Raw genomic sequence first — 121,896 nt, forward strand, 5'->3', positions numbered from 1 at the left:
GGCCAGGTTTAAGGTTTTAGTACTAGAGTACAAAGTCCTAGACAACTTGGGACCAGGATACCTGGGAAAGCACCTTCTCCCTTACCAACCTGCCCAGTCACTGGGGACATCAGAGGGCATGCTCCTGTAAGTTCCACATGGACCTACGGCCTGACTGGAGTCTACCTGGAGAAGGGCCTTCAGTGTGGTGGCCCCCGACCTTTGGAACTCCCTGCCTCTGGAGGTCAGGCAGGCACCAACACTGGGTTGCTTTCGGCACCTCCTGAAAACAGCTCTTTTCCAGGAAGCCTTCCTCAGTTAACCAGCCTTGGTTTTATTGGCACTCTGTTCTTTTTAAAGAATAATCTTAATATCATGTTTCTTCCTTTGATCTTTTGTTCATTTTATCTCTTGTCATTTGCTGCTCCGGAATCTGTTGAGATGTGGAGCGGTATACAAATGTTGTAAATAAATAAAATAAAAATAAATAAATAAGCCATGATCCCTCCCTGAGGGGAAATGTAGAGTTACAGTAGTCGGGCAAGCATGGGGAACAAAATAATGTCTGTTTTGGACTTGGTTTTTAAATTTCTTTTTATGCCCCAGGACAGCTTTTCTTTCTTTCTTGGAACACACATGGGCAACTCTAAAGCAGGGGTGCTGTCGTGTTTCAGGCCCCCGCTGAGCAGCAAAACCGTCAAGAGACTCGACTTGCAATCCACACTCTTTATCCTGCATTGAGCAGGGGGCTGGACTAGATGGCCTTGTAGGCCCCTTCCAACCCTACTATTCTGTGATTCTATGACCGAGCTAACAGTGGCTCTTAAAACCGTTAGAGTCGATACAAGCTAGAGGCTGGCCTCAGGGTCTAATTGGCTCGGTTGAGTCCTCTGACTGAGAAACTTCAGTAGGGAAGCTTATAGCTCAACTAACTATAAGCTACTACACAATACCTGAATGGCTCTCTGAACCCCTCCTTCAGAGTGGGCCCTCCCACCCTTGCCTCCCATGGGTGGCTAGCCTGCTAGAGCACCTCCCTCCTCTCATAAGTTCCGCCCTCTTGGATTGATGGCAGATTCTTGCATCTGCCGATTTGTGCCCTGCTGTCAGGCAACCTTCTGCAACCTGGTGCCCTCCAGATGTGTTGGACTACAACTCCCAGCATTCACCAATTTATTTATTGTATTTATTTATTGCATTTATATCCCGCTTCCCCCCCTTGCAAGGAACACAAGGCAGCTTACACGATCCTCCTCCTCTCCCTTTTATCCTCACAACAACAACCCTGCGAGGTGGGTTGGGCTGAGAGTCTGTGGCTGGCCCAAAGTCAGCCAGTGAGCTTCCATGGCTGAGTGGAGACTAGAACCCGGATCTCCCGGCTCCCAGTCCAACACTCTCGCCACTACTCCACACTGGCTGTCATGCTGGCTGGGGATGCTGGGAGCTGTAGCCCAACACATATTGAAGGCAAGCTGGGTAAAGCTGATATAGGGTATGTGAGGAGGGGTGTGTGTGTGTGTGTGAGAGAGAGGCAGAATTTAGAATTTATGACTCCATAAATAGTGGAGTCAGGAATAATATTGGTCTAACAGAGCCAGTGTGGTGTAGTGGCTAGAGTGTTGGACTGGGAGTTGGCAGATCCGGGTTCTAGTCTCCACTCAGCCATGGAAGCTCACTGGGTGACTTTGGGCCAGTCACAGACTGAGCCCAACTTACCTGCTCTCACGTCTACCACAGAGAAGTGAAAGCAATTTGCACAGTTAATAAGAATATGAAGAGTTTTGGATCAGAAGCACTACGAAGGTGCATCGGGCAGGGGAATTTCCTTTCTTCTTACTAAGTTTCTAATCAAAAACCTGTTTAATTTACAATGTCCAAAATCACCACTTTCTTTGAAAGCTTTCCGTTTCTCTCTCTTGCAATTACGATGTAACCACTTGGCCAGATGAAATGATGGTACACGCACACACACACACACACACGGCAAGACAGAAGAGCATTATGGCTTTCCTCAGCATTTGGGAACACAGATGCCATGTCCCAAGGTCACGTATGATTAATCTCAGCCCATGAACCTCAAAAGCATCACGGCTTCCTAATCGGCACATCACACGTCCCTTCAAAAGCGGAACATGCTACGTACCCATGGAAAATAATGAACTGCGCCTTTTCGACCTAATTCTCCCAGTGGCAATTAAAACCCTCGGCATATGAGCTCTTTTAACCTCTTCAGTGCCCTGTGGATTTATGGCTTGCACAATGATACAGGCACCATTTCCTGTCCTTCGATGGAGCATAGACTGTATATATTTGTGCACAGCTTTTATGCCTGTCAATTTCCCTTGTTCGGGAAAGGCCATGCGCTGGCATGTTGAGCCCCAAGGGAGCTGTTGCTTCAGCAACGATTCAACTCAGACGAAGAGCTTATATATGAGCCAGAGGCGTCATCCTTGCTGTGTCTCAGTCAGGTCTCTCACTCAAGAGCGTCCCCTCCTCCTAAATAGACCCACATGTAGCCCTGAAGCTCCCGTCTGGCTTGCCATCTCCTCTACTCCTGTAGCTGGGGGGCGGGGGGAGGCAAGAGCCAGCAAGTAACTCAGGCAACTGGTGTGAAGGCCTCTCGTCCTGTGGTTGGAATGTCTGGGGGCATTGCCGGCAGGGGCTCCTGTTCTGAGGAGAACCCAGGTTCCAGGTATGGGCAGGGTTGCTGCTGAACCCTGGCATCACTGCTTTCAGGTCCTGGGACAGATTAGCACTGCTAAGAGTTTGGCCCAATGATTGTAGTACGGGTGAACACACACCAGAATCAGGCCTGATTTGACAAGTGCATGTGATTGCATACACTCACACCCTCTCTCATAAAAACAACAATAAATACCCATGTTGGCAGCTTGGGTAGCTCCGTTAGAGTGCTGACTGAGTCTGATTGAAACCTGGAGTGGATTTACTGCCCCACTGGCTTCGGAGTCACCAGCCTCCACTGGCTGCAGCGTGTGCAGGTGGCTGTTTTGAATATTCAAGCCACAACTGCAGCTTGTCGTGTTGTCCAAGTCCAGCAAGGGTGGGCTGTTGGTGCAGGTAACAAACCACCCACAACCTTAAAACAGCCCATGTTTTAACGTGCCACAACCCACCATGGTTTCAATAAGCCACAGTGGGCTGCACTGATCATGCAAACCCGGTCTATGACTAGGTGTCCTCTATGCCTGCTCAGTCTGCTATCTGGGTGCTTACTCTGGATGGGCAACTTCAAAGCCCCTGCCTTCTCTCTCGTCTTGGACTGAGGAACCTTTCAAATAAAGCAGGGGTAGGCAACTTGTGGTCCTCCAGATGTTTTGGCCTACAACTCCCATCAGCCGTGGGCAGCATAGCCAATGGTATGGGATTATGGAAGGCCACAAGTTGCCCACCCCTGAAATGAGACAACAATGCGATGTGGCTGCAAAAAAGGCAAATGCTATTTCGGGCTGCATGAATAGAAGTATAGCTTCCAAATCATGTGAAGTACTAGTTCCCCTCTACTCAGCACTGGCTAGGCCTCATCTGGAGTACTGTGCCCAGTTCTGGGCACCACACTTTAAGAAGGATGCAGATAAACTGGAGAGGGTTCAGAGGAGGGTGACGAAGATGATCCGGGGACTGGAAACAAAGCCCTATGAGAGACTGAAAGAACTGGGCATGTTTAGCCTGGAGAAGAGAAGACTGAGAGGAGATAGGATAGTGCTCTTCAAGGACTTGAAAGGTTGTCCCAGAGAGGAAGGCCAGGATCTCTTCTCCATCATTCCACAGTGCAGGACATGGAAGAATGGGCTCAAGTGACAGGAAGCCAGATTCTGGCTGAACATCAGGAAAAATGTTGTGACTGCTAGAGCAATACGACATTGGAACCAATGTCCTAGGGAGCTGGTGGGCTGTCCCACACTGGAGACATTCAAGGTGAATCTGGACAGCCACCTCTCAGAGATGCTCTCAGGACTTGGACTCCTGCATTGAGCAGGGGGTTGGACTCAATGGACATATAGGCCCCTTCCAACCCTACTAGATGATACCACTTTGACGGCTGAAAGTGAGAAGGAGCTGAAGAACCTTATGACGAAGGTGAAAGAAGAAAGTGCAAAAGCTGGGTTGCAGTTCAACCTCAAAAAAACCAAGATTATGGCAACCAGCTTGATTGATAACTGGCAAATAGAGGGAGAAAATGTGGAGGCAGTGACAGACTTTGTATTTCTAGGCGCAAAGATTACTGCAGCCAGGAAATCAGAAGACGTTTACTTCTTGGGAGGACAGCAATGACAAATCTTGATAAAATAGTGAAGAGCAGAGGCATCACACTGACAACAAAGGTCCACATAGTTAAAGCAATGGTATTCCCCGTAGTAACCTATGGCTGCGAGAGCTGGACCATAAGGAAGTCTGAGCGAAGGAAGATAGATGCTTTTGAACTGTGGTGTTGGAGGAAAATTCTGAGAGTGCCTTGGATTGCAAGAAGATCAAACCAGTCCATACTCCAGGAAATCAAGCCAGACTGCTCACTTGAGGGAATGATATTAAAGGCAAAACTGAAGTACTTTGGCCACATCATGAGAAGACAGGATACCCTAGAGAGATGCTGATGCCAGGGAAAGTGGAGGCAAAAGGAAGAGGGGCCGACCAAGGGCAAGATGGATGGATGATATTCTGGAAGTGACGGACTCGACCTTGGGGGAGCTGGGGGTGGCGACGGCCGACAGGAAGCTCTGGCATGGGCTGGTCCATGAAGTCACGAAGAGTCGGAAGCGACTGACTGAATAAACAACAACAACAAACCCTAATATGCTATGATTCTATGAAGCTGGACAGCCGTCTGTCAGGGATGATTTGACTTGGACTCCTGCATTGAGCCGGGGGTTGGACTCGATGGACATATAGGCCCCTTCCAACCCTACTATTCTATGATTCTGTGAAAGGATGCCTTCTAAGGCAGGCCTGCCTGTCCTCAGTGAAGCACGGCACACAGCCATCCTAAGCAGCTGTCTTTATCTTGGGCGGAGCAACTTCTTCCCCATCACCTTGCTTACCTGATCTTTTAAACTGGGACCTGGCCGAAGGCCTTTCATTAAAGTTCAAGGTGGTTTACAAATTGAAGCTATGCTGTCAGTCGCAAGCAGCAGCAAGCGCAATGGCGGCTACGTAGTGGCAAGAGTGTTGGACTGGGAGCCGGGAGATCCGGGTTCTAGTCCCCACTCAGCCATGGAAGCTCACTGGGTGACTTTGGGCCAGTCACAGACTCTCAGCCCAACCTACCTCACAGGGTTGTTGTTGTGAGGATAAAATGGAGAGGAGGAGGATTATGTACGCCACCTTGGGTTCCTCAAAGAGGAAAAAAGGTGGGATAGAAATGTAATAAATAAATAAATAAATAAGGTGACTGTGCATAGGAATGCAGTTGTACTGATCCAACAAATTGGCTGTTAGGCTATGTGCGGCTGCACTTTGGCTTCTGTTCTGTGTGCATGCGGTGTCGTGAGCGACTGCTTGCACTTCAGAACGAACCACCACACTGCTAAGCAACAAGGACACTGCCGAGAAGAAGAGAAGCAACCTGTGCTACAGACACCACCGCCGAATCCACTCCTTCTAACTTCCCTGCAGCAGCAAGGTCACCTTTGAGTCCTCATTTCGATGATCTATTGTGTGTCTGAGTCGCCCCATGACGGGCGGCTCACTGTCACTTCAATTTGCTCCATGGTGGATGGCTGCCAATTACAATTCAGTCGTCTTGTTCTCCGAGCGAGAGTGCGTGTCCTACAGTTCTTCCGTAGCTGCGAAGCAGGGATTCATCACTTCACGGAAGGGCTCAGAACACCCATGGTACCAACACAGGGCTGCAGCTTCCAGCTGGAAGAACACCCTCAAGACATCCAAAGAGGGAGCCAAGGCTGCGAGGACTTCTGGATTATCATGGACTTAGGGCTCCTTCACGCAGAGCTTTTATCCTGCGATTGAGATTGTTCCTTCATGGAAGTTTGCGGGCTCTTTACATGATGCCGTGATCATTCAAGGCGTCCCCTGCACTAAATGCCTTTTGTTCCGTTTTTAAATAGATCGCAGATAGTGAGCTATCAAATTACCCTGCGGTGTTCCGCTTCAGTTTCCTCTGTGAAAAGGGGAAAAGTGGCAAGACGAGGAGCGATATCAATGAAAGAGAATGGAAGACTCAGATGCAGGGAGAAGGAGGGGGAAAGGGGAGAGGGAAAAGGAAGCACATGAGAAAGGGAGTCGTTGTGATCCTGCATTTAAAACAGAAGCAGAAAGCCCGGTTTTAAACGCAGGATTTTAGGCTAGGAGAAGACTCTTACGAGTCCCCTGGACTGCAAGGAGGTCAAATCAGTCCATCCTAAAGGAAATCAACCCTGACTGCTCATTGGAAGGACAGATAATGAAGCTGAAGCTCCAATATTTTGGCCACCTAATGCGAAGAGAAAACTCCCTGGAAAAGACCCTGATGCTGGGAAAGACTGAAGGCAAAAGGAGAAGGGGACGGCAGAGGATGAGATGGCTAGATAGCATCACGGATGCAATGAATATGAACTTGAGCACGCTCCGGGAGAGAGCGCAGGACAGGAAGGCCTGGCGTGCTATGGTCCATGGGGTCACGAAGAGTCGGACACGACTGAACGACTGAACAACAACAAAGAGATGCCCTCACTGTCCATCACCTTAGGTGAGACAGGACTCTTCCATGCAGATGTTCAATGGCTCAAAATTATCCAGTGAGCTCCATGGCTGGCCACGGAATCTAATCCAGGTCTCCATGGTGTAAGGCCAATACTCTATCCACTACAGCGCACTTGGTCTTAAACACAGTCAAACAACTGAAACAGATTAACAATCGAAAACAGCAAGGAACTCAACGCAACAGCAATAGAACAAGCAATAAAAAAAAACCTAAGCTGGCCTAAAAGCTAGATTTAACTGAAATCAGTCAGTAATGAAAGAGTGGCAAGAAGAGGAGCGAGAACAACGAAAGAGAATGGAAGACTCAGATACGGGGAGAAGGAGGGGGGAAAGGGAGAGGGGAAAGGAAGCATGTGAAAAAGGGAATCGTTGTGATCCTGCATTTAAAACGGAAGCAGAAAGCCTGGTTTTGAATGCAGGATTTTAGGCTGGTGTAGAGATGCCCTCACTGACTGATTAAATTTTGTGTGGATTTTGGCTGACTAAACCTCCAAAGAGCTTGGGCCCAACACACCTTACAACAGGGATGGGCAGGGCCACCATCAAGGGTAGGCATGGTTGGGCACTTGCGAGGGCCCACACTCCAGCAGGGGCCCACTGACAAGAGCCCCCTGGACTTGCTCCTCTTCAGCATTGCAACCTCACTGTTCCTCTGCCTCTTGCGCTGGCCCAGCAAATTGTGGTGGTGAGGAGGAGCAGAAGATGCCACGGCCTGTTTGCTTACTGGAACTCTGCCTGTCAAGCCCGCAAGTGGTACCAATGATGAGAGAGAGGAGGAAGAGGAGGTGGGGCAAGAGCAACTGCTGATAATGGCGGTGAGAAGGTAGACTTACTGAGGGAGGGGGCCCATTGTGGGTGTCTTGGCCAAGGGCCCTCAAAAACCTGCGGCTGGCATTGGGGCTGGGGAATGTTTTTTTCTGGTGAGGGCTGTATTCTCCCCCGGGCAGGGGCAGCGACGGCGGGTGGGGGGAGTCAGCAGTTGGCACGGCCAGAGCCAAGAGTGGATGGGGCCACTGCTTCTCTCTCTCCCTCTCTCTGCCACCCACTTCTCTCTCTCTCTCTCTCTCTCTCTCTCTTTGTCTCCCTCCCCACCCAGTGAGCTTTCTGGGAAGAGACAGATTGCTCTTGCCAGAGGACTGAATAGTTCACTTTCAGACAGCTTCTGAATTGAGGTAGAGGGCTGAGGCTTGCCCACACCTGGAACATACTAATACTGAATTAATTCTCCAACTGCCAGTCCTTATGGAGCCAAAACAATATCAGCAGACTTGGCAGAATCGTAGGGCTTGCAGAACTCCAAAAAACAAAAATCTTTAGGGGAAAAAATCTGGGGTGCGGGGAGGAGAGGGGAAAACAGCCCAGTGAAAACTGAGCATGCAGAGTGGCCATAGAATTCTGACTGACTGTTTTGGGATGGGGGAACCAGAACAGCTCAATGGGGGCTGAGCATGCTGAGTAAAACATGGAAATAGGGGTGAGGGTGAACGGAGTATTCTGGGAGAGGGCATGGCTGGCTGGAAGCTTAAACAGATACACTGCAACATTTTCCTGCAGATTCCACTTGTTTTTATTTAAGTGTAGGATAAATCCATCCTTGATGTGATTGAAATGAGCTATAGGGAATAGATTAGAGGGCACCCCACTCCAGCAAAGGCAAATATTTTCTGTCTGGTTGGCTCTGGTTTCCTTATGCGGGATTGTGAATGTAATTTTGAGAGCTCCCAACAGTCGTCCATCTTTTCCAGCAAGGCCGTTTGTGTGTGTGTGTGTGTGTGTGTGTGAGTGAGAGAGAGAGAGAGAGAGAGATTTACATTGTTGGTGTGGTTACTGGTTGTTAATAATTAATACTAGTAACAACAACAACAACAACAACAACAACAATTGTCCCTGTCATCCACTAATGTGTTTTAAATTTTCATAGCAGGCATCCATCATTCTTAGATCTCTTAATTATTAAGGCATAACTAGGCCTGCAACCTGATTAAAGACGTTGTGACTCGATTTATCATATGAGTTTGAGTCGATTAATTGATTCATCTATCATTGAAATGTTCATAGGCTAAAAATGGCTTGGATTGAGACTGAGAGTTTCCAGTAGCTACTTTGCTTTTTTGTTTTTTGCTGGAACCCGAGATCCCTAAACTGGTCAGGTACAAAGCACGTGGCTGTCATATGGGTGAAACCAGATGCGAAATGGAGGCTCAAGGAGTGGGACTGGTTACGCACTGCATCCCATAACCCGTCCCCGTAGAAATACAACTCCGCATTTGTTACTACAGCTAGGAGATTCTAGCAGCTCATTTAGAAGGGAGTCAAGTCAGAAACCTTTGCTGATCATCCAATTTAATGATAAAGAAAAGACGGGAGACCAGGCAAGGGGGTGGGTTGGGGGCTTGAAGTTGCCCATCAACGTTTAGCACCTGGACGGCGCAGGCACCCTGTTCACCTGCTGTTGGTCCTCCCCACAATTATGAGATGTGTTGTGTTTCTATGTAAAGTACATTCATTATTTCTAAATGTGCACCTATACATTTGTTAGCATATGCATATTTGATGCAAAACTGGGTCCTCTTTTATACTCTCTTTTGGTGATGCATTTCCTCCTTTTGGGCAATGTGTAAGTGCCCAGTACCAGATCTGGATTCACAGTTGCTAATGCGGATCAGAACCCCACTTTTTTCTGTAAACATGGGTGAAAAGGGTAAGAAGAAAATCCCCCTTGTTACTACCTTATGGGAAGTCTAAAAGGTCTTCTCTAAGACATTACAATATTGGCCATTCATTTTTTATTCTGTTCCTAACCTGGAATTCACAATTCTCACAGCTGCTGCCACCCACACTGGGTCGACATTTTTGTCAAACGATCCACACTGGGACCCCAACTTCTATTTCCAGGCCAATCACCATCAGCGCAGACCACATCAACATATATTTGCCCCAATGTGCATCACTTTACACTTGATACATAAAACCACATTTGCCATTTTAATGCCCAGTGTGGAGAGATCCTTTTGGAGCTTTTTGCAACTCCCTTTTTATTTTTACCACCCTGAATAATCAGTGCTATCAGCCAACTTGCTCACCCCACTGCTCACCCCTAACTCCAGATTATTTATTAACACATTAAAGAGCACTTGTTCCAACCAACTGTAGATGCTCACTGGACCAATTCAGTATTGACTAGGGATGTCATAAAGTGTCTGAAACAGGGAATGTCCCATAGTATTGACCAGTATACAAGACAGTTTTGTAGGGCATTCCATGATTATCTTATATTCCATTTAAAAGTACTCTCTCTCTTTTAAATAAACAATTATATTTCGTTAAATTAACAATACACAGACTGAGAGGCAACATACAACAGCCCGGGATTCAAGAACAGTGATAAAGGGCATCTCTACACCAGCCTAAAATCCTGCATTTGAAATGGGGCTTTCTGCTTCCAGTTTAAATGCAGGATTACAACGGCTCCCTTTTTCACGTGCCTCCTTTTCCCCCACCCCTTTCCCCTCCTTCTCCCTGTATCTGCGTCTTCTGTTCTCTTTCATTGATCTCGCTCCTCTTCGTGCTGCTTTTCCCCTTTTCACGGAGGAAACTGAAGTAGAACACAACGGGGTAATTTGGTAGCGCATGATCTGCGATCTATTTAAAAATGGAACAATGGGCATATAGCGCAGAAGATGCCTTGAATGATCACAATGTCATGTAAAGAGCCCGCAAACTTCCGTGAAGGAGCAGTCTCAATCACAGGATAAAAGCTCAGTGTGAAGGAGCCCATAGGCCCACCATTTAGTTGTACTACTATTTTCTGACATTATGTAGATTGACAATGCTGCCTACGATAGATGTGTGCATTCCAAACCTGTGCAGATTTACTCAGAAGTAAGTCCCATTGAATTAAATGCAGCTTACTCCCAGGTAGGAATGTAAATGATTGCATCCTTGCGGAGCATTGCTCTGTATATTTTCTCAGAATTGTCTCCCAGTATTCAGTGGGGTTTAGTCTTGGCTCAGTGCATATATATGACTGCAGAATAACCTAACAGTCTATGGGTTATCAGGGGGTTGTTTAACCCTCCAACAAGCCATGCTGTCCAGTTCAGATGACACGGCAAGCTGCACCCGGCAGGCAGTGATTATTCACATTGTGTCCAGCATGTAGTGCGGTTTAAACAAGGCACCGTGACTTCCTGTTTAAGCTGCAGTGCTCCTATGAAACAAGTCTGCTACAACAGCTGTGTGTGACAACTAAAAGCAAGGAAAAACAAGGACAACTTAAAAAAAGGAAGCATACTGTTTGCTACAGAACTGTTGTTTCTGTTTTTACTCATATGCTTATTTATACAAATTTGATCAGTGGATCAATCTATTTCATGGTGGTTTTAAAAGTTGCTTTGTTCTTGTTTGTGTTATTTTAATCTGTTTTTATTGTTACTTGATTTTAATCTTTTAAAAAAAGGCATGCTGGATGCAAAAAACTTGAATGAATGAATGCATACATTATACATACATAAGCAAGCTAAACAAGAAATTGTCTGTCTCCGTGGTTTTTTACCCTGAGATGTGACTCCTTCTCCTGGAGACCAGGAGGAGAAGGCTAAGTCCTGATGGTTCCAGTGAAATTCTCAGACCTGGCAACCTCAGTATTCAGCCAACAATAACATAAGGCCTCTAAGGCAGCAATCCTATGGCTGCTAGTCAGGGGTCATAGGATACATGGGTTTCCAGGAACCGACCTTCCCCCCCTCCCGTGCTGCCTTGTAAGCAGCTCGGAATGGCCCCATGCTCAGAAGAGGAACACAGAGCGGCGAAAATTGGACGTTTCTGGGGGCGTTCTGGGGCGGGGAAGGTGGAAATGCCAGTACAACACATCCTATGTGTCGTTTGGCAGCTGCTTCCCCCGTTCCGCCTTCCTGCAGCTAGACAGCCAAAATCGGCTGTCTAGCCACAAATGCAGGGTGGCTGAAGCACGGAAATACACAGAAATTCCCCCTCTGTTCTTCTCCTGCCCTGCATTGGATAGGCGGTCACCTCCAAGTTCGGAAGCGGCCACCTATCCCAGTAGAACTGCTCCCTCCATGTTAAAAGATAAGTAACTAGAAAAAGTACAAAGAAACAGACCAGAGGAAAAGGTGGAAACCACAACCAAATGGGGACGTTGTTGGCACAGAATGGCCAGTGAATGGGTCTTAAAATGATTGGATAGCAAAGGATAGACTGCCTTATTAGTAAGTAGTAGAAATAGCCCATTGTAGGGGAAGAAAAATAAGCTCCAGTATTTAATATATTAGATTAAGCAATTAATAGTGCAATTCTATACATACTCAGAAGTAAGTTCCATTGAGTACAATGGAGCTTACTCCCAGGAAAGTGGGTATAGGATTGTAGCCTACAATATGTTTTGATCGACTGAAAGGTAGTGCCAATTGATTGGGCAGCAGATGTAAACATTCTAAAAATTATTTTTAATGCATGTACTTATGAAAAACTGCAGATGGCATGCACTTCATTTGAAGAAGCAATTTCCTCCTGTGTGAGATTAATTGTGTAGCTCTGTCTCTAGCTTTAGATATATTATCCTTGCATTGGTGGAGAGTTTTCCAGGAGCATATGACTGGCCTAAACCATGGCTGCTGTTTTGCTTTGCGGGGAAATTTGGGGATGCATTTTTTTTAATTGTTTGTGTGCATCTCTTCCATTCATGCAAGTCTGTTAAACTCACTCTGAAGGGGAGGCAGGGGCACCTTGGCAATGCACGACTCCACATGCGCCCCACATACCGAGTGGTGCATTTGGTAATTTTAGACCTGGGTGTTAATGGTCTTATTGGGGGAAGATGTGGCTGTAGACAGCCAAAAACAGTTTGGCAACTGACATAAAAGAGAGTTTCTGAGCATGTGCAGAATGCCATGTCTTAAACACGCCGAGGACGCAATCCTATGCAGATTTAGACAGGAAAAAATCCTACAACTCCCAGAATGCTGGGAGTTGTAGACCTTTTTTTCTGTCTAAGCTTGCATAGGATTGTGCCTTTAACTCATCATTGCATCATCCCAACTACAGGAACATAATTGTGTTCATTTCTGTCATCTTGATGCCAAAATTATTCACTTGACAGTAAGCACCACTTTGCTGTAGAAAGTGATGACAGATTTCTAAAGTAAAAATACTGAAATGAACATCTATAACCATGCATGTGGCCAACTGCCCCCTAACGATAACATTTTTTATATACTGTATATACTTGAAATTTTGTTTTATTTTGAAACAAAATGTTTTATGAAACAAGAAAGTAGGGGTGCTGTGACCCTGCGGGATGCTGGCATGCCCTTGCTGTCCCAGGTGCTGAAACCTGGCTTCCTTTACCCTCATCATCTGCTGCTATCCGGGTGATCATTTGTGTGTGGTGGGAGGATGCCCCGATGTCCAGCCTTATCTGCACCACTGATCTAGAGAGTTGAAGCCCTTTGGCTGTTTTATAGGGAATATTGCACTAGCTGGTTCCCTCCCCTGTATGTTGTTTCCTAAAAGATGTTTTTCATCCCCCACCAGTGATTTTGCAGCTGCTTCATGTAATAACTCCCAGGACACTCTCTGTCAGTGACCCGAAGAGGTGGCCATTCTTGAAGAAAGGAACTTCAGAGACAGATATCAACTTGAAATTGCTGAACTACAGTTCATCAAGAGATTCAGCTCTTATTTCCTATATGTGTTTTATCATGCTACAAATGTTAATCTGCTCACTGATGCAATGTGATGTTTGTGTTATCCTCCAACAAGATTTTATAAGTAACAATTGTTAAGGTAATTATCACTGTACTTTTTGCATTTCAGTTCCCTCTGACTTCACTATTCATGCACATACACACGCATTATATAAATCAGGTTAATACTTCGTGCATCTGATGCAGTGGACTGTGTCCATGAAACAGATGCCTGAATAAATCTCTTCATCTTTAAGGTTGCATAAGACCCTTTGTTGTTTCTTGCTGCAACAGAGTAACATGGCTACCCTCTGGAAATCGTTACTGTAGCCATTGTAACTGCCTCAAGATTGTGAAAAAGACTCCCAGCCTAAGCATGTTTGAAATAAGCATATTTCGTCCCAAAAGTAGCATGCAAGATCAGCAATGGGAATAAATAAACTGCTTAAGGAACTAATGAAATCTCCAGCTTTGTATTGAAATAATGACACAAATATAGAGGGTTGGATCCAGACTTAATTGTGTTTAGAGTAGATCCATTAAAATCAATGGAAGAGGTCATGACTAACTTCTCAGTTATTTCAGTGGGTTTGCTGTAAGCAACTGTTTAGCTTGGAAACGAGGTGAGTAAGGGGAGACATGATAGGGAAAAAAAAGGAAAGGTTCCTCCTGTGCAAGCACCGGGTCATTACTGACCGCTAGAGGGACGCTGCTTTCGCTGGCATTTTCATGGCAGACTATAGCAGGGTGGTTTGCCATCGCCTTCCCCAGTCGTGACTACTTTTCCCCCAGCAAGCTGGGTACTCATTTTACCGACCTCGGAAGGATGGAGGGCTGAGTTGACCTGAGCCGGCTACCTGAAAACCAGCTTCCGCTGGGATTGAACTCAGGTCGTGCGGAGAGTTTCAGCTGCAATACTGCCGCCTACCACCCTGTGCCACATGATAGAGGTGTACACAATTATGCAGTTCGGAAACTAGGGCAGTTTGGAAACTTCACCTGGCTCTGGAACTTTTATTGTGTACGTGTGTGTTACTGCTGGTCGAATTACGCATGTGTTACTGCTGGTCTTCTCCTGATGGACTCCAATTGGGCCATAGGTCCTGGTGGTTCCACATGGACCTATGGCCCAATTCGAGTCCACCCGGAGAAGAGCCTTCAGTGTGGTGGCCCCCTTTCTTTGGAACTCCCTGCCCCTGGAGGTCAGGCAGGCACCAACACTGTGCTGTTTCCGGCGCCTCCTGAAAACAGCTCTTCTCCGGGAAGCATTCCTTAACTGACTAGCCACGGCTTTTATTGGTATTCTGTTTTCAAAAGTACAATTTTAATATGGTGTTTTAATTATTTTAGGGTGCAATCCTATGCATGTTTAGTCAGAGAAAAGGCCTACAACTCCCAGCATGAGTTGTAGGCCTTTTCTCTGTCTAAACATGCATAGAATTGCACCCTTATTCTTTTTATTTTATTTTACCTTTTATGTTCACCGCTCCAGAGTCTGTTTTAGATGTGGAGCAGTATACAAATGCTGTAAATAAAATAAATGAATATTTTAATGTAATGCTTGTTTGTTTTTGTTTCTTGAATTTTAAGTTTGATGATATCCTTCTGTTTTTATACCTGCATTTTGCCCACCACCTTGGATGGATGTGGTCCAGAAAGGCGGCTTGTAAATAATCACATGAATAGATAAAACACCTGTCCTGGGGAGCAGAGATGTCTGTGGGATCAAAGGACGCAGCAGGTAAGAAGGCTTTGAAGTCACCCCAGTGGTAAGCCGCCAGACTTCCTCTCCGTCTGTGGAATCCTGGGCACTGTAGTTTTTTCTGAAAGGACTTACAAATCTCCGACTCTCGGCACCATTGCAGAACTACACTTCCCAGCATTCCTTTGGAGGAATGCACAGTCACGCAGGTTGAACTCGACTGTTACAAGCATGATGCAATCCAGGCGGAGAGGAAAAAACCTACAGAGAGATGCCCTCACACACAACTCTTTCTGCCCAACTAACTTCATTGCGACTGCAATGCACTGACCTTGCACGAAGCACAATCCTAAATACATTTACTAGTGAGTAAGCCCCATTGGACTTTGTGAGATTAACCTCAGAGTAAACGTGCACAGGATTGCTTTGTAAGTAACCCAGAAACACTTTCATCACTGTGTACCGGGCAAATCTACCCTATTTGACTCCTTTTAAAAATTAAAAACTGGCACACCTCCTGAAATCCAGCCCAGTTCGGTTTCCATCTGATTTGTTTCGTTGTTACATTGCATTTTGTTTTTAATGTGTACACCGCCCAGAGGACTTTGGTTATTGGGCGGTTTCATTTTATGTATTTATTACGTTTTAAATCTCCAGCTTTGTTAATATAAAAACTGTCGGTCTAGTTTCTCTCTATTTCTGTTTGCCACCAACCAAGGAACCTGCATGTTTTGCCTAAGGGTGGTTCTGAGGAACAGCTGGATTTTATATTTCTTCATCCCAGCAAACTGAAACCATCATAGCACCTAGTAGAACCTAATGTAATTATTTGCTTCCTCCTCCCACATTCCACTGTAAGACTGTGACTAAATACAGACTCCACCACTTCAACACCAGCCAGCTCCCCCCACCCCCAGCCCGTTGTTTACCATCTAGCCCAGGGGTGGGCAAGTTGTGGCAATGCTGGCTAGGGATGATGGGTGCTGTAAGCCCAAACAGCTAGAGGGCCACAAGTTGTCTTGTCTGAGAAGAGTTCTGTAGAACTTGAAAGCTTGCACACACTATTTTGTGACCTTAGCTATTGCCCTATTATGGATTTTGGAATAATTTCAGAATATCTCTCTGCGTATCATCTATATATCTATCCATTTATCCATCTATCTTTCTCACTATCTCTGTGTGTGTGTGTATAACATCTTTCAAATCTATGTATCTATCTTGCCTAGGGAGGTGGTGGGCTCTCCCACACTGGAGGCATTCAAGATGAAGCTGGACAGCCATCTGTCAGGGATGCTTTGACTTGGATTCTGCATTGGGCAGGGGGTTGGACTCTACGGTCTTATGGGCCCCTTCCAACCCTACTATTCTATGATTCTATAACAATCTGTATAATTATCTTTGTATTTATTTCTGAATCTCTCTCTCTCTCTCTCTCTCTCATTATTTGTTTTGTAAGTCTTTCTATGTCACCAATCCATCTATTTATCGGTCTATCCATCCGTTTCCTTATCTAACTCTCTCTGTCTCCACTTGCTATCCTTACCAATCTTTCTCCGATCCAAATCAACATTTGGGAATTTCCTAGTGAATCAAACCAGTTGGAGAAATTATATTTGTTCTTGGGTTGGTCTTGCCGCAGAGCAGCTCTGGGGCCTCCGGGGAATCGTATAACACACACCACCCCGAGTTGTCACCAACCAGATGCTTGGCTATATACATGGATCGGCTTGGGGATGCTGTCACTGGGGGAAGAAGAGCGGGGATAGAATAACTGCTAAGGAGAGAAGTCATCAGTCAGCAGGCTGATCATTGAAAACATCACCAAGTCAGCGAAAGAGGAAGCAAGCCACGCCTTGGTGGGAGCATTTGAAAGGGAGCAAGTGAGCTGTGATGCCTGGAGCAAATCAGCTCCTCCACTCCCTGCTTGACTGCTACTGTGCTAAGGCGGGGAGGGAGGGAGAGAGGGAGGGATGGGGAAGGAGGATGACGCAAGCATCTTGGCATCAGCTCTGGCCATTGCTGGTCTGTGCCCATTTGGAAGGCACAGGCCAGGCATGTGTTATCTAAGACAGACAACAAGAGCAGACAGATGCATTTGTGCCAGAGAACAGAGAGAGAGAGAGAGAGAGAGAGAGAGAGAGAGAGAGATGAATGATGTGCAGCCTTTCCCTGTCAACTGTCTCTAAGCAAGGATGTTTCCTTTCTTCCCCTTATTTTTTTATGTTAAAAGATATCCACATACTGCAGTAGTTCAATAATCCAGAATGATCCAAAAGCACACAAGGAATGCACAATGCTCCAAATCTAAATGGTACTGAACATAATCCCAAGAAAGAAGGAAAAACAGATTTAAAGCAACCAGCACCACTAAAAATGCAGAGTGAAGCAGAATAAAGAGTGAGGTTTCTTTTCAGATCCATGTTCCTCTCTGATTCTGTCCAGGGCTTGATTCAGAAGCACTGGAGAGTGCTTCTGGATCACTGCTTCCTTAGCCATTATTTTTAGAAGGCTACAGGAAGACCATGATTTGGCTAAAATTTGAGGGTGCTCAGGCAATAGGGTGCTCAGTGGGGTTTTATCTCCATAATTCAAGCACTGCCCAATAAATAAGCCTGTCTGCACATTTTGCAGTTATTTAGATGTGTCAATCTGGTGCACTCTGTCCCTTTGACTCATATCTACTACCCTCCAGATGTTTTCAACTACAACTTCCATAATCCTTGACCATTAGCCATGCTGGCTGAGGTGTGTATTGCATACAGCCTGAGGATCCACAAGGCAAACTCAGGGAATCATCTAAGATGCACAGCATGCTCTTTTAATATACACATATTTATTAGTCATCCATTTCTCTGGGTGATGTACACATTAAATTAAAATCGCAATTCCAATAAAACAGTCAATAAAACAGCAGAAAATCTCTATAAAACAAGCAGCCATATCAAAACAGAGAGTTAACACTACTGCTATCACCACCATCACATAATATGGAGAGCCACAAAATAATCTTCACAGAGCTAAACCACACACACAACCATGCTTAAAGAGATGAAGAGATTAAAACAAATTTTAAAAGGCCTGAGATAATCAAACAAGGTCCTTTGCCTGCTACCAAAATGACATTAAGGAAGGCACCAAGCGAACCTCTCTGGATAAGGCATTACACAACTGGGGAGCCAACACAGAAAAGGCCCTCTCTGCATTTCCAGTTTGGTGCTGGATTTGACAACAGCCGCAGCTTTGTTTTCACACCTCAGCAACATTTCAGAATGAGAAAGAGGAAAGAAAATAACTCCTCCCACCCCAAGCCCCATCCAAAAAGGAAACCAATTTATACAGGAAGTCTGAGCTATTTACACTGGCAGACACGAATGATTAAACTTGTCTCCCATTCTACAGAGATAATAGTCACAGTCAATTTTATTTTAAATTTTTTTGGCTACCTTGATTGTTAAACAGAATTACAGCAGACAGAATTGACTGCTTAATTTTAATCAAAATTTTAAAATCTACAGTAGTTGCTAGAGGACTTAACATTGCTTCTGCTCCACATCTTTACGACTGGCTAGCATCTTTAAGATTGAGGGCTTGTCCATACTAGGGATGGGGGAGAATTTCTCCCCGAAACTTCGGGGGGCCGAGTGCCAACGCATTCGGCCCCCTGAAATCAGCGGTGAAATTCTCCACCCCCCGCCCCCCCTGGGATGGGACTTACCTTTGATGAATGTCCCTCTTGGCAGCAGGTCCCGGCGGTGGTTCGGCGGGTTTTCGTCAGGGGCGGGGGCGGGGGCGGCAGCCGGTCTTTCAACCGGCTGCCGCCACCGCCATTACAAGTGAAGTAAAAACAAAACAAAACCCCATGATAGGCTACGTAACGATTAACGTAGCCTATCATGGCTAGATCTCCAAAGTCAGCTGTGATAGGCTACGTTAATTGTTACGTAGCCTATCACGGGTGACTTTGAAAAAAAAAAAGCACGTACGCAAATGGCGGCCCCCATAGGGCGCCGCCATTTGCACTCCTTATTTGGTCCCTGTAGTCTACGTGACGATTTACGTAGCCTATCACGGCTGACTTTGGAAATCTAGCCGTGATAGGCTACGTAAATCGTTACATAGCCTATCACGGGGGCGTTTTTTTTTTTTTACTTTTTTTTTTGCGGCCGGGTAGACGGGGCGCTTCTACCCGGCCTGAATTTCGCCGGCAAGGGATGGGGCGCCTCCCCCCCGGCCTGAATTTTGGCCGGGCGAGGCGGGGCACCTCCCCCCCCTCGCATGAACTTCGGGGGGAGAAGCGAAGCGCCTCCCCCCCACCGCGAAGCAAGCTTCGAGGACAGGTAAGGGACTTTCGCCCATCCCTAGTCCATACAGAGCTTTTATCCTGCGATTGAGATTGGTTACTCACAGAAGTTTGTGGGCCCTTTACATGATGTGGTCACCCTCCAGGGCCTCTCCTGTGCTTTGTGACCATTTCTGTGGCTTTATTTGCAATGGGGATAAGGAGCTATCAAGAAAATGGTGGTTTGAACTGATTTGAATCTAAGCATGTAACGACGGAGTTGTGCTATAGCATAGCGCCACCTAGTGGTTGTATAATGAAACGTATAGAACTTGCAGATAAAGGGTTCATGTGAAAGAGCTGAGCTTAATCCCACAAAGAATCCAGAAGCAGAAGCCCTGGTAAAGTTGTGGGATAAAAAGCCTGGTGTGGAGAAGCCCTGAATCTGAACTGACACTTTTATTGCTTCATTTCACTTTCTGGCCCCTCGTTGCCCTCAGGAATCATGGCATGCTTATTTGCTTAACTAGCAAAATGCCCCATCATGAAGTTACTCTCCCTTTGGAACGGGTATCATGTCAAGTGTGACAAAAAGTCACATGCTGATGCCAATGCCAAGTTGCTTGCACTGCATTCAGCGCAGGTCAGACAAGTGATGCCTGTGCACCAAATGAATGGGGTAACAAAGAGAAACCCCCCTGAAGATGCTGGCTCTATTTTGAGGGATTTCCATTGACAATTCTTTCTGTGCAGCAATATCAAAGGGAAGGGGTGTGTGTGTGTGTGTGTGTGTGTGTCCCGCTTTGAAACTGGGACTATGTTCAGTGTGATAATGCCACAATTGACACCAGTTCCTAGATGTTGAATGCAGGTCAGATGGATGTTGCCCAGGTACCAAATCAACATTGGCATGGGGTAACAATGAACAGAAGAGGGCTGCTTGCTCTGGGGATTTGTGTGTGTGTGTGTGTGTGGGGGGGGGGTCAATTTGGCTTTGGACCAGCCTGATTGTTAATTGGAGCCTAAGTGATGGCTCTAGCCACCTGGCACTCTGTCTGGCTCCTAGTGGATGGATCAGCTCACTTGGCAAGCTAAGGGGTGAACAGGCCACCTGGCTAATAAAAGGGCTATGGAACATTTCACTAGCTTGACTGTCAGCCTGATGAGGCATTTCTTTATAGTTGACATTGACAGCAGCCTCTCTCTTTTTGCTCTCACTCAGCTGGCTCGCCTGAGTGTGCATGTTCCCGGTGCTACGAAAGAACAGTCCTCATGCCTTGTCTGCCACCAAAAGCAAAGGGAGGCCCTTTCATAATTGCTAAATGAGAATCTGATTAGCTCTCCCTTCCCTTCCAATTTCCCTAGCGTCTGATGGGCACAGTTCGTTATCTCATCACCTGCCTTCAGTCCTTGTCTCTTAAACCAGTGCTGATTGGTACCACATATTTCTGTTTGCATCACTTGAACTGTGTGTGTATGTGTGTGTGAGTTTATTGGGTGGGAGTCAGGGACCCAGATTCTTTTCTTCCTTAAAGTCAGGGCTAGGGATGCTGGAGAAATTCGAGATGGACTAAACTGAGCTCAGATGTCTAAGAATCCAACCTGCAGCATCCTCTGTGGACGGACCTCCACAGGCCGCATGGAATCCGTGGACTTCTGGATTTATTTTTTTTACTTTCCCGAAAGTTACGCATATTTATTCAAAAGAAAATATGCAAGTTTCTGCTCATACTTGTAAAATATACGTGGGGAAAAGTGGAATGGAATGGGGGACGATACGCTAAATGTTACATACTAAGGTATATTATGTCAATTGTTTTTGAACCCTCTTACGGAATTATTTGCGAATTTTTCTGCATAACAAAATAAAAAAATGGGGAATCCGTCTGTGAACGGATGACAGAACAAAAGGTGCCTGACCATCTGTGAAATTAGAGCAGATTTTATACAATCCATACATCCCTAGCCAGGATGCTAAGAAACCATATGACTGCAATTATGCCATGCAGTATGGAATATAATGGGTTGTAATGGAAAATTCAGTACCCAGTTTTACAGATGGAATACACGGATTAAATTTAATTTTCTAAAGATTTCTATTTTATGCTAACCTAGCACTAGCAAAAAGTGAAACTCTGAGACCCTAAGTTAATAATAACTTTCACCTCTGATGGGTTTCCTATCAAATTTCGGTGAATAGAGCTATCAGAGTGCATTGTTCCACTCTGCCTAGGTTCTTAAGATGTAAAGAAAAAAAAGACTGTAGACAGACCTGATTTTCCTGCGAAGGCTAGGTGATGGTTGGAGGACATGACTCATCTGGCATAGGAGTGGGGAAGGTATTGGTGCAGGAAAAGAATAATAGCAGGATGAGTCAGACAGGGGCAAACTGAACAGAGAGAACCCAGTTAAGGGTGTTTACCTAGGGTTCTGATGTGGGAGAAGTGGGCTTTCACTATCCATTGAAGTGTTTAAGCTGAGGACCTCCACCTATGCTCAACCTCTACCTTTGTACATAAACACATTACAAGACACTAATAAGCCTCCTGTGACCTCCTTCCAAAGAAAACCAAACCTGGGTAAGTACTGCTCTCTGGAACTTCTCACTGCTGCTTGGAGAAGTAGTGCGTATGTGTCTCTTTGTTTCCCATTCTGTGGTTCCTTGATGCTCACAGGAGAAGCTGGTAGCAAGATCAAGGCAGGAAGAACGTAGAACCTTGGATAGCTCCAAGTGGGTCCTGCTAGCTGGCTGCAACGCTCTCCTACTAGGACAATAGGAGGATGTTGTCTCAGCAGGGAGCTAAAGCCAACTGAAGACATATGTAGGCTGACAAGGCCTGTAGTGTGCTCAGCTCTGCCCCTCTTGGAGGAACTGACTGGACTGTTAAAGGGCCTTTACCTGGCTTTGTAGCATGAGACTTCTGTGAAGCTGGGGAGGTGGAGGTTCTAATGGGGATTCACCCTCTGAATCAGAAGAACTGACCTATCCTATGGCCATCTAGCTGCTGACTAGCAGCCATATGATTGCGCCCTTAGTGTAGCAAAGGGCTGGAGGAAGATGGAAGATCAGTTAAGTGTAGATATGGAAGTACCTGAGCTGACTAATGAGAACAATATTCAGTTTAGTCCAGTGGTCCTGAGTTCAGATCCCAAGATCTGCTATTAAACATGATTACCCTTTTCCTGTTTATTGTGCACCATTATCCACATTCCTGCCCTGTTCTGTGGACTGTTTGCCTGAGTGCTGGCTTAGTTTCCAGACCAAGCTCATTGCTTGCATCTTCAACAAAGAATCTGTGAGTGGCCAGGACTTACTTAAATTCAAGCATCGAACATGCACCTTTCTTTACTCGCACCTATTTGCCCTCTGAGAAAGCTATGAACCAATAATAATTTTAAAATACTTTTTGCAGTTCATTTTTATTAATGGGATGGATTAACCATTAGGCTAAGGACTCTTCAGACTAGGTCTTGTTGCAAATTATCATCTTATCTGTGGCTGATTTGGGGGGAATTTTTCAAGTTTTGGGGGAAAAAACATCTTGATCCCTGAACTGTCCCCTCTGCCTCCAGTTTTCTATAGGTCAGAACACAGTGTCTTTTTCTTCATCATAAAACCGAGAAAGCAGCAACCATGTTCCCAGCTTGAAGATAATTTAGACTAAACAGAGGTTTTCCAGGATGCAGAAAATATTCCCTACCATGTAGAGCCTGTCATCTGTTCTGATCCCCCCCATTCAAATCTCTAACCCCCACGAAGTAATAACACCTGTTATTGTAGAATGGCTAGGTAGAGACCTTGTTTCTTTGTTTTGATCTTGCATTCCTTCTTCCATTGGCTCTGCATTGTTGGTTGAACCTGACTTGACTTCATTCGCTCCTCAGAGCGCATTTGCATTTCAGGTGTGTATGTGTGCGGGAAGGATAAAGCTGTTATTTTGCTTTTTCTTCTCCTTTTCAGGTGCCAAACCATCACACATAAAAGTTGCCTGTGGTTCCCCTGTCAGCTTGCGGCCTGCTCTCTGTCTCCCAGAGATTTAAGCAGCCAAGTTATTCGATAACACAACTCATTGGCACTGAGATCCATTTTGCTGGCTCAGCTCTTTTGCACCCAGGAGAGTGCTTTCCATTTTCCCTGGCTGATGATGCATTCATTTGGCAAAGGCCTATACATACATACACACACACACACACACACACACACACACAGAGAGAGAGAGAGAGAGAGAGAGAGAGAGGTTGGTGTAAAGCAGCACAACAGCAAAGCAGCAAGGAGGCTCTGGATTCACTGTGGATGCTGTCAGTTTTAAGGTGAAATGTATAAGAAAGATAGAAAGACTAACAACAGAGTATTCAAAAACTATATTTAAGCTAAATGTTTTGGCTTCTGCCCTCATCAGTAGTTGTGCTGTTAAATGGGTGTCAGAAGTGGCAGTTTGGAATGCCTGGAGAGGAAAGTTCCTTAGGGGAAAAAACCAGAGGTATGATTAGTATAATGCCTATGAATTGTCCTCCAGATTAAGGCCATTGGGACTAAGAGTTCTCAGTCTAGAGATCCAGAAATTTCCCCTTTTTCCCCAAACTGCCACTCCTGATATCCATTTAACAGCACAGCTACTGGTGAGGGTGGAACCTGAAATGTTTCATTTAAATATATTTTTGAATACTCTATTGTTAGTCTTTCTAGCTTTCTTATATATTTTACATTAAGACTGACTGCATGCACAGTTGATCCAGAACCTCCTTGTCGCTTTGCTGTTGTGCCGCTTTACACCAACCTCTCTCTCTCTCTCTCTCTCTCATTCTATGAGAGAGAGAGAGAGAGAGAGAGAAAGAGAATATTTTCCATCTTGAGCTGGAAAAGGGCTGCTGAACAAGGAAGGGCAAGTCAAGCGGTCTTTGCAAACATGACATGTAACATCAGTATGTGCAGTGGAAGACTTTGGGGCAGAAGTCCAGGGCCCACTCGGCAAAAATTAGCAGCAGGGCTTCCATATGCAGCGGGGATGGCTTACCACATTTTGAAGTAAGTAAAGTAATACACATCACTACCTAAAGAGCCTCCTCGCTGCCTTGCCAGCCACAAGACGATTAATTCCAGTCTAAAATTACCTAACTACCCTACTGACTGTGTGTTTAGGGCCACCACTAATGATCTTGGTGCGATTCTGGGTTTCTTTTCAGCTGGCCACATTGCTGTCTCTGGTGGTTCACACCGTTCATTGAGAGAAGCATAAGCCCAAGATAACCGCTTCTAAGGATCTAACTAGGTATGATCTATGTGTTAGAAGTAGGGTGGTCTTGTGCCCTAATTTACAGAGGACGGTCCTCTATGTGGACTGTCTTTGGAGGCATCCTCAGTTAGAAGGGCTGTCCGGTCCAGGTGCTGTTTAAAGATAAAGAACCTCAAAAGGGGGCACAGGGGAGCTTTAATGTTGCCCATTAGTACTTGGACCAGACCACAGACTGAGCAGACACACACAGCACCTGAGCACAATTTCCCCCACTATGGTGCAATGTATAGGGTTTGTATTTGAATTATAGTAATTATTTCCCAATTTGCATCTACGCATACAAATTAGCATATGCAAGGTGCATACAAATCTATGTCTTGTTTTGTCTTTTTTTTTTTGGGCTGGTGCATTTCTTCTTTTTTAGCAATGCATAAATGGGCCACCCACGTTGTGTCAAGCTGCTATAAAGTGGGGGGTCAGCAGACCCTTTGCTCTGCTCCCCGCGCCCAATCACCTCTCCAACTGCATAATGGGCCACCAATCACCTCTCCAAATCACCTCTCCAAATCACCAAATCACCTCTCCAAATCACCAAATCACCTCTCCAAATCACCTCTCCAAATCACCAAATCACCTCTCCAAATCACCTCTCCAAATCACCAAATTTGAATCTCCAAATCACCTCTCCAATCACCTCTCCAAATCACCAAACTGCATAATGGGCCACCAATCACCTCTCCAAATCACCTCTCCAAATCACCAAATCACCTCTCCAAATCACCTCTCCAAATCACCAAATCACCTCTTCAAATCACCTCTCCAAATCACCAAATTTGAATCTCCAAATCACCTCTCCAATCACCTCTCCAAATCACCAAACTGCATAATGGGCCACCAATCACCTCTCCAAATCACCTCTCCAAATCACCAAATCACCTCTCCAAATCACCAAATTTGAATCTCCAAATCACCTCTCCAATCACCTCTCCAAATCACCAAACTGCATAATGGGCCACCAATCACCTCTCCAAATCACCTCTCCAAATCACCAAATCACCTCTCCAAATCACCTCTCCAAATCACCAAATCACCTCTCCAAATCACCTCTCCAAATCACCAAATTTGAATCTCCAAATCACCTCTCCAATCACCTCTCCAAATCACCAAACTGCATAATGGGCCACCAATCACCTCTCCAAATCACCTCTCCAAATCACCAAATCACCTCTCCAAATCACCAAATCACCTCTCCAAATCACCTCTCCAAATCACCAAATCACCTCTCCAAATCACCTCTCCAAATCACCAAATTTGAATCTCCAAATCACCTCTCCAATCACCTCTCCAAATCACCAAACTGCATAATGGGCCACCAATCACCTCTCCAAATCACCTCTCCAAATCACCAAATCACCTCTCCAAATCACCTCTCCAAATCACCAAATCACCTCTCCAAATCACCAAATTTGAATCTCCAAATCACCTCTCCAATCACCTCTCCAAATCACCAAACTGCATAATGGGCCACCAATCACCTCTCCAAATCACCTCTCCAAATCACCAAATCACCTCTCCAAATCACCTCTCCAAATCACCAAATCACCTCTCCAAATCACCTCTCCAAATCACCAAATTTGAATCTCCAAATCACCTCTCCAATCACCTCTCCAAATCACCAAACTGCATAATGGGCCACCAATCACCTCTCCAAATCACCTCTCCAAATCACCAAATCACCTCTCCAAATCACCTCTCCAAATCACCAAATCACCTCTCCAAATCACCTCTCCAAATCACCAAATTTGAATCTCCAAATCACCTCTCCAATCACCTCTCCAAATCACCAAACTGCATAATGGGCCACCAATCACCTCTCCAAATCACCTCTCCAAATCACCAAATCACCTCTCCAAATCACCAAATCACCTCTCCAAATCACCTCTCCAAATCACCAAATCACCTCTCCAAATCACCTCTCCAAATCACCAAATTTGAATCTCCAAATCACCTCTCCAATCACCTCTCCAAATCACCAAACTGCATAATGGGCCACCAATCACCTCTCCAAATCACCTCTCCAAATCACCAAATCACCTCTCCAAATCACCAAATTTGAATCTCCAAATCACCTCTCCAATCACCTCTCCAAATCACCAAACTGCATAATGGGCCACCAATCACCTCTCCAAATCACCTCTCCAAATCACCAAATCACCTCTCCAAATCACCTCTCCAAATCACCAAATCACCTCTCCAAATCACCTCTCCAAATCACCAAATTTGAATCTCCAAATCACCTCTCCAAATCACCTCTCCAAATCACCAAATCACCTCTCCAAATCACCTCTCCAAATCACCAAATTTGAATCTCCAAATCACCTCTCCAATCACCTCTCCAAATCACCAAACTGCATAATGGGCCACCAATCACCTCTCCAAATCACCTCTCCAAATCACCTCTCCAAATCACCTCTCCAAATCACCAAATCACCTCTCCGAATCACCTCTCCAAATCACCAAATTTGAATCTCCAAATCACCTCTCCAATCACCTCTCCAAATCACCAAACTGCATAATGGGCCACCAATCACCTCTCCAAATCACCTCTCCAAATCACCAAATCACCTCTCCAAATCACCAAATCACCTCTCCAAATCACCTCTCCAAATCACCAAATCACCTCTCCAAATCACCTCTCCAAATCACCAAATTTGAATCTCCAAATCACCTCTCCAATCACCTCTCCAAATCACCAAACTGCATAATGGGCCACCAATCACCTCTCCAAATCACCTCTCCAAATCACCAAATCACCTCTCCAAATCACCTCTCCAAATCACCTCTCCAAATCACAAAATCACCTCTCCAAATCACCAAATTTGAATCTCCAAATCACCTCTCCAATCACCTCTCCAAATCACCAAACTGCATAATGGGCCACCAATCACCTCTCCAAATCACCTCTCCAAATCACCAAATCACCTCTCCAAATCACCAAATCACCTCTCCAAATCACCTCTCCAAATCACCAAATCACCTCTCCAAATCACCTCTCCAAATCACCAAATTTGAATCTCCAAATCACCTCTCCAATCACCTCTCCAAATCACCAAACTGCATAATGGGCCACCAATCACCTCTCCAAATCACCTCTCCAAATCACCAAATCACCTCTCCAAATCACCAAATCACCTCTCCAAATCACCAAATCACCTCTCCAAATCACCTCTCCAAATCACCTCTCCAAATCACCAAATCACCTCTCCAAATCACCTCTCCAAATCACCTCTCCAAATCACCAAATTTGAATCTCCAAATCACCTCTCCAATCACCTCTCCAAATCACCAAACTGCATAATGGGCCACCAATCACCTCTCCAAATCACCTCTCCAAATCACCAAATCACCTCTCCAAATCACCAAATCACCTCTCCAAATCACCAAATCACCTCTCCAAATCACCTCTCCAAATCACCAAATCACCTCTCCAAATCACCTCTCCAAATCACCAAATTTGAATCTCCAAATCACCTCTCCAATCACCTCTCCAAATCACCAAACTGCATAATGGGCCACCAATCACCTCTCCAAATCACCTCTCCAAATCACCAAATCACCTCTCCAAATCACCTCTCCAAATCACCTCTCCAAATCACCAAATCACCTCTCCAAATCACCTCTCCAAATCACCAAATTTGAATCTCCAAATCACCTCTCCAATCACCTCTCCAAATCACCAAACTGCATAATGGGCCACCAATCACCTCTCCAAATCACCTCTCCAAATCACCAAATCACCTCTCCAAATCACCAAATCACCTCTCCAAATCACCTCTCCAAATCACCAAATCACCTCTCCAAATCACCTCTCCAAATCACCAAATTTGAATCTCCAAATCACCTCTCCAATCACCTCTCCAAATCACCAAACTGCATAATGGGCCACCAATCACCTCTCCAAATCACCTCTCCAAATCACCAAATCACCTCTCCAAATCACCTCTCCAAATCACCAAATCACCTCTCCAAATCACCTCTCCAAATCACCAAATTTGAATCTCCAAATCACCTCTCCAATCACCTCTTCAAATCACCAAACTGCATAATGGGCCACCAATCACCTCTCCAAATCACCTCTCCAAATCACCAAATCACCTCTCCAAATCACCAAATCACCTCTCCAAATCACCTCTCCAAATCACCTCTCCAAATCACCAAATCACCTCTCCAAATCACCAAATTTGAATCTCCAAATCACCTCTCCAATCACCTCTCCAAATCACCAAACTGCATAATGGGCCACCAATCACCTCTCCAAATCACCTCTCCAAATCACCAAATCACCTCTCCAAATCACCAAATCACCTCTCCAAATCACCTCTCCAAATCACCTCTCCAAATCACCAAATTTGAATCTCCAAATCACCTCTCCAATCACCTCTCCAAATCACCAAACTGCATAATGGGCCACCAATCACCTCTCCAAATCACCTCTCCAAATCACCAAATCACCTCTCCAAATCACCAAATCACCTCTCCAAATCACCTCTCCAAATCACCAAATCACCTCTCCAAATCACCAAATCACCTCACCAAATCACCTCTCCAAATCACCAAATCACCTCTCCAAATCACCTCTCCAAATCACCTCACCAATCACCTCTCCAAATGCATAAATGGGCCACCCAAGTTGTGTCAAGCAACTTTCCTCTGATGAGTCCGCTAGTGCGAAAAGTAGCTTTGGGAAGCACAAGGGGGAAAGAGTTCAGCATTCCTCTCCTGCTTGCCACGTGAGACATCCCTACTCCCATTTCATAGCTGTTCAGCAATGACTTAACAAATACATAGCATCTCTACACCAGCCTAAAATCCTGCATTTAAAACGGTGCTTTCTCCTTCCATTTTAAATGCAGGATCACAACAACTCCCTTTTTCACGTGCTTCCTTTCCCCCCACCCCCTTCCCCCTCCCGCTCCTTCTCCCCGTATCTAAGCCTTCCATTCTCTTTCACTGATCTCGCTCCTCTTCTTGCCCCTTTTCCTCTTGTCATGGAGGAAACTGAAGCCTTTTCCTCTTTTCACAGAGGAAACTGAAACGGAACACAATGGGGTAATTTGATGGCTCATTCTCTGTGATCTATTTAAAAACGGAACAAAGGGCATTTAGTGCAGGAGACACCCCTGGAGGGTCACGGGGTCATGTAAAGAGCCCACAAACTTCCGTGAAGGAGCAATATCAATCACAGGATAAAAGCTCAGTGTGAAGGAGCCCACAGGCTTGCCTCTTAGGCTATGAATCTATAAACGAGCCCTGAATCTGTTTCTATACTGATACAAACGTTTATTAAAATCAGGACTTACTGGGCAGGAGGTGCATTTCTCCCATGGGGTGATATGGCTTTCTCCTTGTTGTAGAAGGCCTGGAGGTGCAGCGGTGGTCTGTGGAAAGAACATAGACCTGGATTCACTAGTGATCTCTGGGTGATCTGCAGTAGATCTGCCAGGATTTCTGACTCTCAATTGCTTAACAATAGCAGCAACAAAAGAAGAAAGTTTTGGGTAACCAGGAGTGATTTTTGCCTGGAAAGACTGTGTGCTCCATTCAGTTCTGGTACTCAAAACAGATTTCTAGGCTCAGAATGCATTAATTCTACGGGCATGTCTTTTGCACCAGGTTCTGATTGGTGGATCTGGGGGTTCTAGTAGATCCTACAAGCCTGGTCTGTCACCCCTGGCTTAGAGGGCACACCAGTCAAGAAGTTAGACAAGAACTTTATTATTTCTCTTAAATAAGAACAGCGACAGGAAACTCCTGACTTCACCTAGTTATAATTCAGTCCAGTGCCACCTAGTAACTGAATCATATAATTACACTATCCACCCACCCCTCTAACTTTGTAACACATCTGACATAACATACTCATTCAGTCGGAGGGCTCCTCTCTAGTGGAAATGATATAAATAGTATAAATTTCTTACTGGGGGTGCCTTAGTATTGAAACAGTCTGTCTGACAGATCCTGTCACTGCCATTTGGGTGCTTCCCCTTTCCAAGGCAATTAACTTAGCCCTTGGGACAGGGGAAAGTGACAGTGGGCACTCTCAGATCTGAGGGGCAATTGAGGGGCAATTAAGGGGGAAATTCATTACCAGCCTCCCAGCCACACTCAAAACGGACTAAATGTGATTGATAGAAGGATTTCAGCCATACAGAAAGGCACTGCTAGGACTATTAGTGCTCCATCAAACCTTTGCTTTAATTCCATTTTCAGCTAATTACAGAAAAGCAACGCCTCCACAGTGCTAAAGGACTCTAATGTGGAAGCATTATTGTTCATGTGCTGATGTGGATTGTTATTAGCATACAGTTGGGCTGCAACATCAAAGCGATTAATCGTCTAGATGTATTGATTAAAACAAAATCTTTTGATTAACCAAGAACATGCCCCTGATTAATTGGGTAGCAGTTTTTTTTCCTTAAATGTACTATTTTAAATAAAAGTATTTATAAAAACTGCTAGTTACAAGCACCATCTTAAAAGAGGTAGTTTCCCTTCTCTGTTGCACAGGACAGATTGCTTCAGAATTATTGTTCTTTCTAATTTGAAAATGCAAATGTAATTAGTTAATTGATTCCTCGACTAAGCCTGCAATCATTGGATGCTTCCTTCCCTGGTCATGTGACGACTTTGAACTCAGTGGGATTTGCTTCTGAGTACACATGCATCAGCATGGGCTGCAAAACTCATATAAACCTTCTTCCCAGAAATTCCAAAACATACACAAATTATTTTGGGGATGATCCATAGCCAAATTCAAATGTATCTCCAAGTAGTAAAATGCCTGGAAACAAATCCACGTGTGTGCTGTCAGAAGAAGAGCACTTAAATGTTTACTTGGATCAGCTTTTGTTTGGAAAATTCTATAGGATATTTTTTGCCTCAATGTTTTTCACTGGCTGGAAGAACAAAAACACCCCCAATGGCAAATATCAATAGACTTCTTGGGATTTTGTTGTTGTTGTCCCAGGTGCTTTTTGTGTACAGAAAGAAAACTGTAACTGGTAAGCGGCTGAAATTTGGGGACACTGGGTTAGATCCAGACTTAGTCATACTGAGAGTAGATCAGTAGACTGAGAGTAGGAAGTTAATCATAGCTAACTTAAGTCCCATGGATTTTAATGGGTCTGCTCTAGGTATGACTAAGTCTGGATCCAACCAAATGATTACTGTGGCGCAGATGACAATATCCTACAAGGACTAAATAGGAGGTCTACTTCTGTGTAAATTCTACTATGAAAAGTGCAGCCAGGTGCAGCATGTCATTGTTAAAGGCAGCCTAAAAATAATTTTAAATAAATAATAAATAATCATCTAAGATTTATTTAATTTGGCAATAGTCGTAGTATATAGTTACTGTCTCTTTCGTGCCATCTCAAAGCTTCGGTAATACTACTCCCTGCTCTCCAATATTTCACTGGGCTCTTACATGTACATGCTACACAGAATCAGATTGTTCTGCTCCCCAATATTTCAGACTGCTCCCCAGTATTTCACTGGCCTCTTACATGTGCATGCTACACAGAATCAGATTGTTTTGAGACTCTTTCAATTGATTTTTTAATGCAGTAATAGGCACAGTATGTGTAAGTAATGACAGATACTGCTATTCCTAGAATGTGGAACTTAAAGAAGCTTATTAAAGGGTACAGCATTCCACCTAATCTGTTGTACTGCAGCTTCAGGAACTGTATTTAAGCCAGTCAGAGGGCATTATGCGCTCAAGTGAGCAGTCTGGCTTGATTTCCTGGAGTATGGACTGGTTTGATCTTCTAGCAGTCCAAGGCACTCTCAGAATTTTCCTCCAGCACCACAGTTCAAAAGCATCTATCTTCCTTCACTCAGCCTTCCTTATGGTCCAGCTCTCTCAGCCATAGGTTTCAACGGGGAATACCATTGCTTTAACTATGCGGACCTTTGATGTCAGTGTGATGTCTCTGCTCTTCACTATTTTATCAAGATTTGTCATTGCTCTCCTCCCAAGAAGTAAACGTCTTCTGATTTCCTGGCTGCAGTCAGCGTCTGCAGTAATCTTTGCGCCTAGAAAGACAAAGTCTGTCACTGCCTCCACATTTTCTCCCTCTATTTGCCAGTTATCAATCAAGCTGGTTGCCATAATCTTGGTTTTTTTTAGTTTTAACTGCAACCCAGCTTTTGCACTTTCTTCTTTGACCTTCGTCATGAGGTTCCTCAGCTCCTCCTCGCTTTCAGCCATCAAAGTGGTATCATCTGCATATCGGAGATGGTTAATGTTTCTTCCAGCGATTTTAACTCCAGCCTTGGCTTGATCAAGCCCAGCACGTCGCATGATGTGTTCTGCATACAGGTTGAATAGGTAGGGTAAGAGTATACAACCCTGCCGTACTCCCTTCCCAATCTTAAACCAGTCCGTTGATCCGTGGTCTGTTCTTACTGTTGCTACTTAGTTGTTATACAGATTCCTCAGGAGGCAGACAAGATGACTTGGTATCCCCATACCACCAAGAACTTGCCACAATTTGTGATGATCCACACAGTCAAAGGCTTTACAATAGTCAATAAAACAGAAATAGACATTTTTCTGAAACTCCCTGGCTTTCTCCATTATCCAGCGGATATTGGCAATTTGTCTCTAGTTCCTCTGCCTTTTCTAAACTCAGCTTGTACATCTGGCAATTCTTGTTCCATGAATTGCTGGAGTCTACCTTGCAAGATCTTGAGCATTACCTTACTGGCATGTGAAATAAGTGCCACTGTTCGATAGTTTGAACATTCTTTGGTGCTTCCCTTTTTTGGTATGGGGATATAAGTTGATTTTTTCCAATCTGTTGGCCATTCTTGTGTTTTCCAAATTTGCTGGCATATGGCATGCATCACCTTGGCAGCATCATCTTGCAAGATTTTAAACAGTTCAGCTGGGATACCGTCATCTCCTGCTGCCTTGTTATTAGCAATGCTTCTTAAGGCCCATTCAACCTCACTCTTCAGGATGTCTGGCTCTAGCTCACTGACCACACCGTCAAATCTATCCCCGACATTATTATCCTTCCTATACAGATCTTCCATACATTCTTGCCACCTTTTCTTGATCTCTTCTGCTTCTGTTAGGTCCTTGCCATCTTTGTTTTTGATCATACCCATTTTTGCCTGGAATTTACCTCTGATGTTTCTAATTTTCTGGAAGAGGTCTCTTGTCCTTCCTATTCTATTATCTTCTTCCGCTTCTGCGCATTGCTTGTTTAAAAATAATTCCTTATCTCTTCTGGCTAACCTATGGAATTTTGCATTTAATTGGGCATATCTCCCCCTATCACTGTTGCTTTTTGCTCTCCTTTCTTGGGCTGCTTCCAGTGTCTCAGCAGACAGCCATCTTGCCTTCTTGGTTTTCTTTTTCTTAGGGACTTTTTTGTTGCTGCCTCCTGAACAATGTTGCGAACTTCTGTCCATAGTTCTTCCGGGACCCTATCTACTCAATCTAGTCCCTTAAATCTATTCTTCACCTCCACTGCATGTTCATGAGGAATATTAGTGAGCTCATATCTAACTGATCTGTGGGTCTTCCCTATTCTCTTTAGTCTGATTCTAAATTGTGCAATAAGAAGTTCGTGATCTGAACTACAGTCAGCTCCAGGTCTTGTTTTTACCAGCTGCATAGATGTCCGCCACCTTTGGCTACAAAGGATGTAGTCAATCTGATTTCGGTGTCGACCGTCTGGTGAAGTCCATGTATACAGTCGTCTCTTAGGTTGTTGGAAGAGAGTGTTTGTTATGCACAGTGAGTTGTCTTGGCAAAATTCTATCAGCCTATGTCCTGCTTCATTTTGTTCTCCCAGACCATGCTTGCCTGTAATTCCAGGTGTCGTTTGACTACCCACCTTAGCATTCCAGTCTCCTATAATGAAAATAACATCTTTTTTTGGCGTACTATCCAGTAGGTGCTGCAGATCCTCATAGAACTGATCTACTTCTTCTTTTTCAGCATCTGTTGTTGGGGCGTATATTTGGATCACTGTGATGTTAAATGGCTTACCCTGAATTTGAATTGAGATCATTCTGTCATTTTTTGGATTGTATCCAAACTCTGCTTTAGCCACTTTATTATTAATTATGAAGGCTACTCCATTTCTTCTGTGGTCCTCTTGTCCACAGTAGTAGATCCGGTGGTCATTTGATGTGAAGTGGCCCATTCCAGTCCATTTCAGTTCACTGACACCCAAAATGTCTATATTTAATTACTAGTAGTAAGAGCTTTATGTTAATGCTGGTTTTTTGGATTTTTTGGCCCCACCCCTTTTGCATTCAGCCCCACCCACCACTTGAATGCGGCTCTCAGGAGTTTCTCCAAAATGGAATTCAACCCTTGGGCTGAAAGAGGTTCTGCACCCCTGACTGAAAGCCGGGATGAGTACATCGGTCAGTTTCGCTTTCTCCCACATTCAAATGGTTTAAAACCTGAAATTCTTTCCATCCTATTTATGAAGAAATGCATACATTTTGGAAAGTTCTTACCAAAAAACCCCTAAACCAAACAAAATATTCCAATCCCTACAAGGAACCTGCCAGGTCTAATTAGTCCTGGAGGCAGATATGGATAACTGCTGGGGATGTCTATTTTTTAGGGATGTACGAAAGTCACTTACCTTTCGCCGATTATGTTGATGGTGGGGGGGGAGGCGTCCATCCCTCCCCCCGGAATCCTCGACAGGATATTTACGTAGGCTAAAACGGCGAATCAAAAAGGGACGCAAATAGTGCCCGCTATGCTATTTGCGTTCCCCTTTATTTTCGCCGTCATAGTCTACATAAATATTTACATAGATTAAGACAGCAAAAATAAGGAACGCAAATGGCGGCGGCCGTAGCCGCCGCCATTTGCGTATGCGGTTGTTTTTTTGTTTTTTTTTAACCCAGCCATGATAGGCTACATAAAGATTTACATAGCCTATCACGTCGTTTTTGTTTTTTTGTTTTTTTACAAGACAAATGGCGGCGGCGGCAGCCAGTCAGAAGACCAGCCGCCGGAGCCGCCGCTGCCCAGAAGATCCGCCCCAGGCAAGTCTCATCCCGGGGGGGATCCGCGCGGGGGTGGGGGGTGGCAGGCTGTTCCGCCACAGATTTCAGGGGGCCGAATGCACTGGCATTCGGCCTCACCGAGATCCGTGGCGGAATTCTCTGCCATCCCTACTATTTTTAAAGGAAGAAACTCCGTTGCTTCTCTGCCACAGCATGCCTCTGGGTCACTTGAGATCTTTGCACAGGGCACAGATCCAAACCCAAAGAAGGGTTTGCTCCATTGCCATCTTGTGACGGAAACAAACTGCAGAGAGGCTTAACACCATGCCCAAAGAGAGGGGAGAGGCCGTAGCTCAGTGTGACAGAGCACCTGCTTTGCATGCAGGAGGTCCCAGGTTTGATCCCTGGCTTCTCCAGGAAGGGCAAGGAAAGAATCCTGCCTGAAACCCTGGAGAGCTGCTGCCAGTCAGTGTCAACAATACTGGGCTAGATGGACCCAGGGTCTGATTCAAGGCAGCTTCCTATGTAAGACACACACACTCACCACCAAAACACTGGAATGCGGCCCTCTGGAGCTTCTCAAAGCTGAATTCGGCCCCAGGCCGAAAAAGATCCCCCCCCCCAATCTAGATGAGCTCATTCAGGGCCAAAACAGACATGATAGGGAGATCCATTTAACACAAAAGCCTTAGGAATACATGTAACAAGTTGAAAGTATGGATGTGGCAAACAGGGATAGGTACACACACACACACACCAGTATTAGATAGGTACATTCTTTGGTTTAACACTCAGCCAGAGGAATTGAAAGCTCACACCCCACACTGTTAATCTGCGTTGGTCCTAATGAAAGTTATTTGTTTTTCAGCTGGTAGATTGACTAGCTCTGCTTGGATTTTTTGTTTTACTAATGGACCAAAACAGCTCCCTGATGTTTTCTGAAAGCATGCAAGCAGTGTGTGCCAAGGTGGCAGCTATCTATCCCATTCGTTATCGTCTCTACTCATGCTGCCATAGCAAAATGCTACTACTGTCTGTGACCTACTCAGACTTTTGTCCGGACAGCACAGCCCTGCTGGATCAGACCCAGGATCCATCTAGTCCAGCATTCCGTTCACACAGTGGCCAACCAGCTGTCAACCAGGAAACCACAAGCAGGGCATGAGCGCAACAGAACCCTCCCACCCATGCTCCCCAGAAACTGGTTTACATAAGCTCACTGCCTCTGGTACTGGAGGTAGCACATAGCCATCAAGACGAGTAGCCATGGATAGCCTTTTCCTCCAGGAATTTCTCTAACCCCCTTTTAAAGTCATCCAAATTGGTGGCCATCACTACATCCTGTGGTAGCGAATTCCATAGTTCAACTACGCGCAGTGTGAAGAAGTATTTCCTTTTATCTGTCCTGAATTTCCCACCAATCAGCTTCAAGTGATGACCCTGGGTTCTAGTATTATGATGTCTCCCTATCCTCATTTTCCCCACCATATATAATGTTGTACACCTCTATCATGTCTCCCCTTACCCTCGTTTTTCCTTTTTCCATAGGGACCTGCCTTATACTGAGTCAGAACTTTGGCCCATTGAGTCCAGTATTGTCTACTGGACTCAATGGGCCAAATGGTCTACACCAGCAGGGCCAAATGGTCTACACTCAATGGTCTACACCAGCAGTGGTGCTGGTAGGGCAGGAGTTTGGAGCAGATGTCAAGGGCTCTACTCAGTAGAATGAACAGGAGGATCCCAAATGCAGAGGGCTGGCTCACCATATTTTGAAGTAAATGAAGTAATTCAGATTATAAACTAAAGAGGCGGGCCCCTGTAAAACCATTAAATCCTGAATATGAAATTACCTAACTGCACTACTGTACACCAGTAGTCCAACCTTTTCAGGCAGGGACTCACCTTTAGCCCAGACATGTATCTGGGGACCCACTTCTAAACTTTTAAAAGCCATTCACATGGACAGTTGTAGAGCTGCTGTTGCTGCAACACTCTTTAGGTCAGCCTGTGACCCAGTAATGGATCCTGACCTACCAGTTGGACCAACTGTCTACACCAGCCTTCCACAATCTGGTGCCCTCCATATGTGTTGGACTACAGGTCCCATAATCCTATGAGCTGGATCAAACAAGAAACTAGGACCTAGCCCAAGGCAATTGTCTCTCAAGAAACTGTATTAAAAAGATGTATTTATTACATTTCTATATTGCCCAATAGCTGAAGCTATTGAAAAAGATTCCATCAAAGCGTTTTCATGCACATGTATCCATGCAAATAATTCTAAATGCCATTCTGGAATGTTACCTGGAAATAGGCCTTTGTAATAGTGCATCACAACCTGAATCATATCATTGCATAGTTTGTCCTCCCCCCACGGAATGTGACAAATCTTTAAAATAATTGAGCCTTATGTCCTGGATTATCTCCGATATCTATATTGGGGAAAAATAACTTTGCCTCCAGCAGAGAGGAGAGAGACACCTTCAGAATTTACATAATTCTCATTCTGTTGACTTGGCACACTCTCCTTATTTGATTCCCCACCACCACCTTCTCAAACACCTCCTTAAAAGGGCATGTTATTTTCTTAAAACAAAGAGAAAAAGAGACCAGTTCAATAACGATAACATTTTAGAAACATTCTATTGATCGCATGCCTGAGATCAATGCCTTTTCTACAACAACAAGCCTTATGTTTTGTAACCTGTCAGAAAGACATTGAAATGATTTTTGTATTCTCTTGTGTTCATAAAATGTCAAAAATGTTTTAATTTCATATTGCTTTCACAGAGCCATTTTAATGCTAAAAGAGATACTGTGTAATGCCAGGAAGTGGCTGCAGATTAAATGACAAAACCTCCAAATGGAGACAGGGGGAAAAATTGTGCTGGGCTATAGGGAATTCTGCAGGGATTATTCTCTCAATGAACCAAACTCTTCTCATTTTAACAGAGTTAGCAAACTGTCAATTGATTCCCTCCAGCCACCGCCCCCAGCTCAAAATGGAAAAATAACGGGTTGTTACTTATTCAAGCAAGGGTCACAATATAATGAATGACTCACACGCCTCTTGCCATTAGAACAGCTGCTTTCCATGTTACTTTTTAGGTGACAGAGAAGCAATGCACATACATACCAATAACAGGGGTGGGCAGAAGGTATATTGGGATCTACTGGTAGATCTCTGGGTGATTTACTGTAGATGGTCAAGAATTTTTGACAAACGGTAACAAATGAAAGATTAGGTTGCTGAAATGAAGAATGCTTGAAGGGAAACACAGAGTGGGTTTGCTGATGAAAGAACCGTGAGCTCAATTCTGGGAATGAAAACAACATTTTGTGCTGGGCATGTGCTCTGAGATACCCTGTACTTTAGTTCTTGGTGTACATCTGGATCCTAAGCTACTGTTTTTCATTTGGGTCCTGTTAGTGGATGTTGTGATTCCTGCAAAAAAAACCCAAACTAGATCTTGAAAGAATGAAGTCTGCCCACTCCTGACATAAAATGAATGAGGGTAACAAAAGCAAATGTTTTCAAAAGATGTATGTAGGGATCTGGAAAACATATGCATTTTATGTTGGAGTGGAATGGAGGCTGCTGTTGGGTGTTTGCATCTGGAATCTTGAAGCAGGGTACTGGTTAGGGTTCTAGGAGGTAAAGTGTTAGCAGCGGGCACAAGTTCCCATGTGTGCTCAGGAGTCAAACATTTTGTAAAGTGTCCTCTCTGTTTCTTTTTTCAAAGTATTCCCCTCCTGTGTAAAGTGCCCTTTCTCTGTTTCCCCTCACCAGAGTTTCCCTTTGTACACTCTTAGATGTGCATGACATGAAGTCAGAGAGATACAGCCCCATGCCTCATCGTCTGAATTATGGTCTCCTTGTGTGGGATTTAGATACTGGTGGTGGCATAATGTGATTGGGTGCTGAGTTACACTGTATACTACAGCACATACTTGAACTATGGAATTTGCTTCCATAAGATGGAGTGATGGCCGCCAACGTAGATGGCTTTAAAATGAATTAGACAAATTCATGGATGATAAGGCTACCAATGGCTACAAGTTATGATGGCTCTATTGGAGGCAGTATGGCTCTCAAGATCAGCTGTTGGGGAGCATGACTGGCAGGATGCCATTGCTCTCACGTCCTGCTTGTGGGCTTCCCATTGGCAACTGGTTGGCCAGGTTGTGGGGACAGAATCCTGGACTAGATGGACCCTTGGTCTGATCCAGCAGGACTCTTCTTATGTAGCTCAACAACATCTGGGGAGGCAAGGTTGGGAACTGCTTAGGGCCTATAGGCGGTCATCCCCTCTCCTTTTCTCACACATCAATGGAGTGTATAGGAAGAGGAGAAAGGAAGGGGGGAGATTGCCCAATGCAGTGTGTGTGTGCATATGTTGAAATGTAGGGTGAGTCTCTCTGGGTGTAGGGTGAGTCTCTCCTATCTAACCACCCAAGATGGGTGGTTAGATAGGAATCGTTTTCCAAGACGAGACAATGATGCTTGCCCCCTTTGTGCCCTCATGAACACAGCGCCAATAGCCTTATTGTTCACACTGTGACTGCACCTCTTGCTTTCTTATCTCACAATATATTTTTAATGGGATTAGGTAGCCATGTGTCCTACTGTACAGAGGACAGTCCTCTATTTGAAGGGCTGTCCGAGGACAGCCCTCTGTTTGAAAGCTTCCTCTAATCCTGCTCCCCCTTCTCTTCAGAGTAGTTCTGATTGGGACTGAGTTCTGAGTTCTGGAGGAGGATCCTGACACTCACCACTTATCTGGAGGGAAAACTCCCACACATGCATTTAAACGAAGATCCTCAAAATTGTAAGCTTAAAAAGTAACAGTTTGGTCGTGCTGGGATGACTTACAAATGCATACAAAGAGCTTAGTGGCTTTGGCTTTTGCCATCATAGAATAAGTTTGCATGATATATGTCAGTGACAGAGATAATAGCATTGGTAGGCAAGTCCACGGACTCATTAAATTGAATGGTAAGATATTGCTAGGAGTTAATTTCCTTCTGTAAATACATGGACAGATAGTTATGGCAATATTCGTGCTGCCAGATTTATACCTGACTGTCAGCTAGCTGAGCATTAATCTCTCATGCCAGGTCCATGCAAGCAACTCTGCATGTCATTTAACTAAAACCAATCAATTATATTGCAGTGTAGGATAATATTAAACACATCATTGTTGCCCCCTTAGCTAGCAATTGCTGGTAGGGCAGGACTGAAATGCACTGATAATTTGGAGACTGCTTGTGTAGTGAATGGTACAAATGGGACTGCATTTCCTCGTTCCTCTTCCTTGATGGGATCCTTCGCACGGAGCTCTTATCCTGAGATTGAGATTGCTCCTTCATGGAAGTTTGTGGGCTCTTTACATGATGCCATGACCCTCTACAGGGTGTCTCCTGCACTAAATGCCCTTTGTTCCATTTTTAAATAGATCGCAGATAAAGAGCTATCAGATTACCCCGTTGTGTTCCGCTTCAGTTTCCTCTGTGAAAAGAGTAAAAGCGGCAAGAAGAGGAGCAAGATCAATGAAAGAGAATGGAAGACTCAGATACAGGGAGAAGGAAGGGGAAGCGGAAAAGGAAGCACTTGAAAAAGGGAGTGATGATCCTGCATTTAAAACGGAAGCAGAAAGCCCCGTCTTAAATGCAGGATTTTAGGCTGGTGTAGAGATGCCCTCACTGTCCATCACCTTCGGTGAGGCAGGACTCTTCTATGCAGATGTTCAATGGCTCAAAATTATCCAGTGAGCTCTATGGCTGGCCAGGGAATCTAACCCAGGTCTCCATGTTTCAAGGCCAATACTCTATCCACTACAGCACACTTGGTCTTAAATTAAACACAGTCAAGCAACTGAAACAGATTAACAATTGAAAGCAGCAAGGAACTCAATGCAGCAGCAATAGAACGAACAATAAAAAAACTAAGCTGGCCTAAAAGCTAGATTTAACTAAAATCAGTCAGTAATGAAAGAGCCTTCAGCTGGCATCTAAAAAAGAGTACTGTAAGGGCTGGGCAAATATGTTGAGGGAGGGCATTCCATGGTCAAGATGCTATGATGACTGAGAAGGCTCTCTCCCTGGTAGCCATCCTAACCTCTGAATGTATTGTACTTTATAAAATAGGATCTATAGGCTCATTTCCACCAAGGCTGATACAGCATGCGCTATGGCAGCCACAGGCAGGACAAAGGCAGAATGAGCTCAAAGGCTTAATTTCATCTTGTAATGTGTCAGACAACATCATATTCAGGAACACTTTATCCTGTATCTTCAGGGCTGTCGGAACAGACTGCTTCCAAATCTGTGGAGGCTTGCCTGCCAATTACCTGAGTAGTCACAATTTGAGAGCCAAGGCTTTTAAGGTGTGGGGACTTCTAGTTGTGCTCCAGGATGTTTGGCATACTCATGCCTCTGCTGCAAGCCCGCTAGTTTGTAACTCCTTTTCATGTTTTATTTTTAGCCAAGAAAGTGATTTATGGAACACAGCCACCATTTAAAATTCTACTGTGGGAAACAGCACTTAGAGCATTTGCTTGTAGTTTCAACCTTTCTTTCTTCACTGTTTTGACATAGGGTGCAATTAATATAATGGGCACATCTGATTTAATAGTGGGATCAAGTAATAAGCAAGTCAAATTGGATATTGCTAATGGGGAAAACAATTGTTCCATTTTGGGTGAGACTAAACCCATACCTACACTACAAGCCCTAAGACTATAGCCCCCACCAAACAGCATTCACTAAATTATTAGAATGCTGCTATAAAATGTCTGTATGCTTTAGAAAGAAATCTACAACATAAACTTCCTCTGCTTCACAGAAGCAATACTGTCCCCTCCCAGCCAAAGTATTTATTTTCTTTGAAAAAAAATCACATAGATGAACAAAAAGAGGACTTTGCGATGCTAAACACATGTCTGCCTGCCACATCTTCAGCGTGCTACAGAGCCATGGTTTAAATTCTTTCTCTGAGTGTTGTTCGTACTTCTTACATAATTTGATCTTTTCTTTCATCGTGCCAGGTGAGCTTTAAAATACAGTTTCAGTCATTCATTCCTTTTACTAGTCTTCCCTACTGAACAGACTCATGAAGACAAACAATGCTTCCAGGCAAGGCTATGTATGTTGGTTCTTTTCATTATTGGCATGCTTCTTCTGTCACAAGACAGCAGGAGAACTGATTTGTTACTTAAGAGCCATTAATAGATTACTATATCATATAATGACGTAGAAGCCATTTATCTCCAGAAGTTTGATGTTTAGCAAATTGCAATCAAACACTGGAACTTGCATATCTGTTTTAATACTGGCATTACAGATGTCCTAATGGAAGAGAAAAGGAGAGAATACTTTAAAGAGAGTGTTATTCAGAGTCTGCCTTTCTCATTCTGTCATAGGGGTGGGCAACCTGCAGCTGAGCCTTTGGCCTAATTTCACATGGCCCTCGGCCTATTTTCAAAAGCCCTCTGCAAACAATCAGTTCAGATCACCGGCAAGAGCAATCTATCCCTCCCCGGCAGAGAGAGAGAGAAAGAAAAGGGGTGCCAGAAAAAAGACAGAGAGAAGGAGGTGACAGAAAGAGAGGGATAAAAGAGATGTCCCACCAAATTTGGTTCTGGCTCTGCCTACTGCAAGGTTCAGCCCTGCCCACCCCCAGCATGTGGCCCTCAAACAGATTACCCCTGTGGGAATGTGGCCCACAACAGAAAAAAAGTTCCTCACCCTTGCTCTAGCAAATGAAACTTCTTGACTGTTAGAGCAATACGACAATGGAACCAATGACCTAAGGAGGCGGTGGGCTCTCCCACACTGGAGGCATTCAAGACGAGGCTGGACAGCCACCTCTCAGGGGTGCTTTGACTTGGATTCCTGCATTGAACAGGGGGTTGGACTTGATGGTCTTATAGGCCCCTTCCAACCCTACTATTCTACGATTCTATGAAATGAGATACTATTTACAGCAAACTTGACAAGTACTTAAAGAACATGTCTGCAGTATATAATCACTTCATGTTTCATTGCTCTCTATACCCCTCCTTCCAAATTGGATGAATTATATTTCTATACAGCCAAAGGATGTCTACCCAAGTATTCGTGGCACCATCACAAAACTACAAGTACCAGGATTTCTTGGTGTTTGTGTGCTGAATCTTAAACTGGCTTAAAACAGGTTGAAGTTTATACTGTAGTTGTGCTGGCCTAAGTTACAAGAATGGGAATGGGTCTGCCATAATTGAGAACCAGAGCATATGCTTGCTTGTAAATCATTTTGTTCTGCTTTTACTTTGGAATGGCCAAAGTAGCTTGCAAGCAAGAAATAGAACCACCATAAAAGCATAACAAATGCAAGTTGAATCAGCAGGAAGCACTAAAACACCAGCTCTCAAATCAGTTGAAGGCCCAGGCAAATAAAAATCTCTTAACAGTGCAATCCTATGCACATCTGCTCAGCAGTAAGATCCACTGAGTACAATGGGACTTACTCCCTGGTATAGGAGTACAGCCTTAGTCTGGCACCTCATCAGATTAATCAGGCAAGCAGCCCTAGGGAAAACATTGCACAACTGGGGCACCACCACTGAAAAGGCCCTTTCCCAGGTCACACCCAACTAATCACTAATGGTGGGGTTGGGTGGACAAATGAAGAAGAGCCTCCTATGCAGGTTGAGCTCAGTGGGACAAACTGACATGCACAGGATTGGGCTGTTTCACTATATTTCAGTGGGATATGCTGAGATTTGCCCACATCCTTATTTTTGGATAACATTTGGGAGGTCATGAATGAGGACCATGGTGCTTTGTTTAGATCTAGCTGCCTACTCTTCAATCAAACTCAGTCACTGAAGACACTGCTGAATCAGCAGCAGCAGCAGAATCCAGACAAACCACAATGGAGAGACACAAAACAAATTGAAATCTCCTGTGGTTGGGTTACAGGAAAGGAATAATGACTAACAGTGCAATCCTATATATGTCTACTAGGACGTAAGCCTCACTTTCAATGGGACTTGCGCCTAGGTAAGTATGTATTAGGTAAGTATGTATTAGGGGATTCCCTCCCTCCCCTTTTCTTTTGACATTTACATTCAAAGAACTGTGTGTACTTGAGTGCCATGCTCTAAAATGTTCATATCCTCCAACACAAACACACACTGAATTAAAATAACTATGTTTGCGCTATGGTATGATCTACGCTAGAGACCCTTTTCTTTGGGAAGGATTGCTGTGCCGGTATTATTTTTTTTGAAATCAAATTGCTGCTTTGGGGGTACATATTACTGAATACAGCATAGTATCTGCTGTGTTTATAATGCGGTAAAGTGCCAACACCAATGCATAGTGTTGTATTTGTGGGAGAAGTAGGAAGAGTTTGAAAGGTCATATGTGTTGTATCATTTGTGTTTATAGCATAAGCACATGCCACAGTATAGTGCTTCAGTTGCAGGAGAAATGGGAGGGCAGGCTGCTGTTCCAGTTTGATTTTTTTAAATATTTGGTATGCTAACTACATGCACACCTTTACAGTTGTGCAGTAATACAGGTTTAAAAACATATTGTGTGGTTATTCACAGCTGCATACCTGCATAGGTGCACAGTGAAAAATATCCTTTAAAAAAAAATAACGGATTTCCCGCAGCTGTGCAGGAATGTAAAAATAAATTGTATGGTTATTCACAGTTGTGTAAGTGGGCAGCAGAAAAAAAATCATGGATTTCCTGCCCACAAATACCATCAAAATCTTTGTGAGAAAAGAGCAGGGAATGGGAGGAGGAGGGCAATGATGTCGGCAGGGCGGCGGGGAAACGGAAGGTGGAGTAAACCGTTGCAAAACAGGTTCTGCAGCTTCTAAGCCACTCCCACGGCAAAAAGTTGCAATACCGCTTGAATGGAATATAAATGATTTTGTAGCACAGGGAAACCACAAGCACTGAAAAAGTCATTGAAAAAGTAATCAGAAATAGTATGGGGAAAAACTGATGAGGGAATAAAGTCAGGACAATGTGGTGGAGAGTCTTGTGTGCCCTGGTCTGAGCCAGGCATTACAGTACCAAGATAAATGCTAATGTAGATTGGCCCTATGTCATATGGCAAAGTGGTTCCTCATAGTAAGATGGAAAATAATGTTCCATTTGCTTACGAGTTCTAAGTTAAAAGGAATCTCTTTATTATTTGTTTAGTTTAAAAATATTTATACCTTCCCTTTCCATCCTACAGGAACCACGAGGCAGCTTAACATAAAAATGATTTTAAAAATATAATAAAACAGCAACATAGTAAAATCGACAGCACTGAAAGGCCAAACGGGGCAGAGAGACAATCCGTCTTCTCAAATGCCCTCTAAAGTAGCAGGGCTTTACCTTTATCTAATGAGGGAGCTAGGCAAGATTCTCTTGGAAAGAGGTTCCACAGTGTAGATGCCACCACTGAGAAGTAGATACTCACTGCACATCTTTAATGGAGCTGCAGTTTTTCTTTACACATCATTAGCCCATATTTAGTATCAGAAAAGGTAATGTTGAGCTTGATACTCCTTGCCTCGAAGGCGTTCTTGCTCTTGTAGCTTCCTACCCATTTTTCTTCCAGGCAAATTATAAACTTCATTAATTTAATTGGGCATGTGGGAATGATAAAGGCAAGTCTGTGGTGCTGTAAGTGCTATATCAGAGTTACGTAGGAATAGGAATGTGAGTGTGGCATATATGAACTTGAGCACGCTCCGGGAGAGAGCGCAGGACAGGAAGGCCTGGCGTGCTATGGTCCATGGGGTCACGAAGAGTCGGACACGACTGAACGACTGAACAACAACAACAAAATATATTTAAATTTTTTTGGGGGAGACTCTCAGCAATGAACAGGAGTGTGGGCATTGGGCCCCAGAAATCTCAAGGTAGCAAAATTTTGGTAACGAGAACACCATCATCAGTTCTGTCATCCAGGAAGGTGATGGAGAGAGCAGTCCTACGCACACTAGACGCGTTTGGAGGGACATTGGATTTTTCAGTTTCTGGGATCCGAGTTTGGAAACAGGGCTCTGAACCATGCTCCCCCCAGTAGCCAGCGCGGTTCTGGCTACGTCTCTGCACTTGGAAATGGAATATGGAGATGGGGAAAAGGGGGCAGTCCCAAGAGCAGGGAGGGGAGGAGACTGGAGAAGCTGTGTGATGCAGCTTCCTATGCTCAACCCAGCCTCCTTCCCTCCTGCTCGGAAGCCCCGCAGCTGGATGGGCAAAATGGGGGTGTGCTGGGGCGGGGAAGTCGGAAATTCGGTACGACACATCCAACGTGTTGTCCGGCTGCCGCTTCCCACGCTTTGACTTCCTGTGGCTAGACAGATGAAATTGGCTGTCTAGCCACAAATGCAGGGCGGCTGAAGCATGGAGGGGACGATCCCCTCCACGCTTCTCCTGTCCTGCACTGGAAACGCGGTTGCCTCCGAGTTTGGAGGTGGCTGCCTATCCCGGTAGGATTGCTCCCTAAATTACTTTAAATTTTGTATATTTACATTTTTATGCTGTATTTTATTGTCTTATGAACTATTATAAACTGCCCAGAGAGCTTTGGCTACTGGGTAGTATAGAAATGAAATAAATCATAACAATACTAAAAACAAGATATTGTTTATTTTGCCAGGCTTTTAATGGGCTTTACCTGTGTCTTAACTTTATTTATTTATTTATTTATTAAATTTATTAATCGCCCATCTGACTGGTCACCCAGCCACTCTGGGCGATGTACAACCCACCATAAACAATTTAAAACAATAAAATTTTACCATAATTTTTTTTTTTAAAAAAATACCCTAACCCACCCCAAATGCCTGCCTGAACAACCACGTTTTTAATGCACGACTTTAACTTTGCTTGTGCTGCTTTTATTTGTTTTAATATAGTGGTTATATATATATTGACCTATAAAGACTCACACAGCTCAGGACCACAGGATCTGACAGAATGCCTCTCCGGGCATGAACCAACCCATACACTACACTTTGCATCTAAGGCCCTCCTCCGGGAGCCTCCTCTGAGGAAGGCTCAGAGGGTGGCAACAAGGGGGATGGCCTTCTTAGTGGTGGCGCCCCTTTTATGGAATAATTTCCCTTGTGAAGCCCGCCTGGTGCCCACATTGTCATCTTTTCGGCACTAGGTTAAAACTGCACTCTTTTCTCAGGCATTTGGCAGCATATAAGGAGTCTCTTTGATCCTCTCTGGCTGATTGTTTTAAATTGTTTTAGATCTATGTTGCTGTGTGTGCTATTTCTTCTATGTCATTATGTGAATGGTTTTATACTTTATATAACACATTTTAATGGTTTTTTATTTTTTGTGAAATGCCCAGAGAGCTTTGGCTATGGGGCGGTATAGAAATATAGGAAATGTTTTATATATATATATATATATATATACACACACACACACACATACACACACACACACATATATAATTGGAGGCACAGTTGTGCCTCCTATAGATAAGGCAATCAGTCAAAAAAGGGTTCTGCAATGTTCAATGAATATATATATATATATAGTTGTGAGCCGCCTTGGGGGCTGCCATAAGGGCCAAAAAAAGGCGGTATCCAAATATTCCTTGAAGTAAAGAAGGAACTGAAGGAAATGAGGGGCGATAAGAAACATGATGGAAACTGGCTTTGTGTGTGGGAGAGAAAGACGCATGGATTCTTCTCAAATGAAAATCATTATCTATCTATGTATATATAGATAGATATACTTGTGAGCTGCCTTGGGGGCCGTCACAGGGGCCCCAAAAAGGCGGTACCCAAATATTCCTTCAAGTAAAGAAAGAACTGAAGGAAATGACGGGCGATAAGAAACATGAGGGAAACTGGCTTTGTGTGTGGGAGAGGACACATGGATTCCTTTCAAAGGAAAATCATATATATATATATATATATATATATATAGTTGTGAACCGCCTAGGCGGCTTGTCACAGGGGCCAAAAAAAGGCGGTATCCAAATATTCCTTCAAGTAACGAACTGAAGAAAATGAGGGGCGATGGTGAACATGAGGGAAACTGGTTTTGTGTGCGGGAGAGGACACATGGATTCCTTTCAAATGAAAATCATATATATATATATATATATATATATAGAGAGAGAGAGAGAGAGAGAGTTGCGAACTGCCTTGGGGGCCGTCACAGGGCCCCCCAAAAGGCGGTACCCAAATATTCCTTCAAGTAAAGAACTGAAGGAAATGACGGGCGGCAAGAAACATGAGGGAAACCGTGGCTGTGCGTATGGGAGAGGAGGACGTATGGATTCCTTTCAAAGGAAAATCATATATATATATATATATATATATATATATATAGTTGTGAACCGCCCTGGGAGCTGTCACAGGGCCCCCAAAAAGGCGGTATCCAAATATTCCTTCAAGTAATGAACTGAAGAAAATGAGGGGCGATGGTGAACATGAGGGAAACTCTGGTTTTGTGTGCGGGAGAGGACACATGGATTCCTCTCAAATGAAAATCATATATATATATATATATAGAGAGAGAGAGAGAGATATACAGTTGCGAACTGCCTTGGGGGCCGTCACAGGGCCGCCCAAAAGGCAGTATCCCGATATTCCTTCAAGTAAAGAAGAACTGAAGGAAATGATGGGCGGCAAGAAACATGAGGGAAACCGTGGCTGTGTGTGTGGGAGAGGAGGACGTATGGATTCCTTTCAAAGGAAAATCATATATATATATATATATATAGAGAGAGAGAGAGAGAGAAAGAGTTGTGAACCGCCCTGGGGGCTGTCACAGGGCCCCCAAAAAGGCGGTATCCAAATATTCCTTCAAGTAACGAACTGAAGAAAATGAGGGGCGATGGTGAACATGCGGGAAACTCTGGTTTTGTGTGTGAGAGAGGACACATGGATTCCTCTCAAATGAAAATCATATATATATATATAGTTGCGAACTGCCTTGGGGGCCGTCACAGGGCCCCCCAAAAGGCGGTATCCCGATATTCGTTCAAGTAAAGAAAGAACTGAAGGAAATGATGGGCGGCAAGAAACATGAAGGAAACCGTGGCTGTATGTGTGGGATAGGAGGACGTATGGATTCCTTTCAAAGGAAAATAATTATATATATATAGAGAGAGAGAGAGTTGTGAACCGCCCTGGGAGCTGTCACAGGGCCCCCAAAAAGGCGGTATCCAAATATTCCTTCAAGTAACGAACTAAAGAAAATGTGGGGCGATGGTGAACATGAGGGAACCTCTGGTTTTGTGTGTGAGAGAGGACACATGGATTCCTCTCAAATGAAAATCATATATATATATATATATATATAGTTGCGAACTGCCTTGGGGGCCGTCACAGGGCCCCCCAAAAGGCGGTATCCCGATATTCCTTCAAGTAACGAAGAACTGAAGGAAATGACGGGCGGCAAGAAACATGAGGGAAACCGTGGCTGTGTGTGTGGGAGAGGAGGACGTATGGATTCCTTTCAAAGGAAAATCATATATATATATATATATAGAGAGAGAGAGTTGTGAACCGCCCTGGGGGCTGTCACAGGGCCCCCCAAAAGGCGGTATCCAAATATTCCTTCAAGTAACGAACTGAAGAAAATGAGGGGCGATGGTGAACATGCGGGAAACTCTGGTTTTGTGTGTGAGAGAGGACACATGGATTCCTCTCAAATGAAAATCATATATATATATAGAGAGAGAGAGAGAGAGAGTTGCGAACTGCCTTGGGGGCCATCACAGGGCCCCCCAAAAGGCGGTATCCCAATATTCCTTCAAGTAAAGAACTGAAGGAAATGACGGGCGGCAAGAAACATGAGGGAAACCGTGGCTGTGCGTGTGGGAGAGGAGGACGTATGGATTCCTTTCAAAGGAAAATTATATATATATATATATATAGTTGTGAACCACCCTGGGAGCTGTCACAGGGGCCCCAAAAAGGCGGTATCCAAATATTCCTTCAAGTAACGAACTGAAGAAAATGAGGGGCGATGGTGAACATGCGGGAAACTCTGGTTTTGTGTGTGAGAGGACACATGGATTCCTCTCAAATGAAAATCATATATATATATATAGAGAGAGAGAGAGAGAGAGAGAGAGAGTTGCGAACTGCCTTGGGGGCCATCACAGGGCCCCCCAAAAGGCGGTATCCCAATATTCCTTCAAGTAAAGAAGAACTGAAGGAAATGACGGGCGGCAAGAAACATGAGGGAAACCGTGGCTGTGTGTGTGGGAGAGGAGGACGCATGGAATTCCTTTCAAAGGAAAATCATATATATATATATATATATATAGAGAGAGAGAGAGAGAGAGAGAGAAAGAGTTGTGAACCGCCCTGGGGGCTGTCACAGGGCCCCCAAAAAGGCGGTATCCCGATATTCCTTCAAGTAACGAAGAACTGAAGGAAATGAGGGGCGATAAGAAACATGAGGGAAACTGGCTTTGTGTGTGGGAGAGGAGGACGCATGGAATTCCTTTCAAAGGAAAATCAAATATATATATATATATATAAATATATATATATAAATATAAATAGTTGTGAACCGCCCTGGGGGCTGTCACAGGGCCCCCAAAAAGGCGGTATCGAACTATTCCTTCAAGTAACGAACTGAAGAACATGAGGGGCGACGGGGAGCATGCGGGGCCCCGCGGCTGCGCGCTGGGCGACGAGGGCGCAGGGACTCCGCCCCGTGCGCGCAAGGGGCAGGATCGTGCCCCGCGCCGCGCGCGGCCCGCCTTTTAGCGGCACGACCGCGGCAGGCCGACGCTCCTCGCGAACGCAGAGCTGCCGAGGGGCGGAGGCGGCCTGAGGTAAATCGGCCGCGGTGCACGCCGGGAGTTGAGTCCGGGTTGCCGCCGCCGCAGTGCACGCCGGGAGGCGGCGAGCTTTAGCCTCCCCCAAGATGGTCTCCGGGCTCCTGCGCCCTCCCCTCCCCGCACATGCGCAGTGCTCGACGCGGGCCGAGCCTGCTCCCTCCCTCGCCTCGCTCGCCGCCGCCGCCGCCGCCGCTCCCCGCCTCCTCCTCCCTTCCTGGCGGCCGGGGCGCCGCTGACGAGACCGGGGCGGGCAAGGCGGCCGCGCCGCCCCCGCGCGGAGAAGGCAGAGGAGGAGGTCGGCCGGTCCGTCCGCGCCGCCGCCCTTGCCCCGCTCCGCCCCGCCGCCGCCCGGGGCTTCCACCATCTTCTTTCTCCACACGAGCCGGCAACGGGGAGGGGGCGACAGCCCTCCTCTGGCGTGGCCGAGCCGCCGCCGCCCGGCTGCGCCGCTTCCCCTCACGCGGGCGAAGCCGCCGCCGCCGCCGCCCTCGCGCCCGGTGGATGGGAGCGGCCTCGGAGGCTCGGGTAAGCCGGCGCGCCGCCCCGCGGGGAGGGTGCGGGGCGAGCGAGGGTGTGGGCGCCGCGTGGTCGGCGCCCCCTGTGCCGGGGGGGGGGAGGGGGAGGGGGAGGGGGGGAGGAGGTAGGCCTCCTCCGCCCCCTCCCTGCCTGCCCCTCCCTGCCTGCTGCTTTCCAGCTCGCTCTCAAAATGGCCGCCGCGCCCGTTGATGGAGAGAGAGGGAGGGGGGAAGGGGAGAGAGAGAGAGGGAGGGGGGGAAGGGGAGAGGGAGGGAGGGAGGGAGGGAGGGGGGGAAGGTGCCTCCCCCCCCGCAGCAGCATCATGGCTGGGGGGGGGGTCTGCCCCCATCGCACACGTCTCTCTCTCTCTCTCTCTCTCTCTCTCGTGCCTTCTCTTTCCCCATTCTTTTGCTCCTTCAGTCTTTCCCCCTCTTTTTTTATGGTCTTCTCTGCTGTTCCTTTTTCTCCTTCAGCCCCCCCCCCTTCCTGGCCTTCTCTGCTATTTTTCTCCACCCCCCCCCCTTCTGGCCTTCTCTGCTATCCCCCCCTCCCGCTTCTGGCCTTCTCTGCTATCTTTCTCCAATTCCCCCCCCCCCACCGCTTCTGGCCTTCTCTGCTATTTTTCTCCAATCCCCCCCCCCCCGCTTCTGGCCTTCTCTGCTATTCTTTTTTCTCCTTAACCCCCCCCTTCTAGCTTTCTCTGCTGTTTTTCTCCTTAAATCCCCCCCCCTTTTCTGGCGTTCTCTGCTATTTTTCTCCTTAACCCCCCCCCTTTTCTGGCGTTCTCTGCTATTTTTCTCCTTAAATCCCCCCCCTTTTCTTGAGTTCCCCGCTATTCTTTTTCTCCTTAAATCCCCCCCCCTTTTCTGGCTTTCTCTGCTATTTTTCTCCTTAACCCCCCCCTTTTCTGGCGTTCTCTGCTATTTTTCTCCTTAAACCCCCCCCTTTTCTTGAGTTCCCTGCTATTCTTTTTCTCCTTAACCCCCCCCCCCCTTTTCTGGCTTTCTCTGCTATTCTTTTTCTCCTTCAATCTCCCCTTCCCCTTTTCTGGCTTTCTCTGCTCTTTTTCTCCTTAACCCCCCCCCCCTTTTTCTGGACTTCTCTGTTATTCTTTTTCTTCTTCAGTCTCTTCCCCCACCCTTTTCTGTCCTTCTCTGCTGTTCCTTTTCTCCTTTAATCGCCCCCCCCCCTTTTATGGCCTTCCTTGCTTTAGCGTCTCTTTCTCCCCACCCTCCACATCTTGACTTGTCCTCTCTTTCCTTCTTCTCCTTGGGTGACTAGGCAGGAAAAGTGGTGCTGGGTGGTGTGGAAGACGGCTTGGGGACTTTAAGTGAGGGTAATGGATATGCTCTCCTTCTCCCCATCTTTCCTTCCTGCTTCAGTCTCTTCTCCCTCCTATTCAGTTACCATACACACAACTCGCCTTCTCTCCCATTCACCCACCCCGCACACAACTTGCCTTCTCTCCTGTCTCATTCAGGTCCTCCCCCCACATCTCTCCTCTCCCATTCACCCACCCTACACACATCTTGCCGTCTCCCATTCAGGCACCCCCCTGCCCATCTCACCTTCTCTCCCATTCAGGCACCCCCCTACACACATCTCTCCTTCTCTCCTTTCCCATTCACCCACCCCATGCACATCATTCCTTCCTCATCCAGCCTCTTCTCCCTTCATTTGCCCACCCCACACACAGACACTTGTATACATCTTCCCTCGCTCATTCCTCCCTGCTGTGCACACACGGTCATGCTTTCCCCAGCCTCTTCCTCCATTTATCCTCCACATTCTCTTCCCTCTTATTCTTCCACCCATCACACAGGAGCCTGTTTTCTCCCCACCTCCTTCCATAGCCCTTGCATGTCTTTTCTTCTCATTTACCCACCCTACACACAGGTGCCCCCACATATTTCACTGCCCTACAGCTCTTCTTTCCCCTCTTATCCACCCCAACAGCCTCGCATCCAAAACGGGTTATATCTACTTTTTATTTCCCCTTTAGGATGGGTATTTCCTCCCCCCTCTCAAAGATGACCCCTTTTCAGCCTCTAATGGGATAAAGATTATTTTCTCTCTTTCATCCTACCTCCCCATCCCTTTTAATGGGCGGTGGGGGCGGGAGGGGGTAAGTAACTCTAATGGGGGTAAAGCTGCCTCTTGCTTCTCACCTTCCACACCCCTCTGATAGGTGACACTTCCTCACCCTCTAATGGTATGTGAAAGGGTCTCTCTTTCTTCCTATCTCTCTTCCCTTTGCGTGTGTGTGTATGTACAAATTACCCATTCTAATGGAAGGCATAGCTGCCCCTTGTCTCTCAAGATTCCTTGCAGATCTAGGATGTAAATGGCTTCTCACCTGAGGTGAAATGCCCTTTTTCGCTACATCCTCTTCTACTGGTGAACATGATATACCCCCATTAAAGGCTATATGTGATTTTCCATTGGAGGGAGGGGAGATGTTCTTACACCTCTGTTTTAATGTTCCACCCATTCTCTGACTTCTTAGAACCCCCCCTCCTATCCTTCACTCCAGGCCAGATGGCTGTGATGCATTTACCCTGATTTTTGTCAGTCCCTGAACTATACTATAGCATCTCCACCTTATAACCCTGCCTCACTGCATTTCACCCATCTCCACCATACACGCCTCTTTATCTCCTTTCTCTTTCTAGTTTGCTAGACAAGTGAATGGTCCTCTTCCACCCTTCACTCTCTGTATTCCCCACCCTCATTCCATCTTTTTGAGCCTAATTTATTGGTTCCCCATTGCTTCCCCACCCCCACATCCTCTCTCTGCATCCTCTGCTCGGAGCTCCTTACATCTGCTTTGTCACTCTGAAACCTCATCATGCTGGCCTGCTTAAGGCACTTTGCTCTCCAGGCCAGCTCTTGCTCCCATCCTGTCAGAGCTCCTAGCATCTAGAATCTGGTTTTCTGCAGCAATACACAGCAAGAGCTCCTCTTGCTCTCCAACATATACCTCCATCATAGCTGAGAGTCCTCTTCCCAGCTTGCTCAAGCTAGTATATCTATATTCTTTCCTTACTAGCCCTTTATTCTTCAGCCTAGTCTCTCTGCCTGCTTGTGTTGCTCTAACTTTCTGTAAACCCCCACATAGCCAGACCCACACTTCCTTAAACTGTGTCCCTTGTCACACAATCTTATTTCCCTGCATCTTCCACTCCCAGTGCTCCAGCTCCATAGTTTGATAGCTGATAATCTGTTCTCGCCTTCCTACTTCCCACCTCCACATACCCTGTTAATTTTTCAGCCCAATGTGTCTGTAAGCTTTGTCTCCCAGCTTGGCTCCTTGTTTCTCAGCATCTCTGTTTTTATCACTGCCTCCCTTACTTGACCATCTGCATTCCCTGGTGTGGTTCTCTCCTGGTGACTTAGCAAGAAATGAGGGTGGAGGAAGTTGTAGTAATGGTGACCCTAATAAAGGCCTAGAAATAAAGATGGGGCGGTCAGATTGAGAGAGGGTGTAGTGTAGATCCTATTCCCCCCCTCCATGCTTCTCTTGTCTTTATTCTCGCTGTCCACAAAGGCAGGAGGGGAACAGATTGCCAAACAAACAATGTGGCCTACCAGTTTGGTTAAAACAAATGAATAAAAAAGCAGTGTTAGGGTGTTGGATCGCTAAAACAAGGGACCTGTAGACCTCAAAATAAAGAGATGTCTGGCAGCTCTAATCTGGTCTTCTGTTAAGAGGCCTTTTCCCACCCATATCCCTGCAGTGACTGAGTAAGAAAAATCCTTGATAGGAGGTGGCTCAGACCTTCAAAATGAGCTGCAGCAAAAATGGGAGGAGGAGGATGTGATGGAAAACGAAGGGTAGGGAGATCAGATTCCACGTGTGTGGTTGGGGTGTGTGTGTGTGTGTAGGTAGTACCTAGTAGCTGATAGCTTAGTGATGAAATTGCCTTTTAAAAAAAAGGGTGGATGGGAAGAAGGTGAGAAGGTAAAAATGCTGGTAAGGAACCCCTTCCTATTATCATGCTTGTTCAGAATGCAGCTTTTATTTTAACCGTTAAGTTTGTGGAATCTCTTTATGTTGTTGACCTCTGAAAAAGTTGGGGTGGCTCACTTTTATGTGGGTTTGTGGGAGTACTGGTGGGGGAAGATGCTGCACTCAGTCAGCATTTGTAATGTCACACTCCCTTTGCCTTAGTAGTATTGGTTAAAAAAATCCTGATAATGCTGCAGTAGGCTTGGTTGTTGCAGGTCAAATAATTTTGCAATGAATTTCCTAGCCAGTGAGTGTTTGATTAGTGAAAGCTGCTAACTTCAGCATTCTCACCCCCCCCCGAAAAAAGAAACCCCCTCCCCATATTTAGGGACATTAACCTGTTTGCATATTCATTTCCTACCCTGGAATTCTGTACTGTGCAAATGTCATTTATGGACTGCACTAGTGTGTGTGTGTGGGGGGGGTGGTGGTGGTGGTGGTGGAATAGTCTGTATTCTCAGATTTATAATTCATTAAATGATTGTGCACCATTGAACTATCGGTCAAGAGAGGGGGAGAGGCTTTTAAAATAAAAAAAATCCAGCTATATTGAATATGGTTCTAAATACCCCTGAAATAAACCGAGATCCTGAACAAAGAAAACAATTTAACAAAAGCTTTTTCCACAGATACCTAGTTCTGTCAGGGATGTTTTTGTGTGCTGTTGTGGATCGTGTTTATTGAGGGTGAGTACAGCCATTGAACAGAGGAGAAACTGGGTGGAGTAAGGCAGAAGCTGTGAAACAGCTAGATTACCCTTTTCATAGCACCCCCCCCCCCTTCTGCTTGTGTTTTTGCCAGGGTGGAGGGAATAGTAATTGCAGTAACAATGAAGTCTGTTCTGTAGGGAGAAGTCTAGTGATGCAGAAATCAAGCGAATGTAGTATTCCTGTATTTATTTATTTCCCCCTCCCTCCCTTGCAGGGTGGATCTTGATTTGTCTAGCAGTAAAGTGACCAGTCACTGTTGGAAAGCAAGGATTTTTGTCTGATTATTTCTCTCAAAGAATGACATAGATTTTCACTTGTTGACCTTATTTTGAGGAAATTAGTGTAAGTTAACGATCTTGATATGACTACGTGAGAGATTTATACAAATAGTACGTGTAAAATATCCATAGTATGGATTGCTGCCTTCATTTGTTCATTCAGCTTGTAGGCAGGAGAGCTGCAGAGTTACCCATCAAATTCAGCATGGTTATTCAGTTGCGATGATACATTTTAAGTGGTTTGGTAATTGTTCTCTTTCACTTGTTTTAAAAGAGCACAGTAAAAATGCAGGACAAAGGATATAGAAAATACTTTGATGAAATGGTAAACACGATGTTTCCTCCTTCCTTACAGTTATCTAATGAAGGATGGCAGTGTTCTCATTGAAATTCAATCTTTGTCATGGCAAATCCAATTCTTAACAAGGGTGAAAATACATAGATTGTATCAGACAAAGCACAATAATTTGATTCTTATCAATGTAGGGTGTGGATTAAACTGCTCAGTATGTAATTTGTAGAATTTCTGTTGCAGAATGCCTACTGATCGATGTCTTTTGCATTTCTTCAGACCAGGGAGTCCTTAGTTTGCTAGGTTGCCCATCATACAACAGCTCTCCAGAGTGCTAAATTAGCCAAACACATTGACCTTGAGATTTGGGTTGACCCTGAATGCTCTTGCTTAACAGAGCAACACAATGTATACATGAAAGAAAGAAATAGGAGTTAATATGATCATGGATCCACTCAGAAAAGTCTTCCATCTCCATTTTTGGTATCAGTTACTTACACATTGTTCCTCTGCTCCACCTGGCTTTCTTTAGATGATACTCTATCATGTGTTCTCTGTCTTTCATATACACCAGCACATGCCTTTAACTGTTAAATCTACCTTCTCCTCCCATCTCCAAGGCTTATTGGCAATTTATTTTGTTTTTAGTTTACTGGCATTCTTCTATGGTTTTTATTTATTTATTTTTATTTATTTCATTTCTATACCGCCCAATAGCCGAAGCTCTCTGGGCGGTTCACAAAAACTAAAAATGGTTTCACTGTTGATTGTACTGACTTACCTCTGGCCTTATTGGTACATATTTAATATGTTGTGAAGCCCATAGCTGGGTTTTTAATATACTCACTCTTGGGTTAGAATGTCATACATTTTCTCTTTACGATAACCCAGGAATCAGAAGGGTTTAGGACTCAATGTAGAGGTGCTTTATTTTGTGAGTAGGTTAAAGTTGCACCCGATTTCCCTTAGGAAGTGCTGTTCCATGTCTGATGTCCTCCTGCTCTTTCTGTAAGATTTCATATGGATGCCACGTAATGCAGATAGAAGTAAGTCTCACTGTATTCCAGGTAGTAAGCTCCACTGAACATAGTGAGACTTACTAAGATTGTAAGAACTCTTAAGTGTTGATAGAGCGAGTTATGGTTTATTAGAGAATAGGAATCGGGCTCAAGTTGAATATGACTTTCTTCCCTTTGCACCATTTTCTTAAGTTTACATTCTTGATCCCTGTTCATTTCACTCTCCTTTTGGGATAGTTACTGGCTTCCCTACCTCCTTAATTTCTGTGCCATGTATTTGGCATATGACAAAGGTGCCATTCAGTATGGATACCAGTAGTCATTTATTACTAGCATTTATAAGTATGTACTGCAGGTTGGGATTTTGGCATAACTTGTATATGTACGAGAAATATTCTCTTAAATATTGGCTTTAAACTGCCCTTTTCCTCTGTGGTTAACTTGTAATGATTTTTATGTATAGCTTTGGTGCTCGATTGTACTTCCAGTTTCTTCACGATGGACAACTCCAAACATAGTTGTCAGTTATGAATCTTCTACTTGTCTTAGCTCTAAAAGAGGTTAGCATCTCCATGGTTTCTAGAATAGTAGGGTTGGAAGGGGCCTATAAGGCCATCGAGTCCAACCCCCAAGTTCTGCTGTAAGAGGCTTTGCTTTTGTCTTCCAGAGAAATTTTGCAACTTGGGTTTAGATTGCAAGTATCATTCTTTTAAAAGATAATTGTTCCTTTGGATAATCTGTTGGCTCAATTAAAGTGTTGGACTTTGAATGGGAAGTCCCAGGTTCAGATCCTTGCTCAGCCATGAAGTTTTACCAGAGTGATCTTAGGCTAAAGAAAATGATTGGTCTAATGTACTGCACAGGGTGGTTGTGAGGGTAGAATGGGGGAGGAAACATCATCTATGTCTTCCTTAACTCCTTGGAGGTGGGTGGGATAATTTTTAAAAATATAACTTAAAAAAACGCTGAAATGCAGGTATGTTGACAATGTCAAGGCTAAACTCATGGGTAGGAGTAAAATATATTATGAGCCAAGTGGGCCCTAATGAGAAGGAGAAGATGGTAGTAATAAGGCAGAATAAAATACACGGCCTATCCTGTTACCTTGTGGGCTGCTAGTAGTTGGAATCCTACTATGTCAACTGTAAAACAAGCCAGAGGATGTTTACTCTAAAGCACTCCATTTGAAGACTAATAGGCCCTTCAGTAAATTGGCATAGAACAGTGTGTCTTAAATGGTCTAAGACTGGATGAGTTAGTCTATTTACGTTCTAGGTTTGGAAGTAAATAAGTTGTGAGTTGCAATAATCCAGGCTGGGCAAGCATTAGTGGCTAATATATAGCATTTTATAATTAAGGTGGGGTTTCAGATGAGACATTGTTTGGCTCATGTTGCACCTAACCTAGTCAACTGTCTACTTCATGTAAGAGGAAAATTAAAGGCTTGCTGGAAGTTTAATAGCTGTTACTGTTAAGGTTGCTCACTGACAATATACTGTCTTTCAAAACAAATGTACAACTAAGAATCTAATGTTAGTCCATTTACATGGTAAATTCTGTATTGCCAGAATAGTAATTTTATATTGCATTTACCTATTAAAAAGGTAGGGTAGACTAACTTGCATCAAAGCAATCAAATCACTGATTTTAAATCACGTTTCCCATTTGAAATTAAAGTTTGAAATTAATGTGTCTTGAACAGGCATGCCTATAAACTACCTGCTCTAACAATTGAAACATATTGGTTGGTACTAAATTAATTTTTATAGGTTTGCAATCAAAAACCTTTGGTCATGTTGCTCATGTATCTTTTGCAGTCCGATGGGATATAGGATCTGCCTTCCTAGAGAGGAAGGCCTCTGCTCATGGAAGGTCCCTCGGCCTTGGGGATCTCCCCTCCACAGCTCACCCCATTCAGCAGGGTCTCCTGTTTCTGTGTAGCATTTTTAGGGACAGAGGGGCAGGTAAATCTACTTTCGCCAGTGCCATGGTTCCAGCTTAAATCTGGATCCAATCCCAGGATTATATTTGTTTAGACAAGATAGATTTTTGTCTCGCTGTACACACATTCAAGCACATTAAGCAAGATCACATACTTGAAGGTGAAGTGCACAGTCATATGCACACTTTTGAAAGCAAATCCCATTGAACAAAGTATGTTCAATCCAGTCTTAGGCATCACAGAAATAAGTGTTCAGAACTCTTCCAGAAGAAGAGCTGGTAGTTAATGGGCGAAAGAATTTCTCTGTGAGATGAAGTATCCATGCTATTTGGTAGTCATAAACAGGGTGGATAAATATCAGTGTTTTTAAGATAGTTTTTTAAAAAATTAAAACACTTAAAAAGTTTTTTAAGAACGCCATAAATACTAAATTTCTCTCCAACTTAAAAAATAGCATAGTTACAATTAAATCTCCTCATAAACATGCTAAACCTACACTCAGTCTCATAAAATGAAGTTATCTCCCAATCAAACATGGGCATTCATTTCAGTTTTTTATATCATGAAAATAGCTCTGTTCAGCTTAACTACGAGCTCATGTTTCTTGAAAGTTCTGGGATTTCAGTTTTCCTGACTAAGGTTACACGTAAAAAGAACAGGCTTGTTGTTCTGTGCTTACATGGTGGTAGAGTTGGTCCAAGCAAGGTAGAGGAGTTAGCTAAGACCAAAGGAAAACAAAAGATATAAAAATGGATACTTAAATACAAAACAGATATTTACAAAATTAAATTAGATTTTTTTTCCTGCTCAGTAATTATCAAATCTTGCTTTGAACTATCAGTCATGGGCTTTTCATTTTGTTTACTACTTCGTTTTTGTGCGAGCAAGGGTGGGCCAAGACGGAGTGAAGTAGAAAGGAGCAACACCGGAAAAAGCAAGAGAAGACAAAATTGTCCAGTGTGCGTCGTCCTGTATTCCCATATTCAGACTGCAGTCCTGTACACACTGATCTGGGAGCAAGCCCCATTGAACTCAATGGAACGTATTTCTAAGGAGACATATATAGGATGTGCTTTTAACCTCAAACTATCATAGGTACTGGTCATAAGAAAGACCCTATACAGGCGTATTTTAACTGCTACAGGTTAAATAGGAAAGCATGCAAAATATATACAGTAAGACAGTGAAATGCAGAACCTGCTTTAAAGAATGAAAGTGCAAATAATACTGTGTTCAGTTGTAAATTAACATGGCTGAGTGGTCAGATCTGCACCATTGTTCAGGAAATACATGAACAAGTTTAAATGGGAAACTTGATTTAAATCAATGATTTAAACTCAGCTTTTCCGCTTGCTGATTTAAATCAGTCGGTAGGGAGGGCCATATGTCAGTGTGACAGAGCACTTGCTTTGCATGCAGAAGGTCCCAGGTTCAATTCCCAGCGTCTCCAGGTAGGACAAGGAAAGAAACCTGCCTGAAACCCTGGAGAGCTGCTGCCAGTCAGTGTTGACAGTACTAGGTTAGATGGACCAATGGTTTGACTTGGTATACAGCAGCTTCCTGTGTTCCATCCCAGTCATAAATATTCATAATTCGAGAAGTAGACACACTGCATAACTGAAATAGTCAGAGAGCATAAAATAGGCATACAGGAATCATTCATATGGGTTCCATGGGTAATTCTGATAAGAACGTAAGAACAGTCCTGCTGGATCAGACCAAAGTTCCATCTAGTCCAGCATTCCGTTCACAGTGGCCAAGCAGCTGTCGACCAGGAACCCACAAGCAGGACACGGGTGCAACAGCACCCTCCCACCCATGTTCCCCGGCAGTGAGATACTTGATGACATCTCTTGGAATGTAGTATCTGTGATGATTTGGTAGTCACCAAGTCCAGTAGAAAGCCCAAAGTAATTACACAAATTATGTTTATACAAAAGTAAGCCTCAACGCTCTGGCCATGACTCGGTTTTAAGAGTCTACAGTCATAGCATCTTAGCATGTTTCTATTAAATTCATACTTCCTTTTGAACAAGATTATTTTTAGTATAACTGAAATCAAAAATAAAAAACAATTTAAATTAGATTTTAGCTGATTTTTATCCTCCCCATTAAGAACATTTTGTCCAGTTATCCTACAGACCATTTAATCACTCCTTCAGCGGAGTAATGTCCCCAATAAATCGATTTGTCACCTTACCATATACACAGTGTATTTTCAGCGGCAATATATTTTCAGCCATTACATTCTACGTTGATTTCAGTCAACATTAGCAGTTCATACGATGTCTGTCAGTGTAAGTACTGCAGACTCTATTCCAAACAAACGCTATTTAACAATTATATCCATTCTATAAAAAAAAAATCTTGCAGTGCTTTTGGGGTAATTATACCACAATTAAGATTATGGTATTAAGCATGTCGCCATATTCGATAAGCAAAAGGTTTACAATCTCAGAAGTTGGATACTCTCAATGGTGTGTTTTTCTTTTAAATGGTGCCATGCAATTAATGGACTAGCTGTTTTAACAATCCTAAAACTTGGTGCATTCTCAGTTTAACTAACCAAGACTTATTTAATCTTATTATGCCTGATAACAAAAAACAAATACTTTCTGAGGGCACCACTTACTGGTGCTCCAGGCTTCTTTGAAACCATTGTTTCTGGGACGCCAAATTTCTATTCTGTTCTGTTTTGTCACTTTATAGAAATGTTGACCCTACTATCTTAAATAATGCTGAATTTCTGTTCAGCTGAATCAACCATTCTCTGCTTTCCATAATTCTCACTTCCAAAGTGTTTGTTGGTGGAGACTGGAAACAGCACTCAACTCTTAGCAAGTGCTGAGAAGGTGCTTGAAGGTGTGTCTGTATTGTGGACTTAAAACAGATTCTCTCTCAGAGCTGTTTAAGAGTTACTGTGGTGCAATTAATGATGTGGGGCAGAATTTTTTTCCAGTAGTTTATTTTTCTGCGGAAAATTTTTCCTTTTCATAAGTTCGTCAGTAAAAATGAATGTATGCCAATTGCAAAAACAATAGACGGGAAGCTTGGCAGTTTCAAAGTTGTAATTACTGTTTTTCAGATGATTATCCCTAGCAAGTATGTGACAGAATACATATATGTCATTGAAGTACATATGAAATAGAGCTAATAAATAGTGACAGTGAAACTGAAGGTGCCCAACAACCTTAGTGGAAGAGAGTTGAACTCTAGTGAAATAGATGAGTGGTACAGTTCTTTGGGTTGCTAAAATTAGTGTGTCAACAGTTTTCAGTATCTTTTTTTCTTAAATGTAAACTATGTAAGGAAAGTACAAGCTGTTGTAAAAATTTAAAGACATATATTCCAATAAAAATTCTACAAAATATATTTAAATCACATTAAGTTCTTTTAATTTCCCCCTTCAAATATTTCAGGTCAAATACTTGTGCTCTATTGGGACAAAAATTAATATGGGGTGCTATTTCAAAGTTTTGTTTACTAAATACAAGTAAAATAAACATCGTAAGTTAGATCTTTCTAGGGCAAGAGTGGGCAACTTGTGCCCCCCCCATGTTTTGGCCTATGGCTCCCATAGCCATCATAGCCAATGGTGAGGGATGATTTGAGTTGTGGGCCAGAATATGTGCTCTAGGGTAACAGAACATTTTCCGATGCAAACTGAAAATTTTCCTATGCATTTTCCGGAAAATCTTGTAATTCAAAACCCGCATCACTGGGTGCAATGGCTATAGTGTTGGGCTTGGATGTGAGAAATGTGGGTTCAACTCCTCGATCTGCTTGGAGCTCACTGGTAGCCTTGGGCAAGTAAATCAACATTGGTTGAAGCTTAACCATTTTTCAGTGAGATGCCTGAATTGACAAAGCATAGTCTGTGATCAGCTGGGAAACCCGAGTGAAAAACTACATGTGATTTGAAGTGGGTTTGCAAACTGATTTGGTCTGATGTCTGAATTGACAGACCATACATAGCTAAAACTGCTCTGTCTCCAGAAGCTGCTTCACTATAGAGATGAGTGAACTTGCATAGTTGAGATGAGAAACAAAAGTTGACAAGAGCAATAAAACAGGGTTGCCTGTCTGTATATCTGGTTAGCATAAATCATTATTTAATGTAGAGATGTGAAAAGGAGGGTGGGGTGGGGAGAATAAGGAAAAGAACCCAGGCTCTTTTCTCTCCCCCCCCCCCCCCCAGGCCTTTTTTGGGAAATGTTGAAACATTTTGAATTATGAATATTTTCTTTTAGAATGATGAATAAATGCTTTCAAAAGGTGCTCATATATTGCTACCCAGCCCTTACTGGTCTAAAATGATATCTAAAAACTGTGTAATAGGAAGAAGACTTGTATGTTATCGGATTAGTACGATTCCTGTACACTGAGAACGAGCAGTACAGTACAACTTGCAAATGCTAGAGGTGCTAGATTTCTTAAAGTTGGATTTGAAGCAATAATTAAAAACATTTAAAAGTAAATTCAGTTAGTAAGCTTGTAATTATTGTCTGGAGAAACTATACTTTTAAATGTAATATACCAAACATAATAATATTAGAAACAAAGTTATACATACTTCAGGAATGTAAAATGTATTAACAAAATGACATTGGATCTGTAAAGAATGCATTAAAAAAAAGTATAGCTTTCTAATCTCAACCCCCCCCCCCCCAATTTCTGTTTTTTCCAGAAAAAGAACAGAAATTTTACACTTCTATTTGGGTGTGATGTTTGAATTCAGCCATAATCTGTTGGCTTTACCAGCCTCACCAAGTGGCTAAAACACCTCTTTGAACTCCTTGGATTGGAGAAAGGGCAGTATGTATATGTAACCAGTACATCTTTAATGAAGAGAAGGTCTTGATTAATGTGAACATGCACATTTTCTTCTATAGAATATCGCAATGCCTGAATTAAGAGGTGTTTGTCTTAGACGTGCACCATCTCAGGGGACAGTTCTGATTAAAATACCCCATTTTTAATCAGTGATTAATGCAATCAAAGTTTATTTCCTGATTTTATTTACAGTTGACTACGGTGCCTGTCTTTTCTCTTTATTGCATGCAAGTGACCTCCTGGAAACAGTTTCATAGTCATCACCTGATAATAAAAAATATTGATTGGTTGCAGCTAGAACGTAAATCTTTTTGCTCCAGCTCTTCTTCCAGCTTTGGACACAAAGTAGTTGAATTGCAACTGGTGACAGAGTCGTGTTTGTACACTCAGTATCAGGCTTTGTGGAATCTTCCTTTGAAGACACCAAAAGGCTATCTAGTGCAACTAGCCCAAAGGCTTATATTCTCCAGAGAAGGACATTCCATCAACCACTGGCCTTCTCTCATCTCACCCAATCAGCTCATGTAGTCATGTACCATGGAGAGCTGATATAGTACAGACATTGCTAGTGGATTTAAAATTGGGAGTTATCTTCCCTCTGAAATGAGAGAAAGCTGTAACATGGTGAACCTTAGTGGCATGCAGGAGGAGTGCATGCTGCACTTCGTAATATGGATGAGGTGGGCTAATCATATAGGAGTGCATGTCCTGTGGGTTTTGCCTCAGTGTAGGCTCCATCCATCAATCCAGTTCTGAAAATGCACTGTTTATTTCATTGGATTTTGTAATTCATTCTTTGTTGCTGTAACCAAGGAAAATCAAAGGGATGACCGCTGAATTCCGTGCCAGATGCTTGGTTGGTCGTTGGAGGCACAAGGGAAACCTTTCCATATACATAGGCAGCATAGGGAGGGCTGGGGAGCTATTTCTTGTTGATGTTGAAAACAAATCAGATCTAAATCTGTTCCATTTACTGAAAAGTACATCCTAAATTAGGTGTATGTCTTACTCATCAATTAAAACATTGGTCTCAAGCATACCTTTTCTGGAGTTCCTTGCCAGAGAAGAGGGACAGTACCTCATCTTTCCACTGCTATTGTCGATCTTTCAAATAAAGCTTGACACAAGCATGAGCATTTTTTAACTGGTAATGAATAAAGAGGGCTATCTTTTTTTTAAAGCAGATGCTTGATGCTTTGGGGCACAGATTGAATTAGTTCTCTTCCCAAATGGCTGCCTTGCTGCAACATCAGATTCACTTGCTTCGCATGCTGCTTTAATCCCATTCACCTCTCTTGAAGGCTGTATGCTGTCCATCCCTGGTCTCCTCCTCAGCTGGGGACTTGCTCATTGTCAACCGTAATGCTATTACTGCCATTGGCACAGAAGACCAACTTGACAGCTTCTGCTTGTGTTGTCTATCTAGCTACCCTGAATCCTGGCAAGGTTTTGACCCAGCTCATTATACTGACAGTTGGCCCATGCCATCACTTCTGAACTATTGCAGCTACTGTAGTGCTAGAATTGCATGATAGAATTAAAAACAAAACCTTTGGATAGATAGGGTCAGGCAAAGCATTATTTCATTACTAGTGCAGTTTATTCAGTGACAGTGCTACCTTGCATTGCGTTTAGTTAACAACTCAAGGACTCTTTAATACCATTTACTGCTAGTATCACCTTGAAATGGACCTGGAAGAAGTCTCTGCCTTAGTTTCTCAGGCAGACGGCATCCTTTTTAGCTTCTGTTATTGGAGGTGGTTGGACACTTTTGAGTGGCTTTGCCTCGGTTGATAGGCATTTCCCATTGGCCACTGATGCTTTTGGTTAGCTGGGAGGGAAACAGAATTGAACTGGAAGGAGCACTACTGTTTGCTCATGTTCAAGTAAGAGATGTGGGGGAGAGAACAATATCTTCTTAGGGAAAGGATAGACAGCCTCGTCAAATCTGTTTTGTTTCTTCAGTGACTTTAAACTAGACACCAACTTTTAGCATCTGGCTCCCAAGACTTGTTATCCACAAACAGACCTTTTTCCTCCCTAGTCGTACCTTGGTGGCCATTGATAAGGCCGAAGCTTTTTCCTACTGTTTCACTTGAAAGAATTGTACACACTATGATTTATCACTTCTTAAAACCTAAAAAAAAGTCAGCCAGCAAGACATCCAACTAGTGATTGAAGTGGTTGTTCTACTTACACTGGTGTTTTACTGCTAGAGGTGACACCACAAGTGTTTCTCCTGCTTTTAGGATTTATACTCCTTTGGTATTAAATCAGCTTTAGTGACTGCAGTAAGATTCAGGATTGATTCCAAGCATCCTAGGGGAACCCGTGGTAAAGGAACTATGTGGGATCTAACTACCTGGTGTTCTGAAGAGGGGAAAGGTGAATAAAATCCTCTTCAAATTGGCATTCTCTGTTACTCCTTACAAAGTTATATGGGATAACTGCGATATTTAGTACTAGTGCAGTGATCTAATTGAGGGGAAGATGGGACTAGTAAAATGACTAGAGCCAGTGTGGTGTAGTGGCAAGAGTGTTGGACTAGGAGCTGGGAGATCCAGGTTCTAGCTCCACTCGGCCATGGAAGCTCACTGGGTGACTTTGGGCCAGTCGCAGACTCTCAGCCCAACCCACCTCACAGGGTTGTTGTTGTGAGGATAAAATGGAGAGGAGGAGGAGAATGTAAGCCGCCTTGGGTTCCTTGCAAGAGGAAAAAAGGCGGGGTATAAATGCAATAAATAACTAAATAGCAGAAATGTGTGAATTGTCCAGAATTTAAGTAATGTGAATTTCTCCTAATTATAGGAAATGAAATACTGCAAAATCAGTTGTCTTAAATGAACTTAAGATTTCTAATCTTAAATCTTGGAAATTGTATTACCATCTTCTAGTGACTTTTAGTTTTTCTTCTCGTTACCTGCATGGTGCTCATGCAGATTACAGTGCGGATTTTTAAATGGCTTCCTTTTAATCTAATGGGCATCAAACCTGCCTTGGTAATAGCTGGTCCTGAAATTCTTAAAACATGTGTTAAACTCTCAAGTGCTTATTACTCTAGAAATTGTGCTCATTCAATCCTTCCTAATACACACAAGTTCATAGAAGGGGGGGGTGCGTGGGGGGGAGGGGCTGGGACCTTCTGCTGCTGCTGCTTCTTCTCTTGGTCATGCAAATAAACACAGCTGGCTTTTTTCTCAAAATACTCAGGATCAGGAGATCAGAATGTGATCTGCATTATAGATTAACCAATCAACACCCTAGAATAGGTTTACAATATACCCTACTGCATTTTAAATGATACGGCCCATATCATTATATTTAAAAACTGCAAATGTAACCTCAGGAGCTGTTAACTGCCTTACAGTGCAGTCCTGAGCGTGTTCACACAGAAGTAACCTCACTCTGTCCATTGTCCAGGTAACTGTGTTTTGGGATTGCAGCCTTAAAATGGAAGTCATCGATCATGACCTCGCTGGGACACATGCAAATAGGGGTAGAGAACTGTCTTGTATTTCTGACTTGTGGAGATGGAGTATCCCCATATAGCCATGATTGCCAAGGGGAAAGTGGCCCTTAATTTTTGGTTGTTCCTCTCTGTACTCATTCAGTTTAGGAAAGCTGATTGTGTGACTTGGCTAAATGCATATTCCTTAAGAACATAACAAGAGCCCAGCTGGGTCAGACCAGAGGTCCATCTAGTCCATCATCTTGTTTCCCACAGCAGCCAACTAAATGCCTCTGGGAAGCCTGCAAGCAGGACATGAGGGCAATAGCCTCCCATCTTTGTTTCCCAGCAACTGGTACTCAGAATAATATTGCCACTGATAAAAAGCAGCTCTTTAATATCTATTTTTAATCATCCAAGGGTTTTGCCTATTGTCTTAACCTTTCATATTAACTACTTCATGGTTTGGGGTCAATATTTCAAGGACATGTGAAATACAGCCTGTGAGCATGACCTTTAACTCGTGTGGCATGAATACTAATAAGGGGGAAAGTAAGTACCTGTTGTTTTTTTTTTTAATCCAGATAAATAGTATTTTGCAAGATATTAAGACTTAGGTGCCTAGTAGAATTGGGATCTAAAGCAGCACTTGCAGTCATGTATGTGGAATTATATCCTATTGTCATTTTGAACATTGAAGCCTTAATGGGGATCATAATGAAAAGCAAAGAGGAAGGAGTACATGCAAGGGCTTCAAAGTAAACTTCCATGAATGCTTGTAGAGTGAATTCTTGTCTTGAGGAGTGAGATCCCCACAATTCTTTAGTGATTACTTATAGATGCCATCTATACATAGTGAAATTGACGTGCTAATTTCAAATGTATTTTCCATGGCTGTGTTTCTGTTATGTGCATTCATCAAAAAGAGGTCCAGTTCACACTGAATGACAACCTGGGGACTTTTTCAACCTGCGTTGTTGGGAACAAGCAAGCATGCTCTTGTATGCATGTAAGCATGCTCTTGCATAATACGTAAACTACTCTGAATGTGTACACCAGCAATTGCTCCGACTGCAGATAGGAACAGCTAAACAACCCGGCGATGCTCCATCCCTGAGTTGTTTAGTGTGACATGGTTTAACCCTCGGTTCCAACTCTGGTTTGTCTCTTCCCCAGCAAGCCAGAATTCATGGTTTGCCTGGGTTGTTTAGCCATTCCTGTTTGCAGCAGAAGTGATCGGGCAGCATGCATGGCAACCTAGGGTTTAAAGAAACCCTGGGTGTTTGTTCCATGCAACCTGGACCTGAGTGCATTTATTCAAAAAGAAGAGAGGAAGAATGAGTTCTGCTTGACGTTGAGAAACTTTTAAATAGGAATTATTCTGTAAGCCAGCCTTTCTTAACTTGGTGCCCTCCTGATGTGTTGGAGTACAACTTCCATTATCCTGAGTTAGCATGACCATGCTGGAGATTATGGGAGTATCCAACATATCTGGAGGGTACAAGGTTGGGGAAGACTGCAGCGTTTCCAGAGTAATTCACTTCTTGGATATTAGTTCCCAGTTTTGAAGAGAAACAGAGATAGAATAAATTATGTGGTACCACTTTGCATAGTCAAGTGGCAGCATGGCTTTTTTATTGGAGTGAAGATTAAAACTAAACAGATTAAAGTGAAGATAACAGGCAGTCTGATCCTGTGTATATTTACTTCCAGTAGGTCTTCTTGTTATTCCTCAGAAGTGTGGATAGCATTGCACACCTAGGATTGGACTGCAGACATTGCTTCTTTTTACATCTGCCGCCCTCTGAGATGCCATGAGGGGAGAAAAGTAGTTTTATTTAACACATATATTGTTTTGGATATTTGTTAAAAATGTAATTTTTATTTATATTGCCTTTGAATACTACCTATCTTTCATGGAAATCAAGGTGGCATACAATAGGGTTCATAGACGATTTCCCATTTCATTACTGATTAGGCTTGAGACTTTGACTTTAGCAAGATTGTTGCATTGTGGGCTTTCAGACTACGCTTAATTTTTAAACAAAACAATTACAAATATACTGAGTGTTAATACTGCTCCTGCAAGATGCTGCACCCAAAGCAACCTCAGGATATATACCTCTTTGGAACTAGCAAATAATACAAAAAATACTCTTAATATACACACCAGCAACAGTATGGTAAACGCAGGCTGTATTTGGGCATTCAGTTGTTACATATACCCCATATTACCTTGTAGAAATGGAAGAGATTTGTTTTTTAAAAAGTGATCAGAAAATGAACATCCCTCTTAATAGTGTACAGTAAGGAGGATCAATAACAAATCTAAGTATTGAGCCAATTTTACAATATTAGAATCTCTAATAATGTGCCATCACTATATATAATACACTTTGCAGGAACTGTAGAGCCAGTGTGGTGTAGTGGCAAGAGTGTTGGACTAGGAGGTGGGAGATCTAGGTTCTAGTCCCCACTCGGCCACGGAAGCTCACTGGGTGACTTTGGGCCAGTCACAGACTCTCAGCCCAACCCACCTCACAGGGTTGTTGTTGTGAGGATAAAATGGAGAGGAGGAGGAGAATGTAAGCCGCCTTGGGTTCCTTGCAAGAGGAAAAAAGGCGGGGTATAAATGCAATAAATGAATGAATGAATGAATGAACGAACCATCTTGAACTACTTTAATCTTGAGAATTAAAGATTACTAAAAAATTCTTGCTACCAGGTCCAAAAGATCCACAGCTTCTGAATATAAAGATGATGGCCTTTCAGAAAGCTGAAAATTTGAACAAACTGAAACAAGCTTTTCAACTTTTCCCCAGGCAGTTTCTTTATTATGATGTAGGAATATGAAGGAGGTAGGAAGCGAGAGCTGAAAGGGCTCCCAAATTGCACTCCTGAACTTAAATACCTGGTGCCGGTCTATAGTCTGAAAGTTCTTTCTCAGTACAAAGTTAAATTTCTTCCTCAAACTTACAGTTTACTTATATTGGGTCTCAATAGGGAAACTATTACTTCCCCCCGCAATCTTCAGTTTTTTATCCAGTCTTTTCATCTGTACAGAGAGATCTGAATCTTTAAATTGACAAGCAGTAAAACTAACTTCTGTGAATTTGATCCCATTATATTGACTGAGCTGGTTATATATTGTTACCATGTTTTTAAAAATACTTGTATAAACTTGGTATACCTTAACCTAAAGAAGGTTTTCATATGAATGTTGAGTTAGTTTTCTTCCTGTATGGTCACAAGTGAAGATGGGTGCCATGTCTGTTTTTAGTAATGCACTTCTGCATATCACGCTAGTGAAAAATGGCCCCCCGGTTGCTTTTTGCTGGCATTACTGAAAATAGATACAGTATTTTGCCTCTTGCACTCTTTGCATGCCACAAACAGAGAAAGTAAGATAAATATGTACATGTGAAGTTGCCTTTTCATTTTGATGGAAGAACCAGGCCTACTATGGAACTTTAGAGTTTGAGAAGGAAGCACAGAGAGGAAGGAGAGAAAGGCAAGCCTGGTCAAAAGCATGTTGTTGTCTTGACATGTTTGTATGCAGTCAGTTTTCATTTACAGCCGACTGAGTGGTATGGATGTAATGTCCTGGTTTGCATGTCACAATTCCTGGATTGTTTAACCCAGGAATTGTCAGGTTCAAGCAGCAGTGAGTCTGCTTGCTACCTCCTGTGCTTCCACTTTTAATCAAGAACCCAGGAACACCCCCTGGGTTACCGTTGTTACCGTGATGTCCAAACTTGGAACTCCAGGGTGTTTAGGGTTTAAACCTAAAGTTAACCCAACCATTACCCATGGTTTTGTTGCTAAGTGAATTCTGGGTTGTTTCATGTGACGATCGTTTTCTTGCTGTTGCTCGGCCTTGACTGTTGCTGAGTTAAACAACCTAGGAATTGTGATATGTGAACCGTGTCAGTGACAAAATGTTCCCTTTGAGCAAAAACCCCAACCAGGTGCTGTATTATTACTTGATGCTGTCAGTTTCCATTTTGTGCTTGAAACGTTTAAATTTGCTTAGAAAGCTGTAGAGGATTGCTAATGCCATGGGTATAATACAGTTTTTGTATATTTTCACCTAGGTGATTGTGTATTGGGCAATCTACTTGTAAAAATGCCTTTGTTTCCTTTGGGCCTGGCTCCAGTGAGACTGCAAGTTTATCTCCATAGTTTTCCCAATACTACATTATCTGTGCATTCTGGGACAACTTGAGTGACTCGATCTTAAATCCTAGGTATGCAGATTATAGCTTTAATATTTGAAATCATATTTCAGAGTTTGTAGTCAAGATAGGGGTGTGTGTGTGTGTGTGTGTGTGTGTGTGTATATATATATATATATATATATATATTATCTGTACATCAAAGCATGACCCTCAAACCATATATTGCAGACGAGGTTTCAGAGAGTAAATGAAATGAGATTCTGCTACTTAAGCAGAGTTGTGCTTAGCCACGTGATCAGCAGTTGCAACTAGATGACCGACACTCCTTGCAAGTTAATTTTTTTTTAAACACTACAATATGACAAAGGGATTAGAAAGATTTTATCTTGTTCAGGTCTAGATGCTGCAGGAACGTTGATTGGTTCCAGTCCCCTCCAAACTTAATTGCAACCTTATTTAAGTGCTGTTGGATTGTTGCTTACTATGAATAGTGTTATTGTCAATGGCCTATACTTGCAGTTAACTGAGAACATTGTCATTTATTGCCTGAGTTTAGATACTAAATATATTTGAAAGAACTTACACTTGCATGTACACTAAATATTTCTAGTGAATAGCAAGGCATGCTGGAAATCACCCCACTAAGTATTAAGATCAGTAGGTCTTATACAGGAGTTGCTAAATAAAGGTCAAAGTTCAGGGGCAGTGTCTTACTACATGGTGGTAGTTTTTGAAAGGATCATCATGTAATCTTGTGTATGAACTTCCTTCCAAAACAAATACTTCAGGTTTACATCTATCCAAAGGAATTAATTCTAAGGAAGTTAATTCTTCTTCGTTCATAGTAGGAGGGTTACTCACTGGGGTATTGCACTCGTGAAGATGTAGACATTAATACAGCTATAGTAAGTGGCCGTGTAGATGGTCCTGGTCTTAATTCTGAAGGCCTGCGAGCACTTCTTGGTGTACTCTTTCCTGTACACTGCTGTAAGAACTACAGTGATGTCGTTCCTGTAAACATCTGCAACAAAAGATACAACACTGGTGAAGTATCATGAGTGGTGTTTACTGGTAATGGGCAAAGTCCCACTAGTTTAGAATTTGAATTAGCTCAATATTTGTGAGCTTTTCCAGTGAGCATTTGGTTTCATTTGCCCTCCACCCATCTCACAGCACAAGCTATGGAGGAGAGCCACTTAGAGATTCCATAGAACCTCCCTGAATGGAACATAAGATGATGAACACCTTTTAGATGTCTCTCTCCAGAATAGCAAGACTTCTTATTCTACCATATATTTTTACTGCTTCTCAAAGCTACATGTAGTCTGTTAAATCCGCCCAGCTTAGTTTTATGTATCGGAACAGTTTAAAGTTCAGGGCTTCCAATGAAATCAAACCCTTACGCTGCCTTCTCTTGATGCAGTGCATCTCTTTAGATAAACAGAATCATGAAAAATACACACATCTACTTCTGTCCATCTTCATTTCAGTTACAGCTATTTATCAGTTGTTCTTGACTTTAATTTCATCTAGTATTAATGTATTACTAACATGTGCTGCTAACGTAATCTTGCTTACAGATAACAATACAGTAAGGAGTGCCAACAATGCAGTCAAAGGTTTGATTGCGAACCAGTAGCATGTGATAAAACAAATGGTAAAGTGAAAAGCAAATTTCAGGTGTACCATATTTAAATGTTGTAGGTGGGTTACTGGAAAAATGTCTTTCTTGCCTGCTCATAACCGGTGAAAAGAAGAAAATAAACTGTAGAAAACATGCTTTAGATAAGAACACAAGAGTTAATAGGCTAGATCAGGGCTGCAGAACCTCTTTAAGCTTGAGGACCATATTGCATTGCAGAGAAGCTCTTGCGGCTGCATTCCTGTTGTGGGTGGAGCTGTCTGCAAAAGGGGCAAAAATACCAGAATATTTTAGCCTAAACCTTGTACTGCCAGTAAGTAAGTCTTAGGAGAGGCATTTCAACCTTTTAGAAGAGGGGGGGACACACACATGCACAAATGCCAGGAAATTGCCAGAACAATTAGTGGTTGGGGGAAAGGGGAGAGGGTCATAGCCTTCTGGGGAACCCTGGAGGGCTGGGTTTGGCCTCTGGGCCTGAGCTTCTGTACCCCTGGGCTGCATAGTTTGTTGCACTGAATTTGGCTGGCAAGTGAGACAAGGGTGGTGTTGCCAGTCCAAATTGCTACCAAATATTAGCAGCTTAGATCTGGAGTTAGCTGGTTTATGGTGAAAATACTTTTAGGCTGCAGTCCTATGATCCGTGGGGGGAGGGTGTCCCAGGAGCCATGGGATTGTTTGGATCTCCCCCTCCAGAGGGTGGACAGAGGAGCCTGCTCTTGGAGTGGGAGATCCAATCCCGTACCCTCTCACAGCCCCCTATGGAAACCTCCATAGCCAGGTGAGATAAACGGGGCAGATTAGGGGAGGCTTTGGATGCCACATGGGAGGCGGATTTATGTCAGTCCTTGAGCTGGATGCTCCTCCCTGCTCTGCCAGCGTGAGCCTGGCAGGGCTCTTTGCATGTGGTGGTTCATCTGCCTTTAGCATTGCTATCTGTGCTCCACTGATTTGCTCTGCTATTATGCTTTTAAGCCTTTCCTGTTCCAGCAGAATATCGTTTTCACAGTGCATAAAGTTTAAACTTAAGCCCTTGGTACCTGAGGCTGCTGTTACTGCCATCTCTGCCCATTATGGCCTTTTTGGTTTGATAAAATGAGCTCTTTATTCCTTAAGAAATTAGGTAGATATTCTCATATCAGAAGTAAAGTACACTTCCTGTCATGCACTGTACATTAGGCTATGAATTAAGGATACAACTTTGCGGTCTTCTATTTATTTATTTTTATTTTATTATTACATTTATATCCCACCTTTTTTCCTCCTTAAGGAAACCAAGGCGGTGTACGTTTATTGGTTACATTTGTTATATTTTTAATTCGCCCCAAAACTAATGTTCTCTGGGCGAATTAAATAAGGCTAAAGAATACAATATAAAAAAATAAATAGCACAGTAATAAATGTGGCTTTATTTGCTTTGCTGGAGGAAAATTATGTGAGTGCCTTGGACTGCAAGAAGATCAAACCAGTCCATACTCCAGGAAATAAAGCCAGACTGCTCACTTGAGGGAATGATATTAAAGGCAAAACTGAAGTACTTTGGCCACATAATGAGAAGACAGGATACCCTGTAGAAGATGCTGATGCCAGGGAAAGTGGAAGGCAAAAGGAAGAGGGGCTGACCAAGGGCAAGATGGAAGGATGATATTCTGGAGGTGATGGACTCGACCTTGGGGGAGCTGGGGGTGGCGACGGCCGACAGGAAGCTCTGGCGTGGGCTGGTCCATGAAGTCACGTGTGGCTCTTTAAAAACTAATTTATTGTGGCATGAGCTTTTGTGGACACGGTCCTCTGCATCTGATGAAGTGGGCAGTCCCCATGAAAGCTTATGCCAGAATAAATTGGTCTTTAAGGTACCACAAGACTCTTCATTATTTTAGCTAATAGATACTCATGTTTGAGTATCCTAACATAGTACTTTAAAATGTCTGTGATGGTAAATCGAAAGACTTCATGGTGGTAATAATAGTGAGTAAAAGCTGCTGTTTCTGGCTTTGTTGTAAAATAAGTTTGAGGAAACAGCAGATTTAAGGGAGTGTATGAATCTTGTAAATCTGTTATCTGACATCATGATGACAAAGATGGTTTCATTAATGCTTTCCACAGTGGACATTTGGAAGGGTTGAAGAGGTTGCACTTATTAAGAGGGTTCACAAGGGAAATGCACAAGGCTAAATCAGACTGTAATTATGCAAGAGCAAAGCTCAGGCGTATTGAGTTACAGCGGACCAGTCTTGTACAAGTGTAGCTTTCTTGTTAATGCTTTTGATGAAGTACTGTCAACATGGCTTTGATATTTGAAGCTATGTTCAGGGACCGATCTTTAATAAGCAGTCGTTTTATGTATTAATGGCATGTATATTCTTTCAGAGGGTAGCAAAATGGTAAAATAAAACTGTTGTCTGTGAAGCTTCCAGAAAGTTCTGACTTTGCTGATGGCATAGTCTAAACTGGAATAAATTAAACAAGGCTTCTGTTAATCTTTTATTTCTTGGCCAATGATGTCTAAAACATGGGCTTTTGGAAAAACAGATAGTACTTGCACTCTCCTTGCAATCCATTGCAAAATGTGTGGTGGTATTCAGTACTTCATGGGAAGCATTTCACTCTTCATGGAAGAAGTGTTCTGAGAGCCATATGAAGTTTGGCTGGATTTTACTGTAGTGGTGAACACTCAAAGGATTTGTTCAAAATTTCCACACAGTACCCTGGTAAGGGAGAGATGAAATGGTTGTGTGGTTCATTTTCTTAAAATATTGACAACATGAATCCACCCTGGCATGTAACTTTTCAAAAATTACTAGCTCACAAATTCTTTCTAGCCTGATGGTGTACACGTTAATCTTTTGTGACACGGGCAGCCTAAGGGGTGTGTGTGGCAGTTGCCATGTACTTCCCTCTCTGGTTGTCATTGTTGTATTGAGCATAGACAGCCAGTTGAGTGGTTCTTACTTAACCAACATGAAAAAATTCAGAGCACGTTCCTCATGCACATTAGGGATAGGTTGGGAGTCAACAGTTTCCCTGTGCGGTAGTCATAATGCTGAACTAAGCCAGAAGGAACTACTTTACCAGTGCTTGTCAAGAGCAAACCCATCAAGTTACGTGGTGGTCTAGAAATACCTGTAATAAGACCAATCTCATCTGTGACTTAATCACAGATGAAGGAGCTGACCTGGGTGGGTGAGCTGGGTGGTAGTAGCCTAACCCAGTTGTGCCCTCTGGGCTATTCAGTGCAGCACCAACACAGGCCAGAAGATCCAGGGAGGGAAGTTGCTGTAATCCATACAATACAATTTTACCAGGAAATGTCTTTTCCCCTGGCTACGAGCACCTGTACCTTACGTTGGGCCAAAGAGACAGATTGGGACTACTCTTGGTGTACCACTCACCCTGCTGTTAAATTTCATCCCTAACTGAGTTTGCTGAGGTGGTTTTGAATGTAGTACGGGAGAATCCCAGGATCATAGAATCATAGGGTTGGAAGGGGCCTACAAGACCATCGAGTCCAACCCCCTGCTCAGTGCAGGAAGCCTGATTCCCAGGCAGTATCCCATCCAAGTACTAACCAGGGCTGACCCTGCTTAGCTTCGGAGATAAGACAAGATCAGACTGTTGACTTCAGTGTACATGCCAAGCCTGCCCTGATAGGACCAGTCCAGGACTTCATGGCTTCCATGATGACTATCTCAAATGATAATTGGCCAGACTTATAGGGCAGGGCATATCCTCAGCTTGGTCCTTGCCCCAGAGGGTGGGAAGGGTGTTCTGAATATAGAAGGCGTTGTGACAACCCTGTTGTCATGGTCAGACCACTTCGCAGTGAATTTTGGTCTCAGGGCATTTGTCTCTCCCTTACAGGGGTGGGGGACTCACTAAAATGGTCTGCCTTCAGAGACTTGCAGATTCTGATGGATTCCTGAATGCTCTTGGGGATTTTCCAGTAACTAATGATGAGATGTGTCAGCTCATCAACATGCTTATTCCTGTGTGCCCTCTTTAACACTGTGGAACTCCCCTCCCCCCCCCCCCCCGATTTTAGGAGAGCTCAGAGCAATTAAATAGGCTGAATGACAGCTAGAGTGTCAGTGGCATAAGACTCACTGTGAAGCTGATCAAACACAAGTAAGAGTGCATAATTGTGCTTATGTTGTGGTAGTGAGGGCAGCAAAGCAGGCTTACTTAGCTGCCTCCATTGCATCCTTGAGTAGCCACCCAGCAGAGCCATTTCAGGTGGTTCCAGGGTTGTTTAGCACTGCCCCAGTGAATTGTATGCTGGAATCCTCAGAGGCCTGTTGTAACTACTTTGAGGATAGAATTGCCCATCTTCATAATGATCTTAGTGCTGTTATTATAACAGGCCCTGGTGAGGTGTCTGATGTACCATCTTGTCCAGTTTTCTGGGATCAGTTCTAGCTGTTGCAGCCTGCGGATGTGGACAAGACACTTGCATTGGTTCGACCAACCACATGCCCTCTCGACCCTTGCCTATCATGGCTGATTTGAACTAGCTGAGGAGAGTTTTCTGGATGGGTCCAGGGAGTGGTAAACACATCATTTCATGTGGGAGTGGTCCCTTAAAGAGGCAGTGGCATGACCACTTCTGAAAAAAGCCTTCACTCGACCCAGAGATTTATAATTATCTCCCAATCATTAATACCCCCCTTTTGGTCAAGTGCTTGAAAGGGTGGTGGTGAACCAACTGCAGATGTTCTCAGAGGGTACTGATTATCTAGACCGATTCCAGTCTGGATTCTGGCCTAGATATGGGACAGAATTGTCCTTGGTCGCCCTGATGGATGACCTTTATCGGGAGAAGGATAGAGGGAGTGTGACACTGTCACTCTTACTTGATCTCTCATTTTTGATACCATTAAACATGGTATCCTCCTGGATCGGTTCTGTGGGTTGGGAATTGGGGTCACTGTTTTACAGTAGTTCCACTCCTATCTTCAGGGTAGGAAAGTCCATACGTGACCTGGAATGATGCTTAAACGCAGTGGCGGGTGAGGACCAAGATGGAGGTACTGTGGGTAAGTGGTTTCCAGTAGGGCTGTGTATTGCTTCGGCCCAAAGCCCAAACTCGAAGCAGGGTGCCTTGGGCTACTTTGGGCCACCTCCAAGTCGAGGTGGAGGGGACACAAAGTGGCCCAAAGCGGATCAGGTCACTCCGAAGGGCTTCAGTGCACTTTGGAACAATCTGGAGGCTTAGCTGCCATGCCGCTGTCCAGCCCCCAGCTCCTTACCTCGTTCTCTGGATCTGCAGTGGTAGCCATCTTGTTCCATGGAATAGGGGGAGCCATTTTTAAAATGGCAACCCTGTATTTCTGGAAATGTAGGGAGTTGCCATTTTTAAAATGGCTCCCCCAGTCCCCAGAACAAAATGGCTGGTGGCACATGTCCAGAAGGCCTAGGAGCTGGCAGTGGCAGCTGTTTCCCCAACAGTGAAACAAGGAAGCAAGCAAGGAACCCATGAAGGCTTGAGCAGAGGCAGGAGTCGGCCTCCAACTGAGCACCTGCCCCTTCTGGCAAGGATGGGAGAGAGTGTAGTTGGAGGGCGACTTCTGCCCTCATCCCTGTTGGAGGGCTGTGATGGGCAGAGGCTCCCCTGGCAGTGCCTTCTCTGGCGACTCCCCTGGTCGCGACAGCCCCCCTCCACTGAACAAGGGCCCAGGTAAGGAGCTGGGGGCTGGGTGGCATGTTGGGGGGGGGGCAAAGCGGGATTCGGATGTCTGAATCCTGCTTTGGCTTCGTAGGCTGAGGCGGGTAAGGCCCCCCCCCATGAATTAGCCTGAGCCGAATAGGGGCCGCCTTGGAAGCCCCAAAACGGCTTCCGAGTCAGATCGGTGGGTCCATGCACAGCCCTAGTTTCCAGGTACAGGAGTTAGAGAGTTTACCTGTTTTGGATGGGGTTGTACTCCCCATGAAAGAATGGGTGTGCAGTTTGGGGGTGCTCCTAGATTCATCATCGTCATTAGAAGCTCAAGTGACTTCTGTGGTACAGAGTGCCTTTTACCAACTTCAGCTAGTGTATCAGCTGTGCCCGTTCCTGGGCAGGTAAAGCTTATCTACTGTGATCTACATACTGGTAACCTTGAGATGGGAGAATTGTAATGCTCTCTACATGGGGCTCCCCTTGAGGCTGGTTCGGAAGATGCAGTTAGTGCATAATGCTGCAGCAAGGCTGTTGAATGGAGTACCTTTGCTGAAAGACCAATGCTGAAAGAGCTGTACTAATTGCCACTTTGCTACCAAGCCAGGTTCAAGGTATTATTATTGACATATAGAGCCCTAAGCAAATTAGAACTAAGTTACTTGAGATGATCACTCTCCCTATATAGACCCATTAGGCCACTAGGATCTTCAGGGGAGGCTTTGCTGTCTCTGCCACACCCTGTAGAGACCCATCTGGCAGCAATGTGGCAGCAGGCCTTCTCTGTGGTGGCACCCTCCCTCTGGAATGACCTGCCCTCTGCGATATGTCAGGCACCGATGATCATGTGCTTCTGAGGATTATTATAAACCAGCTTGTTTACCCTGGCTTTGCCCAACCATTAACTCACCTGAATACTGTTATGCTTTCAATGATGTATTGTTTTGTAATACGTTGTGAACTGCTGTGGGATTTTTAAATTGGGAAGCAGTTATATAAATGTTCTAAAATAATAAATAAATAAATCTTGTCAAAACTGGTGATCGTAGTGTGTCCTGGAGAAGATCCACAGAAGTGGCAACTCTGGTGGTAAAGGTTGACTATAAGGGTTATATCCAGTCCTTGCTTATCAGCTGAACTGAAAAGTAATCCACCTACTTGGATGACCTACCGATCATGTGTGGATAGCCAGCTGTGTGGAGTAGAATCATAGAATAGTAGGGTTGGAAGGGGCCTACAAGGCCATCGAGTCCAACCCCCTGCTCAATGCAGGAATCCAAGTCAGAGCATCCCTGATGGATGGCTGTCCAGCCTCGTCTTGAAGGCCTCCAGTGTGGGAGAGCCCACCACCTCCCCAGGTAATTGGTTCCATTGTCATATTGCTCTTACAGTCAGGAAGTTTTTCCTGATGTTCAGCCAGAATCTGGCTTCCTGTAACTTGAGCCCATTATTCCGTGTCCTGCACTCTGGGATGATCAAGAAGAGATCCTGGCCTTCTTCTGTGTGACAACCTTTCAAGTACTTGAAGAGTGCTATCATATCTCCCCTCAGTCTTCTCTTCTCAAGGCTAAACATGCCCAGTTCTTTCAGTCTCTCTTCATAGGGCTTTGTTTCCAGTCCCCAGATCATCTTTGTTGCCCTCCTCTGAACCCTCTCCAGTTTGTCTGCATCCTTCTTAAAGTGTGGTGCTCAAAACTGGACACAGTACTCCAGATGAGGCCTAACCAGTGCTGAATAGAGGGGAACTAGTACTTCCCGGGAGTTGGAAGCTATGCTTCTATTAATGCAGCCCAAAATAGCATTTGCCTTTTTTTGCAGCCAAAGAGTAAATGTGCTTTAATAAGTTCAAAAGGTCGTGGTCCTTAGTCTTTTGCTCTGCTTGTATTAGCATGTAAGTAGCAGCTAATGCACCATAGTAATTCTATTTAGATCCAACTCTGTGTGTTTCTATATTTATTAGGAAAATCATTTGCATTAAAAGGGTATCTTTCATGAGAAAGTCTTTTGTTTAATGCAGTTTAATCTCAAGTTGGTAGCTCATCTTCCACAGGAAACTGTGTGAGAGGGATTATACAATCAGATTCAGGTGAAGAAAACCCAGTAAACTGTGAGAGCTTTAAAGCATCTTCATGAAAACAGCCTTAGAGCAGTGGAGGAGTGTAAACATTTCAGTTTGCATGCGTCGCATGCTGCTGTTTTTCATAATGTAGAATTTTCCTCTGTATTGATTCACCAGATGCCAGTTGCCCTCCTTGTACACTAGTATGTTTATGCTGTTTATAGATTCGCAGAACTGGAAAAAAATTTAAATATCGGAAAGCAATGTCAAATTCTTGGGTGAAAGTTCTGAACAGTAGTAAAATTCTTCAAAAACGTAGGTGGCAACATCTGATTTACAGGTGCCTGTATGCCAGGCCAGAAAAACCAGATCTTCCTTATCACCCATTTTAAAAACTTGATACATGTATTGGAAAAATATTTTCCAGCTCTTATTTTAGGGGTGTGGCTTTTATCTAAGGAAGGATGTCTAAATCATGAACTGCCTTGCTTTTAATTGTTTGATCACATTGATGTTTCCTAATCCTGAAGGAAAGGGGGTAGTCTTCCAAGTGTAAGAATTTCTTCAAAATGTATAGAAGGCTGATCTTGGGGTTAGAATCATAGAATCTTAGAATACTAGGGTTGGAAGGAGCCTACAAGACCATCAAGTCCAACCCCTTGCTCAGTGCAGGAATCCAAGTCAAAGCATCCCTGACAGATGGCTCTCCAGCTTCATTCTGAATGCCTCCAGTGTGGGAGAGCCCACCACCGCCCTAGGTAACTGGTTCCATTGTTGTATTGCTCTAACAGTCAAGACGTTTTTCCTGATGTTCAGCCGGAATCTGGCTTCCTGTCACTTGAGCCCATGGTTCCGTGTCCTGCATTCTGGGATGATCGGGAAGACATCTGGTTTCTGGAGTCACCAGGACAGGTCTAGCATGTATCCCAAAGGTGCTCCTCAGTGTACCTTTTTTAACTTGCTTGCATGCTGTACTTAAGACACCTGCGCAGTGGGAACAAAACCCACCCATTACCAGGTGACCTAATCTTAATTGATGGGGATTCCATTGGGAATGCAGGGCATTTCTGTGCAGAATGCAGGCTCTTCTCCCTCTCCCCCTCCCCCCCACATCCTCCCCGCCAGTGTTCCTGCAATATACAGATTGTAGTAATCCTGTCTTAATGATGGGCATTTTAATCACCATTCTCTACTACAATAACGCACGAAAATGGCTCAAAACAAGTTCAGAGCCCATCAGTGCTGCAGAAGATCCGGTTTTTAAAGTGCTGCTTTAGGTCCTTGTGGACCTTTAACCTTGGGAAGAAAGATGGAAGTAGTTTCAGGGGGGGGGGGGATATTTGCATATTACCAGGAACTGGGGTGGCAAATTTTCCTGATAGGCAAGTAATAGCTATATTAAACATGCGCACACTGACAACATTTGTGTTAAATTCCACATCCTGCCTTAAGGGATTGTATTATGATTATGCCCGCCGATAATTTGACTGTTTGCTTGGCTCAGCTGTGATACAAAAAGTGAACTATTTCCCAGTGTCTTCAGTAGCGTAGAAACAAACACTTTCCAACAGTTGCCCTGATTATGCCAACCAAGCATGAGCTTTAAGAGGGTCAAGAAACATGCATGCACCTAAGTGCCATTTTAAAATAACTCATCATTGCTAGACAGAACAATGCCCTTATTGTGTTTTTTTCCGAGCCCTTTACTGAGAGGCATTGTTTGAAAGGATATTTCCTTTAGCCCGGCTTTTAGGTGTGCTGTTACCCTTTTACTTTTGAGATGGTTACAACCCCATTTTGAATGTGTTTCTGTTTGTTCTTATGATGGTAGTGAAACATGGGAGATCATGGCAATTCTCTGAATGTAGAATTCTTGGCTCAGGCTCTTACAGAGTGAAAGGAGTTAAACTGTACCTGGCTCTGCTTCCAGCCAGCTTCTAGGGTATTCCTCTCTGGCCTGGGTGTCTCTAGTCCTTAAATGTTTCCTCCTGAGCCATCAATGTCCACTTGATATTTTTTTTCCCCTAGCGCACTCAGGGTAACTATATTTTGCAGGACTAGGGAATGTGTCTTCATTGCTTGGCAGTGGGTCTGGCATTCTTTCCCCATACCCTGTGGCAGGTGGAGCCATGCCCCTGTCATGGCATTGGAGCCATCTACTTGCACCCTATTGCCTCTCCGCAGTTCATTTGCCTTTCCCAGCCTCTGCTCTGGAGCCATCCTGCACATAAAACAATATGTGGGAGTCTTTCAAGATAACCGAGCAAACAAAATAAACATATACAATTACTAGACTAAACTTATTGTGTAACATAATGTCAAGCAAGCTCCAGCTATGTTTGTTTAAAATCTGGTCACAAAAATCTTATATCTAAGCAGCTAAAAATGTTTTATGACTTCATCCCCCCCCCCCCCCCCTGGTAACTAGAACACTAGTGGTTGATACTTGGTTTCCATGCCAGGCCATATAAACATTTCCCAAATGTAACACAGTAAAACTGATAGAAGCATTTTAAAATTTAGTGGTTAAGAAAAAGTGAATATTGTCAATTTACTTTTTTCCCCAAAATAAAAAAGCTTGGAGACGCTGTCCAGTAGAATAAGCCACTAGTTTAAGAGAACTGGGGAATTTCCCATAGTATCCAAATTTTGGCGTTCGTTGGCAAGGAGGATGATTTTTCTGCTAAGCACGTAACATTAGAGGGCATTTGACTTGAGTTTGTTCCTCTCCAGTCAGTGACTGTCTTTTCTCAAAAAAGATCCCGATGATCAAATCTTCGGGGAAGTGAGAGCCAGAATTAATGTGGGTTAGTCTAATGTGCATAAATAATTCCAGAGATTCATTGTGTTTCTTCCTAGCATTTTAGTGCAGAATTCTAGATTGTTGCTTTCATTTATTTTGGAGAAACAACTTCTGCTGCTGCTTTTTCATAAAAGACTATGAACGATATCTGCAGCAGTTTGCCTTTAAATGCCCTTTATCCCCTCTTCCTGGTTCTCATTTATCTAGGTTGCCTGCTGGGTTTAGTTCCTCTTAGTGAACTGAGTGACTTAGGGTGGAAGTTTAGGCAGAAAAAAGGCCTACAACTCCCAGCATGCCTCAGCCATGCTGGGAGCTGTAGGTCTTTTTTCTGTCTGAACTTGCATAGGGTGGCGCCTTTAGTGGGTATGTAGAAGTACTTGTCAGAGTCCATGTGGACAACGAGGCAGTGATGCAATGTGTGGCTCCTGGCATTTATGCATGGTGATGACACTGCTGTTTACACAGCAGCAGCACCTGCAGTACTTGTGTTCCTTCTAAGACTGTAAGGCAGCTCTTTGCCAGAAGGCACATCTGTCTTCTCTGAAAACTGCAGCAGCAGACTGGTGCCAGTTAAGAAATGAGGCTGAATATAGGTGAATATTTTTTGTTAGAATTAAGAACCCTGGCTGATTTTAAAATGATGAGGATGGAGGCATATAGCTGGAAAGTGTCAGGCTGCCAATCCACCCCACCCCCCTCACAACTTCATTTGGGAGTCTTCTCTTATTTGGGGTATAAAACAGGAGAGTCTGAAATGTAGTGCAAATAAAGCCTCAAATGATGGAAGCCTCTGTAAAACCATATATTCCTGAGTGCTTCGTGTCTCTCCAGCTACAGCTTGACACTTACCTATTTTTATGAAATATGATATTTAAGTGTATGCTTTTGTACATATTACAGAATACAAAAGCTTTATTTCAAGCTGTTACTGTAGTGAACAGGTCTTCCTTCCTCGTTCATTCAAGTCAGGGGTGGGCAACCTTTTTGGCCTTTAGGGACATATGCTGTGCCAGTTCTTAGATTGGGGGCTGCATATGTGTGTATACACAAACCTCTACCCACCCATCATTTCAGCACATCTGGATGAGGAGCTTTAAATTCTTGATCAGGGGATGTGACTGTGGTGAAGTGAGGGTTAAAGTTAAAGTTTCCAGCAATCCTGATTCAGAATGCTGGGAGGGGCTAGCTTAACACTTTCTGCTCAGCAGTTCCCATCAAGATGGTTGTCCCGTGCTGCTTATTTTTGTGAACTGCCCAGGGAGCTTCAGCTATTGGGCAGTAGAGAAATGAAATAAACAAATAATAGCACCAGAACAGTGCTATTAGCCACTAGGTTAATTCAGTATTAAAATACTTTGGCATGGATGTGGAAGTTCTGAGCTATTTAGTGTAGGTAGATTAACCATTGAAAAACCCACAATAGCTGGGTTTGCGTGACATGGCGCACCCCCTGATCAGGGTGGGTGGGGTTGCATATTCAAAATGGCAGCCATACACACTTGGCACACACAAAATAACCCATGATGAGCTGGCCATATCATGGGAATCGGCGCTCGGTGAGAACTAGGCCTCAGCCTGTGCATGTTCATTATTCCCATAATCTGTGGGTTGCACATATAATTGTTGTAATTTTTTTTTATAATTTCTATACTATTTTATTGTATACTTCTTGCCCATTTGTATATTTTTGTATGGTTTTTATCCTGCACGCTGCCTCCAGAGGATTATACTCTTAAAGGTGATTTAACTCTTAAAGGTGATTTAAAAAAAATTAAAAAAAAATTATCTGTTTGGATAAAGCTGTTTCCCCCTACGATAGGAAGGGGCATCAGGAGATATGTAGGGTTTAAAGCCCCCCTGTATTTTGGCTTTTGAAACTTAATCAGGTGTTACTGACACTTTCATAGCCTACTTTCACAGATATAAGTGCTTGAAACTTGCTGCTTCTTTCTCATTTTTTTTAAAAAAGAAACCCAACCCTCAAATGTAAGTTTCTGTGGCATGGCACAGAATTGCAGAATATACCTGTCTGTGCATTCCTAGCGTTACGTTGATAAATAACTAGAAAAGTAATCTGTTGTGCACGTAAATGTTTAGTGGTTTCTGCATGTTGTGCTTGTCCTGAATACCTAGACTCTGCAAAGGTGCCAATTAAACCTTGAAACAAATTACCTAATTTGATCCCATAAATAAGAGCAATTCTAGCTTGTTTTAAGATATCAATAAACACTTTTGTTATGGTGAAGGTACTTAAAGCTGTGGGTTTTAAAAACCAAATACTTTTTTGCTGATGGTTGCTTGAACGCTGCGCTGCATTCAACTATTCTTCCGAATATACTAGTTCCAAATATATTGGTTCACGTTCTCATTGAGGTGGTAAACCTTTGTTTGGAGCTTCACCATTTCAGCCTGGTGTTGGGTTTTTATAAACAGTGGACAAGTGCATTCTCTTGCCGAAGCTTTACTGACAACTGCATTCTTGTGAATCAGCTAGTCATTTCAGTAGGGGTTGTCTGGGGAAGATTCACTGGATTGAGTGCATGACAATTTGGCAAAGTAAACCTGCTATTCTGGTGTCATCAGGCCTGGTTTCATAAGAGTGGCAGTGACAGACACCAAGATACCAAAACAAGATAAAAAGTAAAAGCTTTGACGAAGATAATAGAAGTTTGAAAATATTAAATAGCAACTTGTGTGACTCTTCATAGATAAGTGGAGAAGCATTCAAGTATAGCTGCTACTCACTCAGCTGTTTTGCTCATCTTAGTTGTAAAAGGAAATGTGTACCTGGATTTTTAAAGTTCTTACGATTGAATGTAGAGAAAAATGAATGGAACTTCAATATTTTCAGTCTGCTGTTAACCTTTTGCTTTTTATTTTGTTTTGGTATCTGTCACAATCTGTTACCCTCCTGTTGATCTCTTGCATGTTGAATGTATTAAAATACTTTTAGGGGGCCGCTGTCTAGTTCAGTGGTCTTTGGCTGGTGAGTTGCAACCTACAGTGTGGTTGCTCCCTAATCCAAAGTGGGTTTTATTTAAATATTTGGGAGGAGGGGAGATGAATAAAGAGGGAGAACACTACTACACTACATAGTTAATTGTTTTAGCAGTCTTTCCCTCTTCTCGGGGATCCTGGAACTGGAGTTCTGCAGGAGGGGAGCTAGCAATCTTTATATTGGGTTTGTTGTGTCTTTATATCCGGAGAGGGGTAGGAAGATGGGCATCTACAGTGAAAATTAAACTAGAATTAGTAGCGGGTCCCATATGGCAGGATAGAGTTAAAGGTGGATCTCTGTTCAAGTGATGTAGTTGAGTGACAGTTTTTTTTTTTACCAGTTCTGAGCTCTGTGTGGTTGAATTACTCTTTGTTTTTCTATTTGCCATGACTTATGACAAAATTTTATGACAAAAAACTCTACAGGTTTTTCATACGTTTTTGCCAATAGGTTTACGTAATGAAAGTTCACAATTTTGTACAGCTGTTGCTGTGAACAAACTTTACAGAACAAAACCCTATTCTCTCTCTCCCCCCACCCCCCATTTCTAGATGGAATGAATTTTCCTTGTTGAATGCATCCGGTTTACTTGCTGGAGTTTACATTCAGAGACGTCTTGTCCTTTGGGTTGGAGCCACTTGGTGGCAGACTGAATTGTGGATCCCAGAATCACAACACTGCTTGACGAGGAGGAGACGACAGCTGAATCACATTAACCTGACATCACAGCCACAATGGTGCTGTCACAGAGGCAACGAGATGAGCTGTGAGTAACTCAGAATATCAGATTGCAAAAGCTGACCTTGCTTACAGTTGGCTGTTGTCAATGATCAGGGGTTCTAATGTGTTCTTAACCTAATTTTACTTCAACTTGTATAGCAGCGTTCCCCAACCTGGTGCCCTTCAGATGTGTTGGACTGAACTCCCAGCACTGGAGTGGTAGTCCAGCACGTGTAGAGGGGGTACTAGGTTGGGGATGGCTGTTCTATAGCCATCTTAATGAGAGCGCCAGCATCTGGCCACAAAGCAATAATTGTAAAGACATGGAGACAGTAATTTGGGCGAGAGCTGCTTCCTGTCATCCTCCAAACCCTGGAATGGAGTAGCATTTCAGACATGATTTCAAGAAGTGTGTGGGCATGGGATAAAATTTGAACTCTGAAAGATGGGGCTTGTAAGAAGCTCTTGCCTGCTGCCCCCCACCTTGTGTTTCCAGGCTCCAACCCTGTGAAGTTTTGGGCCAGCTCTGTAGCTTAGCACATGCCCTGTTCGCTCATGATAAATAACAGTGTGATAGCCAAAGAATGGGCAAATCACCATGAGGAACTCATGTTAGATTTAAATAAAGTTTTAATTTAAGATTTAGCTACGTTTACATCCTTACAAAAAAAAAATTGTTTTGTTGTAATTTTGCACAACTTATCTAATGCAGTGTGTTCATTTTCAGTTGCTTCTTGTGCAACTGTTCTGATCTTTCAACCGTTTTGCTCATTGGTTCATTCACCTGATCAGGCAGAAGACAACTTCTTTCCCAACATAAAATTCTGTTCGGTGATGAGAGAAAACACTGAATAGTAAGCCAGAGATGAATTCCTATTTCATTTATTCCAAGTAACATAGCACTAAGATTGGGTCAGAAGTTACCTCTTCCTCAACTGTAGCTTAGTAGTGGCTATTCTATCATGCTTCCTGAACTGGTTCCATTCCAGCTGGCCATTCCGAGAACTTGTAATTTTAAACTCTGCTGCCAAAGCTTTGTTTTTTTCCTCTTTGCCACTACTTTTTCCTTCTGTGTTGCGTCTTTTTTAGGTTGTAAGCCCGAGGGCTAGGATTGTCTTATTTTTATTTATTTGTAAGCACTCTGGGAGCCTTTTCAGCTGAAGAGTGGAATAAAAATGCTTTAGGGGAACAATCCTGTGGCCCCTAGGCAGCGATAGGATACTTTGGATGTCCAGATCCAAAGTTAGAGAAGTGCTCTGACCTCAGAGGGGGGAATCAGTCCACTCTCCGACTGCTGTCTTCATTGCAGCTGGCATGGAAAGAACCATGCCGGCTACTTCTCTGAGGTCTGGAACGCAACCTCAGGGAGGGGGAAAGGGTATATTTCAGTGGGTGGGAAGGGCAGTAGATTGGAAAGGCTATCCTGGGGCATCTTCAGCCTCCCCCCAAACACTGGAAATGCAGGGTGGGAGGACAGGACAGGGAGATGAAGATCACCCCTGCTGCTCCTCCCTCTCTGCACAGGATGATGGTCAGTCTCTGAATTCAGAGGCTGACGATCATTGAAGGCACCTTAACCCGTTAGCTGTTAACATGCTCATTTAAGGATGTAGAGACTTCCAGATAATGGGGGGGGGGGGGGGTGCTAGGGCAAAAATAACAAATTATTTGAAAACTTAATGGTTGGGGGTGGGGTATAAAAAAGGCCTGAATTCCCCCCTCCCCCAATTAAAGAAAAGGAACAAAACATATATTCCGTAAATATGTAGCCTGTCCTAACTAAAGTTGTAGTGGCATAACACAGGGAATTGGTTCAGGTCTTCCGAGAGTGACATACAGTGCAATTCTATGCACGTTTACTAAGAAGTCAGTCCATCTGGGTCAGTTTGCACATCATGACAAGCCACCATGGGTTAACCAACCCTCAGGACTGCTGCGATGCATGCTGGCCTCAATTTTGAATATGCAAGCCTCAGCTGGTGGTTGCCATGGCTTGTCGTGTCATGCAAACCCTGGTGGGCTCTTGGGTTATGCGTGGGCTCTTTAACCCTTGCATAACCCCGCTGCCAGGCTTCGCATGACACAGCAAGCCATGGCAAGCGCCAACCGAGGTTTGCATATTCAAAATGGCAGCTGGTACGCATGGCCCTGAGGGTTAATTAACCCACAGTGACTTGTTATGACGTGCAAACCCAGTCAATGTGCAGGATTGTAGCCCTAGAGTAGATTGGTGCTATTTTAAGCAATGAGGTATATTGTATGCGATCTATCCGAGTGAGAGAGTAGTTCCTCCCATCTGAGCCCACCTGCTTATTAAGATCTTCTGTCTTGCACCATTCTGAGACATAAGATATTCATGTAGAGCAGGGCCTTTTCGTTGCCGGCAGCAATATTATGGAACTTCCTTGCAAGAAATACCTGCCCAATCCAGGTCCTTGCAGTTTTGGTATTTTTTTTAGGTGGGCTGTCTTTTATTCTGCCAAGCTTTTGGTCTGAACTGAATCTTTTGTTGCTCCTACTGTTAACAATATTTCACTGATACTGTTGATATGGTGGTTACATATCAACTTTTAATTCTTCTATTGTAAGCCATCCTGCATGCCCTATAACACCTGCATATTTTAGAACTAATAGATGGTGGTGATCTTTGCTTATTATATGTATTTTTATGTTGCCCAATTATATTCCCAGTACAGCTTACAAAAAGAATAAAACAATTTAAAATTTAAATGCAGAATATAATCTAAAAGCCACCAAACAAAACAGTCAGCAGAATTAAAATTACTTCTAAAGAGCTCAGAAAGAGAAAATACATTATTTGCCACCAAAAAGACAATAAACTAGGTGCCGAACAAACCTCTCGGGAGAACGTTTCACAATTGGGGTGAGAAGGCCTTCTCTCTGATAGTCACCTGTCTCACCTCAGGTAGTGGGTGTGCTCTCAGGAATCACTTCATTGAAGATCTTAATGTAAGGGGCCTGGAAATGGATTGGGAGCGAGTGTGGTTTGCACAGCACAGGTGTCACATGATCATAATACCCAGTTCTTGTTAATGCAGCTCCTAGATTACTAGCTGCAGTTTCTGAACTGAGAAAAATAAATGATTGTTTCTCATACCAGTGTTGTTGTAATACTGACTTCACAGAGGTTTGGGAGGAGGGTTTCACTATTAGAAGACTTAAATCTATTGAAGTTGTCGTAGAGTATGCGCTAGATTTGTGCAGAGTTGACTTGTATTCCCAGGAGAGCTTTCAATGGGGTGTGTATGAGAGGTCTAGTAACAGGATAAACAAGATCTGGATTCATTGAGGCAAAAAGCACTTGCTCACAAAGGACACTTAGGGAGCAATCCTATGGCTGCTAGATGGCCATAGGATTTGTGGTTTTCCGGGAACCAAACTTCCCCCCCTTCCACACTGCCTTGCAGGCAGTGCAGAACAGCCCCATGCTCTGTGCTCAGAAGAGGAGCACGGAGTGACCAAAACGGGGTGTTCTGAGGCGGGGAAGGCAGAAATGCTGGTATGACACATCCTATGTGTAGTCCAGCAGCCTCCTTCCCCTCTCCGCTTTCCCGTGGCTAGACAGCTGAAATCGGCGGTCTAGCCGCAAATGCAGGGCGGGAGGGACACGGAGGGAACGATCCTGTCCGCACTTCTCCTGCCCTGCATTACTTAGGCGGTTGCCTCCGAGTTCAGAGGCAGCCGCCTATCCCCATAGGATTGCGCCCTTAATTTTTTACTTCTGCATGAGTTGGGTCACACGTGAAATTATCTGATACTTAGTTTTCCATGGCAAGAACAAAACACCATATGATAAGCAAAACCTCTAATGTTAGGAATTCAGCTGTATTTGAGCTGTCACTTTATTGGTCTGTTAACTGCTGATTAAGAATGTAAGAGCTATGCTGGATCAGACCAAGGGTCCATCTAGTCCAGCATTCTGTTCATACAGTGGCCAACCAGCTGCCCATGGGAAACCCACAAGCAGGACATGAGTGCAACAGCACCCTCCCACCCATGTTCCCTGGCAACTGGTGCACCTAGGCATACTGCCTCTGATACTGGAGGTAGCACATAACCATCAGCACTAGTAGCCATTGATAGCTTCTCCTCCAGGAATTTGTCTAACCCCCTTTAAAAATGGTGGCCATCACTCCATGTTGTGGTAGTGAATTGCATAGTTTAACTACGTGCTGTGTGAAGTCCTTCCTTTTCTCTGTCCTGAACCTCCCACCAATCAGCTCCATGGGATGACCCCGGGTTCTAGTATTGTGAGAGATACCCACTTTCTCCACACCATGCATAGTTTTGTACACCTCTACCATGTGTCCCCTTACTTACCTTTTTTTCCAAGCTAAACCATCCCAGCTGTTGTAACCTTCCCTCATAGGGGAGTTGTTCCAGCTCTTTGATCATTTGAGTTGCCCTTTTCTGCACTTTTCCCAGCCCTACAATAACTTTTTTTAGGTGTGGTGACCAGAACTGTACACAGTATTCTACGAGGGACCGCACCATAGATCTGTATAAAGGCAGTATGATATTGGTCTCCTGTCAAACATTGTCCTATTTCAGAAAGCCAAGTAAATGCCAGACCCATTTCCATATAGGCCACAGCCTACCTTGCCTATCATATGTTGGAGCAGGGGTGTTTTTGCCCTCCTCAGTGCAGGAGTCAGAATCTGATGGGTGCATGCTTGCACTGACACACATGTTACTAGCTGGAGTGTGTGCCAGCATTGCCATGTTTCTTGCTATTATGTGGACTAGTTGGAGCGGGAGGGCTTCTTATAGCAAGAACATTGCCTGCCAGTGGTTAGAATAAAGGCTCTGTATTTTGTACTTACAACCCCCCCCCCCATCTTTGACAGAAGTTGAATTCTTGAAGGGTTTGCCCTAAAAGCCAACTTATAAATATTTTAAATAAATATTACATAAATTCACATTTGCATGATTTAAAAAAATTGCATCACACTTTTCTGATTAAAAAACAAAACTCCCTAGGTGGCTAACATCAACTTTAAAAAAAGCAATGAAAATGGTTAACATGGACAAGGTGGCAGGCAAAGCAAGTCACAGAAAGGGACAAGGTAGCAGATAAAATGAGATCAGAGAGGGTCAAGCAAGCAAGATAAGACAACATTCAGGCTTAAAGTTTGCCAAAATGGAAATGTGTTCTAGGGCTACCTGAAAAACCATCCGTGTGTGTGTGGGGGTGTCACAACAAAGAAGGCCCCCTTCCTGATTCCCACCTGTTGTACCTCAGATGGAAGCAGGACGGGCAAATGGGCCTCCCACAACAGCCTCAGTGGAAAGCAGGGTTGTAGAGGAGGAGGCAGTCCTTTTAGGTAATCTGATCCCAGGCCATTTTGAGCCTTAAAAATAATTAACAGCGTTTTGAATGGCATCTAGAAAGGGGCTGGTAGTTAGTGCAGTTGATATAAAAGAGGAATTGTGGGCACCCTGAAAGTGGCCCTAATCAACACTTTCGCTGTTGCATTTTGTACCAGCTCAAGTTTCTGGTCAGTTTTGAAAGGCAAATCTACCCAGATGGTATCCCAGTCGTTCAGTCTTGTTACGATAAAGGCATTCATAACTTGTACGGATTTGATGCTTCTGCTAGTAGTTATGGAGAGGAATAGAAAACTCTGCAGGGCACTGAAGCCTCACCTTCTTGTTTACTGGAAATTGCTTCCAGGAGTTTCAGACTTTACCAGACATTGTAGTAATACTTGACTAGTGAGTTGTTGGAATTTTTCCAATCCATTGTTATCCTGCTATGAGCTCTGTCAGTGGTACAAGCAGTGATTGATTAGCAATACAAAGATTAAAATCGCATGCTGCCTTCCACCAGTACAATCATAGGGAAGACTTGAGATTCTCAGTCCTTGTGAGTTTTATTTATTTCATTTAATAGTTAAGCTCGGTGCTTTATAACTAGAGTTCTCTGAGTGTTTTACACATTTTTTTTTAAAAAAAGCAAAAGTAAAAAAGAGTCTCCCATTGTCCTTACTTGTTACCTAGAGATCCCAAAACTAGTCCAGCCTTTCCCCAATCTGATGCCCTCCAGATGTTTTGGACTTCAACTCCTGTCAGCCCCAGCCAGCATGGCCGATAGTCAGGAATTCTGGAAGTTGTAGTCCAAAACATCTGGAGGGCATTGGGTTGGGGAAAGCTGTATGAAGTGATCTCTACTGTGTCTTAACAGGAGACAGCTCTTAGATTCTCTTAGACTCAGCCAGTGCGTGGGCTAGGAGGCACTGTTGCCTCCAGAGTGAATAGCCACGGGTTCCAGGTCTGATCTTAGCTGCTGGTTCAGGCGAGGTTTGTTGAGTTTCTTGCAGGCCAGTCTGAAAAGAAGTGACTATTGAAACTTGCTAGTTCTTCTCCATGGGTTTCTATGTGCCAAGGGCACTTAAAAGTTGGAACCAGCTTCACAACTCTTACAGCTCAGCTAAAAGCTTTCTGAAATAGGAAGGTTTTTACCTGCCCTCAAAAGGCCAAAAGGGGCTGCAAGGGGGCCTTTCTGGGCAAGGAATTCAGAACTGGGGCTTCACTGCCAGGAAATATCTAGACCTTCTGGCCACATGCAGGTCCTTGGCTATTAGGAACACACACAGAAGAGACCCTGGACCATCCCGATGCATTGAGGATGGGGAAGGGGTAATGGGATGAGGTATTGCTTCAGCTATGCAGACTTAAGTAATGTAGGGCTTTAAGGGTCAAAACCAACACTTTGAATTGAGCCTAGAAGGAAACAGGTAAGATCTCCTAGGGCTGCTTTTGTGTGTATGGTCTTGGCAATTTGTCCCAGTTAAAATTCCAGCTGTGGCATTTTGGACCAACGGAAGCTTTTGAACTGTCTCCAAAAGCAGCCTTGCATAGAGTGCATTACAAAGAACTGATCTAGGGAGTGCCTAGACGTGGCTTACCGAGGATAGAAAAGGAGGAGGCACAGCTGGAACACTGGAAAAAGGCACTCCTAGCCACAGAAAATTAAGGAGAAATACCATGCTATGGATCTGCTCTTTCAGGGAGGAATGTGACCTGATCTAGGTGCAGTTTGCCAATTACTTGATCTAGGAACCCCACAAGCTGCCATCACCTCTGTCATACCTGGGCTGCGTTTCAGGTTACTGGCTCTCATCCAGCCCATTATTTATTCCAGGCAATGATTCAGGGTTTCCATTGTTGCAGTGGGATTCTGAGAAAAAAAGAGGTATAATTGAATGTCATCAGCATACTGATGAAGCTAAACTCTGGATCCTTAGCCAAACACCCTCAGTTATAACATCATGTGCATGTTAAAGCAGCCCCACAGGATAAGTCAGGTGGAGGAGAAGCAGAAGTCTCCTCCCTCCTGGCAGTGCATTTAGAAACCTACCTAACAGGAATGGAACCATTGCAGAGCAGTGTGGTACCCTGATTCCCACCCCTGCCAGGCAGTACAGGATGATATTTGTGTCAATGGCATCAAAAGCCTCTGAGAAATCCAGGCAAACCAACAAGGAGACATTCCCCCATCTATTTCCTGGTGTATAATAACCACTTTTGTCCTACAGGAAGTGAATAAGTAATAGCTCTTTTATACTACAGTGAGAATGGAGGAAGTTGTGGGAAGGACAAGAAAGTTCCTTCATAAATCCTCTTGGTGATGAGACTGTATACAAACACTGAAAACATAACGAGTCATAATTACTCATAATTTTCCTTTCAAAGAAGAAGAAGGGGGAGTTATTGTTCATGTTAATTCCTGTCAAGCGTGTTTGGTGCCTAGCTTGGGGAGTGGGGTGGAATCTCTCCAGAATTATAATTACGTTAATTTGATACCCAAATCTCTTTGTTTAGAAATCGAGCAATAGCAGATTACCTTCGTTCTAATGGCTATGAAGAGGCGTATTCTGTTTTTAAAAAGGAAGCAGAGCTTGATGTGGTGAGTATATTCCTGCTCATGGGTGATCTTCACGCTTAACCTTCTGAACATTTTGGCCTGTGTGGTCTGCCGATGCAAAATGGAGGTGGTGGATGGATCATTCACAAGCAATGCAGCTGACCTGAACAGTTGCTTAAGCTTGATTTTAGCATGAATTATTAGCTTGATTTTTAGCATGGATTGTTAGGTTAACTAAGTTTATGGATTACGTCAAATTATTCACGTTGGTGAGATCCCAGGCAGACATTGAAGAGTTCCAAAAAGATCTCTGCCCACTCATCCGAATGGGGATAAGATTCAGTGTAAAGGTATAAAAAACCTTATTTCACATATATGTTGATGGGGTCTGAATGGCCAGGACTGCTCCATATCTCAGGTGACAGTATAGCCTGAATACTAGATGCTGGGCAAAAAATGGAGGAGTGGGGGGCTGTTTGCATGAGGTCTCTTTTATGTTAAGGAGAAACTTCCCATGGGGAATTACTGGTATTTTCCCAAATGGAGGCCTTACCATTCTTGAAAGGAGGCTTATGTTGCCCATTGCAAAAGTAAATGTGTGTTGTGTAAATCCTAGTTTTCACCTATCTTGGCTCATAGGTTTTCATCAGTTGTCACTTAGGGTCTGTGCTTTCAGAATGCAAAGCATACTGAGCAAGCTATTCACATGTCCATTACTTCATGCATTTCATATCTGATTGCTTTCCAATCCTTTAAAGCACTAAAGGGTTTTTTTTAATGTTCATCTTATTCTAAGTTGTAATTACTAACTTTTGTCCACTTCATATTTAAAGAATTTCTTTTTAATCCAACCCAGCAGCCTCAGCTGCTATAGCTGAACAGCTTTGAACAGCTTTAGTTGGGGCATTCTTTTAGAATAGTTCTCTCCATGTACACAACCCATTTCAAAATGTCAAAATTTACATTTGCAGTAAAAACAAAAGGATCAGGCTATTCGGTTAAAAGCCCATACTGGGAAGAGGTTAAAGAGGAAGCTACCATAAATTTCCTCAATAGCAGATTCAGCCAAATGACATTTGGGTTCTCTTAACTGTTTTACACTGGTTATATGGCATGTAGAGTAGACTGGACATTTACTCAGGATGACATCAGTGTAGAATTTGTAATAGAAATGTTCTTAGGCATGTGTGTAAGCACGTGACAGTGTTGCTTTTAGACTTTATTGTGATTATGATTAATTAACATTTATATACTGCCTTAACTGCTAAAAAGCCATCATGGCAGGATACAACAACTTTAAACAATGAAGGCTTGCAGCAATAAAAACAAGACCATTAAAACAGTAAAAACATTGAAAACTGCACGTTTTAAAAGACTAAATTGAAAAGATGCATCTTTATACTCTTTCTAATGGCCAAGAAAGTTGGGGCCAATAATAGTTCTTGAGGGAGCACATTCCATAGTTTGGGGGCAACCCAAGAGAAAATCCTTTCACGTGTACCTGACAGGTAATGGTGTCCTCAAAAGGGCCTCTCCTGCAGCTCATAGTACTCAGGCAGGTTCATAGCAAGACAGGAGGTCTTTTAGGTAGCCAGGTCTTAAGCCCTGAAAGCAATTGGCAACGAGTGCAGTTCTTTCAGGACAGGTGTAATATGGCCCCAGTACCATGTACTGATTAGCACCCTTGCCAAAACATCCATCTCTCCGTCACACACACAGCTTTCTGAAACTTTTGTAAAATGCAAGAACGATTTAAGTAGAAACATATTTCTAATAAGAGTTACATACCATCTACAGTTTGTTTTCAGATTTTATTCAGGAATTTTAAACAACTAGTGCCATGCAGGCTAGTAGTTTGAGAATGATTGGATAAAAATATATTTGCTCATTTCCCTTGCAACTTGAACAACTTTACACTTTAAATGTAAACATACTATGAATAAATGGGCAAAGGTGAAAACAAAGATGTTCTTTTTAAAGAGAGCGTTTACTGTTTCCTGAACTTTGAGGTCGAAAGCACATGATGTAAGATCTTTCCTCTCTTCTCCCTCCGATGTCCTTTCACCTCTTTCTCCACAGCTTCTCTTCCTCCTCCTCTATCACCAACTGACTTTTCTTGGCCCCTTTCCCAACATTCTGTGCCTGTCCTTTCATTGGCCTAGCACAAGTGCTCATTGGGATAAGCATTATTACACATGGATACACTGTGTGTGTCACACGTTACATTACATACACAGTGTGGGGCATGCATTAACCTCCCCTTTCCCTTCCTGAGCTGCCCAAAGCTCAAACTTTCAACCTTTTTTGAAGTTTCAAAATTTTCTGCATGTCTACATAGCTCAAGCTTCAGTATAAAACAAAAATGAGCAAAATCAGTGTGGAAGATCTCTAATAATAAGCCTTACAGTACTGTATTCTTATATAAGATTCTAGCTTGGAACAATATTCAGGTTCCTTTTGCAGCACTTTCCTTGTAAGTGAGAGAGTGCTGTCTTCCCTTGATATATTGTTTACCGCTTTTCTGATCCTGTTTCTTGCAACACCATGCCTAGACTGCCATTGCCTTGCTTATAGTGTGTTGTCTGCAACCAGTTTATCCTTAATTCATCTGTGCTGCCCTGTTTTCCTTTTGCGCTTTTTATCTTGCTGACCTTATTTAAGGATTATAAAGCCTCTGTCGAAACAACATCATTGCTTCTCTGTTCTGTGCATTAGCAAAGCATGCTGTTTCTGCTACCTAAATGTTAAGTAGAGTAGGCTTTTAGCTTTCTCTGTAACAAAGTATAATCAATGTAGGATATATCCACCAGCCTTCGTAGATTTGACACAGCTTTTTCAATATTGAAACTCCTTACTCAGGTTTTGCTCTCTAGATTTGGAAAGAGGAGTAAATATCTTGGTATAATCTGGAAATACAATACTATTTCTTCAGATCATACAAATGACTCCTGTCTATGAACAATTTAAATATATGTCAGTCTCCTAAAGTACCCTTCAGGTCTACCAATCAGACTGTGAAAGCGTAGAATTTTGTCTGTCTTACCAAAATACCCACTTGAGGCTCTAATTTCATTTCCCCAAATCTCATTCAAATAAAGTTCTACTTGTAATCTCATTGTATGTGTAATTGAAAATGGGGTTTGATGAAAGGAGTGCTAGCCTATCCATCAACCTCATTAATAGTCTTTCCCCCAAAAGATAAAAAGGAGGACCTGAATATGCTAAGAAGCCTTGTTGCTCAGCAGTCATGAGGGAGTCTGTTTCTCTTCCTTTTGAGAGAACTGCATAGGAAAGCCAGGGGAGTATGAATTAGGCAGAAAACTCTTAATGAATTAAAGACCTAAGAAAACCAAGCATCAGTGGATTGGATGCTATCCAGGCAACTGCTTCAGGGGCTACATTTGGCTCCAGCACAAATTAGTTCCACAAATAACCCCAAATTCCCCCAAGCACTGAGTGTGGTAATGCCTCCACTGTGGCCTCTTACCCAAGAAGATAATCCAATTACCAACTCTGCTGTTCTGCTGTTCCCCTGCCTTTTAAAATCTCCCCTGTTGCTGGTCTCTCTGAGGCTGCAGAACCTAAAATGTCACAAATAGCATCTATTTCCTTTTCCTTGTACTTCCTTGATTTTTGCAGTTAACCCCTCTCCTTGATTCATAAGGCACATGGCTTGTTCTGGCTTAAGAATTACTGTCATTTGGTGGTGGGGGGGCTGTTGTCCTGAATTCTAAGCCATTTCTTTGTGGCTAATTCCTCACAGAGGTAGCGGTTTCTGGGCATCTCAGCATGTCTTTTTTTTACATCCTGATACCACAGAGCAGCTAAATTGTGGCAGACTAGAGAGTTTTGCTTGACTAAGTTCTGGGAACTTCCTGTAAGAAGTAGTTACTTCCCTGAGGAAAATAATAAGGGGGGAAACTTGCTCTGAATGCTTCAGCTGAAGCAAGTGTTTGCATCTGTTGTGTGTGCATGATTGCCTTGGGCTCATGCATATCTTAGACTTAGGCTGATGCAATTCACCTGTTGTATGTCAGGGTCACCCACTGAACATTAGCAATAGATTCGGGACAGCTATAGCACGTATGACCTTAAGATTGCTGGTGCAAGATTTGGTGATGGCCAGTAGGTGTAGATGGCTTCAAAAGGGGGTTAGAAAAAATAATAGAGGAGGATAGGTCCATCAGTGACTATTAGCTAAATGAAATCTCCATGTGACACTGAGAACCAGTTGCTGAGAACAACAGAGAGGGTTGCTGCCTTCATGTCCTGCTTGCGGGCTTCCCTGGGGCTCTGGCTAGCCACTGCAGGAAACAGGATGTTGGGCTAGATCAGGGGTGGGATTTGCAAGCGGAAATTGGGATTTGCAAGTGGCTAGAACAGGGGTGGGATTTGCAAGCAATTTGCAAGCGGAAACATCTGGAGGGCCACAACTCCCATGATCCCTCACCTTTGGCTTTGCTACCCTGGGCTGTGGGAGTTGTAGGTCAAAACACTGGTAGGTCAAAACATCTGGAGGACCACAAATTGACCACCCCTGGACTATATGGTCTTCTATATTGTACGGCAGGTCCAGGGCAACATGTCACCACCAGATCATTCGCATTAAACCATGACACTGAAGAGGCTGATATTAGCAGGCAGTTCACTGAATTACAACCACATTAATCAATTCACAGATTCCAAGGAGATCATCTTAAGAGCTCTTGTGAAAGCAGATTTAACAGAATATTTTCTAATAAACTCATTTCTCTGGCTTTTCTTCTGTATGATTTTTATCTTGTTTGTTTCATAGATGTTTACTGCTGAGTATTTGCCAAGGATTTGTAGTGATTCTTGGTTAAGTCCCACACTTTATGCTTCCAGTTTCTAAAGAGCTAAAAGATGCCATTCCTATAAAAATAGCCTCTAAAAGCTTTTCTTATGCATGAAGATAATCCTAGTTTTGGGAAAAAAATATGGTTAAACAGTACTGAAATGTTAGTGACGGCTGTCTTGATCTTCTTCAGAATGAAGAGTTAGATAAGAAGTATGCTGGCCTCTTGGAAAAAAAATGGACATCAGTTATAAGATTACAAAAGAAGGTAAGCAGAAGCCCAAATTGGGATATTGGAGCTAAAACTGTTGCAACGATTTTTTAAAGCATTATCTAAAATACCATCTTTGGAGATCTCTGGGTTGGGTTTGGTTTGGTTTTAAATCTGACTTTCCGAAAGGTGTCTGTGGAGGACTCAACATGTAGGTGACTGCAGAATAATTCTCTGTACAGGTGGGTTCTTTACCTTTCATAAATGTAGTTGTAGAACCTTGGCATGGAATGGTTTGCGAAAAGCTTGACTCTGGCACAAAGGCACAAGACGTGCTGCCGTTATACCAAGCTGATCCTTTTAACAGCTGAACCATTAGTCCTGATGTGTAGAGCTAATGTTCTACCAAATGTATGCTGTATAAGGTTATTCTTCCTTACAGGGATGCTATAGGCAAAGTAGACAAAAATCGTCAGGAATTGAGTTTCTTATCAGTTTAAATTGGTGTAGTCTCTGGTACAGTAGCATCGTTTTCTTTTTGTTTGCCTTGTTCAGCATCATGGATCAGATATGGTAGCACTTAGGAGCTCTTGCTATAAATTCTCTTTAAAGGCATCATGAAAGTGCTTGGTTGGCAGAAGTGTTGTATGATCCAAAAGTCCAATAAAATTTAAGGGCAGGAGACAGGTGTGTCTGTGTGTCTGTGTGGTGGTGGGGGCAGTGGGAACCTAAGGCAGTAAAGGGACAGGATGGGTAACCTTCAGTAGAGTATTGGGGCAGGCCAGCAGGGATGCAGGGAGCTAAGGAGAGCTGGGTACAGTCCAGGCCTGTTTAGCTTCTAATCTAGACATGTTCGAAAATAAAACATTATCAGAGAACCACTGTATCACTTATGAGAACCAGCTGAAGCCTATCTTGTTTTTGTTAACCAACACAAGGAACAAAATAAAAGATAATTGTCGCAGTCAGGATCTTTAATGAAAAATATTGGAAAGAAGAAGAAAATGCTGGCAGTTAAGGGAGGGATGACAAAACAGTGGGATTAATAAATAATGTCTAAGGTAACAAATTTTGTATAAAGGAAAGATCATGAAGATCTTTTCTCAAAACTGGCAAACTTAATGGTTTTTGTAAAAGAAAATTTGCTATTGCGTGTCTAAAAAGGTGGCTTTTGTTTGCTTTATAATGATAAAGAAAAGAAAAGGTGTGGATTGATTCAAAATTACCAGGCAGATCTTGGATTTCATTCACTTGTTGTTCAAATTGTAATTGAAGTTAATTGGAGAACTGTGTTGCACAGTTCCAGGGTTGCAAAGAATGTATGGATTTGGTAATGACCAGTTTTCTGGTTAGCCCTTCAGTCGTCTCTGTTAGGTTTTTTACACCTTTGTTCACACCTCTCTCTGCTTCCTTTCCAAACTTAGGTTATGGAATTAGAGTCCAAACTAAATGAAGCTAAGGAAGAATTTACATCAGGTGGGCCTCTTGGTCAGAAGCGAGACCCTAAGGAATGGATCCCTCGTCCTCCTGAAAAATATGCATTGAGTGGGCACAGGAGTCCTGTCACAAGAGTAATTTTCCATCCAGTTTTCAGTGTTATGGTCTCTGCTTCAGAGGATGCCACAATAAAGGTAGGAACTTACTACAGCCTGGTTCATCTGTCTGTCTCTGCCTTACAGCTGTCAAAAATGTAGGGATGACGGAGAATTCTGCCACGGATTCCAGCGGGGCCGGATTCTGTAGAATCCGGCCCCCCGGAATCCGTGGCGGAACAGCCTCCCGCCCCCCTGCGGAATCCCCTGGGACTTACCTGGGGCGGCTGCAGCGGGGGCGGTGGATGCAGCGGATTCGGTGGTGGCGGGGGGAGTGGCGGGGAGGGTGTGGGTGCGGCGGCGGCTGGTCTCCTGGCCGGCTGCGGCCAGGCGCAGCGTACGCAAATGGCGGCGGCTACGGCAGCCGCCATTTGCGTTCGCTATTTTTCGCTGTTCTAGCCTACGTAAATATTTACGTAGGCTAGAACAGCAAAAAATAGCGAACACAAATGGTGGCTGCCGTAGCTGCCGCCATTTGTGTTTGTATTTTTTTTTACTTTGCCGTGATAGGCTACGTAAATATTTACGTAGCCTATCACGGTTAAGTACAGGGACGCCAACGGCAGCAGCTACGGCTGCTGCCATTTGCATCCCTGCTGCCCAGCGGCCGGATGTCTGGCTGTGGGCGGAGCCGGCTGGCGGCTCTGCGGAATCCCCGCGGAGTGGAGCCGGCCAGGCAGGACTCCGGGGGGAGGGATGGAGCGCCTCCCCCCCCCCACCGTGAAGCAGATCCACGAAACGATAAGTGACTTTCGTACATCCCTACAAAAATGTGTGTCTTGCTGAAGTGTTTCTTGAAATACAAGGCGTAAGCCTCTCAACACTGGGGGTTATTTTGGGGATGTTTGGAATGGTTTAAAACCTGAGCCCAGGAAGAGGTGTGGACTCCCTATGCATGGCCTCATTTGCACTCTTATACTTGTGTAGGTTTACTATTGCAGAATCTCTCCCATGAACCACAAATGCAGTAGAAAATATCTAGCTTCAGGCAGGGAGGAATAAACTTCCTCGTCTAACAAAGCTGTCCCAAACCAAGATAATTGCATGTTGACGCCTGCTGTGAGAATGCTGATCAGAATCTGGGTGCGGTTTCCAAGATGCTTTTTTGGGCTGTGCTGGTCCAAGTAATATTTTTCCAAATTTGAAACCTTCAGCAAGTACACTGAAGCAGTTGAAACAAGCATGATCACAAGCATTTTGAAGCCTGCGTTGTTTTGCTGCTGGTGTGCTTCTGGACATGCTATAATTCTAACCTGCTTACCGTAGACCCTATGTGAAGGACCTTAAGATACAGTTCCTTCTGTATTGTCCCACCATGAGCCTTAGTCAGTGTCAAGCTAGAATATCCAGGACACATGAGGACTGCTTTGGTTTTAGCTTTCAGGTTGTGGAACTTGTTCATGTGGGAACTTGTCTGAGCCTGAATGTCATTATAGCCAGTTCTCACTGAGGTTAGGGCACTTGTTTGCTCCTGCATACATTCACAGATTCCCTCCACATAGAAAAGTAGAATGTCAGGAAGAAGACTAGTCCTTTCCCCTAACATACTAGTTTTCTCTATGCAGGGATGGTAGTGATTATTGGGTAGAGGAGCATTCAATCATGTGTTCCCCCACCTGCAGTCTGAGGTAGCACAGTCCAGATGCATGTTAATTACCTTGGTGAAACTATTTTATATGCACTGAGGAGAAACTAGAGCATGAGAACTGTGTTGTTGGTAGAAGAATTCTTACGGTTAGACTAGCAGCCATTGGTAAGGAGAAATCTGATCTTGGTTGTCCCTTACTGCTTTTATCATGAGACATTACTTGTTTAATACATCACCCTGAGCCATTGGATTATTCGAAAGCAACCCTTTAAAAAACAACAACACAGCTTTTGTTGTGTCTCTGTGGCTGCAAGAGTCCTTGAAAGTACAATGTCTGAGATGAGTGAATCACAGAGGGCAGGGAGGAAAAGATTGGGATAAGAAAATCATGAGAGTGGCTTCACTGCCCATTCCCTTTCTGCTCATGATCTGGAGAGTAATTTTATAATTGGGGCTGTCAAGGTTTCAGGTGACTAGTTAGGTGCTTCCCAGTTTTGTTTCTGGTTGTATTCTTTGGTGCCAATGCAAAAACCAAGTGTATGAATCTGACCATAGAAGAAGGATTCCAGTCTTGTTAAAACACCAGGAGTAGCAGCAAAGTTTTTATTCTCTGGCTTATTTGCAATATTGCTTGTGAACACTGATGTATCTTGGAATTTGGGGGGGAGCGTAATTAACTTGAAAAGTCATCAAGCCCTTTAAACATATACCTCATTCTCCTTTGTTCCTTGAGAAGGACAGTCTCTCTTCTGTTGAAATTAATATTGAACTAAGTGCCAGACAGCTCATCTGGATACAAGTGAGGGCTTGGAAGGGCAGATATTCACCAATTTCTTTGTTTACTTTTTAGGTATGGGATTATGAGACAGGTGATTTTGAACGAACCCTGAAGGGCCACACAGACTCTGTGCAGGATATTTCCTTTGACCACAGTGGCAAGCTATTGTCCTCCTGCTCTGCAGATATGACCATTAAGCTATGGGATTTCCAGGGCTTCGAGTGTATCAGAACCATGCATGGTAAGGAACTGAAGAAACCTAGAAAGCAGTTGTGAGATAAAATGAAATGGGTCACACCTCGCCCAGTCCTAATGCTGATGTGAGGAAGGGGTTGCAAAACCCCTGCTGTTCGTTGTCACAGACAACATGGGAAACACGTGTCTGGACTATACCACTGCAGACAGCAGGTGGGAGCTCACATGATTGAACGCTCCTCTGCACTAAAATTTTCTGCACATAGAAAACGAGTGTGTTGAGGAGAAGAGATCTAGCCTAGCCTTCTCTCTGATATGCTAACAGAGAATTTTTTTGTATGGCAGAACATGCAGTCATGGGAGACTGGACCAGCAGTGTGGAAGTGGTACAGTCCAGGCCCACATTTACCATGTTTGCTGTGAACCGTGTTAGTGTTTTGGGTTTATTTTTCAGGCCTTGCTAATGCTGGCTGATTAGAATTCAACTCCGCTCTACTTGGCTTGCAACGTTAACAGGCTTTGTGCCCCATAATGCTAACTTGATGAAGTGGGAGCTGTAAGACTTTAATACTTGTCATTTCCTTAGCTTGCTGGGAAATAAGGCGATGCAGGCAATCAGCTCTGCTGTATAGTGTCTTTATAGCTGAGTACCCATGGGACACATCACATTTTGGTTAATTTTGTTGCCAGCTATATAAGAACCCTGGATATTTCCCAAGGAGGGCATAATTTCTGGCTCCATGGGTCCTTTGAGTCAGAAACTTGCCTACCTTCTGTTTCAGACCTATAGCTCTGGTCATGAAGCATTACTGGCTGTTCATAATGATTGGAAGAAATCAACATTTAATATGAAAATATCATATGATGGAAAGGGGTTGGGTGACTTGGGCTAGAAGAACTTTGCTTCCTCTCTGCTACCTGTGCAATACACGCTCATTCATCTGTCTGGAGGCAGATGCAGCCACCTGCCTCCCCCCTCCGCCCAGCCCCACGCCAGTTAAAAATAATAATAAAAAAGCAGCTCTGGTCATTTATTGTTGCTGCTAGGAGCGTCCTCAAAGGCATGAATAAGCAGAATGAGCCTTTCTAACACCCTTTGTGAGGTGGGAAAAAACACCTAGCAGCACACAGGTCCTCTCCCCACTCCCCCAGGTTATTTGTGAGTTTCATATAATTTCGGTGAGAATTCTTACGTTGCGCTAAGCTTTGGAGCAGGCGGGTCAAAGCTCAGGATGACAGAAAGTGTCTCTCTCCCCCCCCCCCCAATTACACACGGGACAATGAGGGAGGGATCTTCCGTGTTTTGGTCCACTTCGGAGCATGCCAGAAGAGTCGCGAGACTTGTGCTGCTTCTGCTTGCTCCAAAACCGGATGCGATTTTCCCACACCCCTCTTGCGCATGCAGAAGACTTTGGGGGAGGGTTTTCTTCATGCCGTGCTGGAGCAGGCAGATCCTCCAAAGGAGATACGTGCTGCTTCTACTTGCTTCAAAACCCATGTGCGTAGGACCTAGGGAGGGGGGCAGGAGCCATGGTGAGCACTAATAATGTCAGGAAACGGGGCCAAGTAAAAACTTGTGAACCTGCGGAGAGGATGTTGTCTGGTACCTGCATGCAGGTGCTGAATAAGGTACTTGCTTACACATCCTCCACCATATCCCCCCCCCCCATTTATTTAAAGTATGTTATGCTGCTCCTCAGCCAAAAAAGTCTCCCAGACCGGCTTACATTAAGTCAGTTAAACAAGACAGTTCCTACCTGCAGGCTTAGTCTAAAGACGTGACACCCAAGGAAAAAGGAACAGGAAGGGAAGAGGAAAAGAATTAATAGTCTTGAGCAGGGCTGGTAGAATGGTCCAGCTTTACCTCTCATCTCTCCCTCTACAGCCTGCTGGAATGGCTGACAGTTGAGAGAGGAGGAACCTTCAAGAGGGAGGCCTTTCAGCAGGGCTGGCGGAAGAGCCCTGCTCTCCCTCTTGTCTCTTTTATGGTGCTTGGAGCTAATGTGGCAACTCCTTCTTGCAGTCTTTTGCTCCCTGGGTGACCCTCTGCTAAGCCTGGACTGGAGTTGTTTCCTCTAACTGTGATCTGCTGGTCCCGCAATTTGGGGGTTGAGAGAACCAGCAGAGAAGCTTACCTGACCAGGCTTTTGTCAGAGTTTCACTTTGAAGAGGCATGCGATCAAGGCATTCGCATGTGGGCTTTCCTTTTGTATAGAATTGAAAGCCGGGGTTTAGGAGTAATCTGATGAAAGCAGCGATACCTGTACATGGGGTAGCCATTCATAGTTCGTGAGGCAGGTGGTAGCTGACTGGGATAAGTGAAGCTTGCTGTGATCTCTCTTGGGTGCTCAGTGCCCGTGGCGCTCTGGAACATCGTAAGAGTGCTTCTGGATTAGAGCAAGGGGTCCATTTAGTCCAGCATCTTGTTTCCCACAGTGGCCAGCCAGAAGCTTCTGGAAAGCCTGCAAGCAGGGCATGGAAGCAACAGCTTTCTCTTGTTCTTGCTTCCCGGCACCTGGATTGTGGAGGTCTTCCCTGGATGTGCACTTTCAACGTTTCTCTCATGGCTAACGGCTTTGGATAGACTTCTCCTCTGCAAAGTCATATCATCCCCCTTTAAAGAAGTCGAGGCAGCATCAAATTCTATAAATCTTGTGGTGTTTGAAGAAGTCCTTTCTTCCGTCTGTCATGTATCTACTGTCCATCATTTTTTTTAGTATTCTGGGGGATAATTTTTCTCTCCATGCCATGCGTAATTTAGTAAAACTGGATCCCACTTTAAGTTGTCTGTGTTTTAAGCTCTCTACCCCTTGACCTTTCTGCCTGCACCTTTCAACATTTTTTCAGTTCTGATACCCTTTTTGAAATGTGGCACCCAATTCCAAATGTTTCCCAACTTGCGTTTGGAATACTGTTCTTAGTATTCCAAACATAGCTGCTCCTTTTTGTGCCTCCTAGAAACCCTGGGAAATGCAGACCAGATACTGCTCCGTTGCCTGTAAGCAAGTCTGTATGTCAGGGAATACTTGCAAGGCTATTGTTTTAAGTGCTCTGGCTTGCTGCTGAAGTATCTTTAATGAAAATCTGTATTTTGGGGGGATCTTATAAGCATGCTAGATTATTTCTTGGAAGCTGATGCTATGCAGTATCATTTATAGCCAGACAACCACCATAGCCATACTAAGCTTCTTTTAGTAATGTAATCATGTTTTTTTTTCTTCTTCTTCTTCTTCTAGGTCACGATCATAATGTTTCTTCAGTAGCCATCATGCCCAACGGGGATCATATAGTCTCTGCCTCGAGGGATAAAACCATCAAAATGTGGGAAGTTCAAACAGGGTAAGATCCCACAACCATGCTCACATGAAAGAGAAATGGTGACTGTTTGCTCTATAGAATCTCTGCTAGATACATACTTGGTATGAATGGTATGGAAATTGGGAGGGACTGTAGCACAGCGTGGGAGCGTATGCTCTGCATGTGCAACCGTCCAGGTTCAATCCTCGGCGTCTCCAGTTAAAAGAATCAGCTGGCAGACAAGACCGTCTGCCTGAGATCCTGGAGAGCTAGATGGACAAATAGTCTGATCTGGTGTAAGGCAGCTTCCTGTGGCTCCTGAAATCCTTGACAATAGAGGTCATTGGTCTTCAGTTAGTGCATTAGGACCCCCAAATGGGTCAGTAGTCTAATTTAAGAAGGGTTGTGCCAGAGGCACTTCAGTGCACGTTTGTTTGTTCTTTAAGTAGAAATATGGAGGGGAGAAAAAGCAAGGGTGTGTTTTCTAAACAAGTTGAACTGCTGTGCCTCCCCCCCCCCCCCCCCAATAATTGTGGCTTGGTAGCTGCTAAGATTTCTGTTTGTTTGTTTTTTTGTGTATTTGTTTGTTAAATTTGTATCCTGCCCTTCCACTAAACGGTGCTCAAGGAGGCTAACAGCAGTAATACAAATAGAATACAATATAATATACAATAAAACAATACAAAGTAGAAAACATAAACATAAAATTATTCTTTGTCTACCTTGTATAGTTCTCAGAGTTTCCTAGAGAGAAGGTATAGCGAACTAATATATCAGCAGTGTAGAAATGCTGAGAAGGAGAAAAAACAAAGAGTGAGGGAAGAAAGAAAGGGACACCATGTTGAAAAATAAAAGTAGATTTTGTAGGTTAAGGTGGCTCTTGGGCATGAGAAAGTTTGAAGACTTTATATTTAGGCCCCCGGAGGCTTAGCTAACAGGATTTTTCCATCTTGAGTTCTCATGCAGCACACAGCCTGTCCTGCCAGAGGCGGAGGATGGCTTCTGACCATGACAGAGGAGTACATCTACAGGGGCAAAGTTTATTTGTTTGTTATTTAAAATATTTCTCAACTACCTTTAATTCAAACAGAGTCCAGGGTGGTGTACAAAGGCATGAATAAAGTTAATGTTACCAATACAGATAAAGGGAGCCAGTGTGGTGTAGTGGTTTGAGTGCTGGACTGGGAGTCAGGAGATCTGGGTTCTAGTCCCCACTTGGCCATGGAAGCTCACTGGGTGACTTTGGGCCAGTCGCAGACTCTCAGCCCAGCCTACCTCACAGGGTGGTTGTGAGGATAAGGAGGAGCGTTATTTATGTACGCTCCTTTGGGTTACTTGGAGGAAAAAAGGCAGGATATAAATGCAAAAATAAATACATACATACATACAAATACAGTGCAATAAAACCTCAGTAACAGAGAAAAGGCAGATAAAACTATAAAAAGCACAGAGCATGCAGAGGCAACATTACCATTTTAAAATGGCCTGGCAGATTAAACTTAAATGTGTGCTGAAAAATATATGATGTTGATGCCAGACATACTACTTTGGGAAGGGTGGTGTCAACACAGCAGAGGGCACCTCCTTTGTAGATAGGTGACCTACCTCGGAAATGCAGTTGCAGAAGGGCCTCTGTGAACGATCTTAAAGCCCTGGGCAGGCCGGGGCAGGAGGGTGCGCTTCTTCCAATATTTGGCTCCCAAGGTGTTAAGGGCCTTTAAAGCAAAGAGCCAGCATCTTGAATTGGGCTTGGAAGCAGATAGGCAACCAGTGCAGTTCTGATAGGCATGGTATGAAGAAACCAGACAGCACCAATCAGAATTCTGGTGACCAGATGCTGCGTTAACTGAGATTTCTGCATCGTCTTCAAGGGCAGTCCCGCATATAATGTATTACAGTAATCCAACTAGGGGGCTACTAGAGCATGGATCGCCATGGCCAGGCTATCCCTGTGCAGGAATGGCTGCAGCTGGTGAACTAGCCAAAGCTGGTAAAAAAGTACTCAGCACCACTTGGGCCTTTAGTGACAAAGCTGGCTAACGAGCACACCCCCCAGCTGCAAACCTGCTCCTTAAAGTGGCGTTAAGGATGGCACTACTCCCTATGGAAGTGAGGGCAGCGAGGTTCTACCTCCCCAGAGAGGTTACTGAAGCAGTATTGGCTGTGGCTCAGTCCACACACCCAGGTGTGCTAATTTCACTGCCTCTTAGTACATACGCCCTGCTAAAGAAGAAAGCGTTTTATTTTGATTTTTAAGACTTGTTAAAATAACCCATAAACACTATACTAGCTTTTCCCAAACCCGCTTAAGTCCTGACTTACCGGTTCTCCAGGACGTCCGGAATATGCTTAGGACTGGATTTGGGCAAACATGAAGATGGATAGAATTGTGCCCCCTGTCTCTGTTTATGGCTGAGACACCCCAGTGGAGTAACTGAGGAGGCACTTTCTGCTGATAACCGCTCCCATACAGCTTGAGTTTGGGGGCGTGGTACCACATGTAAGGCCTGCCCGCATTGCTGTTGGAGAAGGTGCATTGGAAATGCTGCATCCCCCCCCCCCCCCATGCTACTCTCCCTGATCATGTGGGTTTTACTACAGGGCCAGAGGTGGTAATGTAGTTTGCACGCTTGGCTGCTTGTGTTTCAGCATAGGGGATACTAGTGTGAGGATTGTGTTTCTGGATCAGACTAAACGTCAGTCTGTTACAGTATTCTGGATCAGCCAAATTCTCTGGGAAGCTCTCAGTTGGAGCCCATCTCCTATTTACTTCAACATCTGAGAATGTGTATTGAAGTTCCATTCATGGATGTAACCTATTGATAACAGCTTTCCTTCAAGAGAAGATACTTGCCTTGTCTAGAGCTTGTAGCATACTATCTGGAGAAAAACAGCTGTCCTGAAACAGGACTTTGGGAAGGTAATGTAGGGATGTTCCCTTAGTCTCGTGAGGAAAGTGGTCTCAGGATTACCTCCAGTTCCTCAAATCATAGGATTCTTCCGACCTTGCCTATTTTGTATTTACGTTTGTAAATGAATCTTTTGCTGTTTTAGGAAAACTGCCCCAATAACCTAACAATTATTTTTTGCTCCCACTTAGTCCCTTGGTTCTTTAGCTGCTGTTCCCTTCCTATCTTCCTGTCCGTTCATTCAGACTTCCTGCAATCTTCACAGCTGTATTTAGACATTTTAGCTATTAAACATGCTAACTTTTTCAGTTGCTGCCAATACCAGCCTTGTCCCTAAACCATCTGTTCTGTCAGTTCTTGTTTCATGTAGGAGTGTTTTGTAAACATCTGTGCTTTTTTCTTGCAAACAGCTACTGTGTGAAGACTTTCACGGGGCATAGAGAATGGGTCCGTATGGTACGGCCTAACCAGGATGGCACGCTGATTGCCAGTTGTTCTAATGACCAGACAGTGCGTGTCTGGGTGGCAGCAACAAAGGAATGCAAAGCTGAACTCAGAGAACACGAGCACGTGGTAGAGTGTATCTCTTGGGCTCCTGAGAGTTCTTACTCCACCATATCAGAAGCTACAGGATCTGAGGTAAGGGGTCTCTTCTCCCCACCTTCCAAATGCTGATAGTAGCACCGTTTTCCATATTGCAGCCTTGAACGCTTGAGCGGGACTTGCACCGACATGTTGAACATCAGGTGCTTGTCTTATCAGGTGCTGGCTCCGTTCCTCCTGCTGTGCATCCCGTTTCAGTTCAGATAGACTCTGCTGTCCTGCCTCTCTAATCCAATCAAACAGTAAGTTTGGTGGTTTTATGGAGAGGTTTTAGAAGGCTTTAGACCTCCCTCCTAAGGGAAGCTTGCTGTGGCCTGTTGAATAGCTGTTCACCTTTTCAAGAAGGATTTTGGACCACAAGCTGTTAAAATTAGCTCTTTCTTTGGGTTTTTAAAATTGTGTTCTAACCTTGCTACTTCGTTGACCAGTGTTACTTTAAATGAGGAGGTATTGTGGCTTTTTTATTTTGCTGCTTTATTCTTTTCTTTTTTGATAGGATTGTTTCATCTTATTTGCTAGCTGCCTTGAACATTTTAGGAAAAGCCGGATTGAAAATTTTAAAGCAAACAATTTGTATCAATATTTATTTATTTAAAGCATTTATAGTACTCCTTTCAACATTAGCCTATCGCTAACATAAATATATAAATACAAAAAGTAATGTCTTGAAACACCTTTAAAGACTTCACACATTTATAATTGTGTAAACTTTCATGGACTAGAGTCGACTTCACCAGCTGCAGTTCAGATTTTAGAACGTCTACAGCAAAATAAATAGCAGCGACATCTGATAACATGAACAACAGAAGCACCCTCAAGCCACCTTTCCTGAACACCCCCCCCAAAAAAACACACACAATGAGTTTTAACCTGGCACTGAAATGAACCAAGTATGGCTGCAAGCAGGTGTCTCTAAATAGGATATTTCACAGCCAATGCTGAGAAGCCCCTGTCCTTCCAACTGTCTGCCTGATCTCTGAAGGCAGGGGCACAAGGAGGAGGACATTGGGTGATGACCATGGTAAACAGGCAGGTTAATTTGCGAGAAGGTTGCACCTGCAGATGTCCTGGTCCCAGGCCATTTAGGGCTTTATAGGTGAACTGTGGCACTTTTTAATCATGCCCAGGAACAAACTGGAAGCTGGTGTAGATCTTTAAGCACTGAGGTGATACAAGGCAACAAGCCCTGGTTCCGAAGTCAGCAGCTGCATTCTGAACCAGTTGCTGTTTCCAGATGGTTTTCTGAGGCTGCCCCGGGCAAAGCACATGGCAGTAATCCAAGCCTGGCTGTTATCAAGGCATGGACAACGGTCGCAGTGGGGAGGGCCGGGAGGATGTTTGAGGTGGGAGGGAGAAACACAGCAGTGTGTGCCTTTGGAGAGGGAGAGAGTGGCCAGTGATCACATTGACAGATTTTGGGTCACTGCTGCTTGGCACGGGGAATCTGGGCGGATATGTTTGGAGCTGCACCTGCAACATTCTGGGTGCAAGAAGGCAGGTTGTTTGGTTCCATGTTTGAAGAGAGAGAGAGAGAAGGTGTAAAGCGGCACAATAGCAAAGCAACAAGGAGGCTCTGGATTCACTGTGGATGCCGTCAGTCTTAAGGTTAAATGTATAAGAAAGATAGAAAGATTAACAGAGAACTACAAATATATTTTAAGCTAAATGTTTTGGCTTCCACCCTCATCAGGACCTGTGCTATTAATATTCACACACACACACCCCCGCCCCGCAAGCACATTTGACTTTTCCTCGCTTTGCCCAGCGCAGTGCAAGCTTCTGGGGCTCAGCTCTAGAGCGCGTGCCAGCCCCCTTATGAAAATTCCCTTGCTTGAAAATCCCCTTGAAACGTGCGCTATCCTTTTGCCCATAACTGGGAGCAGGTTCACATGTGGCCCTTTCCGCTTCTGTAGAGTAGACTTCCGAGGGTGTAATTAAGGCCACTTCTCTCAGGTGGCTGCTTGGCTGTAGCAGTTTCCTCTCCCCTGCCCTCTGCTGGCTTGATGCTGGAATCGCGGAATCACCAAAAGGCATGGGAGCCAAGTGCATTGCGAAGCTCAGTTTGAGCCCGTCCTGGCTCAGGCGTTAATAGAGGCAACCCTGCTGTTAAAAGTGGTGCTCGTGTTTTGGCTGAGCGTAAACAGCAGGCCTTGTGTGCAGTTCTGTGCTCACCTTTGGGATCTGAAGAGCCGTAGTGCTTACGATACGGTGCCTCCGGCTCCCTTCTCCAGCATGTGAATTACGGGACCTTGTCGAGCACGTGGGCATCTTAATGTATCATCATCTTTTGGATTTTTTAGACTTTCAAGTTGCATTTTGGGGGATCTCTTAAGCAGGTCTTGTGGGTCTCAGGAGTGAAGTGGACTGCCTTGAGGGAAGAGAAGGAATCGAAGCTGTCTGAAAGGGGGAGGTGTGAGCACTGGTGGAGGGAAAAAGGCAAATGGAGCAGATTGGCAGAAGTAAACCCAGTGAACGAGTTGAGAGCCTACTCTGTTCTGACATGGAAATGTTGCCTCAGCCTAAATTTTTAAAATCCAAACAGTAGCATAACACCATGTTTTTTTTATTATGACCAGCTAAAAGTCACAGTGTAGTGACTTTTGAAGTTCTCCAAATCTCTTATCCCGGCTGGATGTTAAAGCGGGAATGTGGAGGAGGAAACAACAGCGTTGTTGAGCATTATAGGAAAGCCGCAGCCCGCAGTTTGCAACAGACTTAAGCTGGGATGGAGGAGGCGTCTTACAGATGTACTAAGTTAGACTACGCTCAGTGCAAAAAGATTTCGGGTCGCAGCAAGGCAAGCTGGGCTGAAGCAGCAGTGGTTTCTCTCCCTTTGAAAATATTTGTGAGTGCCAGGAGCGTTGTGGGTCTGTTTCTAGCACTGATAAGGACATGCAGACAGAAACCTAAAAATGCGGCAATCCTTATATTAGCAAAGCTGGAGATTAATTTTAGATGATGCACGAGGTATAGAATCAATGGAAGCTGAGGCTGGCAGGCATATCTAGTGGCTGTGGGGCATGTTTCATCAATAGGTGGTACAAAACCATCTTCCTCCCAGTTTTAGGATTTCTTGAAGGCTAGTCTGTAATCTCCCATGCATGTTGGTTTGCACATGCTCAGTGGCAGAGCCTGAGGACTCTCGTTACGTTGTGTTTGCACTCATTAGTATTGAGAGGTTTTGTTGACTCTTTTGTCAGCAGCTTCCTTTTGCTTAACTTCATTCTCTGCATTGTTCAGTCCAGAGGTGGGTGTGCATTTCTTTCATGTAAAGTATCTTGTTTGATAAAATAAAAAATTTCTCTTTATAGACTAAGAAGAGCGGTAAACCTGGGCCTTTCCTCCTTTCTGGATCTAGAGACAAGACCATTAAGATGTGGGACATTAGTACTGGCATGTGCCTTATGACACTTGTAAGTTCCCTGTTTATTCTCTCTTCCCCCTCCCTGGCCAGTCAGTCCTGTAACCCTGTACAACTCTTTCATGAGGGAACACATCTTGACTGGATGGCCTCAAACAGTCCCTGAGGAGAAACCAGTTAGACAAATCATAATAAACAGAATTGGTAGGTCTAGAAGAAAGATAGCAAACAATTGGGCGCTGTTTCTGTCCAGGGAACTCGGTTATCACACAGCCAGTTTGGGGCAAGGAGCAGAAAGGTCTTAGTATGGATTTTGACTCGTGTTGCGAATGTTTGAGTGTGCAGACAAGACTCGCTTGTGACCGTGGTTTTCTCTCTCTCTCTCTCTCTCTCCAAAGGTGGGCCATGACAACTGGGTACGTGGCGTCCTGTTCCATTCTGGGGGGAAATTTATTTTGAGCTGTGCCGACGACAAGACCTTGCGTGTCTGGGACTACAAGAACAAAAGATGCATGAAGACTCTCAATGCGCACGAACACTTTGTTACCTCGTTGGGTATGTATGTGCAGTAAGTGCGACTGAGAGCGGGCTTCCTGTACCTCCTCCATAGGTTGCTCTTAAAGCCAGAGCTGGCCTTGCAACACAGGTGCACCTGGTTTCCAGCCTAGTAACAATCCGAGACATTGGGCTGCTACACAAATTACACTGTATTACATACACTCTGGAGTTATGGAGGACTTTAGGAGTATTCCTTTGCTGGGCTTGCTTAAAAGTCCCTGTGCTTTTAAATGTAGAGCCTGTCCCAAAAGAAGAACATGGATTCATGTTGAAAGTTGTAGGGGAATCATACTGAGACATTATCCAGCATGAGCAGTGAGGTGGCTGTCTGCTGTGTCTGCATGGCAGTTGTCATATTGGCAAAGTTGGGAAGGGCAATCAGATCTCATTTGTTTGTGTGACTATCTTCTCCCCCCTCCCGCCCCCCGCAAAGAATGAGTTTCCCACCAGAATCTTCAAGGTTGATAAATACAGGCCCAAATAAACATGGCTCAAAGCTGGGTGGAGCTTCTGTATGGAGACTTCCTCTTCTTTAGATCAGAGGTGGCTGCTCCTCCATTCCCAGCTCCCCAGTTTGTGCTCAGTTCCCAGGGTTCCTGAGGGAGAAAGGAGTGGGTCATAGAATCATAGAATACTGAGGTTGGAAGGGGCCTACAAGACCATCGTGCTTAACTCTGTGTAGGTGCATGCGCACGCAGCATACGCATTACGTGAAAAGCGGCAGTGGGGAGAGAAAGCTTAAAAAAATAAAATGGGCCCCTTGTTGGAAGTAAAAAGGAAGCAGTGTGTTCAGATCAGCCACCTCATAGTCCAGATGTTTTGCGCTACAACTCCCATCAGCCCTAGCCAGCATAGCCAATGGTGAGGGACGCTGAAAGTCGTAGGTCAAAACATCTGGAGGGCCACACATTGCCCACCCCTGTGCTACAGTGTGGCCATTTCCCACCACTTCCCAGTCTCTGGAAGCCCTGGTTAAAAACATCCCCCTTAACAGGACATTCATAATATTTGCATATGTGCAAGGCTGGTTCCTCCTTGCCTGAAACTTAACATTCTGAGAAGGGAAAAGCAAAGTGAGCTTGTCCTTACAGGTCCCCCAAGGGAAGGCAGGAAGGAACTCAGTAGCATGTGGGGGTCCATGGGAAGAGTTTTGACATTGAGACAAAGACACGATAGTGTATGTCAGCTCCTTCCCTGGTATGTTCTCAAGTTGCGGACACTTGATTTATAAGATTAGTTCTGGAGTGAATGAGTTAAACGTTAGTGGTGTCCAAAGAACCGCACCAGGATGATTCACAATGGTTGCATTAAAAATAATTAAAATCACCCTTTTCAAAATTTTAGCCCTACTATTGGACTACCGTTAGCCATCTATCAGGAAAAAAAGGGCTATGTATTAACCTTCTGTCTTCCCCTCTCTTGCAGATTTCCACAAGACAGCACCCTACGTGGTTACTGGCAGCGTAGATCAAACAGTAAAAGTGTGGGAGTGCCGTTGATTGAATTCACGTCTGACCCTCCCCTTCCTTCCCTCCCCCCTCTGGATGCACTCGGATACCATGGTTACCCATTGAGCTCTGTTTAAAAATAAATATTGTCCTTTCATGTAAATTATTCTGGATGTAGATTGAGCTTATTAAATGTTACACACGAAGTATTCATGCATGGTGAATCCAAATTGTATACTGTAAATTTACATACGTTGTCTAGAAGTACCATAGGTTTAAGATCATGGGCTGGCATTGGTCACATCAGACCTGAGAAGGCGGAAGTTGGTTGGTTGAATTGGGGGCACTTAAACTGGGGACAGCAAAGCCGTTCTGTGCTGGATAAACTGAACACCCGTTCTCTTCTGTCGGGTGGTGCCTATAACTAGTGACTCTCATATGGGATTTTTTGGGTGGGGCGGGTGGGGGAGGGCTCTTTCAGAAACACTTATCTCTGTAACATCACTTAAGTGTGCTTAAGAAATCTAAGGATACTAGATAAACAAAGCTGCAACTTAGAATCTTATGTAATTAATGGAAACTAATTAAAACCTTTTTTTCCTCTCATGATATATTTGCCAAATCAATAGGATATATTTTTATTTTGGCTTCCTATCACGTTTAAAAAGAAAAAAAAAGTTAGTATTCGTATACTAACGAGCTGCAATATAGGAAGAGAAACCTTGGTATGATGTGACGTGTAATTTTTTTAAGAATTTGGTCGTTGGAGTTCTATTGTGTGCTAACACTTGGTGATTAACACTTACCATGCAAAACATGTCTTAGGGAGGCTGTCGGTCTTGCTTGAACTTAGCTCTTACATGGGCAGTTAGACGTAAATCTCCCAGTTGACTCCTGACAGTTCAGCACTCCCTTTGTTGGCTTCAGTTGTGGTTTTTTAGGTTTGTGCAGTGTCAACAATATCGAAGGGTGTGTCTCTGCCCCCACCTCACCCCCAGTAGTCAGTGGATGTGCAGTAAATGGGGTAATGTTGGGATGATCCCCCTCCTTTCCAGTTAATGAAAGCTCTTCTGAAAGCGGGACAGGGAATTGGAGAATGATCAGGTGTAGTGGTGCATCTTGAGAAGAGCACAGCTCACGATATTCAAGAAATCACTATTGGTGAGCAAGAAAATGGGAGGTGTTAAATCCACCTGCTTGCTCTTGTTGAGGTCAAGCAAACCGCAGTGTTCATTTCAGTGTGGAAAGTTTCCTCCACAATTTGAAGAGCCCCCCTCCCCCAATATATGTTGATCTTCTGAAGGAACAGAAACCCAATTAATTGGCATTTCCAGTCAAATTCGGTTGTAGCAGAATTCTAGTCCTTAACCAACCAGGGGTGTCTCAGAAATCCACTTAAAAGTATGTAACAAACTAGTCTGACATATTTTAGTACACGAAGGTTTTATTTGCTCTGTGGCTTTTAAATAATTGTCCCTTTAAAAAAAGTAACAAGAAAAAGTAACAAGGGAAAAACTTGTTTGGAGGGTTTAAATGCACATCAAGAGAGAGGACTTGATCACACACTTTTGCTTCACCCACAAGGAAGAATTTTTGCATTTGGTTTCTTGTACCGGAGCTAGGAGGCCAAAGGTATCGAGTAACTTAGGGGTGGGGAATAGGTTACGAAAAGTCTGACTTCTGGAGCATCTGGTTGTTTTTTTATGGTCAGTAACAAATTACCACAAGTGAATCTTACACATTTGAGGTCTTATCCTAGTTTTTAAGCTTGTTCGACAGGAAATCCATTGCTTCTTCTGCCTTCTTGAGAATTTCTGAATCTGTAGTGGTGCAGTCGTAAGAATGCCGGTTAGCAATTGTAAAGTAATTCTTGGCGAGATGTAGCAATTCTGGTTACTTTTTTTAAGAGTTAAAGTAAACTATGTATTTACATAATCAGTGAAACAAAGGTACCTTATTAACATGGGAGCTTGACCACTGTGGCTTTTTTCTTCAAACTGCAAGCAGTGATTTAGGTCAGAAATTCCTTTTCTAGCCTCTGATTTAGCTTGAGAGAAGGGAAAAACCTCCTTGCTTTGAATAACTTCAAACTTGCAAGCTACAAGTTTATTTAGCCAACCTACAGTAAGATGTGAATTCTCAGGGATGGTCGTGGACTGAATGAGCAGTTATAGCCCTGGTTTTAAAATAAAAAAAATTAAAAAAAAAGCTGAAAGGGGAGGAGCTGGTGGTAATATTGTGGTGAGGAGTCATCCTTTGAAGTTCACTGCCCCTTCTTGTGTTTATCTCTGGCTGTCTATTCCTGTGCCTTTTTCTTTTTCTGTGAAGAGTCTTGAGTGCTGAGGTTTACTGGTTTGGATTGTAAGAGGATGTTTTATCGGAAGGTGTTTTGGAGTTCACTGCTGGGTGTCCTGTTGCGCAAAAATGGGCAGGGTAGTTGTCAAACACTACATTCCTGAACAGACCAGTCCCAATGTCCATTCTCTCGAAACGAAGTTGCAAACAGACTCTCTCACGTACACATTCCAGAACTGCATGAATTGAGGCATGCCCAGGAAAAATCCTAGATGCATCTTTCTTTTTCCCCTCCTTTTTGAAAGTGCAAACTTTTTTTTGTGGTTTGGACACAATCTGAAAGCTGATGTCTCAGAGCATCTTGGCACTTTACATTTTTGTTTAAAAGCCGTCCTGCTTTTGTGTGTGGTGTGACCAATGGCGTGCCCAGAGCACTAATAATAAAAATTAAAACAAAAACAAAATACTAGTTGCTAGCAAGTTGTCAAGAGCTGTGGGGCACTGTAGTATTTTGAAAGCTTTGGCTGTCGCCTCACCAAGACCTCCCCCACGCCCCCAGTCTATTCCTTCAGTACCTGGCTGCTTTTTCTCCTCTTACCTTTTTTTTATGTGAATTGAACTGCCTGTTAAATCATTCTTAAATAGCTTTCTCTCTCCTCTTCCCCCCTCTCACCTCACTCTTCTACCCCATCCCCCAATCCTTGAAAGCTATTTGAAAGGATGGTTTGGGTTTTATGCACAGTAGTGGCCTGATAACCCTAAGATGGATTTTTTTGAGTGCAAACTTGACAATGTGAATGAAGGAAAGAGAAAAACCCCTTTAATTATTCCATATTCACTCCAGTTAAGTATTTTAAAAAAATACCCAGGGTACTTGGCTATTGTAAAACCTCTCCATTAGGGGCAGAAATGATGTGTATAAAATACAGAAAACTGGTTTGGGAGGCTGGGGGAGAGAAGAGGGCTGAGGGTGGGTAAAAGGTTGAGCCTGATTGGCAAGTCAAGACTGGGTGTTAACGGGCCTTTTAAAAATTCTCTTTCTGCTGTGTCCCTGTAAGTGACCGCTTTCTTGTCCTAAGCATATCCTTCAAGCTTTCCAAAGTTCTTTCTGAAGAGAATTAGTAAAATCTTCCACACTTTAGACGTTTGATCCTGACACTGACATGAAGACAATTGTCTTTATTTCTCTTTTTCATAAGAACGATGTGGAAATTGCCATTGGAGAAAGTTTTTTTTTTTCCTCACCCCCAGACTGTAGGAGTTAACTGAAGATATTGACACAATTAAAATTTAAAAAAAAAAATCAGTAAAGGAATGTATATAATACTGCTCTGTGTTTTACAGTAAGATTTGTTGCTCTCAGACTGTGTAAAACAAAATTTATTCATGTTTTCTGCATATTAAAACAAAAATCTTATTGTACCAATTGGTAAACTATTAAATGCATATAAAACTAAATGTGTTTCTTTTTTGTTTAGGTGCAGAAAAGATTGGAAGTGGTTGAATATTTTTTTTTCACTCCCTACTTGATTTTAGGTTGGAAAAAGTGGATGGCAAAGAATCATCTGTTTGGGTTTCAAGCTGGAGAAAGGCAATGCTTCAGTAGTGCCATTCAACAAGAAGATGTGCGTAATTTCCGTGCAAAAGGGTGTGTGGGGGTGGGGAGCAAATAGGGATGACCAAGGCTTAGTGCAGGGGTAATGACAGACTTCCACCACACTCCTCTCCTGTGATACCAGTCCCTGTTCCATTATGCTTTCGGCCCAGC

At 43.8% G+C, this 121,896-nt stretch overlaps 1 protein-coding gene across 2 annotated transcripts; it reads left to right on the plus strand.

The window, feature by feature from the left end:
• Window positions 1-51,624: 51,624 nt before the first annotated feature.
• On the plus strand, window positions 51,625-121,586 carry PAFAH1B1 (platelet activating factor acetylhydrolase 1b regulatory subunit 1). 2 transcript variants are annotated; one of them, XM_084822543.1, is made up of 12 exons: window positions 51,730-52,017; window positions 56,647-56,703; window positions 88,421-88,635; window positions 96,435-96,519; window positions 101,487-101,561; window positions 102,929-103,135; window positions 105,535-105,703; window positions 108,894-108,996; window positions 112,274-112,502; window positions 115,778-115,879; window positions 116,226-116,382; window positions 117,811-121,586. In XM_084822543.1, the coding sequence occupies exons 3-12, from the start codon at window positions 88,604-88,606 to the stop codon at window positions 117,882-117,884; spliced, it is 1,233 nt and encodes a 410-aa protein (XP_084678669.1). In that variant the 5' UTR covers window positions 51,730-52,017; window positions 56,647-56,703; window positions 88,421-88,603; the 3' UTR covers window positions 117,885-121,586. The 2 variants fall into 2 exon arrangements, with proteins under 2 accessions (XP_084678668.1, XP_084678669.1); XM_084822542.1 differs by lacking the exon at window positions 56,647-56,703 and having other exon boundaries at window positions 51,625-52,017.
• The last annotated feature ends 310 nt before the right edge of the window (window positions 121,587-121,896 follow it).

The sequence above is a fragment of the Heloderma suspectum genome, chromosome 16, assembly GCF_057233095.1.
Source record: "Heloderma suspectum isolate Gila_16-S chromosome 16, 16-S_ref, whole genome shotgun sequence".
Taxonomy (NCBI): domain Eukaryota; kingdom Metazoa; phylum Chordata; class Lepidosauria; order Squamata; family Helodermatidae; genus Heloderma; species Heloderma suspectum.

Coding starts and splice junctions, on each gene's coding strand:
- PAFAH1B1 (XM_084822542.1), top strand. CDS start 88,604: ATGGTGCTGTCACAGAGGCAACGAGATGAGCT. Junction 101,562..102,928: donor TTATAAGATTACAAAAGAAG/GTAAGCAGAAGC, acceptor TTCCAAACTTAG/GTTATGGAATTAGAGTCCAA. Junction 105,704..108,893: donor GTGTATCAGAACCATGCATG/GTAAGGAACTGA, acceptor TTCTTCTTCTAG/GTCACGATCATAATGTTTCT.